The sequence below is a fragment of the Thunnus albacares genome, chromosome 15, assembly GCF_914725855.1.
Source record: "Thunnus albacares chromosome 15, fThuAlb1.1, whole genome shotgun sequence".
NCBI classification, from domain to species: Eukaryota; Metazoa; Chordata; class Actinopteri; order Scombriformes; family Scombridae; genus Thunnus; species Thunnus albacares.
Genome location: NC_058120.1, coordinates 2,092,432 through 2,207,216, shown reverse-complemented (window position 1 = coordinate 2,207,216; position 114,785 = coordinate 2,092,432). Strand labels below are relative to the sequence as shown.

The window sequence follows — 114,785 nt, the reverse complement described above, 5'->3', positions numbered from 1 at the left end:
CAATAACCTTAACCAAAGTGCTTTTGTTGCCTAAATCTAACCACACGCAATACTCAGGATGTTAACTCAGCTCTGTTTTCAGAGTCCTTCATCTTAAGTTTTCCATCCGCCTCAAATCTCTCTCCAACTTGACTGTGATATATCAGTGTAGCATCATTTATTCGAAAAAAACATTACCTGTGAACATAATCCAGGCAGAGATTACCTTTGCCAAAGCAATGTAATAGGAAACGCAATTTAGTTGTATATAAATGTAATTTCAAGGGGGACAGATGGTAACGTCTGTCTCTGTTCAGAGATGGTCTCTGATATCAGATGTAATCTTTTTCCGGTCGTCCACTGGCCTTTGACCTCTTCTCAGTGGACGCTGGGAGTAGTTTTGGTCTGGTGTTGAGACAGCTGACATGTTCATTCAGTCTCATATCCAGGGTCCTTGCTGTTTCACTGATATAGTGTCCCCACACCTGTCACATGTGATGTCATACACCACTCCAGTCTTCCCTTCCAGGGGGAAAAGTGTTTGAAGTATTTTGACTCTCTGTGAATGGGGAGAGAAAGTCACCTGGAAGCTCCTTAGTGATTTGCAAAAAGAAAAAAAAGAAAAAGAAAAAAATGAAGTGTCAGCCAGAACATTTTGTCTTTACCAGCTGCAGGAAGAAATGTCTGTGGAGGAAAAGGTCATATTGTAGATCCTGAGATTTCTCTTTTGTAGAAATGATGGGTTACTTATTTACACAATGCTTGCAAATGAGCAAATGTAGCAAGTGTGAAGTAGCAGAATTTTTGCTACAATTCTTTTACCTGTGCACTAGTATCCTGGTTTCGAGCCTTATCCTGGTTTTGATCATATTCAGAATATGGTGTTTACATGGAACATGGTTATTCATATTCCTGTACACATGATTGTAACAGTATCCATGTTTTTAATCATCTGTTTGCTGTTGTGTCTTGATTTTTCATCATCTCAGCCACTATGTTCTGTACCAGTAGAGAATGTGCAGAAACCTGGATCAGGTGTTTACATGTGACAGTATCCTGTTTTCTATTGGACCACTCCAAGTAGAATATCCAGGTTTCTGAAACCAGGATTAGGTGTCTATATGCAACATAACCAGGATCCTCCAAAAACCCGATCATAACCATAATAAAAGTGCGCATGTAAACGCTCTCTATCAGCTGATCAAGCAAAGTTCAATGTTGATCAGGTAGTAAAAATTACCCCTTGATCTCAAATACTAATAAAGGGATTTCCATGATAGTTAGTGTGGATATTTATGGTCTCCACAGGATGAATCCTAATGTTTTTAGTGCCACCATCAGGCCAAAACTTCCACTTGTATGAAAGGAACATCAAAATCTAAAGAAGAGTGTACTAGCACATTCATATTCATCAGAGGATATGGCTTTTCCCATTTTCCACACTCCTTTCTGCTAACACCAGTCATAAAATGTCAACTGAAGAGCTGTGGTTTGTAACTGAAATGGGAAATGCACCTTAAGACCTGACCTTCTTCACTTCACTCAGTAACACTCTCCACATCAACTGTGAATATATTCTCAAAAAAAATTCTAAACTGAATTTCTAAGGCATGACAACCAGGTCTGCTGAAATGTTAGTATGTTCAATTTTCCAATGAATCCCAGCCTGTGGAATAGGTGTGATGACTGTGCTATGCTCACTTACAAGCCAGAAAGTGAGCAGCTTCTTCTTCTTTTGCATTCAGCTCGCCGACGAGCAGTTCTATTCTGAAGGCATGTCTATTCAGATGATACATATTCATGAGCACCTGTTTGCGTCTTTCTGTAGTTCCACATTTATGGCACTGAGATGCTGTCAGAAGCTCGGCTGCATAATGTAAAGCCACATCAAACTTTGTCAGCTTTCATCCTGAGGCTGAATGGTTGTGCCTGGCTCTGAATGTGGTGACTCCTTCACACATTGGACAATTTTTCAGCTCTTTTTCTGTTGCCAAGTAAGCCATGAGTCTCTTTGCACTCTTTATAGAAATATCAAGCCTTTCATATCTTTGTAAACCGCACTCAGCATCAGGATTCAATTTTCAACAACATAAACATAAAATGGTCTACAAATGCATCAAGCATTCTTGCTCAATGCCAGTTACCAATGTATGGATATATAAAGAAAGTACTGAGGCTACACCATAGCACAGCACACTGTGTTATGTATTGCAAATTAGACGTACACTTACAACTCAGATCAGTCTTAGTGGTGGGTTGGCTCAAGCTTATGGGTCCAAGTATTGAGCAAATAGGTTGTAAACAAGCCAACAGGTTATCCAGATTATTGAAATCACTTTATTTAGAGATCACATTGAAAGGGAGCACACTGAAATGTTGCTAATAATCCCTCATTACACAGGAAACTTACAGTAAATACAGTTAGCTGAACCAGGGAATGACTTTGCAAACTGCGATGGATGTTTTCAATGCACAGTTGGGGTAACAATTTTTCTGTTTGCCTTTGGTTTCTTTTCTAAATAAGTTTGACTAACCTGGTGGTTTGTTTCAAGTCTGTCTGATCATCTGATTAAATGATGTTGCTGCGTTGTCAGAACTTAGCAATTCAGGAATATCAAGGTACTCGTATGGTTGACTTTGAAGCTGCATTAATGTATTTATTCCGCCATATGATGTTGAGGTGGCTGACATGTTAGCAAACATTTGGATGGGCAGGTAGCGTACAGTGAGCTGATGAAAACAGCCACCTGCTGCAACTGGAAACCAGGTTGATGAGAGCAGTGAGACTCAACCAAAGTAGAGATGTTGCAGTACTGAAACCAAAACAATGAGCTAAAAAAAAACGCTAAAACACTTCATAGAGCTGAAGGGATCAGTAGAGTAGGTGATTATTCTCAGTGGGTTTGTCACCACAAGAGTCACCTTTCATGTTACACTTAGTCACTTGATCTGTTGTTAATATATAAATATTGTGAAGTGCAGCTTTAAGTAAGGGCATTAGATGAGTTAACCTCTAATTGTGCCAATGCTTCAAGTCTCACCATGAGATGAAAGATTTTCATGCAGCTGTCAGCAGATTGACGGGATCTGAAGCTTTGAAACAGTCGTCATTCAGAAGTAAACAAACTTGATAATTGATATGATATGTCCCGTTTATCATCCAAATATTATCTTTGAAACTTGAAACTGAGTAAAGTGAAACTAATGGCAGAGAATGCCTTGTGTGTGCTATATAGAATTTAAATCTAAATAAAAGGCATACTTAGTTCATCATAATTACATTTAATATCCCCTAATAAATACATTGTAACATTCTTTAATGTCAGTAGCAACTCATGAATGCTTACAGTGATAGGCCTACAGAACATTTCAACCACAGGCTTCATGTTTAATGATATAGGAACAGCATCCAAAAAAGGTATAAGTTGTATAAATTTGCATACTGTGACAGTATGTATGAATAAAGCTTTACTGTAGACATCAAATATTATAAATCACATTTTTTCCAATTTTCCATTTAGCAATGTCCACATAGCCATGTATCATCAGGTGCTGTCATATGATAGAACCTGCCAAAAGACTGTATAAATTAGACATTAGTGCTGGTTGGTTTAATTATAAATGGCTAAACTAATATACAAAATCATTAGATTTTTTTAGAAAGCTTATAAAGACTTCCATCATTACAATACATTCTTAAACACAACCAGTATGTTTCAAATGTCACTTTAGTAACATATGAATAAATCAAATAAATAACATTTTGGGGACTGTCTAAAAGAACTGTGTACATGACCTCAGATTCTATTTTACTTGACACGTCACTCCAAATAAATTGTATGGTACTTATACCATACAATTTCACAATTTGCATGACTAATGTTAGGACCTGCAGTACCTGTCAGTTACTGTCCTGGCTTTAACTGATATTTCACTTCAAGAGAACTGTCCTGGTCCTGAGGTGCAAAACAAAATTTCAAAGAATATGTCCACACAGCTAGGCAGTACAGTGCCTCATAGCAATAAATTCCAAGGTAGGGCTGCAGCTTAAAATAATTTTCATTGTCATTTAACCTGTCGAATATTTTCTTGATTAATCAGTTAGCCTATGAATTGTTAAAAATTGTGAAAGAATGACATCTGCAATTTCTTAGAGCTGACGGTGATGCCTTCAATTTGCTTTTGTCTGACCAATGATCCAAAACATAAAGACATTCAATTTACTCCTGTATGACAAAGAAAAACAGCAAATCAATGGCAAGTCAAGTATGTTTGACAGCTTTGCAATGAAAATGCTTGATTGGTTAATAAAATTGTTGCCTATTAATTTTCTGTTGATTAAATAATTGACTTATCATGCAGTTCTAGTCCTAGATTTGAATCCACCTTTACCCTGCAACCCTGCACAGGATACTTGGCAGTGGAACATTCATGGACAGAAATAAATTAAACATTAGAGAAAACACAGCAACATTTCAGAAAGCATGACACTTAAGAAACCAGAAGAGGAAGATAGCTGTTATCTTTTTCATCCTTAATTCTGACTGAATTTGTTGTCACATTGTTTGAGTCATCGTCATCAAATATTGTAGGCTCTTCAGATCAATGGCAGAGCCTTCCCAAAGGGAATTAATAAACAGTCAAGTATGGCAGTGAATAAAACTTTAACTACACAATACACAAGTGTTTTTAAAAAGTTTTGCGTTATTGAAATGCTGATGTCTTTCACCAAATTTGTATCTTCTAAAAGTTTCTTGTCTAAAAGGTACTTTCTGAAACGTGTTTTCTGAAATTAAATTTTTTGTATTGTGTTTTGCACCTCTGAGCCACCATACACAGAACCAAAGCTCTGCACCCATTTGAAGCTAGTCTCTGTTCCACTAGCTTCTGCCAGACAATGTAACAGATGTAATGTTCTAATGGACAGTTTCTGTCATCAGTCTGAAAAATAGTGCTGGAGGTTTCTGTCCATACTTTAAGAAAATTGAGTATCTATCACTGTACTGTGGTGTAGTGTATCAAAACTTGAACACATCATCCTTTCAACAGAGATGGCCATTAGTTATAACAATTATTAGTTTGTTATCCCTCACATGTTTCACAAGTCTTAGCCATAGATATCCTGTAAAGCACTGAAGGAGCAGTAGATGAATGAAAGACAAAATAACTGTTTTATCTTTGTTAAAATGATGATACTGTATGTTCAAATTGCACTAAACAGTACAGTAGCAGATACTCATGGACAGAAATAATGCTTTTCAGAAATAATGATTAAAGAAGCCATAAATGAAAAAAAAACAAAAAAACATTTAGCAATGAAAGCTACTGGAACAACAGCTGACTATGAGTGGGCAAGAAGTGACAGACCATGGTTTGGTAGTCTGGGGAACTGTGTTCATTAACACTTATTTAGGTTCACTTTAATAAAACCTTGACAAAAAGTCATAGGCAAATATTCTTCATGAGACTTGGGTCACATTGTTTCAGTAACTGTTAGGTCATACTGTTCAAAAGGTAAGTATGTATTTGAATAAGATTAAATCTGTCAAAATATTAATGACGAAACTTGAAATGAAAGTTTAGATCAATAACAAGAATACAAAAGCTTCATTTGAAGTATCTTTTGAAGTTAATTACTGTAGATATTTGTGTACATAAAAGTACAGATGTACAATCAAAGGGAATTAAAACAGCAACTTCAAGTGCATAAGCATGTTCACAGTATGAGAAGTGCAATCAACATATCACCAGGCATATTCATTTCTAATGAAGTTCAGGGAAAACTCAACATTCTGCCTGGTCAATGCAACATGGACAAAGCTAAATCCAGTGTCTATCTATACGCAATGTTTATTTCAGAGAAATCAATCCCTCTGAAATGATATGAATGTCTTCATTTATCAGTGGGGATGCTGTAACATCCGAAGACATTTTTTTAAGCTAGCTTCTGTTCATTATGTATGCTAACTAGGATAAATGACTACAATGACCTTAAGAGAAAATGTCTCACTAACCAACAAACCTTTTAGATATTATAAGCATCACCATAGTCATCACTAATACGTCTGTCATTAGTACATATCTCTGTCCCATGCTAAGGCAACTAGCAATACATAAGATTGTCCTTTAATTAATCCAGTGTTATGTTGTGCAAATTACTTTGCTATGAAAGTTTACCAAGAGGCTAGTTTCTCCAAAAGTCATTGTAGTCTTTATACATCAGAACAACATGACCATAAACTGGAATCAAAAAACCAGTACCAAATTGGTGGAAAATACATGATTTGCATGATTGGTACTACGGATGTAAACATGGGCCATGGCTGCTAATATTTTTTAGGCCTGTTATCTCAAGGTCATTACTTAATTATTAGATTTGAATAAAAGAGTTCAAATGGTGTTGTGGTGTGATCCTAAGACCTGTTTATAGTTTATAGTTTCTTTATACTCTATTACTTTTCCTCTATTCACTTATGGGGTGCCTACATGTCAAAGCTGAGAGAAATGACTCAATGATGAAAACCACATGGATAGACTATGATGTATGAAAGGCTGTTATCCTCAGATAAAGATGCATTAAAGTCATGATCACTAGAAAACAGTTTTTAGCCATGCGAGCTGTGGGGCTCTAGGGATGGCAGTGTTGGCCGATCAGTCCATTACTTTGGTCCAGACTGACATATCTCTAGATTGCCATGTAATATTGTACGGACATTTATTTTCTCCAGTGGATGAATCCTAATGACTTTGTTGATCCACTGACTTACTCTAGCACCATAAGCAGGTTGACATCTCATGTTTTGAGTGAAATATCAGGACAACTGTCTGATTGATTGTCATGAAAAATTTGTACAGATATTCAAGGTCTCCAGAGGATAAATCCAACTGATTTTGTTAATCCCTTGACTTTTAAATTAGTGCCACAAACAGATTTGGTTCAGTGAAATGTCTCAGTTGAGTGTACTGTCCCCACAACTATTGAATGACCTTTGTTACAAACATTCATGTTCTCCACAGGATGAATCATAATCATTGGTGACCCTTTAACTTTTCCTCTAGTGCCATCAGGTTAGTTAGGTTACTTTGTGTTTAGCAAATATTAGCATGCTAAACTAATATGGTAAACACTATACCTGCTAAACATCAACAGCATGTTTACATGAGCATGTTAGCATGCTGGCATTAGCACAGCCTCACAGAGCTGCTAATGTGGCTGTAAACCCTTAGTCCTGTTGATAGCTCAACATTAAGTAGAAATATAATTTTTTGAGACAACAGGCTTAAAAATATGAGTTATGTTGAGAAAATAAGGATTACATCATGAAATTTATAATTCATGACTGATAGAGAATGGACCCGAAAAACATATAACCCTGGTGATTCTCAACCTGATGATCGTTACAAATGAAATATAAATACAGAAACCCATCAGCCGAGTAGCTCACGGCATGAACAAACGCAAACTGTACCTTTCCCCTCATCTATCAGTGTTATGAGTCAAATACAAAAATTGACTTTTTCTTCAGCCAAATCTAGAATCTCACAAACTCCAAGGACAGCAGTCCTGAGAACAAAGAGCTTTTCAACAGCAGTTGACAGTTGATGAAGCTGACAAAAGACTGAGAGAAGAATGAGCATCAGTAGTTTAAAAACACTATTCAAATGATTTTTTTGTGTTTGTTTTAGTTTAGACAGCATTAATGAACATTCAAATTGCTGCATGAGGAAAAAAAATCTGAAAAGGAGTGTTCCAATCAATACCAAAGCCTCAATGCTGAACTTTGCTGACAACTCATCTTTTCAGGCTGTTACTGTCCAAGGCGTTAAACCTAAAGATCTATCAGCACCAGACACACAGTACAACACCATTCTTATTATTAGTCCAGAAGTGTCCCATTTTGATGCAGCATTCATATTGTCTGTGTTAATCAGTCCCGACTCAGGAGTGTCTTTCAGCAGTAGACGGACCAATAGATAAGGTTGAAGAAGATGTACGAACCAGGGAAAATCATCCGGGAGTATTTGTCAATGGCGTGCGTGTTCTGGATGATGTTAAGGGCACGCAGGCTCTTCTTCTTCTTGGTGGTGGTGGATTCGCTGCTGACCGACAGATGGACCACCATGTGTTCAGGTTTCTCTGGAACCTCGTGCATCTCTTCCTGCTCCTCCTCTGGCACCATGGGCTCCTCAGTGTAGCCAGCCAGGCTGTTGGTATCGGCCTCACTGTAGGTGCCATCCAACATGGTCATGGTTCTCGTCTGGGAGATGCCACAGGTGCAGGGCAATGACTGGAAAGACATATACAACATAATCATTGATACATTTGGAATTTTGAAGGAATACACCAAAGTTTAGGGACATTATCAAGCATCCTGTGCTTTAAGTTTTCAAATCTAAGTCTCCAAAACCATCAAAGTGTCCTCAGTAGGCTAATCGTAGGGCCTAATTATGGCAATGGTTATTAATCTGTAGGTTGCTCCAATACATAGGTCCAGAGTGAGAATTGTCAGCAACTATAGGCAAGAATGCCATGATGTTTGATTTGAATATATATTATCCCTAGAGAGTAATCTCATTCAACGGCAGTGATCATCTTTCATTTAGAACCATGAAAAGTACCTCAAAAACTGATCCCAGTGTTATTGTTCACTCCCTAACCTGTTCTATAGAAAACAGGGGCCTAATGATGGCAGTGATTATTGATCTATTGGTTGCACTAACCCTTAGGACCAGAGTGAGAATTCTCAACAACTACAGGCAAGTATGCCATGAAATTTTATTGATTTCCTATGATGTCCCTAGAGAATAATCCATTTTACAGTAACTGTGGTGACCACCTGGCCTAGCATTTAGCATCACTGTTAGGTCAACATTTCCTCTTGACCAATGCTTCAAAATGAATGGAAGGAATCAGTAAGCAGTGTACACAGGGTGCAAGAGTGGAAAAATCCCCTACACTTCGTTTATTTTATCCAACACCATAATAGTTAATAATGAATATTATTGCTCCCTTGAAGGAGCTGCTGGAATTGGTTTTCAGTACTGTTTAAAGACTTGTTTAAAGGCTGTTAATATTCTATACTTTACTTATTGTCAACAAATCCATTGAACTGATTAACATAAACAATGCGGTAGTTAGTCTCCCAATACTTTTCTTTCCCTACCTTGTCTGTGCCCACAAAGTGTCAGCCCACTGATTCCAACTGAAGGCATAAATCTTAAAAAACAGCTCACAAATAGTTTTTTTCTTTAAGTCTCAATAATTTCCTAAAACAGCTGGTCACTGTAGTTTTTAAGCAAAGGTTACTCAAACAGGAAGAAATAGTGCATTTGCATGGCACAGAGGAAGAAGCTATACAGTACAAGACTTTGATACACACAAAACTTGTTGGTAAGATCAATTCATTGCTGTTGTGGGTCTGCACATAGGATTTTTAATCATTTAATAGCTTCTTCCCATGATTTTTTATTATTTTGATCAAGAAAAATGAATAATAAACACAGACAAACCAGTTCATGAGTGTTTAGAGTGCAGTAAATGTATTACATCTTTTCATTCCCTTAACGTACAGACATCAAACAGTGGATCAGTGAGTGTGGAAACAGCAGTGGTCTGATAGTGTCAGACCTTCCATCATGTTTAATAGTCAACAGTTCAAACGCCTATACTGAAATCCCCCAACAATTCACATCAGTTCAGTGTTATTTTTGAAGAAATCAAGCAGAATATTAAAAACATAAGGCAAAGCTGTTCAAACAGACGTGACTGTAAAGCTCTTTACTTCACTAAATTCATTGTGGCAACAACTGTGTTCAAAACAGAGTGAAGCTCTGCCTTCATCACACTGGATGCAAGTGCTTGGCAGTGCAGCATATAGCGCATCGCCACAACATTCGGGTTGACAGCCTTTATCCTTGCAATAACTCCACTCTTGTGGCCCATCCTCACCGTCACAGACACACATTTTTCCCAGCTCAGTCTGGCTTCGGTCTTGAATACATTCAGCAGTTTGAATAATTCCTCTCCTGATGTTCTTCCGGGCATAACCTCACACAATTCGACCGCAGCTGGAAGTATGTGGAAGTGGAGTTCTTCTCCAATTGTGTGCATATTCTTGCTTTTTACAATCCGCTGAGCCACCAAATAAGCCTTCTGTGCTTTTTCTGAAATGGTTACAAGGTTAACCGTTCACTTTTTCCTGGCGAGTGTATCCCTCACCCTTCTGTTGGAAAAAGTCTTTGGATTTAGAATCAGAATCATCTTTATTGGCCAAGTACAGTATGTTTACACATACAAGGAATTTGACTCCAGTTTAGTGGCTCTCAGTGTACTTACACAAGTACAAAATAACATCACAACAATCTTCAGAAATATACACAAGGAATGACTATATACAGGTGAAACCGTTTTTGTGAACTGTAAACAGGATACAAATAGTGCAAAGAAGTGAAGACTGCAAGGAGAGATGAGATAAACATTAAATGGTAAAAAAAAATGACGTTACTGTCAGGGCTCAGGAGATGCAGGAGTGGACCCAAACACAGAGGCCGGAATGCAGATATGATGAAAAACTCTTTTAATAGTGGATGGTCACGGACAGGTACACAGGGCTGAACAGAACTAGCAGAAGGCACAGCACAAAACGATCCAACAAAGACTGAACAGAAAACCAGAACTTAAAGAAACTGAACTAACAAGGAGATGAGGTGCAGGTGGGGAGATGGGTGGAGAACTCGAGAGGGGAATGAACATACAGGGAGCTGATTGGCTGAGTACACACAGGGAGCGGGGCAGGGCTGACGAGGCTAACACAGGGCAGGTGTGGGGAAGACAGCAGGGCAGGGCTAACGAGTCCAAATGCAGGGCAGGTGTGGAGGAGTACATGAACACACAAGGGAAACAGAACAAAAACCCAGAAAACAAACTTAATGCCATCTACACTAACCCATCCAAAACCAACCACAAACACAAACCCAAGCACACAACCCAACAAACCAATGATGCAGTGATGAACCGAGGGACTAAACAAACGTGCAAAACCAGGAGACCCCACAGAACACAACATAAGACCAAAAAAACCACCTTAAGTCCGGGCAAGATGTGACAGTTACTTTATATACATATAGTAGGTGGATATGTACAGTATATATAGTCTGTTACGAGTGAATGAAATGTATTCCACATTTTGTATTTTAGACTAAAATAAATATATAGCATTTGTAGGTACCGTGGGTACTGTGTTCCAGGGTTATCGCAGAGTGCCACAGTCAAGATAACTGTTCATAAATGTGACTGTGAGGGGGAAGAAACTGTTCCTGTTTCTGGTGGTTTTGGTGAACAGTGTTCTGTAGCACCTACCAGAGTGGAGAAGTTGGAACAGATTATGTCCAGGGTGTGAGGGGTCTGCAGTGATTTCCCCTGCCCGTTTCCTGACTCTGGAGGTGTACAGGTCCTGGATAGTGGACAGGTCGGCACCGATAATCTTTTCTGCACACCTGACTGTCCATTGTAGTCTGTTCCTGTCCTGTTTGGTGGCCAATCCCAACCAGACAGTGATGGATGTGCAGAGAACAGAATGACCACAGTATAAAACTAGATCAGCTCCTCAGCTCCTGAGGCAGGTTGTACTTCCTGAGCTGGAGCAGGAAGTACATCCTCTGCTGGGCCTTTTTGATGACTGTGTTGATGTTGGACTCCCATTTCAGGTCCTGGGAGATTGTAGATCCCAGAAACCTGGAGGATTCCACAGCTGACACAGTGCTGTTGAGTATGGTGAGGGGGAGCAGTGATGGTAAATGGTAAATGGACCGCACTTATATAGCACCTTTCTAGTCTTCTAACCACTCAAAGTGCTTTTACACTACAAACCACATTCACCCATTCACACATACATTCATACGCTGATGGCAGAGGCTGCCATGCAAGGTGCCAACATGCGCATCAGTAGGAACTAATCATTCACACACATTCACACACTGATGGCATAGCCATCAGGAGCAATTTGGGGTTCAGTATCTTGCCCAAGGACACTTCAACATGTGGACTGGAGGGGCCAGGAATTGAACCACTGATCTTCCGATTAGTGGACTACCTGCTCTACCTCCTAAACCACAGCCGCCCCATCATGATGGGGGCTCCTCCTCTTCCTCCACTGTCATCTCCACAGTTTTGAGCGTGTTCAGCTCCAGGTTGTTGTGACTGCACCACAGGTGATTGACCTCCGGTCTGTTTGTAGACTCATCTCGGGGTCTCCTGAGGTGTAGTCATTAGTGTAGAGTGAGAACAGCAGTTGTGAGAGCACACATCCCTAAGGGATGCCAGCGCCGACTCTCCCCCAGCCTCACCTGCTGCTTCCTGCCTGTCAGGAAGTTTGTGATCCACTGACAGGTGGAGGTGGGCACAGTGAGCTGGGTGAGTTTGGTGAGGAGGACTTCTGAGATCATGGAGTTGAATGCTGAGCTGAAATCCCTGAACGGGATCCTTGCGTATGTCCCTGGGGAGTCGAGGTGTTGCAGGATGTAGTGCAATCCCATGTTGACTGCCTCATCCACTGACCTGTTTGCCCTGTAGACAATCTGCAGAGGGTCCAGTAGGGGGGCTGTGATGTCCTTCGGGTGGGTCAACACCAGTCTCTCAAAGGACTTCATGACCACAGACATCTGGGCAATGGGCCTGAAGTTATTTAGTCCAGTGAGGGAGGGTTTCTTGGGGACCGGGATGATAGTGGAGCGTTTGAAGCAGGAGGGGACTTCACACAGTTCCAGTGATCTGTTGAAGATCCATGTGAAGGGGGCCTAGCTGATCAGCAAAGACTTTCAGACAGGAGGGTGACATGCCGCCTGGGCCTGTTGCCTTCCTGATATTCTGTCTCTGAAAGAGTTGACACACATCCTCTTCACAGTCTGTCAGTGCCGGTGGGGAGTCAGGAGGGAGGTGATAGAATGGGGTGTAGTTGGTTGTGTGTGGGTGTGTTTACTGGCATGCTGGCTCCGGGTGTTGCATTGTCAGATGGCACTTTAGCTTGACTGGCTTCATGGCTTTGTTTGCTGGCAACCGAAGACAGATCACACATTGTGGTTTTCCGTCACTGCTCTCAATAAAGCCAAACTCAATATAGCTATCATCATATTTTCTCATATTTTCTTTACAACAGCAGTCATAGCAATACTGATGTGATGTGTCACAACATATCAGAATTTCCATTTGCTCAAAGCTAGCTAGGGGGAGTAAGTACAACAATGTTTGTTTTGTTGCGCAGTATGGTGCAAGGGGTGTTTACGTGTATAAATTCCAGTTTTATGAGACAGTACAGATTTATCAATTATTAATAGATTTATTAATAGATAGATCCCCAGAGGGTCCGGGGACCCCGATTTGAGAACCACTGGCCTAAACCACCTTATGTTTGTGATTCTTCTGAGATGTGATGTGAAGAGGCAAAATATTGAATGTACTGCAGAGTTTGGAGAGACTTCCATTCCCAGCTCTGTCTAATGTCACCATGGAACTATTTAATACACAGTCTCTCACTGATAAATCCGTCCTCATACATGACCACATCTTGGACAAGGGACTTGATTTCATGTGCCTAACTGAAACCTGGCATAAACCAGGGTCCCCTGGTTGTACTATGTGCTTAATGAGGCCTGCCCTCCTGCTATAGTTACATAGAAAAGCCTGCAGCTCTGGCCGTGGTGGTGGCTCTCCATACTCCATGACAGTGCTTCTTGTCTACTGCCCCCCCAAACCAAACTCATCTTTCTTCCCTGAGATGTACAACCTCATCACCTCACTCTGCTCCATGTAAACCAACATTGACATTGTTGGTGATATGAATATACATGTCAACAACCCCTCCTGTTATTTTGCAGTTTAGTTCCTGAGTCTGATTGACTGTCTTGGCATGAAGTAGCATGTTGATGTCCCTATTGACACCAGGAGGCACACACTTGACCTGGTCATTGCTGACTTCGCCCCCATCAATAATAGGTCTATGATCTAGGTGTGTCTGACCACAAGGTGGTCTCCAATGATTTGACATTCCTGTCACCCCCCTACTAAACCTAAGTGTCAGATGCTTTTCTGGAACTGGAAAAGCATTGACCCAACCATCATGACTATGGACCTCTAGCACATTACCTGCCCAGCTACAATACATCTCTGAGCAGTGTCTTTGATCTTCATGCCCCTCTCAAGACCCGTGAAGTCAATTTTTCATGCTCTGCTCCCTGGTTCACTCACAAACTGTGGAAAACAAAAACAGCTGGACGTGTCCTGGAACGACGCTTCAGACGCTCTGGGCTCACTGTCCATAAACTGGCCTTCCATGAACATCAAAGGACTTACTCAAGGTCCTTTAAAGATGCTTGGTCACAGTTCTACTCCAATCTAATTAATAACAATCCTGGCAACCCTAAGCATCTTTTTTCCACCATGAATCATCTCCTGAAGCCACAATCAGGTTGCCCAATTGGGGCTACAGAAGAGTGATGTAACAGCTCAGAGCCAAGTCAACAACATTCACTCTCTGATGTCCAGCTCTTCCTCTCTGCCTCCTCCTGTCATCAGCCCTCTGTCTGGGAGCTCACTGTCTACTCCATTTTACTGGCGTTAGGCAGAGCCACATTGAGCATATCCTCAGGAAGATGAAACCCTGTACTTGTGCCCTGGACCCCATTCCCACAGCTTTTCTCAAATCATACATCCCCATTCTCAGCCTCCTGATCACCCAAACTGTCAATCTCTCCCAGAAGCATCCAGAAGCTCCAGTACATTCAGAACAGCACTGCCAGGATCCTGATGAGAATGTGAAAACACAAATATATATATTTTCATTGCACTAGCTCCCTGTCTCCCTCAGGGTCGGCTACAAAGTCCTACTACTCACATACAAATCCATTAACAGACATGCGCCTCCCTTCCTACAGGAACTGATCACACCACAAACCTCCACCCACACCCTCAGATCTGCCAACAGCTTGCTCCTCTGGCCCCCAGGACTAAGCTCTGCACCATGGGGGATTGAGCCTTCTGCTCTGCTGCACCGTGCTTGTGGAACAGCTTTCCTAACCAACTGAGGGCAGCACAGACCCTAGACTCTTTAAAAAATGGCTTAAAACTTTCTATTCAGAAAGGCTTTTTCATCTTTACTCTTATTATTTTCTTTATGTTGTGTGTTCTATGTTTTCAATGCTGTAACACTTTGAGATTCACTACGAATGACAAGTGCGGTACAAATTAAATGGATTATTATTAGTACAATTGTTACAAAGCAAATTGATTTAGGAAAAAAGGATGTAAAACTCTGGATTCTTGACCTGCAATCTGAGAAGCACAAGCTCTAAAAAGTAGTCATTATGTTGTCAACTGCTAGTCTGTCTTCTTGCTATAGATGTTGGTTTGTTATATCATCAAATCTGTACAAATCAGCATAAAGTGTACTGCAAAATACAACTGTGGAACAATGGTGTAAACTTTATGAAGAGAGGCTATTGAACCTGTCCACTCTTTCTACATGCTGAACACTGATGCCTACCTCCCACACTGACTCCCCCTGGCTCTCACATGCTGCTGATGCCTGCTGGGTCTACTTTATTCTTCCACCATCACCACAGCCTCCTCCTGTGATCTCATTAATCACCTTAGACAGCATCAGTGGTTTGACAGCACTCCAGAGAGGGCCCTGTCCTGCCAAACATCACTACAGTACAACAGTAACCATTTGTACAGTTTGTTTTCTTTCCAAAGCTGGACAGCTAAACAATGAGCTGAAACTTGCTATAAAGCTGTGTGAGGCTGAGCGGAGCTGCAGAGTCACTGATAATTATCTCTAGGTTCATCACTACAAGTGACACCTCTGACATTACATACTGTCATTTGATACATTGTTATTATAAAAAATATTGATTATAGCCACTTTAAATTTACACCATAAGGAGACTGAATACATTGTCTCCAGATTTCCAAAAACCTTGGTTTTCCCTTTGAGGAACATCTTTGCTTTGCAAAACAGCTGGAAAGTACTTTGAGTTGAAGAGTAGGTGTTTGTGTTTAACATAGGAATTTTATTTGTTTTTTTTGTTAACAATTTGGATTCCACAAGAAATGTTATGACACAAGTGAGGCTAAAGACATAATTTAGCAGATAATATTACTGAACTAGTTATGCCTACTTTTTCAATTGACATTCAAAGCAACTAACTACAGACTTTGCTTTGATATGACCCTATGCAGCAGTCAATTGTGTACTACAACAAAAACACTGCATGTGCTACTGTATGTCTTGGTGTTTGTGGTGTTTGCAGAGTCAGTTCTGTGTGACAGTTCCCATATCCTTGATCCAGAGTTTCAAATGCTGCCTTCTGATTCCCTTTTTAGGGTCCCATGAGCCAAAATGAACAGATACATCTAGAAACTCTTTGATACCCACTGTCATTTCTCGACTTAACTCTGTGAGGAATATGTAATGAACACATACATACACTATACCTATTCAATGAATATTAAATGATCTATTATTTGACATTTTTAATCTTAATTTGACTTATTTTTTAATTGTTTAAACAAATGATTCACTCATTCCTACTTTATATTTATATGATGTGTTAATGTGCTTTGCATTTTATTCTACGTTTCTGTTCCACTGATGTGCAACCAATTGCCCATTGCAGACAAATAAAATGAATGATTGATTAAAACTGAAACTATTTCATAGGTCAGTGCTCTGCATTAGATCATTAAACTTGTTTCAAGGTAACTTGGCAACTTGAGGGCAACAGAACCAGCTACACATAACATTAACATAACTATAATTTTACAAAATTGATACGGCAAACGTGTTAGCAAACACTTGCCCACTTACACATCAAGCAGACACAGAGCAACATAAACATTCATTTGGAGTTGTATTTGTGTCCATCTGATGAATGTAAGTCCAATAGTCACTCTCTTTTAGCTCTGTTTTGGTCTCCACCAGCTCTTTAGTTGGTGATAATTCTCTGTTGGTTCATCACTCCAAGTGACACCTTTCACATTACACAAAAATTTGATCCATTATTAATGTAAAAATATTGATTAGTGCAACTTTGAAGTTAGATTCAATGTATTTTTCAGTTAGAGTGGATAATAACAAATTTGAAAAATGGATTGCATGGATGTCACACCAATATTCCAGACATCTGTTATGAGAAAACTAGATGGTTTTGTCTTCACAACAAAAAAACAAATAGCTAGATCCTGACAGGAAGCTGGCAAGATCACATCACTGCCATGTTCTTAAGAGACTAAATACCGGTATGTTAAGTTTGGATCATTGTCTTAAATTTGCTTAAATTTTAAATTCATCAATAAAAGGCAATTATACGTCATTTACAAACAGATAACTGTTTCAAACAAAACTAATGAACTTCACCAACTTTCTCAAACCATGTAGGTAACAGTTGGTTACAAACATTCACTACTCTTTCTCCAACAAGCTCTTTTTTTTTCGATGCTGCTGTTGTTTTCTTGCCTTTATCCTGGCAGCCTGTTGCAGTAGATGCTCTTGTACATAAGTAAAATTGCAGTGAGAGTGGACCTTCTGGATCGACTTTTCTGGCTCATGAGTAGAGAGAGAGAGACGCCTCTTTTTAATAATATTGCATGGTAATTTAGAGTTTCTCTCACAGCACCAAACAACATGCTTTAGAAACAAAGCTGCACAGTGATTACCTGGGATCTTGCCCGCTCTCTCATCTTGCGCTCCCGACGGTCCTGGACGGTGGACAGGTAGTTGACAGCAGCGTACTCCAACACAGACAAGAAGACAAAGACGAAGCTGACCCAGAGGTAAATGTCCACTGCCTTGATGTAGGACACCCGGGGCATGGATGCATTCACACCAGTGATGATGGTGGACATGGTCAGCACTGTGGTGATGCCTAGACACAAGATGCAGAACATTCTAGTTAACTCACATTTGAAAAGCACAGGCTGTTGTACCAGCTGGTATTGTGCTTGTTATTTTTACTTTCAGCTGTATGACGGAGTCACTTACTACCCTGAGTCAGGCAGCTGACCAGTGTTGGACAGCTACAGCTAAAGGGGTGAACTCAATAACACTGATGCAATATGATCCAACAGCCCTGTAATAAATACAAACCCTGTGAAGCTCCCAGTCAGGATGGATTTGAAGTTTTAAAAGGAGGGATCCAGGTTTAACCTGAGTGGAATTTGCTTGCATTTCAATGATGCGCAACTGGTCATTTATTACATTTTCTGCATCTTGAAATGTGATGATTGAAATGCTGGTCAAACAACAGTTATATGCCAGTCATATTAAAACTTTCATTTTGCCACCAAATCTAGCTCAGGTGACAGAAAACTCTCACAACATTCATATCACATGATCTTTATCAGCAGATGAAATTGGTGAGTTGTGATGGAATTGTAGATGTATAAACTTTCCTTTAAGGACTTCTTCCTCCCTCCAAGATTTCTTACCCACAATTCCATGACAACTTGGCAACTCCATCTGCTGAAGAAGATTGTGTGATATGACTGAAGGCTCCGGAACAGCTACTACTGTAAATGGACCTTGTGGTGAAATTGTGTCTGAAATACTGTTTCCAGGGTAAGGACTCAACTTTCATCATCAAATTTAGTCCAGGTTTTGAGAGAATAAACATACAAGCTTTTTTTCCAGAGCTTTCATCCATATCTCACAGTCTTCCTCGGCAGAGTGCGCTCAGTTGTTATCACATGTGGAACTCCGATGAAGTGATATCAAGTAGTTGAAAAAGCTAGTAAGTGGACCTTAAGTTATTATTTTGTCAAACTTTGTCCAAGGTTAAGAATGAACTTTAACACTCATATTCCCAAGTTTTACTGACCTTTCATACACCAGAAACTGCTAGAGGTAGTAGTTAAAGTACGGTAGCTGGGAGGTGCCAACCTGAGGAGTGGATATTGATCCAATGGCTGCTTTTCTGCAGAGTTGACACGTGTTGACACTGGTAAATAAGAAATGGTGTATCTTGACACATAAACATGCGTCAAGTCCCACCATGTCGAGGTGCTGCCAGTGTGTCAGCTTACACTACTAACAATAGGTGTTTTGACATGTGTCATATGCCACCAGTGTGTGTTGCCCTTAAGTGTTTCTATAAACTGATATTACATGAGGATGGAGTGTTGGGTGTGGTTGCATCTCTGAACGCAGTGATTACAAGTGAATATTGTGTATTAACTACAAAACTGTACACAAATCTGGATGTTATTTTACATTTTATAAATATGGATTTAATATTTAAGATTGGTATAACATTCACAGTAAACCATGAAGAGTTTTGTTAAAGGAAAAAGCTGACAATTTTCTATCTTATAGTCAACACTGACAATATATTAGTCCATCTCTCAATACTCTCTGACTACTCTAACATGTATATGACACATAGATCTTTATTGACAGCAAATGTTTCGTATAATTTTTTTCTGTTCGTTTTTTTTTTTTTTTTTTTTTTTACAAAAGGTTCAGTAATTTATTAATCTACAGTAGTTTAATGATTTTAGTCATTTGCAGTTCATCTGAAATTGACTGAGCTGCCAGACTTTTAACCAGAGTAAACAGGTTTGAACAGTTTTAGCCTCTTTACACTGATTTCCAAGGTTCTTTTAATTACTTACAAGGCACTAAATGGTCTGACTCCTCAACAGATCTCAGATCTTTCATCCCTGTACGACCCCGCTTGCACTTCAATCTGTTCCAGATTCTCGGCTGAAGACAAGGGGGACAGAGCGCTGAGGCTCTAGAACACCCTGTCTGAGGAAATAAGGCGGGCTGAGTCAGTAGCTTCTTTAAATCTAAGCACAAAACTTTTTTATGGGTTTTACTATTTTAATTTTTATGTTGCTCTTTTAGTACTTTTATTCTGTTAGTGTTGTGTTTTTATGTGGAGAACTTTGTAACTCTGTTTTGAAAAGTGCTATATAAATAAAGATATATTAATTTCACTAATTTAAAAACAGCTGGTTACTGTACTTTTTTAGTTATTTGGATAAACCAGTGCAACTGTGTGGCTCCATGTGTTTTTTGGACAACAACAGAAACAACAACACAGATAATAAGATATATCAGGCATTGATATACACACACACACACACACAATACTTGTTAGATCAGTTCATTGTTGGTTTGGCTCCAAACATGAGATTTGTTGACAAGATGAAAAATATAGAATATCAGCAGACTTTAAAGGCTGCAGATCAGTGTGCTCCAGTCCTTTTTTCTACTGAGGTTGTAACTTCACAGACAGAAATTCTTGGCAACAGAACTCCATACACATTTTTATCTTATTCTATTGCCCACACCAGTCAGTGACAGTGTGTGTGTGCACTGGAGACATGAACATGAAAGAGGAACAAGAGAGCAACTGATTTTCCGCTGCTGAAGTGTTTCTATAAACTAACACTATATTGGAATTTGAAGCTGTTCATTATAAATTATTGACTGGGCTGCTTCTCTAAATACAGTGATTTCAAAGAATAATATGTATTTTAGAAAGGGCTGAAATAAATGGCAGCCTGACCGTAAGAAGAAAAAATATTTTTCTCTGCCAAAACTGGGTGTTTTTATTTTAACACAGGCAATTCTATGTTTTTTAATTCGCCTGATTAGAGATTACTTAGTGATAGTTTCACTTTAAATGAAATTACTTTGAATACAACAATGCATCCTTATGTGTAATGATCTCCTCTCTTATCCCGCTGCTCTGCTTTAACAGTGACGCTGTCAATCCCTGTCTGAATCATATATTGTGTACATGCAAAAAGGATTAGAAACACATCTACACGGCCAAGAAATCTGCTTTCTCCAAGAGAAATCTAGCAGGGGAAATCAGGTTTCTATACTGTTTTTGGTTTTGTTTATATGATATGTAAGAAATGAGGTCACTGCAGGGAGCTAAAAGCATGTAAACACACACAATAAAAGCTGTGGAGCTTTCCTTAAAGGACAGGTTCACAGTCTGTCTTAAAACAACAGTCAGGAGCCCAAATGAACATATTTTTCTTGCTGTAATCATTCCTCCTGTTCATACTGACCATTAGAAGATCCCTTCATAATGACCTTACAATGGAAGTGATGGAGGACAAAATCCACAGTCCTCCTTCTGTGCAAAAATGGATTTAAAAGTTTATCTGAAGCTAATATGAAGCTTCAGCATCCAAATGAGTCACATCAATTGTCAACATTACAGTCTTTTTAGTGCCAAAGTCCCTCTTTTTGGCTGGACTGCAACAGCAGGGTCAGCCCTATAACCACAGTTGTCCATGAGTAAGTGACTGAGTGAGTGATGAAATTACACCATTGGTCAGCCAGCCATGTTGGAGTTTCCCCATCAGCGCTTTCAAAATGAATTGGCGTGAGATGATGGAAGTGGAGGGCAGCAGTGATTCAGAGTGACTAAGCCTCTGCTCCGAGTTCTGACACTCAGCTGCAGTGTTAAATGTAGTGAAGTCAGTTAAACTCCTGTTTAAACAGACGTGTACCAGCGTCTCTGCATCCCCTCCTCTACCGTCCAGTGTGATCCACTCTCTCCAGCTGACAGCGCTGTCAGCAGCCAGCAGGAGAGACGCTCTGCAGTGTGTTTGGATTTTATAACTGAACTAATACCAGGACGCAAACTTTTTATTCCTCTGACGTCTTCACATCACAAACGATGAACAACAGCATCGTTGTGAGTAAAACCTGCGACTCATATCAGGTTATATCAGGTTAGTGTGGGGTTGCTGCTTTGCAGGTGCGCTTGATTTGACTGTAACTGTGGTAACGGGGGGGGGGGGGGGGGGGGGGGGGGGGGGGTAAGCCTCCTGAATTTGCACCCAAAATGCTGTCAGAACTTTCATTTATAATTTCCACTGCAGCCTCCATGATTATCGACCGCGAAAGAGGCAGAAAAAGGTGCATAGAGGCATGACTGAGAGCACACAGTTGAAGCACCCCAGATAACCATCACCCTGACAAAACACTCAATGCAGAGTGAAAAAATGAGAGACACCCACAGAGTGAAACAGATGAAAGAGCAAGGGGAGTTAACAGATGATTACAATAGTTATAATTGCAATTAAAATCAGTTCTCTTTCAAATCAAATATCTCAAGGTATAAGTGGAAAGTATTGTTCTTGCAGCTGCATTTATAACTTTTATTTTACTCAAACGTAGCTTAACCATGTCATGTGCTATACTACTTCAGTACACATTTACAACAAATATTGAAACCACTACAGACAATTATAGACACTACCACTGACTATCCCTGTAACAAACTGGCCACAGTTTCACACATTGAGCATACATGGCTCAGCTATATACTAGGTTTTGACCTAGTCTTGTTGTTACTATACTTCCACTGCAGTTCAACAGGGAAACACTGTCTGAGGAAACACAAAGAGGGAATTTGATGCTAAAAAGACTGTAAATGTGAAGGATCTTTTAATATCCAGTATGAACAGGAGGAATGATTACAGTGAGGAAAACCTCTTTCACTCTTCATATGGACACCTGACTGCTGTTTTAAGACAGATTTGAGAGCTATCTTTAAGGTGAGCACAGAGAAACTTTCCCTCTCCAGTAGATAAAGGTGAAAACAAACTCTGCACATACACCATTCTGCACAGTGAAGGTCAAACATCACAGTCAACCAACAAGAAGCAAAACCCATTTTGAGTGGAGGGGGACTACAAGCTGTTACCAAGGCTTTACTTTGTGTACTGTGTAAATATACAGTACCAGTCAAACATTTGGACATAGTTTCTCATTCAAGTGAGTGGGAAGGTGTGAGCAAACCTTTGACTGGTACTGTATGATAAAATGTACAAAAGAGAAGAGAAAAAAGCAAACAAAAGATAGAAAAATCTCAAAGGATCTTGTAAAAACATCCCATCCTAACAGCTGAATTTAATAAGAGCAATGAAATGAGCCGTGAGCAGATCTCAGTGAGGGGGAAACAGATGCCTATATGACAAGTACAGCAACAGTCCCTATACAGAAAATAATTCAAAAGAAAAGTGAGAGTGGTGGTGCGTGGGAGGTTTGTGTGTTCACACATGCATGTGTGTGTTCCCAATTGGTGGAGCCATGTCACAGCCAGCTTTCATCATTTCACACAGACAGATTTACCTCAGGCATGCACAATTTCTTCAAAGGACATTTGACAAGATTTTTTTTTTCTTTTTTTTTTTTACCCAGGGAAACTCTGGCCGGCACAGCCCGGCGGTCGATCCAGAACGACACCCAGGAAAGCATCACCATGAGCGTGGCAGGGAAGTACGTCTGCAGCAAGAAGAAGAAGATGTGGCGTCGCAGCGTGAAGTTGATGTACAGGCGATTGTACCAGCCTGCAAACACAGAGAGAGAACAGCTCAACAATGCAGGAACGTTGTCAGGATTTGACATGAGCTTTCATTTCATACATTTAAGAGATGAGGTTATTAACAATTTCATATTTCAATGAAGAAATGATTCTAAGATTAGACATGAATGAATGAGATGAATCCATGTTTTTGTGTCTTCTGCCTACTGTCATTCATTCTACTCCTGCCTCAGCTGAGTGGTTCAACATGCTGCAGCAGGAAGTGCATGTCTCCAGTGTTGTTGTTTTTTTACCTATCAGGCACTCCATGGTGAAGCCCCACAGTGCACTTCTGCATTGCTGTGTTCATACATGTATTTAAAGTGTCATGGAGCTCCATTCATTTGCTGTCTTTGCCCCTAAACTTTGGAAAACTAAGTTTATCTCATAATTAGATCATCTCATTCAAGTGACTCACTTAAATCCCCTGACTATTCCTGACTGATGTTCCTTCTCTTTAGCTTGATGTTGTTTAGTTTTTATCCTTTTTTAAAAGTTGTTTTGTTGCCATCCCACCTCTATCATATTTCCTGCTAAATGCTTTTATTGAAATAAAAATATTTACCTGCTTACTTTGCATCATGGCATAAATTACATGTGTCATTTCTGTTTAAATCCCTGGTAATACAATCTTTATTATGTTTTATTACATAATTAGGATAGTCATAGGATAATTACAGTATTTCTGTGTAGTAACTGAACTGATAATGAAATTGCGCCAGACGCATGGTTCAAAGGGGTTGTACTTAGTCTCCTAATTAATCATGGGTATGTTTTGGGTGCAACATGCAATAAACCAATCAGAGTGTCATCTCCCATTCCCTTTAAAAGCCAGGTGCATTTGCACCTTGGTGGGTTGCTATTGTAATGGTGCATTGTTCAAGTAGAAAGAAGGAGCACTTCTCTGCAGAGGAAACAATCTGCTTGTGCACAAAATGAAAGTGCACGATCCATAACACGCACACTGCTGCTCCTGGACCCTCCTGTGGCCCCAGACCACCACTTTAAGATCCTGTTCATTCATTTGTTGCAAATTTATTTTTGTTTGTTTTTTGAAAAGGTTTATTTTTTTTAATTAAAGCTTTGGTTTCTTTAAAATCATTTTGTTCAGTCATGGAGTAACAGGTCAAATCAGCAGGGTTTTAGTTGCTGAAAGTATGGAAACCTGATCACTGTACTCTCAAACATGTTAATGAATATTTGTTAAATATTAAGTCATTAATTTTAATCATGTAAAGAATCATCAACACACTTATCAGGTCTTGATCAGCTCTCCAAGGTTCTGATCCTGCTGCTGGCAGCAACTAATCTGCAGCTGTGCAGATTTATTTCCTTCTTTAGTTGAATCATTGTTTTCACCTCATTTATTTCCTCATGTGTTCCTCATGTCTTCATGTATTGATGCAGCAGGAAAATTAATCTGTGTCTGATCCCTTGTTGAGATCTGTTTGCTGGGTCTTGACAGACACCATCAACCTGACGGGTCTGTTTAAATACCTACATGTATTGTCATGATTCGGTCAAATAATTAGACCATTTCATCCATCATTACTGCGATTAGTTAATTCTGATAAATATTAGGACTGACCATTATGACATGTACTTTTTAAAATATGTTAATGTACACAATAATAATCTTTCACATTGTAATCCTTTTATTTGTAATCTTTTGCATGTTTGTGCGCTGCTGTGCGTCTGTGTGTGTGTGTAACAAGCAGAGTGTACGTGTGTTGTGTGCCCGTCTATGTAGGTGCATATTATTGTCTTGATAATGTGCCCTTAAAATAAGAGTGAAACACTGCTCCACTGACTTCAGACTAGGTTTATGTTGGTCAGTCGCTGCCTCAAGATAGCAATGTGCCAACAATGTGCCTGACCACACCTCATTCAGACCAAAATGCCCATGGGCGCTCAGATGGGCACAAATGCATTTACTATTTAAACAATATGGGTGCTGGATTGGAAAATGACAACGGTGTCGGTCTTAAACTAGCAAAGACACTTGTGTCGTTCTTGGTGCTGCTTTGCACCGGGTGTAAGATAGGGCACTAAAAGTGTAAAGCCCAGCTGGTGGCCCAGGAACTGGTTTTACTGATCTTAGCAGGATATTTAACTGCGCAAAGTTTTGCATCACTGCAATTTTTCAATTTGGCAGAGAATCTATCTACTTAAGGAAGGAATCTCTGTCAGTATGTCTGTATGTCCTTCACGCATCTCTTGAACTGTTCATCTGATTGACTCTACACCTGGCGGCTGTATTGCTGGGGAACAAAGGGAGTGCAGTGTTGAATTTGGTACAATTTGGACACGCAATGTGTTTAATATTAATAAACTTTTAATAAACCAGTGCCACTCTGTTCAGTGAAGGGGCAGGGCAGAGCTTAAGGGTTGCTAACTGACTCCAGCATGTCAGAGAGAGCAGAGACGAGGTGTGACACGAGTCAGAGAAAAGTCTAGACAGAAAGCGTAGCGTTAGCAGCACGTTTAGCAGATCAGCAGCAGCGAGTGACTACACAGGAGGCGTTCAAGTACATTGTTGAGCGTAGGTGACCCGCGTTGTAGAAGCCCAATACATAATGACTGTAGTTACGCATGAAAAACAGAGCAAATACTTCCACAGGCAGGTTCAGAACCAGTTTGTCTTCCGAGACCATAGAGATTGTGAAGCGCCACTACAGACAAAGCACAAATCTTTGGGGCAAACATACCCACTCAAATCCAAACTGAAGGCACAGAAAATAGGAACGATGTAAGAGCCCAATATGATCGATTTACTATATTTTAGGATGCACATTATTTGATTTTTAAATGCAGCCCTTATTTTACTTAAAATAAGAAAATGTATTTACTATTAGAGTACATATTATTTATAACATCTGTGTATAATAGAGTGTTAGTTTCTTTCATGTTTATGCTCATCAACACTTCACATCAACTGCATTGATTTTTCTATGCATTGAAGTAACGGCTGGAGGACAAGCAATCAGCCCGTTCCCAACAGGCACATTTTGAACGGGCACTGCACTAGTTTGAATAAACCCAGACACAGTTCATCTGATTTGCATAAATAACATCTGATGCTGACTCTGTAAGGCACATGAAAGAAAGTGTTTTCTACTTCAGAGCTTGGAATATTAGTTGAAGAGAAGACACTTTTGGAACAGTAAGTGTATATTCATCACACAAGAGGATGGTTATATGTGAGGGAATATTAGTGAGATATCCCAACGTTGTCAGCCGAACAAGAAGATCAGTGGTTTCATTAAAAAGGCCTCTTGGAGTTATTTGATAGTTTTAAAACTTTTAAACTCTTTTGACAAGATTATTGCTATAAACAGACTTTAAGAAAATCTGTTTACAGGCCGACCTATTCACCGTATTTCATTGGCTGCTGCACTGGACAGGACCTGCTGTGAGCCTGAAAAGTCTGGAACACAAGCATGTGAGATGAAGAAACAAAGTTTTGTGAAAAAAAGCTGCTGAATTTTTGGACTGGAGCCAGTAATTTAGAAATACTGAGGTCCCCCCACACATCTCCAAAACAGCCAACAGCTACTTTTCTATGTGAGTTAACTGTTCAGTTATATTTTCTGTATATTTTCAACATTAGGTGTAAATCCTGTTTAAAAGCCTGATTCTGGTGAAAAAAACATTTTACAACCTCTGGGGCTGTAAAATGAAGCCAATGTGAAAGTGCCAAAAACTGCAGTTCCTTGAACGGCCACTTGAGGCTCCAAAAGCGAGTCAATCCCCATAGACCCCCATGTTAAAATGCCCAACTTTACAGCAGATATAAACATGTTTACAGCCTGGTACAAAAAACGGTTTTGGTCTCTGTAGCTAATTTCCTCTTTCATGACAACTGTACATGGGGTGAATTTTTTTATAACTCGCCTGTTTAAATTTTATTAAGCCGTAAAGTTCTGCATAATGAAGGACATGGCTGCTTTGAGTGACAGATCCTCCAGCTGCTAGGTGGCTTGTTTCAGCCATTCAGCCCGCCTCTTTGCCCATTTTTGATTGGCTGGGAGTTAGGCAGCGTCATGCGCTGCCAAGATGGCGACGGCTGTAGCCGCTCACTTTGAGCTTCAAAACCGCTCTTCAGAAACCAACGAGTGACGTCACGGTGACTACGTCCATATTTTTATACAGTCTATGGAAAAACATAGGGTCAGTTTTTATGACTGTTTTTAGGGCTTAAAGAAAGGCCACAAATCCTTAGAAAACACCTGCTTAAAACCTTGTCAGTAACTCTTGACTTTATGTATTGTTATGATCTAATTTACATATACAACCTTTTTGATTGTTCTTTTGGGTGTCTGTAGATGGGTATAAGCTATATGTGTTTATGTTATGTGTCAGCTACCCTGTAAGTGCCTGGGGTTAGGTTAGTGAAACAATACTAACCTTTGTAAAGCCTGTATTGCTTCTGTTACTCCATGATATTCCATAAAAAAAGCTTTAAAAGCCAGCAGTGAAGCTCAAAGCATAAAGTTTGTCTTGACAGTGACACTAGAAGAAAAGTCATTTACTAAGATAAAAAGGGTCCATGGTCTGTCTTTGTTCTGTCTTTGTGGAGGCAGACTGATTCAAACATGATTCATTTGGACAAACCAGTTGCCATTCATGTCATGGTTTTGTACACAAGAACAATATCTAACAAGCATCATGCATAACTTAATACTCATTGCATTAGTTCGCTCCTTGTGTACCTGTGCTGCTGTAGAAGGCCAAGCGAGATGTGGTGTGGAACTTCTGGATGAGGAACTGCGATAAGGAAATGCGATCGTCAGTGCTGAGGGACTCATCGCCACTCTTCCAGTAGAGCATCAGGTCTTCATCAGTGTAGGCATCTGCAAAACATCACACAGTCCACTTCATTCTAAGTATGGACTACAGAGAGTCTCATCATGACATCATGACAAATAAAAAATGAATGAAAATGAATGAGACTCACTTTCAATATTATTATCAATATATATTTATATAATTGATCGATATATATATTTTTTAATTTCACGCTGTTTACATGTTTTATTACAGTTGTCATTTATTCGTGTGTGAGTGTGAACACAGGCTCATGGGAGCTGACATGGGCAGTACTTTGCAGTGAGTAAAAATGAACAGCTTTTGATGAGCAACCACTGAGCAGCAGCCTGAGGCACAAGTAAACAATCTGCACCATGAAACTAGCAGTGGAAGAAAATAGCAGCATATGCTACAGTGTGAGATTTTTTTTTACAGTGATGAGTGGTATCACTGACCAATAATCATGAAAATCTTTCAGAATGAAAACACCTTTTAATCACATCATTTATACAGTCAGAAATGAAATTCTGCATTTAAAAAGATAACATATTCTATTTTTGGATTGTGCGGCTTTTGCAGCCGCTAAACCTTTGCAAATGAGACAAAAAGATAGCGGGTACCAGAACTCGGAACATTAATTACTGTCAGATCCTGACTGATGCGGTGTTATTGAAGTTACCACTGCTGTGCTGCATACAGCCTATTTCTCAGTTTGGAGACGTTGTTATTGTTTTAGTTGCTGTGTGATGCTGCAGCCAGCTGTGACACACAGCCAGCTGTGGGCAACAAACAGAACATCAGTACTGATGTTTCTGCAAAATCCCGGATACATTCAGTGACACCTGAACAACATATTTGTGAGATTCAGACATGAATCTAACATGTTTCAGACCTGCCTGAGTCACATTAATAACTGTAGTCTAATTTAATGGACATCTCAATAAATTATGTTATAGATGTAAATACTAGAGAAGTCAAAGAAGAATCATGTATGAAAGTTGGTTTGTGATTGTGGAGAGCTCTGTGTGTGTGCTCCTCTGCTAATTAAAGATGAGCAATTTGAGGCTCAAACAGATGCAAAACAAGGGCAAATTGCACCCAGCTGCAAAACTTTACGTGCGTGTTTGCGCCGGCATATCATCTTTTGTGAATAGGACCTTAAAACGGGGTAGATTGCAGGTACAAATGCTGCGCAATTCATGGTGCTATTAGCGGGCGCAATCCATTCTTTGTGGATTTGGCCCTAAGAATCTACAGCCAGCACCTGCAGCTAGCAGCTCTGTGAGGCTGTACTGAGGCACAGCGGTGCTTTGAGCTAAATGCTAACATCAGCATGCTAACATGCTCACTATGACAATTCTAACAAGCTGATATTTGGCAGGTAACGTTTACCATGTTCATCATCTTAGTTTAAAATTTGCTAACTGGCATTAAACAGAAATTAGAGGCTGATGGGAATGTTATTAGTTTGGCAGGGATTTGATCATAAACCAAAGTACTGGACAAAATGAAATTTTGAAATGATGACGGAGCTAGATGAAAGGTCAAGGGATCACCAAAGCCATTACAATTTGTTCTGAGGGCAACATGCATATCTGAACCAAATTTCATGGCATCCAATAGCAACATTTCACTCAGAGCCACAAATGTGAACCTCATGGTAGCACTAGAGGAAAAGTCAGAGGATCACCAGAGTCCTAATATGAATGTATTTACAACACTTCATGGAAATTCATCAAATAGTTGTTGAGATATTAGAGTTTGGACCAAAATGATGGACTGACCGACTGACTGTCATTCCTAAAGCCACGCTGCTAGCATGGCTAAAAACAATTAAAAAGGGTGGCATGTTTCTTCATAACCATGAACACACACACTTTAGTTTATTTTGACTCAATCCCACACACACCATCCTTCTACCAGAAATACTCACAAGAACACAGAATATGGATTAATCTGCTGCTGAAAATAGTCTCCTGTTTGAGTAACGTTTGTTAAACAGCAACTGGCTGTTTCAGGAAATTCCTCTTCAATAAGGACAAAGAGGAAGTCATAAAGTACTGAGAGGTGGACTAACACATTGTTGGCTTTGGTCTTCATGATAATAATAAGAGCAATATAGAAAAAAGCTTTACCCTTTAATAGACACTTAACACAAACTACTGAATTTTTCACTTGTTTTGTCTTGTTTTGTTTGGATATTTAATTGATATCACCGTCAGCCAGTTATCAGACAGACATAAGAATGGCTCAAGACTGAGAGTTCATTATGATTCATTGACAAGTTAATAAACTGCTGTTGATGCAGATGTGTGTCCAGTATAAGAACAGAGGAAATCCATTACATCCATTATTACTGTTCAGACTCTAAATGAAATGAACTGAGGCTGTAAAATAGGCCTGATGATGTAACTGTGATGTTTTGAGAGAAAATATGAACACAGCTCAGCTGTGATTAATATCACAAACAAACAGTCAGATAAACTTGTTTCTGCACTTCCTGCTTACTTTTTCTTGGAGCGGTTCTTTACCTCAGGAGCTGGAAGAAGCTTTGTGAATAGCTTTTATCTTTACAAAATCTGTAATTTTGAATAGTGCCCAGTAGCAACCCCAAATCCCCAAATGTCTTCCCAGCTGACTGTTGATGTTTTGAAGCTGCACACAGTTCACACTTGAGTTTTAAAACATCAGAAGGTGCGCCTTAATATTAAATGTATGGGGACTCTTTGAGAAATGGCCCCTGGCATGTACTGGGTCTTTCATAAGAATATCTTTCATGTCTCATAAAAAACGAACAAAACAAAACAAAACAAAACAAAAAGAAATCAGACATTAGAGTCCCTCTTGCTCAGTCTCTTTTCAGGTATGACCCACCCTCTTATCCCTGCTACGTCACCAGAAAACACTTGAGCTGGTTAGTGAGAAGAGCACTCTAGAGGCAGTGATAGGCCTTTTTCACAGGTCATACTATAGTAGGAAAAATCTACTTAAGTAGAAGTATACAAGTATTACCAGCTAAATATACTTAAAGTACTAAAGTAAAAGTATTTGTTTTGCAGAAAATGTATCCTGTGACTTTAACGGACAATTTAACAGTCAATGCATAAGCAGCATTTTATAGTTGTAGCTGCTCGGGGTGGAGCTAGTGTGAACTGCTTTATAAAGGGTCATGAGATAAGATATTGGGTAGGAAAGAAGAAAAAACATAGTTCTACTACAAACATTTGGAATAATTTTTAAGAACTTTCTTTTAATCTTTGAGTTTTTGTGAGTTTGACCTCAAACTGTTATTTATTTGAAACCATGTGAGGGGAAATGTCTCTTTGGTGGAACTGTTAACATGACTAGATGACATATCTACACTGATTTTTTTATAAAGGGCCACAAGCCAAACATTTTGGGAACCACTGATTTAAGTGTGATTTATAAACTCATCATTATATTTTATGTCAAATTTGAATCTGAAAATTAACTTAAGCTGTGTGTGTGTGTGTGTGAAGTACTTGAGTGAATGTACTTAGTTACTTTCCACCACTGTATGTATCACATCATTATTATGATGATGATTCTGTTTGTCTTACAATTTACGGCCATTTGATGAATTTACTCCCAGCGTACACAGTAAACATACAGCCCCACACACAGAAGAAAAAAATCAAGGTAGAGTTGCCCTTGATGCATGTCGACACTGAGAGACAGGACAGTGGCATCAGTCTGCAATGCACGTTGTATGCTGCTGGTGTGTGTTGCCCTTAACTCTGTACTGATCAAAGTAGTTGATCCAGGAACAGGACAACATCTCTACAACAGAAGAATTTTACCAATTGCCTTTGTTTTTCTCTTCCAAACAAGTATCACAATCTGTCTAGTTGTGTTTCTCACCTACTTTGACTTCTTTTCACGAGTACAGTGTTATCTGTATGGATAGGAATGATGGCCAAAGGTATGTTAATCAGAGCCATCATGTAATAAATAAATATTAGCCTTTAAAGGACGACAATTTTTCAAGTCTGTCTTAAAGCAACAGTCAGGAGCCCAAATGAATATCGAAACATGTTTTCTCTTGCTGTAATCATTCCTCCTGTTCATACTGACCATTAGAAGATCCCTTCATGATGACCTTACAATGGAAGTGATGGGGGATAAAATCCACAGTCCTCCTTCTGTGCTAAACTGTATTTTAAAGTTTATCTGAAGCTAATATGAAGCAAGTAGATATCTTTCAACGTTACAGTCTTTTTAGTGCCAAAGTTCCTCTCATTGTTACTATTCTTCAACCACAGCTCAGCAGGGAACACGAGGAGGGAATTTGATAATAAAAAGATTGTAAATGTGTCAGATATCCACTTGATATGACTGACTCAGAAGACTCATATAAGCTTCACATCAACTTTTAAATGACTGTGTGGACACACTGTGGATTTTGGCCTCCATCACTTCCATTGAAAGCACATTTGAAGTATCTTTTAATATCCAGTATGAACAGGAGGAATGATTACAGCGAGGAAAACCTCTTTCACTGTTACTATGGACACCTGACTGTTGTTTGAAGACACACTTGAAACATTGTGAAGCTATCTTTTAAGGTAGTAACTAGTAGTAAATACGCAGCTTGTGCTTGTTTGTCAGAAAAAAAATGCTTGCAATACTAAATATTTCAGGAATGTTTATATGTATCTAATTCTAAACTGATCTTTCTCTCAATCAATGTAGATACCAGCCAATGTGTCCTCACCTCAAATAACCTACAAGTATGGAGGGATTTTGCCCCTTTTTAACACTTTAGCCTTGGTGGCATTATTTTCAGGATCACTTATACTCCTTCTGACTTTTTGGTTATAAAATTTAAAGATTTACATTTTTAATGAGACCAGGGTTATGAGTGTAATCAAAAGGGTTGAAGAACAGTCACCTTCTTATTTTGGGTACATTATTTTCGGGCTTGTGCACATAAATGGGGTACCTGGTAAGACTGACAGTATGTCATGTATGCAAAACCAGTGCAACTCCTCCCTGATAATGTGTGACATAATGAGGTCTTGTTCATTATGGTCACATGATGTTAGGCATGTTGTAGTGAGGCCTTGATACACATTGCTGTGATACTTTAACAGGTTGACACAGTGTCAGGATCTAAGTTTAGGCATCGATAGAAAATTGCCACTGACAGGTAAACCTGACATGTTATTTTATTAGAGTTTTCACAACAACTAACCTGCATTTAATAGTATTTGACCTCAGTAATAATGTTTCCTCTGGTATTGTTGGTTTAGAACTGCTACTTTCATGTGTTCTTCTCTGTTTGTTTCAAGCATTTATTGGTGCTGCTCTCCTCTCTGTTGCCTTCTGCTCTGCTGTGGTTTGGCTCGGTGTGTGGATGGTAATTGAGTGAGTGCTGCTGCCCCAGGGTTTTAATTCATATGCTATTTTTGTAAGCATTTTAGCTGGATTAACTCTGAAACTTTTACTCTATGTTTTTAAAAAAAGAGCATTTACTGCTGTCTGTCTGGCTTCACCGTGTGTGTCATCTTGGACATAGCCTTACCTTCAGTGCACTTAACCTTCTTTACCTTGTGTGTGTGTGTGCTTGTGTGTGTGTTTAGGTGTTGGGGCAAACATGTTCTGGTGTCTTGGTTCCCTCTCATTCATTTTTGTGTGTGCTTTCCATTTTGGAGTTTACAGTATAGCTCTGTCCTCATTTACACAAGTCAAAGAAACAATGTGATAATTTAACATTCCTGTAAACATTGAAACAGAATAACAGATTGGAGGGTATTCATTTCTCCTGGACTAACCATGAGCATGATTTCTTGAAGTATAAATGGAACATGCTACTGTACTCACAGCTCTCCAGCTCCAGCGAACAGGTCTGAGAATCCAGAGGAAAGCGGCTGAAGTCCATGTTACAGGCTGCCGTCACCGTCACTCTGTTCAACGACAGCAGACACATGGTGAGAACAGTCATGGTACTGCATACATTCACTAATGTCACTTTGACTTATTTGAATGCAACCACATGGTGACTGGGGAACATCTCCACAGTAACACAGGATTATGTTTTGTGTGTCGTCCCGGCTTTTGCTCATTTTCTGTGGCCTGAATCATAATATAAAGATTGCCTTCATGGTATTATTTTTACAATTTGTTGATTTAGGCTTAGAGTTACAAGCTAATCAGGACCGGACAGAAGTAGCTCATACTTATTAGACAGAGTTTCGGTGGCTTCCCATAGTGAAGGATATGACTCTTGTCATTTGCTATGTTAAGCATTCTGTGGTTCTGCGGTGTGCACCAACCAGTCAGCACCACAGATGAAAGATGAAAGGATAATTCAGTTTTATTACTATTGTTGAGTTATTGTTGAGTTCAGTCAGGTTGTAAGCAAGCTTCAAGGGAGCCAAACTTTCCTTCCTCCAACTTTGGCCTGCTTACTGAAGATTTCTTGTGCAATGAGGGATTATTAAACCAGAAGTAAAAAACTTGGGTGTTATCCTTGATTCTGAATTGAATTTTAAAAGTCATGTCCACAACATTACAAAGACAGCTTTTTATCATTTAAGAAACATTGCAATAGTCAGACCGTACCTTACTTTGGAAGATGCACTTTATACTGGTTTACCAAATAAAACCATTGATCGGCTGCAACTCATTCAAAATTCAGCGGCAAGAATTTTAACCAAAACTATAAAAAGGGAACATTTTACACCAGTACTAGCATCATTGCACTGGCTACCTGTAACATTGAGGATAGATTTTAAAATGCTTTTACTTGTTTTTAAACCCCAAAAAGGTCTCGAGCACCTTCGTATCTCTCAGATTGTTTGTCAGAATATGTTCCAAACTGTTCGCTGAGGTGGCTTAACGCTGGCTTGTTAAATGTGCCACAAACAAAATGCAAAAAGTTATGTTGAGGCATCTTTTTGCAGCTACGTACCAAAGATCTGGAACAAACTCCCACCACATATTAGACAAACATCCTCTGTTGATATTTTCAAGAAGAAGCTCAAAACTTATTTGTATGCTTGCTTTTAATGAACTGTTTTATCTTTTTTATCTCATGATTTTACCTCCTTTTATCCTCTTTTTATCACAGTAGTACACAACAGTATTGTTTATTGTATTTATCTTTCTCCTTTCTTTTAATATTATAAAATATCTTTTTTTTGCCTGCTTGTTTGTTTGTACCTCTTTCTGTAAAGCACTTTGAGCTGCATTTTATGTTATGAAAGGTGCTATATAAATAAAGTTTATTATCATTATTATTATTATTGTCAGCAACATTTCAGTGCTCTCACTTTCATTTTGACCTCCAAATAAAGTGCTTTATACATCTGGATAGACTGTTGATGGTGATCCTGCTTATGTGTTTGGTGTTGCCTTGTAGGACTTTGTTGTAGTGATGTCACCATGTTTTCAGATCTCAACAATTGCTTTGGTGATAAAGATGTGATCATAACTGATGGAAATGATGGTAAAAAAAAGACGGGACTCATGATGTAATGAAGAGGGATTATCCTTTTTAGAATCCCCCTCCAGCCATGAATGTTCTTCTCTTCACTGTGCAGAATGATGTACTGTACATACAGTTTGTTTTCACATTCATTTCCTGTCACATCCTCCACGCTCAAGGAGTAAATTGGAATTTTGTGGAAAGTCACAGCAGAGTGTTTTTACATGCGATAGAACAGGTCTGGAGGGGATCTGTAAAGATCTCTTGAAATGTGCATTTAGACCTGCTGTGAAACTGCTAATTCCTGGGAAAAAAGTAGCCTGTTGCACCAGCTTTGATTGAGTTCAGAATTAGCTTAGATACAGTTTGAACCGCTGTAACTTAGTTATAAACAGGTTGCAGCAGTTAAGGCAGAACGTAAAGAGAGTACACCTTCCCCCAGCAGAGAGAGAGATTCAGAGTGAGACAACACCTCATATCAGATTCTCAACAAGTCGTCTAAAATCCTTTCCCATCAATTTCTCCCCTAGCCTTGACATTCATTTCTAATCATCTTTCACTCATTTTAACTGGTGAGAGAAAATGTTGCTTTTATCTATGTTTAAAGACTAAACACAGCATCTGATTTTTACTTTTTCTTTATTCTTCTCCAGTGATGGTAACCAGGTTTTTCATTTAGATGATGTTCAGGATATCAGCTTACTGGAGATGCATGTGGTAACATGATATTTTTGTTGTAGTGTAAGTACACATGGACCAACTAAAAAGGCAATTTGCTCAGTTATTCCAACTTTCTGGGTGACCAGTAAAATCAAACAGCCTCAAACTGAAGCGATGATACTGTTTGACATGCAGTAACACTGATTAGACGCCAGATCCTGGCTCCACACAATATCCCGCTGAACTTTTTGATTCACACAATGTTGAAATAAATCTTCTCATTCTACTTGCTTTCTAACCATGTCATCATCTCCCTAAAATCCTCTTCTTTCTCATTGCTGTCTTTCCCACATCCTGCCGCTCTGTTCTCCAATCTGCTGTCCTGAAAAAAAATCTCAAACCGAACGTGAGAAAGACTTTCATCTGCGGGCAATAAACCAGTTACATCTTAATCAGTCTAACTCCATTTTTTTGTAATATGTCGGTCTCATATGACGAATTTATGGTGCACTGGTTGCTTGTGATGTTGAAAATCTACAAACCGAAGCTGTTGTCTGCTTTTAATGTTTTTGTGGATTAGAATATAAGATCATACCTAAACTGCAAATATTCCTGATCCAAATGAGCCTGCAGGTTGGTATGGTATTGTGTGGGAGGTGCTCATTAAAGTGAGCTGTCAGACTGAAATATGACTCATGAAATGGGAGAAATCTTCTCTTAATCTTAAAATAATTCATGAGTTTCCATGTCATGGATTTGGAGATGTGGAGTTGAGCTTAACTACAAACAGAACTTCAAACATTGCCAGAAGACTTCTCTATTCTCTGTGCTGTGTCCCCCGCTGCTTCACCCAAAAGTTAAGCATCATCTGACATGATGAAGAATGCGAAAGCAATTAAAGTAGAAATTGAGCAAAACACGTATATGAGTGAATTAGTGCCTGAGTTAACTCATAAAAGGACAGTCTAGAAACACTGATTTCTCTGGCTGCAGACTGAACAATAACCAGACATACAGATATGACTGTACATTGATTTTTAATGAAGTCTGCAGGGCTTTGTCACGTACTGACACAAACACAATTTCTTGCTTTCTATCGTATTATATAATGTATTTTAGCACTTATTGAAGAGTTGAATGCGTTTAAAGCAGTAGTGTCGCCAGAAATATTCATTTAGGTGTGTCTGTAGGATATTAGATGTGCAAAAACCAAAGTGATATGTACATCAAACAACAACCAGTTTTTTACTCTTGTTTTGATCTCATTAACATTAGTATTAGTATTTGCCTTCTATTCATTGTATCAATAGCAGATCACTGGTTTTGTTTACTGTTGCTTAGCAACATATGATAGTTTCAAGAAATAAGGTGACGGAGGCGATCTGCAACATTATTTCTTCATTTAATGCTGCAGGTCCCATTTCAAAAATTACTTACTTACTAAAGGATGACTTTGTATTTTTTCCCAAGTCTTTAAGTCTATCTTAAAGGGGAACTCCACCTATTTTTCACATCAGTGTATGTATCCAGGTGATGGGGAGTACAACTTTAGCTTTGAAAAAAGTTGAATAAAGTCTTTTGTGTCTCCAGAGGGAGCTGTGTAAAATCTGATAAACTGCCTCAAGTGACGTCACTTGAGTCACCATCGGTTGGGGCTGAAGACTAAAAGTTTGAAAAGCAAACAAATCTGGGGGTGTGGAGTTAGAAAGAAGTGAGGTTAGCAGACCTCTGTAGCTCCTCATCTCTGCTGGAGGACAGAAGCTCCAGGCTACATTAGCCGCTACTAGCTTAACACATATGAATGTCCATCCAACCTGTCAGCCATCTAGTTACATTCTGGGTAATATAGGTGCCAGGTTTTGACAAGGAAGACGAATACATGAAATAAAAAATGACGGTGTATCTGATTCTGCTGTTTCTTCATTTAATGCTGCAGTGATTTCCCTAATAACATTATAGCATAATTGTTGCATAAAAGTAATGACAAACCTGGAGTTGAGGTGACTGCAATGGTTTAACTTACTGAACATCTGCAGCATTGAACATGTAGCTACATCACATCAGATATTCTAACAGCAATGGTATCCACACAACCATACGGTTCTTTTAGTCTATGCCTATAAGTTATTTGCACAATGCCATTACATGGCAAAAACACACTGACAACATACCACTGACATAAATTAAGTAAGCATAACATATCCAACAATATAGCAAAGTGTGAGATTAACCAAGTTTAGCTTCATTTATAAACTATCATTACATTTACAATCCCTCAGCCAAGAACACAATAGGCTGCGCCAGCAGGTCCCATTTCAAAAATGACTTACTTACTAAAGCAAAATTTATACATCAAGCACAATAGTATGACTTACATGTGTCAGCACACCTTCAAGGTTTAAAACGATAAGAAACATCCACAGAGCTGTGATGTGTCATTTCCATTTGCTTCCGGACTTTAGCAGAATTGATTAAAAATCAGAGAGGAGTCACAGAAACGTAGCTGCAGGATTTTAGTCAAATAAACTCAGCAATATATGCACATTACAGTCCACCCAGGATGAACTGCTTACTGTAGGTTCAACATTGCTTTAAATCTAAAGTTAAAATTGATCACAAAAGTAATAGAAATGTCCCCAGATAGTGTGGACACTAGATTTAACTGAGCTTAGAATGTAAATGAATCTGTTATTTTTCTGTTTCTTGTTTCTGCAGAGCTGAAGTTTCATCTCATAGCAAGACATGATGGAACAACAACTCACTGCTTGTTAGAAATCTGTCTCTGAGAGATCTGATGTGCTTACAGACACACATACATAATTGGATGGAGTGGGTCGTTAGGAGGGAGACAGTAACTCATCCAGGAAATCATTCCAACTGGGTGTGCAATCCACATATCATATGTAGGCTATTATTGCACAATTCTCTTATTTACTTAGCAAACTAAAATATATCAGCTACAGACCAACGAAGCTTGAACTCTGATACAGGTTTGAACTCATTAACAGATCTAAAACCTTATGTTCACATCAACAAGTATCAGTGCATGTATCATATACATGACTTACACATCCTCATTTATATGCTTGATATGGAAAAAACATCCCTCAAGGCTTAAAATACTGTACAGTACAAAGTGCTGAATAAAGATATTTTCAGGACCAACCAGCAGACCTTCTGCACAGCCTCCAAACACTCACACATCACAGACAAGCAGCAGCAACAGGTGATTTAACAACCAGCAAACAACTTATTCAAAAAACCACGGCCGGCTCCACAGACAGCAACAACACAACAGCCACAGCAACAACACAGTAAAGATTTAAATAGTGTTACACACAGAGAGCCACAGTGGAACATTTAACCAGCAGGGCAGAAACCGAAGCGAGCGAAGAGTCAAAGATACAGACAGACACAAAGAAAGAGAGAGAGAGAGAGAGGGTGTATCTGACTCACGTTTTTGAAGTCTATGCTGTCTGAAGTAGCATTAACTTACTTGCACTTTCTTATTTCCATTTTGGCTACCGCTAAAAAAACAACAACAAAAAAACCCCCCTCAAGTCAAGTGCGACAAGTCAAGTGAGATCCTGGTGGCACAGGCACACCCGTGGCTATGTAGGTGGTTTAAAGTTAGCAACAGGCCTCAAAGGATGACTTTGTATTTTTTTCCCCCAGCCCTTTAAGTCTATCTTAAAGGGGAACTCCACCTATTTTTCACATCAGTGTATGTATCCAGGTGATGGGGAGTACAACTTTAGGTTTGAAAAAAGTTGAATAAAGTCTTTTTGTGTCTCCAGAGGGAGCTGTGTGAAATCTGATAAACTGCCTCAAGTGATGTCACTTGAGTCAGCATTGGTTAGGGCTAAAGACTAAAAGTTTGAAAAGTAAACAAATCTGGGGGTGTGGAGTTAGAAAGAAATGAGGTTAGCAGACCTCTGTAGCTCCTCATCTCTGCTGGAGGACAGCAGCTCCAGGCTACATTAGCCGCTACTAACTTAACACATATGAATGTCCATCCAACCTGTCAGCCATCTAGTTACATTCTGGGTAATGAAGGTGCCAGGTTTTGACAAGGAAGACGAATACATGAAATAAAAAACAACAGTATATCTGGTTCTGCTGCATTGATTTTGATATTTTTGTAACCAATTAAAATGTTTGCAGAGCAGAAATGAAGAGACACTCGTGTCAGCTGTGACACTGCTCGTTAGTTGGCAGAGTGCAAACTAAAAAAGAAAAGAAGCTAGAGATAGCAGTTAGAGACAGAATCAGACAGACAACACTCGCTCCTCAGCTGCCCCTCTGATTTGGAAGAAACATCTCTAATGAACTGATACACTTCACATCTTTCTTTCCATCTGACAGACAGAGCGCAACTCAGAGATACTAAAGACAATGCTGAGTTGTGGATAACAGTCAACATTTCCTAACATGTACGTGAAAACCGTATCTGATGCTTCCTTTCGGCAACTACGGGGAGGAATGTTGCTTTTATCAAATGTCATGCATTCAAAACAAAACCTGACGGTGTCACTTCTGGCCACTGCATCTGATCTGGGTGGAAAGTTGGACTTGAATGAGTTCTCTTCAAAAACAGCCAGTTTTCTCATTCATAATGTGTTTCGCTGCCTGTGGCTCTGCTCTACGTGTCTTTCATTAATGTATTCTTTCAGCGTCGGTTGTGTGATGATGTTTCATTTACATTATTCATTCATTTTTGCTCTTTTGTTCTGAACTTTGAGGATACATAATGTATGCATAGTATACATACTGTAGAACAAAACACAGCTAAAATGTGTTTAATGCAATAAAGTGATGGATGTAGGTTACTTGGGCCTGTGTTATTGTTGTGTGTAGGTGAGTGTAGGTGCGGTAAGAATGAAGGATGTGGCCAACTCAGACTACTCGAGTCTCATATTACTCTGGATTTTATCCCACATCACCTCAGTGTAGTTGAATTAGGAGGAGATCCATTCACAGCCAGTATAGACAGGAGGAATGACTACAATGACCAATTAATGTACATATAGCATGTGAGTGTTGTATTAAGATAAACATGAAATAGTCCAAAGATTATTAAAACCTACAAAGACTAATCACCCCCCACATAACAGCTGTTTCCACCAACATACACTGATCTTTTTAGTGTTAAAGGACAGGTTCACAATTTTTCAATGTCTGTCTTAAAACAACAGTCAGGAGCCCAAATGAACATGTAAACCTGTTTCTCTTGCTGTAATCATTCCTCCTGTTCATACTGACCATTAGAAGATCCCTTCATAATGACCTTACAATGGAAGTGATGGAGGATAAAATCCACAGTCCTCCTTCTGTGCAAAAATGGATTTAAAAGTTTATCTGAAGCTAATATGAAGCGATAGAATATCTTTCAATGTTACAGTCTTTTTAGTGCCAAAGTTCCTCTTTTTGTTACTATTCTTCAACCACAGCTCAACAGGGAACACGAAGAGGGAATTTGATAATAAAACGATTGTAAATGTGTCAGATATCCACTTGATATGACTGACTCAGAAGACTCATATAAGCTTCACATCAACTTTTAAATGACTGTGTGGACACACTGTGAATTTTGGCCCCATCGCTTACACTGAAAGCACATTTGAGGGGGATATGAGAGCGCTGAGAGTGAACCAAAACAGTAAAGTTACAGTCAGACAGCTAAACAATGAGCTGAAACTCACTATAAAGCTCTGTAAAGCCGAGGGGAGCTGCAGAGTTGCTGATAATTCTCTGTACTGTAGGTCCATCACTATGAGCCACACCCAACAGATTACACACTGTCAGCTCAGACATTGTTATTATAGAGAATATCAATTAGAGCCTCTTTCAGAAGCCCCAACATTCTATTTCTCATTATCTGTGGTTATCTAGGGGGGGCTCTTCTATATAAAAGCCAAACCTGAGACAGAACCTCTCCACACTGAAATGTTGTTTGTCTGTCTTTACAATTTTCTAGTTGAGAGTTTTAGAGCTTAGCATCCTGTCTTTCTTTGTCTTCTCAGATGCACCTGTCCCTCAAGATACAAGTGTTCTTTTAATGTGTTATTATCTCTGCAGTTACACCTTCTGTCTGCCACCTGACATCACTGCAGTGTTTTGCAGTAAATCCACTGATTATTCTGAGCAGACGACAGGGAACATCAGCATAAAAAGAACAAAAGGAACAGCAGAAGAAAGGGCAAAGTGGATGCAGATAAAGATTCAGTAACAGAGACACTGTAGACCAAGATCAGGAGGCAGTTTGGGATAGGAATAAAACTGTCAAAGAAAAAAGATTTTTTTTTTTTTCTACACCACACTATACAAAAGTGTTGCATTCATTCTTTGAAACCTGTGCTTAGCCTAGAAGGCTACTGCTCACAAAAAACATGGAGCTGCTCTACAGTGAAATAAGGAATCACATTTTAAACTGTTATGATGGCAAAAAAAGGGGAAAATAAGGTCCAGTAAGGCTCAATTATCCTTCAAAGCAGATTTAATAGAATCTGGATAAAAAACAAGGTCAACTTTAATGGAATACATTTTACAACAACAACCCTCTAACAGCCTGCTTTTGAGGATATAGAACTTTCTGCACAAGATGTCAAATCATGACAAAAATCATTTTTGTCATTTCATAAAATGACGAAATTATTTACAAGCCCAGATAAAAAATCTATAATACAGATGTTTCTTGTTTCATTTGTCTACTTTACCGCTGTGTTACTAAGGTGCTGCCGTGGCGGTAAATGTAGGGGCTGCACTACCTACCTGTAGACGCTAGGTGGCAGCAGAGTGCTTGAATCTTCCTGATGGGATGTCACTATATACCCCCTGTAGTGAAGTGAGTTGAGCTAATTGATTGTGAACGCATCTAATGAAGTCAGCTGGATCTCAGTATTGGCTTTTGAATACAGTCCAAAACCAATGGTGGCACTCAGAAACCAGGACACTTTTACCACTAACAGAACAGAGCTTTAAATAGAACAGAATCTGTGACCACCCACTGAGTCCTGGGTCAGCTTCATACTGTGGAACATGATGGAATCAGTGAGTCCTCTGAAGGATGGTCATATAGGCCTGATATTAAAACAGCTTTTGAAAATGTCAAAAAATGGGAATTACTGTAGCTTGTTACAAAAGGAGCCAATTAGACTTTAATAGATTAAAGGAGAACCATTTTTACACATCAGTGTGTGTTTCCAGGTGTTGGGGAGAACTACTGCATATGTGTAAAAAGAAGTCTTTTGTGTCTCCAGAGGGAACTATGTGAAATCTGATAAACTGCCTCAAGTGATGTCACTTGAGTCAGCATTAGTTGGGGCTGGAGACTACAGGTTTGAAATTAAAAAAATCTGGAGGTGTGGAGTTAGAAAGAAATGAGGTTAGCAGATCTCTGCAGCTCCTCATCTCTGCTGGAGGCTAGCAGCTCCAGGCTGCATTAACTGCTACTAGCATAACACACCCCACATGCATTTCACACATTTCACAATGGAGTGAAATACGTGTAGGTGCATTGTGGGAAATCTAGGTGCTTGGTTTTTACAAGGAAGAGGGTGGCATGCTATAAAAAACATGATATCTCTGTTTCTGCTGCATTGATTTTAATCCCTTTTTGTTTCAATGTTATAGGTGTGCAATGCTTAATCAGTAGAGAGCACTCTTTTATGGGACAATTTGTTATAAAAAATTGGAAATAATTTTAAAAACATCTAAACATCAAATAAAAAACAAGAAAATAATAAAGCTTAATGACATAAAATACTAATTAAAAATGATTTTCCTCTGGATGCAAGGGGATAAAATCAAGAAGCCCTCCACCTGCTGTACACATGCTATACTGACAACAGCAAGCACAGAGTGTAGCACCAAACATCATCCTTAACAAGGCCCTTAATAAGGAAGGCATGAATGGAACCGAAATGAGCTTAATGTGGCTTCAAATTACATAATTATGACATAATGAGTCACAGGAAGGAAGCAAAATAATAAAGTCAATATTCTCTAAAGCTACCATTAACAGAGCTTAGAGTCAAATATCTTCATACCCCTAATATTGCTCTTAGGAATTGTGCAGTATTGCCAGAGTCCAGACCAGCTTCTGACAAAGCATACTGAGAAGTACAGAATCACAAGATGCCCCGATATAGCATGCCAAATATTATTATATGTCCCTAAAATATCCTGCTGAGAGCAGATCATTTTTCATTTTAAAGATGAAACAGCATCTTTGATATACTGAAAAACCTCTTGCCTTATTTTCTTTTGAACACCACTGTACACCACCTGCTCACCCGCTAAACAGCAGACAGACAAAGTTATCGACTAGGTGGTGAACATAGTGGAGCATTTAGCAGCTAGAAACAGCTCCGCTCACTGTAAATAGCAACTTCACTGCCTGTAATACATCCACAGCCTGTATGTGTCTTGTTACGTGCATCACCATATTTCTAGCCCTCCTCCTGTCGCTCCACATTAAGTTCCACTGTTACATTAAAATACCAGTTTTGAGGAGCAGAAATATGCGGGGCGCGGCTCAAACCATTCGGGGCTGAAGCAGTGGTAGCCCCAAACCCAAAGCTTTGGCACAGTGCTCACAGCTGTTGTGTTCACAAATGAAATGCACACTTTTCACCGTAAGTGTAGCAATATAGGGGCATTTGAGGGGACACAGTGATTCGCAACTTAAAAAGAATATGCGAGAAGGGTAAAGTTGTTGCCTGCAGCATTGCCCATAAAACTGCTGAATGTATCACTACCCTAAGCTTTATGCTCTGTTAGCTAAAGCTAGATATTTTGCTAGTGCCCTTTAAATATGAAAATAAATCAATCAATCTTTTTGAGTCAAATACTATTTATATTTACAGTACACATAAAGAGTTTGGTTAGTATTTTGGCTTTGTGGCTTGCTAGCTTGCTCATGTTTGCTAGCTAGCTACGTTTTAGCTTAGCACACTATAAAAATATCAACCTAAGCAAAGCATCAGCTACAACAGCAAGTGGCTACTAAAAATGAATTTACAAATGTTATGATGTGTGATAAAGTATTCAAAAAGGTGAAATGATTAACATTGAATTGAAACATGAGGTTAAATATATATACAACTGTATTCCCATGGGGCAATTTCGATTAGGACTACAGTGTGTGCATCATACTTAGTTGTCTGCAGGAGCCAATATTAGTAGATCTCACTGATACCTATGGCAAATATATTGCTGAAACTCTGAGGGGCAGGGGGTTTCAGAACAGGGAACTCTGAAGCTGAGATTCAGCAGGTTATGTTGAAACACCTTTTTAATCACTTGGGTAATGAATGAAATGTAATGTTGACTGAGTAGAGCAGCAAGCTCATCCAGGCCCATATCTGTCTCCCTTTCTGGAATGTTAATAGGTTTCATCTTTCTGTGTATGTTATTTGTTATTTATTGAACACTTTATATTCTAATTTATTTATTAAATAATAATTTTTCCAAAATTCTGGAATATCTTTTTATTTTCCCCCAGAATTAAACAGGTGTTTATCACTATCAGTTTATCAGCATAGCAGCAATTCACATTAATACAGTAAGAATGAGGGAAATTACAAAAAAAGTGATGTAATGTAATGTAATCCCCCACCCCAATTTTATCAGCTGTTGTCAATTAATGTTCATTTGTGAGTTAGCCAAATAACAAATGAAACTGTTGGCTTCTTATCTGCTAAACATGCATTTCCAGCAGATGTCTGTACGCTCAGCCAAAGTATGGAACTGCTATGGAAAGAAACGCCAATCTGAATTGTTTTGATATTTAATAAGTCAGTCAATTTTTAACTTTTTTGCTGTTTAAAAATTGAGTGTGTCTGTTTCTACATACATAATCTAGCTTTAGCTGAATTTTCCAGCCTTGTCCGTTGTACTGTTAGTATTTAGCAGTCAATTCCTGACTAACAGCTACTGCTAGCAAACAGTAAATAGTGGGATCCATCAGTTATAAATTTAAGTGTTACATTTTTAACCTCTTACCGGGCAAAATAATGTATCCAAAATGAGAAGATTACTGCTCTTCAACCCTTTTGATTACAGTAATAACCCTGAGGTTAAAGTGTCCCATGAGAAGTACTGATGGGCACATTTGACCCCCTCCCAATCCCCCTCCTCCCAATCCTAATACACTTACATGGTCCAGTAATTACTGTGTGTAAACTGGTTGTAAAGCAAGTCAAAATATCTGCTGTGTAAAAGGATTGTATTGAAAATATTTATGCTGCATGGGACTTGAATTAAAATGTTTCCTCTTAGGCAGATGAACATAGGTCGTGAACAATGAGTCAGATGCTGCAATGATACAGACCTCAGACTGTAGAGGACGTGTCCATCAGGAAAGACACGCAGCATGATGTTGTCAGTGGTGGTGTCATGGATGAAGGACCTCTTAGAGTGGACAAAGAAGACATCAGGGACCCAGATCTTCTTCACCAGACGACCGTCAAACGTCATGCTCTTGTTGGTGCTGCTGGTGAACGACAGGCGCTCATCCTTCCAGTAGTGCCTCAGGTACAGGGTCATGGTGAAGTCCTGTGGGAAAGAAAGAAAGAGTGTTAGAGTAATGCTGTGTCCCTATGTTGATTGTTCTGCTATCTACCTGACCATCTTTGAGTGATTAAATCAAATCTCTGGATTATTCCTTCCACATTCTGGAGGCTAAAGGTGCTCTGACTCCTGTTTTACTGGGACTTTAAAGCCAAAACAGGTAAGATAAGATATAGTAAATATAGTTTATTCTAAGTGAAAAGAGCTGTTGAGTTTAAAACATAATATGCACGATATTGACTTGGAATGTGCAAATGTTCACAGTATAAACAGTACATGTAATGTACAAATGTAGAAATACAAATAATTGCGTTAGTGTAACGCGCCATTGTTCAATAGACTGTAGCTTCCTGCCAGAGGGGAGTGTTTCAATTCAGTTTATGTTCGAGGTAGGAGGATTTTACTGATTACACCAGTAAAATGTTTATTTGTGACATGCTAAAACACAGTGTAACACCTGCACAAGCAGCCCAAGGCTGTGAAACCAAATGTAAGACTTCTGAGAAACAGTGACCCTGCATCCACACTGAGAGGGAAATGACTGACGGGAGCTGAACAACAAGGGAAATCTGTTTGCTGTTTACACCATCAAAAAGACCATCAGCAGAGAAAACCGGCCAATGTTTAACTGCTTTTGGTCTTCTAGTTGTCAACATTTAATTAGATTTCCTCACTTTGGTGTTTGCCTTCGCACTGACTACATGTGATGAGTTATTGTGAAAACTGATTCAGCTCTGTACATTTTCATCAAAGAATCTTTCACACACAAAAAAAATCTGTATGTTGTTGAATTCTCTTTAAGGTAAGAAATACAATTACTAAAAGTTCTGACCTTGATACTCTATGGTCCCTTCCACTGGGTACAAAAGACGCCCCAATGTCTGTTCTGTTTCTAGGGCTGACGTATAAAGTTACAATCATTGAGACTGTCATTACATCAAACCATATTGTAACACTATTTTTGTTTGGTACTGAGCTCTGCTGTGTGTGAAAAACTACTCATACTGATGAAGGATGCAAATTTTTTTGACTGACTCCTGCATTGAACAACATGCATTTAACTGCGCTATAAACAGATACACCAGCTGCTCTTTTCTTGTATTTCTGACAAAGTAACTGCTCAAGGTGCTATAGTATTAAACCCCTCATGTAACCATCAGTAACAGGGCTGTCACCAAATCAACCAGAATACCAACCAGTGTATTTGGCCAGATGACAAACAGGCAACATGTGGGGAAAAGTCTGAAATATTTAATGAGCACTTTTTGTACAACAGACAGAAAGGTCAGCATTAAAACACAACAAATGAGTGAACAGAGTGAGCAGTATTACAAATGTCTAACAAAATTAACAACCCCATAACTATTTTTTTTTTTCAAATCAAATACTAGTTAATAAATTATTAGAAGTCAAACTAGTGTTGCGTTATGCAAAACTGGTGGACAGGTGAGGAAATGACTAATATTTGATTTTTTATTAACATGTTGAATTAAATTTTTTAAAAAATCAGTCTTTTACAGTGACTTGCAATATCCTTCTACTCCAAAAGTTTAACCACACACACATATAACTGATCCCGACCATCTGCACCCACAGATCCAGTCCTGACTGGGTCGACTGTGCAGATATATTAATCATTCTCTCTAAAACCTTAATGGGATGTTTGATTCCAGCTTTAAATTTTGAATAACATAATAGCAAGGTCATTTGATTTATGATTTATCAACTAAAGCACATTACAAAAACCTGTTAAATTTGAAGCTTTAAAGGCGGTTTCTGCTGGGTAGGTTTATTCTGTGTTCTGGTTTTTCTTTTGGTTTTGTTTTTGCTATTTGATCCATTTTTCACTGTTAACTTAGCTTTTATTTTTGTTTTATTATTTCATGTTTGCCTTTTGTAAAGTGCTCTGCTTTTGCTGAGTGCTGCATGAATAAATCTTATCTTCATCTCATTCTGTGACATGCATCATATGGAATCTCTGGCGGCGCTGTAGGTAGTGTTGGATAAACAGGTTTTCTTACCATATCGACTTCAGAGATGCTGTCCAAACTCTCCACCTGAACATCCACTCCAACTGGGATGGCAGGACCTGACCAACAAAAGACCATTATTAACTACTGGATGTGAAAGCACATTCATTCATTCATTCATTTTATTTTATTTATATTAAACCTCAGAAAACATATTGAAGGAGAACCCTCATTTTCAATGGTGCTGAGGTACAGACATACAATAAATGCAGAAAAAAATTAAATAGCAATAAAAGAATACATGGCTATATCAATTAGAAACAAGGTAAAATTAACAATGCTAAAAAGTAAAAGTGTAATATATATAAATATAATAAAACAACTAGGGATGCACAATATTATCGGCACGTCATCGGTATTGGCTGATAAAAGCTCTAAAATGAAATATCAGCATCGGCCATTTCTGCCAATTATGAGAGGCCGATTTGTTGCCATCTCCTCCGCCACCCGACTGTGCTTCCCTCCATGGACTGTTTCACCCTGATTGTCCAGTGCTTCCTCCGCAGCTGCCCGTCAGACCTGCTGCTTCTTCCCACTTTAACCTGAATAACAAACCGGGGCTCGGTGCTCTGGTTGGATCCACATGCAGAACCGGGGCTAACGTTAGCTGGGATCCAACCAGAGCATCGAGCTCCGGTTTGTTATTCAGGTTAAAGTGGGAAGAAACAGCTTGAGTGAAGTGGAGCCTGCAGAGGAAGCACCCGGACCGTCAGGGAGAAACGTTCCGTCGAGGAGCTGCTAAGTTCGGCTGCACAGATAGGAAACACCTCGGCTGACAGGATGTACCACTCTGTTTGGAAAAAAATCTTTTTGGTTTATAACGGCGATTGGGAACCAGCGTATTAGGTGCATTACCTTCTGCTCCAGGGTGTGGACCAGAGATTAAATCCTACACATTTATCCTGTCTGTCTAATAAATTAATTGAAAACTCTACTGCTCCTCCCACTTAGCAGGTTCATTTAAGTTTTAAGTCTTCCTAAATTCTTCCTTCATATATTATCTTTCTTGATCATACTTAGTACAATCTATGCTTGCATGCATAATAGTCTCCTCAGCCATCTGGAAAAAAATATGTGCATATATCAGTATTGGCGCATACATCGGTATCGGCATCAGCAATCAGCCACAGTGAGTTGGAAATATCGGCAAAAAATCCAATATCGTGCACCCATAAAAACAATGATAACAATAATAATAAGAACAATTAAAAACATTAAAAGCAATGACAGTTACAATCAATAAAATTTGCAATTAAACCTTGGTATTGAGCAGTATTAATGAGGTCAACTTGAAGTTTTTTTTAAGCATATTCCAACTATGTGGGGCACAGTAACAGAAAGCAGATCTTCCTAACTGTGTATGAATTTTTGGCACCTGCAGGGTGAGCCATGTCAGTGAGTGGCTACAATGGCCACCAACATTCCAAGAAAGCAGGACTGAGAGATAGAGGGGGAGCTTAAATGCTGATCCCTCCTCACTCATAGAGCAGGTAGGCTAGTTTTTTGATACAGTAGGCAATGTTGTGTCCCATAACTATCTCCAGTGATGAATCTTAATGCTGCATCTAAAGGTTTGAGAGCAGAACTGTCCTTCAGCCCATAAATAACATCCCTGTAGTCCAATACAGAGAGCAAAACAAGTCTTCTTCAACAAGTCTTTTTCTTGTGAATAAAGGAAAATGAGATTTATTTATACTAAAAAGAAAGCCCAATTTCAATCTTAGCTTTGGTAACAACATGTCAATATGGACTTTAAAAGTACGTTTTTCATCGACCCAATATTACCTATCTTGACACACTTACACCTATCAGAAAGATCATTGAGAAACAACAACAGGCAGCTAGCATTGTCAAAACCCAAAGAAGAAAGCCGTAGTAAAAACAGAAAGTGGTCAATTGTGTCAAAAGCTTTGGTTAAATCAACAAAAATAGCATCTCATTGTTTTTGTTATCTAATGCTGAGACTATATTGTTAATAATTAAAGAAGTAGCAGAAATAGTGCAATGCTTAGGCCTGAAGCCAGACTGAAATGGAGTTAGTATGGAATGTGTGGATAAATTTCAACTTGAAGTCAATCAAATATTTTTGCAAGACAAGATAGTTTTGAGATTGGACAATAATTATTTAACTCAGATTTGCTACCACCTTTATAGAGAGGAAGAACATAAGCAGTCTTCCAAACTGTAGGAATGATGCCAGAGGTAATGCTAAGATTGAAAATATGAATTATATATTCAGAAATTAGCTGTGCTGAGAATTTCAAAGCAAACGGTTCCAGTTTGTCATCACCCATTGATTTCCATGCATCAATATTGCATAAGGTGTCAGCTACCATCCGACTGGAGACAGGAGATAAGCTAAAGGAGTGGTTTACTTCGGCACTAGTGTTAAGGAAGGATGAATTATGTTCTTCCATACAACTGTTGGGACCAACACTAAGACTGTCAAATAACTGACAAGATGAAGCAAAATGATTGAACCAGGGAGTGGGGCTACATTTTGTTCTTCTCTTTTTAAAGGGTGCATGTTTATCTAAAACTGAGTTAAAAACATTGGTAAAATAACTTAAAAGCTATTTCAGGATCAGGGATTTTGAGAGTGTCAGAGATTGGACTGGAATCAAGGACATGTAGAAAGGCCTGGTCATTAAAATGTTTTAAGTTTCTTCTGACCACTATGTGTGAATTAGTTTTCCTCTGTTTCACATTTCTAATTTAAACAATCAGGCAATGGTCACTAACACCAAGGTAAAAAACACCACAGGCAGGATATTTCTCTGGTCTGTTTGTTAATATTAAGCCTGACTTGGAGGAATCCTCAGGTTGGGGCGAGTGGAGTGTGAAATAAACAGTGTAAAATTAAGATTGTAAAAAAGTTCTTTAAGATTACTAGATGCTGAGGTAAGCCAGTCTAAATTGAGATCACCAAGGATAATCACCTCTTGATCAATCAATGGTGCAATTAATTCACCAATTTTTTGGGCAGAAGGAGATCTGTAGACACCAATGACTATTACTGAATTATTATGCCCCAGATAAATTTTCAAGGAAATAAATTCAAAATATTTAGGAAGTAAGATTAAAGTCAGCTCAAGCACAGACAGAGATGATTTTTACCAGCTCTATCTGCTCTGAAAATACTTCAACCACTAAAAGAAACAGTTTGACTATTATGACTTCTTTTGATTTAGATGTAAGAAACCAAAACCTCCTCTAGTCTTAAAAACCTGTGGGTCATTTAAATAATTTAAATTAGTGTCTGAAGTGATGAGTGAAGTCAGTCAGTTTTAGAGCTGAAAGAGCTGCCTTCAGGCAATTTTGAGGCTGAACATTAACAGACAAGCACCAGATTGTTTGACTGCTAATCTCAAAGGCCACCTATATATAAGCAATTATCACAGGGTTGTTGAAAATGTCTGTCTGGTCCGTGTCCAATAGAAAAATTACCAGTGTTAGATGTGGAACCAAACAGCATGCCCACAACCCCCTCAATATCTCCGCTCAACCCTCACCAAGCCGCACCACCTGATTTGGTCTGAATATGGCCTAAATCTGAATACAGGTACTGATACAGCGGTATCTTTGTGTTACACCCGTAATTCCAACAGTACATTAATTGGGGCAAATGAAGAAGCTGGTTTGTCCCCAGATTCAACTAAAAGTCAGTACAACTGAGCCTTCTTACTAAGAATTTCTCCAACTTCAAATACTGATGTGAAATTCTGGCACCCAGATAGAGGAAACAGAATTTAATTTTTTTTTAAAAATGTTATAGTTCACATGAACAAGGACAAATATTTTGACTAATGCCTTCTTCAGTGTGTGGGCTCAGTGACTTTGTTAACCCCTTTTAAACACCCAATGAACAGGAAAGAAGAAAAGACAATTTTTTTAGAATGGCAATAAGAAATAACATGAATTCCAAAATATGGAGTATATTTGCTGCATATAAACACTCCACAAAATATTCAACCTCTAAAAAGGAGTAAAGTCTAACTCATCAATTCTCAAGCATATGTTCATGAAACCAGTAGAGATATTAATGGGATAAAAATGATGTTTACCATAATATTAGTATTATGACATGCTGATATAGTAACATGACTGAAAGTGAATGCAACATTGGAGCAGGCTCTGCTGTGGAGACTTCAATAGTGTGGAAGTGGTTTGATGATGAAGATGAACCTTCAGAGGACAACGGGCTGATGAGCTACATCACGCAACAAAGGCCATGCACACTGTCATCTACACACTCAATTTATCAAGGGAAAAGACATGTCAGGATCTGTCTGTTACAGCTCAGCAGGTAACACCGATTGATCACATTGTACACGTGCTTCTAGATAATTATTCAGAGCAGCACATTGTGACACTGGGGGTAAAAAAAACCTTCGGATGTTTTAAGGGCTCAATCAGCTGGACATGTGAAGTAAAAAGAGCTCACTGCACAAGCAGTACTGCAGGTCAGACTCCAGGCTGAAGACCCCAGATAATCACCAACTGGACTTATAGTATTCTGATGTTACTCACAACATCATGATATTATGATTATGAACATACCTCCATACCTGTTCAAATTAGGTAGACAGAGACATCTGTGTTTGTTTGTCTTCTGCCTTACAAATGGATAAACATCCAGGAAATAAGAACTGCTTTCAGTATGAACCAGTTTATTTTAGTTATAAATCACTACAAAAAAAAAAAAAAAAGTCTTCCCATTAAAAGTGGAGACTGTGTGCTCTGTGGATTATCCAGAGTAGCAGGGGCATTGTTCCTGGAAAAAACAAGCTGCCATAGAGGTTTTTAAATGTCATTTGTTAATGCTGTGAGCAGAAGAAACTAAATTCTACTTACATCCATTGTGTTGGTGTGGAGGCAGAAATATCGAACAGGCATCTCAAAACCTGGACAAATACAACCAAAACTGTCTGCATGGACAGATACCAAGGACCCGTTTGAAAAAACAGGTTTAATAAACTCAGAACCTAACCCTGAACTCTGAAACTCTTGAGTTTTCAGTTCTAGAGCAGCTGATTGGAGTCAGTTCAATCAACTCTCCTTATGTTCAGCACATGCATGTTGAATGAAAAAAATAATCAATAGAGCTCCAATACTAAAATAACCATGGCAGCAGTTATGAATTTAGTGATTTTCAGTTGAAAAGATGTCAAAGTTATTCTTTAGGTCTGTTTTACATGTTTTTACTCAACACCATTTAATTACTATATTTAAGTGTGTCGCAAATTTAAACATAGCCCCCGAAATGATGTTAAACATGTAACAACTATTGCAGCCTATTAGAAAAGTCCATTTAGCCCAATTTTAAATCTAAAGTCTGCAGCTGCACCACAATCCAGCTCACTCAGAAATATTAACATATACCATAAAATATGATATGAAAACAATGTTCCAGCAGTGTGAATCTAAATATGAGATGATTATTGATTGATCAGTGTCTTATAGTAGGAGTAAAGCGTCATACAAATTTTATATGACAATGTGCAATACACTTTTCTGTGCAGGAGAACTGTTTTGAGAGTCGCAATGTTATTAAAAATAAAAGACATGAATAGATTTAATTGTGAGCTGAGGGTGAATTTACGCTGTTTTAATATATGAATGTGATGACAGAGATTGCTGTGCAAATAGAAATGACTGATTGCACATAAAAGCGGTAACGTTGGTAGAGATAGTCATTGAGCAACAATTTAATATCCAAACAGGATTTTGATCTCCATCTCCTGACATAAACCTCTGCAAATTGATGCACTTTGATGTATGTGTTGATATGGACTGAATGAATGAGGAAATGAAACGCTGTGTCTGACAGCTGCTCCAAGCTCAGCAAGAGGAGAGAGAAGCCCCTTTCACACATGCAGTCTATCCCTGAAATGTTCCAGAACATTTCCTGCATGGCGTCATGTCTGAATGGGAGCAGGGATGGATATTCAGGGAAATCTGTGCCGCCAATTTCCCACCTCAAGACCTAGTAACACTTCAGGGAAAATGCTGGTACGGCTGTGTTATGAATGAAAGCAGCAACATTACAGGGACAAGCACGTACAGGGCTACGTCTGTTTGACGAAAGTTGCTTTCATGTGGAGTGAGCGAACCAATTACAAGACTCTGTTGATGATGTATTTGAATCCACGACTTGTTTACCTTGCCAATACTTTTGTGGGTGATTTTATAACTAACAAGTAATAGAAAGGCTGGAAACTAGACAGATTCAGAAATATATTACAAGAACACTGGCACCCGACAAAAACAGCTCCTCACCCACCGTGTTCCTGAAAATAATAAGAGACGTCTTCACCACATATGAACATTCGTACTTGCCCCATCTTCTTCTTCTGTTGAGTTTTAGGGCGGTTGGTATCTATAAGTGTTGCATTATCGCCATCTGCTGGACTGTCTCTTGCCCTATTTATTGAATGTAGCTGCATATGTGAATAGTGAAAATCACCAGTGATGCCTGAAAGGTTATCGCAGTAATTTACTGGGAACTATGTGTGGAAGAGGCTAGAGAGACAGGGAGAGAAAGCTGCCAGCCAGCAGGTTAGCTTCACAGACTAAGTTACCACAGTAACTGACAGAGTTAAAGTTGTCTGTTCTTGGAACTGAAAACCCAAACAAACTCAGAGTCTGTGTTTATCAAGCATCTCAGAGTATGAAGTCACTCCTCCTAACTTTTAGGAGTAGGAGTAAAATCAATTTATCACCCTCCTAACTTAGGAAATCACTCTCTGAGCCCCAGAGGAATCCTAAGCTGTTAGGAGTCACCAGGAGGTGCAGGAGGAGACTTTCATTGATCACTATGAGCTTACGGCTCATGCTCTCACCACATATATCTGTCGATACCTCAGGGACAGTGAACAGTGATGACTTGGATCGACCAACACAACCAACAACTTCTATATATGTACAGTTATAAGGTGAGTGGAGTGGACAGTGGAGAAGATAAATTCCAGGTACTCCACAGTCACGTTTGCAGCATCATCTCTGCATATGCAGTACTGCACAATACATGCAACATTCAGCACTCATTTAGGCATTTTAAAATGATGTGATTGGATAGATCTAACCAGGATGTCACAGCTGAATCACATTATCTAGTCCGCAGTTTAAACTGTTTATAGAGTTACTTTTTAAAGTGTTTTGCCAGTGTTTACTCATCTAATGCAAAGGGCACACCATTACAGTTTCTATTTTGTGGCTCTCAGTGTTATAAAACAGTGATATCACACACTTTTTCAGGAGTAATCCCTCTTGCTAAAAGCTTCATACATTCTCTCAAGTCCTACTCTGAGTTAGTATGGTACTACTATAGTATTTTTAGTCCTAGATTAACTTTTAGATCTCATATCTCACTCACAGTAACTGTGAAGCATGGTGCATTTCTGAGAGTGCTGAGGAATAATCTGGATCCAGCTATAATCTGGATCTTGATCTGGATCATCTCAGTTTGTCTCCACAAGCTGAGACGACAACAGCAGAAAACACTGAATGACTGACATACTGTGGCTAATCCATCATCACCTGTGTGATGACAACCGCTGCCTTGTCTCAAAGTGCCAAACATTTCCACACCACATGGTTCTATCCCCTGAGCTCTGTGTTTGTTCCTTATCTTCATCCTATAGAAGCACAACTCTCTCCATCACCAGTGCTGGAAGAAGTATTCAGATCCTTTATTTGAGTAAAAGTACCAATACAGCGATGTAAAAATGCTCCATTACAAGTAAAAGTCCTGCATGAAAAATCCTACTTAAAGGGGACCTATTATGCTTTTCCTTATTTTCAGTCATACATATAATGTTACAATGTTGGATGTTCATATTAGATGTGGTCAAAGTGTCAAATAATGAGTAAACATATGTAGCAGTAATCCCTGTGAGCAGAAAGCAGCAGCTTCAGACTGCTCTGAATGCTCGGTTTCCAACGGTTTTTTCGACTCTCAGCCCGAGCTGACATCAGCTCATGACAGATTTCTATATACGGTCATCTGCTCCACACACAGTGTGTGAGTTCACTGCTCCGCTCCGCTAACATTATTGCATTTTTCCATTGTTTTTTGGGTAGTCACGCTGAGCCATGACTCCATTACACAGCAGGGCAAAGCAAAATAAGTAGTTTACCTGTTGGAAGTGTGCTGGTCTCTGTAAATCTGTAAATGTGTAAATTGAGCTGTTAACAACTCATAGACATGTGAAATGTGACCCCGACTACACACTGCTTTATGTAAGACGTCAAAAGCCAAAAAGGTTGGAAACCACTGGTTTCATCTTTAACAATGTGTTGTATTTTAAAAGCTTGTTATATTATCCATTGTGTCAATTCTTCATCTGAAAAGTAACTAAAGCTGTCAAATAAATGTAGTGGAGTAGAAAGTACAATATTTCCCTCTGAAATGTAGTGGGGTGGAAGTATAAAGTAACATCACATGGAAATACTCAAGTAAAGTACAAGTACCTCAAAATTGTACTTAAGTACAGTATTTGAGTAAAAATACTTAGTTACCTTTCACCACTGTCCATCACTATGTTTACTCAGTGAGACCTACAAGCTCAATAACCCCAAACCATAACAAACATTATCTTAGTCACCTTAACCATCACCAAGGCTAACTTGCTTCTTTTACATGCTATGATCATCTGAAATGATAAATTTCAAGTGTAAGTGGACTGTATTTCACAGAACAAATGTAAAACCTCTACAAAATCTCAATTTTCACCTATAAATCTAAATTTTCACAAAATTTCTCTCTCTCTCTCTTTCACTATGTGCACAGTCGATGTGCACTCTCTACTTTGAATCACTGTCTAAATATAAACTAAATATAAATTGATTGTAATTGCCCAATGTCATGGCTGTATTTTTGGTTATCCAGATTCATTCAATATCAGATATATCTGTAATTCCCTAGAAAGGAAATGGTGAAAGTCAGGTAATGGACAAACCAGCTAACGTTTAACTCAAAATATCAATTTTTGTGTGTTTGATTGCAATACATATGCTCACTAAGTGTTTATACATAATGCATTGACTACATTCTATAAACGTAACTAGATTAAAATTTCTTTTGTTTTATTGGCATATGGCTTATATACTGCATATGTCTAATACAGTATACAGTATATATGGCTATAATATGCAACACAACTTTGGAAGTGTATGGCTGCCAATATTGAAATAAAATGATTTATCTGATCAAATTAAAATTTTGTTTTCCTTTTTCAAAGTCAAATTGAATTTTTAAAATGAAAAACCTCTACTGAGAAAAAAACAGGTCATTCTATTGTCTGGGGTTGTGTGGTTGTACAAATGAAATTGAAATGGTCTTTTCCATGGACAGTTTAATGATGCTTGACTTTGACAGATTCACAAAAAACTCTCGAGAAAAGTGAAAACTGCATTTCACATTAGATTTCATTGTCATTGTGACTGCTTTGAGTTGGAGTAAACTGATAAATTACATTTTGCCTTCAACATCATGTGCAAACAAATGGAAAAATGAAATTTCAATATGATTAAACTAACATATAGTTGTGGTGTGATGACACACACAGTTAACAGAAGATTCCCACAGACGTATACAGCTCCACACATGAAGAGTCTGCAAGAATTCGTGAGGAAAGTTTCTTTCCTGATATTTGTCTTTATGTCTTTCCAGCTTGTTTCAAGGAGAGACTTCAATACAAAGAAAGTGTGAGTGTGTGAGATCTAACATCAATGTATCTGTCTCATCAGTGTGTCTCAGAGTCCCATATTGATGACCTGCATACCAGAAACTCTTCATGGGGCTTGAGAATCAACATTGGGCTGTGCTGCATTCAGGGGGTAATCTGTCATAGATCCAGAGATGGGGGTGACATGTTGGAATAAAGTGACAAATACTGCGAGGGAAAGGCATTACAAAGAAGACCTGTAGCAGGTGGTAACAAACAGTAAGAATGAAATCTGGAGGATGAATTATTCTTTAAACCTGCAGTTTGGACCTTTTGTCTCTCCCTTCTGGCAGTGAGAGTAATTACACAAACACTATTGACATCATCGCCACACACCCCTGACATTTTTTACGTGAGCCGGTCCCCGCCATGGTGATGCGAAGGCACATTGGGGCACACTGAGGACAGTCCACCCCATTCAACAGTTGAAAACCAATCATTGCCTGTTGACGAAAAATGCATCACTACCAGTGCGCCAGCGTGGGAATGTCACCACAGACACCAGATTCAAATATCCGCTATACTGTGAAATACAAAGAGATTTATCTGGCAGTGATTGGCTTAATCAGCACTGTGTGGCAAGGGCTTGAATGTAACGGACATTCATTTATGTGTAAAAGTCCTGCACTCCAGCTTTAACTAACTACTTGACACTTGATTCATCATTCATACTTGTATGTCAAAATTCTTGAAGACAATAACTTTTAACAACAGGTTTTAGATTAATATTTTGTCCACCCCATTAACATACATGAAGGGAAGAAATATTACTTTCAATATAATGCAGTCTAGTACACCATCACCACCACCCACTACAACCACAATAATAAACATAAAGTAGAATTATCACCTTTCTGACAATGTCAACAAAGACTGAAAATGTATAAGCTTTGTAAAAGTAGAATTTATGGCAGAGCTGTTGTATTGGATTGCATTAGATTGCACAGGTGTTCCTAATAAAGTGCTCAGTGAGTGTGCAGTGTAGTGCTTGAGCTGAGGAAGAGAAAATTAAACTACCAGATTTTTGCCCAAAAGCAGCTTTTCAGAGGAACTGATTAAGGCTTTGAATATAATATCAGTAAAAATGACATGTTCCCTTACATCAGACGTTTGGCTGATCTCATAAATAGAGCCGATGTATTTCAGGCTCTCTAATTCTCTGAGGTCACTTGTTTTGTGCCTCAATGCAGTCAGTCAAACTAATTTATCATGTACAAATCAGTTTTGTTAACCACTGTAAAAAGTGTTTGTTCAAGGCCTTTGAATGCTAACAGCCCAGCACTGTCTGCAAGATTTAATACATCCTGAAAGCAGTAATCCATAATTATTTTTCCCACATAAATGTACTGCACATTCACATAAATAAATGAAGAGTTTGACTTAGAGATGAAGAATCTGCATTTTATCTGATCATAATGGATAATAACCTATAAATAATAGAGAATAAAGGCTTTTCTCCTGCTGTCTTCACAAACACTGCTGATAAACAAACCATACACATGTACACGATTTAGTAGTTGCCTGGTATAATAAAAGATAATCAGTGTAGGAGTGATAGCAGGTTTCAGTGTTGATGCTGAGCAGTTAGTGTATCAGAGGGTTTATCAGAAGTTTTTTCACTGGAAACAGTTGTCTGCTGCTGCAGGAAACCAGGCTGATGAGAGCAGAGTTGTGGGCCGTACACACACACAATGAACTAAAGGAGGCTAAAAGACTCTGTGGAGCTGCGGTCAACTGCAGAGTGGCTTTGGCCTTGTATCAGTGACACCTTTCACATTACAGTCATTTGGTCCATTGTTCATTATTTTATTTTTTATGTAGCATTTAAGTGAAATTATAGTGTTTGTCTGGATGGTATCGTCATAGTTTTGTCCATTATGGCTAGGTTATGATAATATTTCAATCACCATCTACCTTGAGAAATGTAGACTTTGGTGTTGTGGTTGCTGACCAAAATTAAGGAGAGACTCAGCGGCCACACATTTCTGAGTTCTTTGTTTAGGGCTGAGATTGACACTAAAATGAGAATAGCTGGTCCACCTTAAAGGTCAGTCCACCTTAAGTGAGCCTGGTCAGGTTAGGTTGTTGTTAGGCATTGTTGCTAACTTTGGGGCTAACCTCCTTCACTTGGCTTCCAACAGGGAAACAACAGACAAGACTATTTTTTTGTCTAGACAAGCTGCAGCATGTATTGATTGATTGACAACTCACTGCTTAAGTTTCCTCTGCTCCACTCACATTCACCGTCACTTTTCTTCCACTCTCTCTTTCACACTCCTAGAGTTTCCCAGGCAACGACACAGAGGTTGACTCACGTTTCACAACAACGCTGCACAGAGGCTCCCAAACGCTATTGATTTCCAAAAAAAAAATGGATAATTGGTGTTGTTTTAGCATTAAAAATATATTTTTCTTGTTAGCCTGGTGACCTGCCAGGCCTGTACAATTATAGAAGAAACACTGCACAGTGAAAAAAAAGAGTAAAATGTTATCACGACCGATAGTCATAATGGACAAAATTGGGATTGACACCCAGGTTGGAAAAATCCTGGAATTTCCCTCTGGACACCCACACTGGTGTCTGGATGCACTTTTACAGTTAGTTCTGGATCTTCTCGTATTTACGTGTGTGTTCCTCAGTTGGGACAAAGTGTCATTTGCGGGGTAACAGCTGTCTGATGGCGTAACAGATTGGTGCCTGTGCTAATCTAAGCTGTAAACAGGAGGAACTGCTGCCAGCTTAATCTGCTCATCACTGCTGCAGTGGGGCCTGCCTCCATGCAGCTAGGCAGAGCTAGGGCTAACATTGCAGGCCAGTTGAATGACACTGGGTGAAGCTAGCAGCTGAAGCCACACTCCAGTCCCCTCAAATTAAGCCGACATCTCCAGATGGTATCTGGGTGCTACTGACCCATTCATCAGTGAGCACTGCTTAAAGCTTTAGCAACAAAAAAAGGAAACTGAAAACTGTGGTGATTATCATTGTGACGTTCCCCTGAGCTCTTGCTCCCTCACAGATGACACACTGGGATAGCATGTCACTTTGGTGCTCAGGGATAAAGCAAATGACAAGTTTCTGCTGTTCATAATATTCCATAAGCTGAACATCATCTCATGTCAATACAGAAAACCATTTAGCCATGCACACATTTACAAGTGACAGCATTTCATTTGGTTTAACATAATAAAGCAGCAGCGAGCCTAAATCTATAGATTATTTCAGTTTCCTTTGAGGTAGCAAGCTTGATACAATCTTCTAATTGAATCTCTACAGTTCTGAAATCAAACTGGCAGCAGCAGTCACAGCCCTGATGTTGGTGGATATCATGCCACTTTATTCTAAGACTTGCGGGGGATGGTAATTCAATTACTTCATTTATAGTAAAAGCCTCTAAATGCAATACAATAAATATTATGCCTTTATGTGCATTTTAGTGATGCATCCATCGCCCTTAAACCTTTTCATCAGGACTAAAAGTTTAGAAAGTGCTCAGTGGCAAAGCTCCCAGTGTGGATGTGTGGATGAGGGTGCAACAGGGATCACTGGAAAAGACCCTAGAGCTTTGTTAACTTCCTTGGATAAATAAAGACTAAAGAAGTAGTCTTCTGTGGCAGTTCTACCTTCTCTTAAAGACAGTATTCCTTACAGTCAAGTTTGCTGCCAGTTGCTGTCCCTTTGCCTTCGATCATCTACACATTGTTAAAGCTTCATTTATAGATTTTTTTGGCCACCTGGGGGCTGTGGAGCGAGCTGAAAATACAATCTGATGTATCAACTCATGAAGTTGTTATGGAGAGCAGAGATTAAGCCCGTCAGAAGTAAAAGAGAAAAACTTGATCAAATTCGCGTTGATATTTGTAAAAAAAAAATCCAGCTTGGGAACCATGATGAAGTGTCAGTGTCATTGTTGTCAGACAGTTTTTACTTGTTTTCAGTGTTTAATGATGTGATTAGGTGTGTTCACTTCATATCTGTAGTTGTGTGTGCCCAAATAGTTGTGCAGACTGCAGGTTATGGGATGGCAGCAAGAAAAGGGACATTTGTTCCCCAAAATTGCCCTTAAGATGCCACTCTGCCCTAGACTTGGTGCTTTTTTATGGGGGTACTTATGTTGCCTGGAAGGAGGTAACATATGGCAAGGGGGGGGGGCTTTTTACTTTACTTTACTTATTGGCCTTTTACTCGCAACGGTTTTGCAAGTAAAAGGCCAAGTACTTTATCAAACCACCTGTTCAACAAGCATAATAAACATGTAGAAAATCGATATTTTCACCTGCTTTGCCTGCAGTGTTCCATCCACCACCAGTATGTTTTACACAACTACAGTGCGCTACTTAAGCTAATAACGAAAGCTGTCTGTATGTGTATGTGTACCTGCAGCAGTGAATCACATCAGCAGCAGAGGCAGGAGGACAGAGGACAGGAGGAAAAACTACCTGCACCGAGAGCAGCTGTGCACACGCCACTTGATTTGTGGTGACAGATGGGTTGAAACTGTATGTCGTATGTGGATTGTGTGTGTAGATTGTGTTTCATAGAGGAATTGTTAACCTGGATAACATTAGATAAAAATACAAAACTTATGGATCTGTGTGTATCACAATTATTCATAATAAAGGTTGAGGGCCGTGCAAATTACAGGGGTTTCCCAGGAGAAACAACAAAACAGGAGCACAGCAGGAGAGGGGGTGAAAATACAGGAGAAACCCAGGAAAAGTGGGAGTGTTGGCAGGTCTGAAAGTACCAAAAATAAGACACCGCATACTGCAAATATTCACATCTATTTCACCACTTCAATTCCAACTAAAATAGATCCATTCAAAAACATTTTTCATAAAAACTCAAAATAATACAATCAAATCCACAGCCAGTGTGTAGATTTTTTGATGTGATTTATAAGATAAAATTGTAATAATAGCTTCCATAGTCTACCAGCCAGCTGGCGCAGACCAGCCTGGAACAATAGCCGGCTGAATGGCATGGTTTTTTACAGTTTACAGCTAAAAAGCTGTAAAGATGAAATCACACAAGAGCACTGGTTGATGGCCAACCCAGTATCACGGCAGTTCATGAAATAGTCCTGAAATTTAATCTATAGATTTGTGTTTATGGCTTAGCACAACTTTCAAACTAATGTATTTCAATTGGACATATGTTTCATGCCTGCACCATGTTTTTTTTACTGTCAGTCGGGATTCAGGAGCACAGAAGCTGTATTGTTTTTTCTCATTTGTTATTCATTTTTTAAAACTATAACCACTACATCAATTAACATTTAATCATGAGATTTTATCCTTGTTTTTATTTCTTTATTTTAATTTTATCAGTACAGTCAATGGTATGAGTCAGTCTGGTGGGCGGACTGGAGGACCCTCTGTCTGTCTTCAACATTTCTCAACAGAAAAACACGGAAGTGTCCTTGATAACTCAACAATACAATAGGTCAATGTTTTTGATAGCAGAAGCTGCTACTATAGCCATGAGCCTCCTCGACCGTACTAAGGATACAAAGACAGTCCACTTTATGTTATGTTAGAAAACTTTTAATAACTATTATATCTGCTATTTACTTTTAATTATTGAATTTATTACAAACTGATTAAGATGTCTGTGAGCAGTTGGTTTGGTGAATCCCTTCCATTCATACACACATACACACTCACGTTGGAAGATGTGGCTCATGGAAGTGCATTGTGTTATGACCGCATTTAACTCCTGCTTTGGCTAAAATATCTGAAATAAACCAACATCTCTTTCTTAACATAGATCATCTATATGCAGTGTAATTACTGCTGCACTAGATATTGGATATATTCAGTAGATATATCTTTATACAAACCTTTTTACAACCCTAAACTGGAAGAACTACAACTGTGGTGCTGATTTGTATCAAGCTGCATGGGGCTGCTCTAGGACACTGTAATTTTTAAAAGTTATTAGTGTTTTTCCTAGAATTGGAAGTTGTAAATACTAAATTGAGAGTACACTTAGGAGTTTAAGGGGATGGTAAACACGTTTGTGCAATCAGATTTAAATATCTAATTGTTAAATGGGTGAAAATTAATTTTAACCATATTTTATCCATATCTGACAGTGCCCCCAGTTGTTGACTATACTCACATGATAGCTGAGGTCAAGAACTCTCTATAACAGCTGGTCCCATGTCTGGAGCCCCTTTTGTTGCTGAATTATAAACTTTCAAACATGCACTGAGGTCAAGGTTCAAAGGCCAGTATTTCAAAGCAGTAGCCATGTAGAATCTTCATACTGACATATGTTACTCTCCAGGTTGAGACCTTTCCAACGATGTATTTGGTTTAGCTCTACGACAAAGTTTTAATTTTCTCATTTCATGGACACAAGCATGCAGGTTACTATTTACACAACCCTGGAGATTGTTTGTATCTTCATGATTCTTGGTTTTGGGATCTTATGTCAGCATGACAGAGCCTGTTCAGTCAGCATCTGTTTTATTAGCTAATGCAAGCATACAAAGAATGTGTCTTGGTGTTTGCTCAAAAGTAATGTAATAATAATAATAATAATAATAATAATAATAATAATAATAATAATAATAATAATAATAATAATAATAATAATAATGAAATAAACAAAGTAATATTCATTTTAATTGAAAATCTTTTTACAGAATGTAATAGTAATAGTTTTGAAATGGGATTTGAAATATTGACTGTACAAAGGAAATATGGACTGTGCTATGGACAAAAAATGAAGTGTATGAAATATGAGAGTGACAAGAGCAACAATTAAATGTGACATGTGCATAAATAATTTAATTATGTAACAGTGGAGGTTGAATGTAATGCACGATGTAAAGTCCAGTCTGATGAAATATATGAAAGTGATAAATGCAGAGATTAAATGAGGGATGTGGAATGTAAAGTCCGGTCTAATAACCCCGTCTTCATCCTATTTATATGGCCATCGTACAAGATTTGATGCGCACACACACACACACACACACACACGTTGGAATGCTTTATTGGATGACATGGCTCAATATTAATTGAGGACTCAGTTTTAAGAGAGATAAAAATTTTAAATATTCTCAGCCACATATTCTTGGAAATATAAAATTAAATGAGCAACTTCACATTTTACAATCACAGGCTATAAAACACCTTTTCTTAATAGAGATAGTGGTGTTTGGTATACGGGTTGCTGCTGACTGGTGGCAATTTGAAGTGGAATGAAGCCCACTGATGGCAGACAACCCAAAACAGTAGTTGAATGTGCCATATCCGCCCACAACACAGTGCTCTTCCGTAGCCTTCCACTATCTACAACTGAGAAGACTTATCAAGGACACTTTTGTGTTTTTGTGTTGAGAAATGTTGAGGATATCATTAAAATTGACAGTGAGGAAAATACTTCCCGGCGGCAGGTCATCCAGTCCATGTACACCAATGTAACTAATGTGTTAGTCAACAATTGCCTACAGTAGCATATCTGGCTCTTGAGCTGCTAAATGTTTACCAGCTAGTGGCTAACTTTGTCTGTCTGTTGTTTGTTGCTGGGCAGGTAGTGAGCTTTTTTGCTAAAAACAGGTTGATGAAATCAGAAAATATGCTAAGAGAGGCTATAAAGCTCTGTAGAGCTGAGGGAAACTGCAGATTTGGTGATAATTCTCTGTGGGTTTGTCACTGTATGTGCGACAAAATAAAGCATCATTATCAAAAGGCCTACAACTGTTTAAGGGTTCTATACATTCGGTGCTTTTGGATTTTTCTAAGACACACCTATTTTCATTGAATCCAACGGTGTGCCTTTAAGAGCTGGGTGGAGGAAATATTAAAGTAATAGGCCGCATGAAACAACCCCACCTCTGACTTTGTGACCTCTGATAAATCCGCAACACTGCTAAGCCACCACATTTTCTGAAAAGCACACAGTGGCTTTGGTATACAGTTAACAGATCATAACATGCCTCGCCCGAGCCCATACATCAAATGATCTAGCCGATGGGCTTTCTCTCTCTTTCCCTTCTGCATGGATTAACAACAAGCTTAATGTGTTATTTTACCGAGGATTAAGAGCAATAATACACCCCACACGTTAGCCACACTCACCCCCCTCTATCCAGTGACTGACATCCAGCATCTGACCTTGATACTGATCTTTTTAAATATGTTCACGTGTACATATAGTATGTAATAGTCCTGCAGTACATACAGTATACTGGATCCTGAAGACGGAGATGCCCTTCATCCACTGTCCAACACTTTGATCCAGACTAATGTTTTGACAACCACTGGCCAGATAGTCATGATATTGTGTATTGTTATTCATGGTCCCCTGGAGAAATATCTTAATAATTTTGGTGATTCCAGTCCTTTCAGCTGGCGCCATCACTGGGTCAACAAACAATGCCTAGATTTCCATAAAGAAATTCTGATTAATTTCCATGGTCCCAGAAGGATAAGTACTATTTTTGGGTGACTACCTGACCTTTTCTCTACCATCACCATCAGGTCACATTTTTCACTTAAATGAGAGGGAGTTTGCACACTGAATCCTGAAAGCTCCCTGGAGTTTAATAGGGCACCATTTTGACCATCAAAGTAAAGGCAAACCTTAATAGTTTAAACTATTCAACTCTTGGGAGAATACTCCCATTGTAAGCCGCTTTTGTCCCACACCACACACACACCAAACTGGAGAAGGATATGCCTTTTTTATCCGGGTTCTTTGCTTCACATTTTCCATTTAGCAGCAAGATATATCTCAAAATCTATTAGCCACATGGCCGTGACATTCTGAGCACATTATTACTCCTGAGGGGATAAACCCTTTCAGTATTTAAGTATGCAAAGATTGAAAATTACAAGGGTGATGTAACTTAAAACCTTCAGCAGTATATTTTATGATGGCTTGTGACATCATAAGGATTGTTAGTTGCATTGACTTCAACCTCAGAGTGATCAGTATTAAAGGCTTTTATTTTGGTCGCTCCTTTGTAACATTGTCCTCACCAGAAGTAACTGCTGAAAACAACAGCAACAGTAAAATTATTACCCAACCCCATATTGTCAACATACAACACAGTTTACAGAGTGACTTTGAACTTCAGAGTTGTACACACATAGTCAATGGCAATTTTCCAGATTATTAGCAACATTATGGATGTACTCAGTTTCAGTTTGACCTCCAAATTAAGTGGTTTAGATAGTCTGGATGAACTGTTGGTTTGACTGCTTGCTCTTCTTGCCCCATTGGATGTTTTCAGTGATCAGTTGTAACTCTCAGTAATAACTTTGGTGAGTAGAATGTTATCATGACCAATGCCGGCAAGCCCAAATTGTAATAAACCATAGTTCTGTCTTTATATGCCACTTGATATCTGTATTCATCACCACTGAATCTCCATGCTGCTGTTTGGGCTCAGAGTCTGTTATTGCCTTGCCTCTTTGGAAGACAGGGTGGAGTATTGGGGGCATTTTCTCTTTCATTCTGATGCAGCTAAGCCAGTTGCTTACTTATCTGTTTTGGTGGAAAAGCCACGTTATAGTATTATTCAAAGTAGAAAAAAATGTAAGGGTTTAAACACATCTGGAGGGGGCAGCCCTTTGTAGGGCAACAGAGTGGAGTATGAGACTCTTTATATTAATGTGACCAGAGCTGTGTATCCTCTACTGGGACTTTGTGCCTGTACCTGGGATATTTTTAGTGTCATTTCCACTGTGACCTCCTGCTACATGCCCTGCCTTTCTCTGAAGTAACAATCGCTTGAACAGGGGAGAAGTTGGCTTAACAATGGTTGCCTCTTCTGCACCCAACAAGGTACAACTTCAGAAGAAGAAGATGAGTCAGAAGAAGATTTTTTTTTTTCTGCTCCCTTCCTGTTTCAGAGGAGGAATGTGGGTGGATCTTAGTGCAATATCCAAATATCATTATGAAAGCTCATTTGAGTTTTGAGCAGAAATGACAAGTTTCATCTGATTGCTAAACTGAGACACAAGAGACACAGACTTCAACAAAGACCTAGCCTTGAGCTACTATCTGAAGTATGTCAATGATAAAACACCACTACCTTTAGATTTAACCCATGCCTTAAAAAGACATTAAGGTATGCAACGTGTATGAACTGCAGTCTTTAGATCACACAGAACGACACCAGTGGGGAACAACTTCTTAATGTTTGAGCATTCATCTTAAAAACCCAGAATGGAGGATTAGTGACATTGTCAACTTGAAAAAACCTTTAGATCTATTTTTTCTTGTGATCCAGCAGAATAAAAAAACATGTCTGTTCACTCTGGTCACAACCTGGTGACAGAGCAGGATTAATGTGGAGGTTGCGGGCTAGAGATGCTTCATGCTTTGAGATCATTCCAGGAGAGGGATGGATACTTTCAATTGGTATAACATCAAAGAGCTCTTCATATCAGAGGTTCTGGACTCCAAAGACCAATCAATTATAAGACATGAGGGTAGACGGAAGTGCTGACATGCAGTTAGTTTTTCAAGCTTGAGGGAAGACAGGTGACAACCAGTGCTTCCAATTTTTCCTCCATCCCTGTCTTTATTCAGGTTGTTTCAAGTTCCAGGCATCACATCCAGCACTGGGTTAAAGGCACCATCACATAAAGGTCAGTGTACTTGTCATGAGGAGTGCCACTCAGTCTGTGAAAACAGTTGCATAATATCTTCTGGGAAAATAACCCTGATGACGTGTGTTACAAACTGGGCATGGAGTTTTAACCATGCAGGGAGGAATGAATGAAACATGTTATTGATTTTCATTGTAGGAAATGTAGGATTCAGCATTTTTTGAGTGTGGCTCATATGAAAGACTACAAGTCAGGATATCTCTGCTTCTGCTGCACATGTTTTGACCATTTTTACTTTAATCTGTCTAGAGCTGCAACTTATGATTATTTTCATTATCTATTAATCTGTCAATTATTTTCTCAATTAATTGATTAGATGTTTGGTCTATAAAATGTCCTACAGCCCAAGGTGATGTCTTCTTTTGTCCCAACCAGCAGTCCACAACCCAACATCGTTCAGTCTACTGTCATAGAGGCCTAAAGAAACCAGAAAATATTCTTTCGATTTTGGCATTTTTTTCTTTAAAAAATTACTAAAAATGATTGATTGATTATAAAAATTGTTGGTGATAATTTTCAATCTACTAATCTACAATCTACAACTTTTTAAAGAAGTAATATTAAATATACTATTGCAACATTTAATCCCTACAGCACCTCTTTAAGTCTCAGCTTCTCAAACAAATATATATTAATAAAGCTTATGGAGTCTATTAAAGCCTGATGACGCTGGGTTAAAGCCAATGCCAATAGTGAAATTTGAGAATTACAAAAATCTGATAACAGTATATTGGGTGATATTCATTTTTAGCTAGGCTAGCAGTGTAGCTCCAGGTATGGCATTGTTGGTTGGTCGGTCAAACAGTTTGCCACTTTGGTCCTGAAATATCTCGACAATTATGGGATGGATGGACATGTAATTTTGTACAGACATTCATGTCTCCTAGACTATGAATCTTAATGACTTTGGTGATCCTTTGACTTTCACTACAGACATTTTGATGAGGTTCCCTTGCATTAGCTTAAATAAATATGATGTAGATATGGGGGGGGCATTTTACAGTGAAAAAGAATAAACTTGTCAGTGCTCTCTGGTGGACAAACTCTGCAATGGAGATACTGTTTTGAAATTATTTCAAATATATCTTGAGTGTCTCTATAATGACGTCTCCTGTTGGCTGATATAAGCCCCGATTTAAGTGCAATATGCTAATATTAGCTGATATATCAAAGGCCAATTGATCTATTTATTTATTATTTATTTGTCTATCTCTTGAGTGTCTTTGCAAGAATGTGAAAAACACTTGCATTTTACATAACTGAGCAATGCAATTATGTTAAATATCTGAGTTTGTACTATTTGAGTATTTATTTTTGTGAAAATAATGGACAAAAAAAGTCATTGGGGCCTATTTATGTTCTCAGATTTCATATACATGTCCACAAAAACAATGAGAAAGCACTGGACACCTACCTCCGAACGCCGGCCTCATGGTGAAGTCATGATCATCTACTTTGAGTAGATGCTCTGTCTTCATTTTGCGAGACTTGGTCACATCTGGAGGCTTCTTTGCCAGGGAGCTAGAAGAAGAAGACATTCACTGTCAGAGGGTAGTAAAGACTGGGCTTTGAAGAAATAAAAAGCAAAGACTGGAAAATTCTGATTAAATCTGCTGTGACAACTGAGAACAAGAACCGCATGAATAGATCATTTATGTACAACCTGTTTCTTTTTTTCTCACTTTCAATTTTCTAAAGCGTGTGAGATGAAAGTCTCTTTTCTCATATCTGCATTCCAAACTTCAGACGATCACACATAGAATGTCACACAGAAACTAATCTAAAATGACATGCACATTTATTTTAGAAAATCTGAGACCTAGCTTGAATCTTTCTGCAGACGTGCCACTCCTAAAATTCTATTTGTGTCCGTGGTTGAATAGAATGTCATGCTGTGATAATTTTCAGTGGTATAGTGTGTGAGGACCGTGATAGTGGTTAGACTGTTTAGACCACATGCTGTGTTAAATCACCTCTGTGGACAGATGGAGTCAACACAGCAAGGCCTTGGCAAAACTATACCAGACAGATATTCAGCATGTCAACCAGTGAGCAAAAAAGAAGAGATAAATGTATTGCCCTCCTGCCCCGTGCCCATTTAGACTTTCAGCACTTTTCCCGCCTCAGACCCTGTTATACCCCACTTTTGAGAGGACACTTTTAAACATAAGTCCTTAAATAGTGAGAAACACTGAGTTAGGGTTCCTCCAGTTGGAAGTTTGAATGAATCACAGTTGCATGCTCTGCTTGTGTGGTTTTGATTTCCATTATCTTCCTTCTTTCATCTGACATACATTCTGGATTGCAGTTTGTGCTTTGCATGACAATTATTCAAAATAGATAACAATTTCATCACTGCTGTCAGCTGTCATTGTGCTCTGTCAGAGGTCAGGCCGTGCTTGGACGTAAAACACACAAACATCTGGTGCATTCTGCAGCTTAATGTACAGAGTGAATGAGATACTGCGTTGTCCAAAATACCTGAACAGGTACCAGGAAAACTGGACAAATAAACTGAAATGAGACAAGAGGGAGGGAGGAAATATGTTTGGTTTTAGTCATTTGGGTGAACCGACTCTTTGGATTGACTAGAAAGAGAGAGGCTGCGGTGTTAAACATCACCTCCATGAAGCCTCGTCAAGTCCCAAACACAATACTAAATTATTGACATAAATATCTGTTGTCTTATTTTGTTGTTATACTTTAATGATTAGAGTTTAGTAAACAGAAAACTTCCTGTAATCATCTCCTTGGACAGAAATAAATCGAAGGACAAAAGAAATGAGGCTGGACTATTCCTGAAAAGAAGAAACTGATTCAGAGCAGCTGCTATATTCCAAAAAAAATGTCAATGTTAAGCTTGAATCTGTGTGTAAAATATCTGACCAGTCTGATGTGTAGAAGCAGATAAGGTCAGTTACTTTTAGATCCTGACCAATCCTGTCGCTGTTTCGGGACATTTTAATCATTAATGAACTTACTGCTGCTGTGCCACGTGCATAAAATGTGCACAGGGCTTCTGTCAGCTTGGTCATGCTCACACTGTTGCTGCTGCTGTGTGACGGCTGCAGGTAGAAGGAGACTATACAAGCTGAAGGCACCTCACTCACTCACCAAACAGAGTTTTGACATTTCTGCAAAACTCCACATTACAACGGCATTATTGATAAGACTCAGCTGTTAATATACTCTGCCGCCATAGTTGTATTTTGATGGACATTTCCGTCTGCAGTAAATGAGAAACTGCAGAGCGAAGTGAATGATGATGGTTTGTGTGTGGCAGGCTTCTGCTTAATGATGAAATGTTCTACTTACTGGCCTTTCACAAGCACCAAGTATTATTTTATCCTCTCTGCGCCTCGAACTCTTTGGTGCAGCCTATGTCGACTATACCAGCACCACTGTGAGGACGGAACAATAGTGTTTAAAAGAAAGAAAGAAGACTTTTTTTTCCACCCTGACCCTCCCTGCAGACTGTGGCTCTATCTCATATGACCACTAGAGGTCTTTGTCACTTGACCATAAACTACAGTATATGTTGCTGTAAGGCAGTTGCTGAGATAACTGACTCTGTGATTGTCAGTTCAACAAAATAAATGACAAAATAGGTTGTTGGTTATTTCATTTACCTTCCAAAACTACTGATATGAGGGTTTTGTGATGTGATGACCTTATCAGTTATATGACATACAAGACAAATGATCAGTATAAAGAACCACTTGGTTCGGGTTGTAGGGAACAATCATGGTCATGGTTATAAGAAACTGACGCTGATTGCTGGTAAGAGCGAGGACAACAGTTCTGACAATCCTATCCATCCACCCCCAGCTTTTTTGGGGGTACTATAGCAATGTCATCTTACTTCATCCTTTGCTCCTGACAGACACATGTCATAATTCACACAATCACTAAAGATCTTTGTGTGGTAAATGTAAATGCTGGTTGTTTCAGGGATTTGTCTTTTTTCTGACATTTCTTGAACATTTCATCAAAGTGTTCTTGAGGAAGACACTGAGCTCCAAACTGCTCCCGGTGAGCAGGTCAGTGTACAGCACTGCAGGCAGCTCCAGCACCATCACTGGAAGAGTGTGTGTAGGTGAATATTTGGGAGAGCACTTTGCACTGCTCTCAGGATGAAGTCACCGTATAACTACATCTCATTTACTGTTTCAATGACAGCCCATGAAATATTGGCCGTTACAACTCATCCATTATTTCAACAGTTTAAGGATTTCTAGCACATTTTGTTAATAATCTTGTTCTTCAGTGTCAACAAGGAATTATTCTGCACTGAATCAAAGGAGATCCCCTCTGACCACACCTCATTTATGCAGTGCACAATGGAGAAAGTACAGATCTGAACTGTTGCTTTTCACCAAACCAGTCGGCAAAAGTAAATAAATGTTACAGTAATACTGAGAAAAATCAATAAAATGAAATCTTTTTTTTTTTCCTGAGGTCAAACTTATCACATTATTACATCGTCCTGATGAAACAGCTATTTCACCAAACTGGCTACATAACTAGTATTATATACAACTATTTGCACACAGCTGTGTTTTTTTTTTTTTTTGTTTAATCATTTTAATTAGGCAAAATGTTATATAATAATAATTTTACAACTGACCCCTGAGCTCCTGAGTGTTAACTCATCACTTACTGCCATCGCTTCATAGAAAGCAGTTCAAGAATGTCCACAATAAGCAACACTACAAACTGTAGCCTGATAAAACCTGTCAAACTGATTAATGATGACAATTTAATAAAAGTATTTTGAGCAGTTAGCTATTAGATTTCTACGCTTCTCTCCGAATTTGCACGTGTTTATCCTGAGTTTATTTCCCCTGGATCGTCCACTTACGTGCCATGCTTTTGGGTCTCCACTGTACCGGTCCATCTCCGCACCCGGTGGCCGTGTTTACGGCATTCCCCGGTAACGACCAGGCATAGAAGTAAAATCAGAGGTTTGGTCAGATAAGGCATCTTCACGGCGCAAATCCACAGGTGAGTCCCTTGAAAGCCCCCTTCAGTCGGTTCATTCCAGCAGGGCTCAGCCGGTAGCGCATGGTTCTCAGCAGAGGATGGACGCGTCCTCGGTCATGGCATCAGACTTTCTGCCGCGCGAGGCTGCAGGAGAGGAACGTGTGTGTGTGTGTGTGAGTGTGTGTGTGAGAGCCTATACACTGTCTGCGTTTATCCCCACGAGGGAGAGAGAGAGAGAGAGAGAGAGAGAGAGAGAGAGAGAGAGAGAGGGGCAGAGAAGAGAGAGAGAGAGAGAGGGAGAGAGAGAGAGAGAGAGAGGATGAACATCTGTAGCCTACATGCACCGAGGGAGGGAAAAAAACCACACAGGGATTATTTGCAGCCTAGTATGACACAACAAGAGAGACAGATTATTCCTCCCTGTTGTCAATAAAAACCTCATCTCAGGAATCACGTTTCATTCAACTCAGGGAACATGGTGGAGCAGTTTAAATGCAACCCCTATTTTCACTTAGTGCAGGGCCGGGCCCAGCATTTCTGGGCAGTGGGCAGAACCAACCCCCCCCCCCCCTTCTCCCCCTCTAATGTCAAAATACACACGCAATTTTGTACAAAATGAAATGTAAAGTGTCAGTTTGTGGTTGTAAATTCTGTGTATCATCCAGTCATTCCATCTATATTCAATATTTGGTAACACTTTATTTGAAGGCGCACGCATAAGACTGACGTGACAGCTGTCATGAACATGAAGGAATCTTTATGAATGTTTATGACTGCTGTCATTGAGTGTCAATCTGTCAATCATGTCATTTTCAATGCAAATTTTAATGCAATTACATTAAACTGTCATGTTGTTTGGACATTGGCTGTCATAAGATCATTATATTGTGTCATGAATATTTTCCTTTACCTCAACAACAGTGGTACTTTTCATTAAGATGTCATTAAACGTTATTACACTGTCAAATGTTTTAAATACCTTAACAAAAGGAAGAGTCAAGAGATGGTTTTTCTTTAATTGTACTTACACAATAATACACTTTGGAAATAAACCTGTTGACTTGGATTACTTGTTCCTCCTCAGAGGATTCTGACATATCTCAGCACGTACATTTTGTACTTTGGGAAAAACAAAACAGGATTACTTGTTCTTTAAATTGAAAAAAACCCAATGTCCTTCCAAATGTTCTTAAGTGTACTTTACATTATCAGGAGGAATTTTCCACTTTTTTTCCTTACTGTGATCATTTCAGCCATCTCATTTGTTACAGCCTTCCTCCATAGCTCTGTGAACTGGGAGATCTTCTCGTTATCTTCGTCTCCAGGTAGCAGCTCCTTGATGGTGTCCGGATATTTGATCGCTAGCTCAGCAATTACAGCTGTTCTTGCAATTGTGTTTCAGTCAATCTTGATCTTGGTAAAGACCTTGTTCGTGGATCCAGACTTGGTGAATCTCCTCAGGGCATTCCCATAGCAGCAGAATACTTCATCTGTTAACAAAAAATGAACAAAGACAAAGATAAACTTTTTCAGCATCTAAATTTCAGGCATGCATTGTTGATTTGGCACCTTATAGGTAGTACTAGCAGACAAGACAGGATTCTACTTACCCTGCTGGTTCACTGTGCATCCTCCTTCCAGGCTGGTTATATTAGATTTAGCTCCTTTCCTATCTGCCTCTGAGGCTATCAATATCTGCCATTACCAGCCTGGAAGAAGGATGCACAGTGAACCAGCAGGGTAAGTAGTGTCCTTTCTTAGTAAATAATTAAGTAAGTCAATTTTATTTATAAAGCGTCTTTTGAAACATTACAAGGAGTTACAAGGTGCAGTACAATAAAAACAATCTTTCAATCTTACCTGCCTCAGAGGTTACATCTAACATGACCGGCCTGAGTGGAGGATGCACAGTCAACCAGTACTGTAAGTGGAATTTCTTATCTGCTTCAGAGGCTTAATATATCTAATATAACCAGAGGTGAGCACAGCATAACTTGAGGAGAGTGTGTTAGCGCATGCAGTGGAAATAATGGGTTTCAGGGTGCAGAGGTGGAGATACCACATTCTATCTGAAAGCCACTTAAAGGGACTGACAACTTAAATCTTGTTAAAATTACTTTTCCGTCATCTTGGTGAGAGGTGGTCTTGACTCCATCTCTGTGCCCTTAACTCCATTATTTCCAATGGCGCCACAATGACGGCTTGTCACTGTGCCTAGTAAAGCACGCCCCTTGGTGAACTTGCTCCCAAAGTTGAACCTAGCTAAACTGTTGCACTGCATGCTATGATGAATGCCTGCCTCTCCAACAGGACGGAAAGGTACCCAGTCAGGCAGAGGAGGAAAAAGGAGGAAAAGTCGATAGTGGCACTATCACAGCTCTGTGCATTGTAGAAACATATGTCCAATCAAGTGGACATCCCAGGTGTGTTTAAACAACGCAATGAAGATTAGCTCTTATATCTATCCACTCTGCTCTTGAAAACCCAGCCTATTATGCTCTCTCCTCCACGACTTCCTTGAACATATAGTACTGTATGAAGAACATTAATTATATTGGCATTGTACATGATTTGCCAATAAATGCAGGCTCCTTTAATTTGGGAAGGTAGTGAGTCCTTTTTTGTTGTTTTTCAGCTTCCTGTTGACCTCCTCCATGTTTTTAAAGCAGTCCTCATGGTGTTCAATCTTCTGTTGATCCATCTTGGTTTATTCTTTTAGTTTGTTTTTTGTTTCTTTTTTTTTTTGGTCTTTTTTAATCCACCGTCCTGAGAATGTCCCTTGCTGTATACGGTGCTGTGCAGTAACAGGTAATACAAAGTGTAATAAGGTAATAAGGTAATAAGGTTAAGTGTAATACAAAAAACTGATTGTAATTCTATCTATTGTATTTATGTCTTACCTGGACTAAACTAGTAACATAATAACTAGAGCTGACCCAAACTATTCCGATCAAATATACGATGGCTTGTGGATATGCAACAATCGGCCAAATGACTTCTTCATAAATAAAATTTTTGAGCTCAGGTTAGTAATCTGCTGCCAAAGTGGTTAGTAGTGGCTGATTGATGTTAATGTTATGTTCCCAAAGAAAATCCAAATGACATGTTTTGCTTACCTCAAATAGTTAACTTTGTGGGTATTTTGTTTCGTTGATACTCTTCTTCTGTTTCCTTTTGCACATGTGTAAGTCTTAGGAGAATTTTGCTCTCTGTTGTTGGACAGTCAAGTAGGTGTACATTTACTTGGGTGGGTTTGATTTGTCTACATCTGGCACACGGGTACACATGCTGAATTTGTTTGATTTTAATGAGGTAAAAAAATGTAAATAACAATGCACAGGGTATTAAATGACACTAACATTACATTCCAGTAGTCTGCCATAGCCAGTCTCCACACTTTGTTTTAGTGCTGTGCCAGCGCTGGAGAAAGGTCTGGCTGAACCCATCATTCTGCTGTAGAAGAAAAAAACGCTCTAGCTTGTTTGTATTTCTTTAAACCAATCACAGCTGTCTTGGGTGGCGCTAAGCCAAGTATGCAGCAACAATGCCCTTGCGAAGTGGTGGTGGGGGGGGACTTGTTTTGGAGGAACATTTGCGTGTGGGAAGCGAGCCCTGGCATGGCATTAAAATAGATATACATAAAATAGAACAGAAAATGCCACATAAAACAGTAAAAGACATACTGTATGTCAACTATGTGATAAAACTTTTACTAATAAAAAAGACAAACATAACTTGATCATCGGTGCCTTAGAGGTGAAGCCTGCCTATACCTTAGGTCTGGAGGAGCTCACTGAACTTGTGTAGGTTGCTAGCTCAGAGGTTGTTGTGTCACATAGCAATGTGGATTTTTGAAACGGTAGCACACAGATAGCGGAAGGGGAGGAGAATTACGACTGAAATAGCTGACCAGTGGCAGGCTTATACCCACAGTCTACATCCTGTAAGTCAAACTAATGCCTTGATCCCACCAGGTGCATCTGCATTACATTCCGACTGCGACCCAGCTGCCAGAGCTGATTGCAGCCACTCTAGTCAAAACTTGTGATCCCACCAGACGTACCACAGTGTGTTTCAGAAATGGCTCTCTCCTCCGTTCCCCTAAACATATACACCTATCCTATTTTTGACAGAAGCCGTGGATATTTGTCACCATGGATGACAAGAGGTTCATCTGATGCTGTATGGAGGACGGAGCGAAACCACATCGTAGCTAGAACGAGATGCAGATGTGTCCAGTGAGAATGAAGGCGTAACATTACAGAGATGACTAGCTGCCCAAATTTAAAGTGGCACGATATTGAAGAAGGTCCAGATCAGAGACAGGCTGTTGGGTTAGAAACCAGACAGTTACTGATGCAATAACACGAATATTACAAGGACTTCTAAAAAATATTAGGTGCTCTGATACTAAGACAAACAAAGAAATGGGGTATCCTGAGGAGAAGGATGAAGTGTGCAAAATGCCATGGAAGCATGTATCTGGTAAATGTGATAGCAACGATGGGTTATGGTGGTAAGCAGAAACTCGGCTCTAACTAGCTAGTTATATTATCTTTTGTTATTTAAGAAAAGTTAGTAGCTATCAAGGCATACAACATAGCAGCAACATAGTAACATTGGAGTAGATCATTGGACCTGGTTCACTTTTCACTGATATATTATATTTGTTTTATTAAGGAGCCAGAAGTCTGATATTAGTATTACTGTATAAAAACATTTGGACAATCACAACAATATGTTCTAGCTAACTTACCCCATATATTTTGATGTTTGATATTTTTATATATGATATTTTTCAGCATTTTGCCTTCTTTTTCATCAGATCTGTGAGCATCACAAAAGTTGACTACTGTCTGTGTGCAATGACTCAATATTCACCAAGTCTCATCATTAAATAAGTCAAACAATTTCTTCCTTAAATAAAAGATTTAGCAGTGTGAGTTATACATGTGTAGTTAGTAGTATCCTTATACAGTAGTATACAGTATATCCTTGTATATAGTAGTATCCTTTGCTGTGGTTCAGGAGATAGAGCACTAATCAGACGGTTGGTGGTTCGATCCATGGCTCCTCCAGTTCACATGTCGATGTGTCCTTGCGCAAGATACTGAACTGAATGTCTGCGTCATTGGTGTATCAGTGTGTGTGTGTGTGTGTGTGTGAATGGGTGAATGAGCATTAGAAACACTGTAAAGCTCTTTGGATAAAAAGCGCTATATTGCTCTTGATGAGCAAGTTGGCACCTTGCATGGCAGCCACTGCTATCAGTGTGTGAATGGGTAAATGTTGGCATGTGTTGTAAAGCACTTTGAGTGGTTGGTAGAAAAGTGCTATATAAATGTAGTCCATTTACCATTTACTACATCTCACACACCTCTAATTTCTTAGAAGCAGAGCTAATGGTCTGTGCATGGTATGTTCTATAAAATAACATCTAAAATAATGGATAAGTTCTTGCACCTCATACAAACAGGAATGGTCCTGATGCTAGCCTCAGTCAAGAACTGTATAGTCTGGTGCTTCAGGCTTCAGAACACTTGCACTTGCACAGAATGTAGAACAGGGACTGCACACAGATATGTAATCATGATAATCATTCATTCTAGTGTTAAAGGACTGATAAGACAGACGTTTCAGCAAGATGCCTTCTTCATGGGCTAACAAGTTGTGTTAGCCAGAATCTTTCAGTATTTTATATTCATCCACCTCACACTGAATTGGCTAAACACTATATATCCTAATGATCAACCAAGGGACATTTTATGGCCATATCATATGAAATATTAAATATTATTGAGACATAGTAAACACAATTGTTTTAACATTCCAAATCAGGCATTGATGAGACGGCTCTTCATAAGCTCTCATTGTCACAGATAAGCAATAAGTGAACACATTTTCACAAGAGTAAAGGCAATAACTAGAGTACAAATGAACAGATACAATGATGCAGGCCAGATGTTCTATTCATGTCTACTAAAGTTCTTGCTTTTTGTTGTATAACCAAGTTATTTAATTTTCAAATTTAATTCTTGACATGTATGTGTAAGAAACAGAATACCAGATAAATCAAATCAAATAACAGACATCTATCTTGTAGTAGTATTGAGCCCCTTGGCTTCATTTGAGCTAACTTGCCACAAAGGTATTGTAAATATTTGTTCATATGTTGTTGTCATATGTTACTTAGAAGTTGTGTTTCGATTGTATGTAGGTGTTTTGAACAATGAACAACACATAACAGCAAACAAAACAAGTAAAAGGAAAGGTAGGCTGAATTTTCCTGCTTCTCTGCCCGGAGGGGTTTGTGCTGACATGCAGTCTTACGGGAGCTTTAACTAAAGAGAAAAGATTGAGCTGAGATGAAATCATTTGATATTGTTTAAACAAAGCCACTGTGAATCCTAGTTCACATCTACTTGTGTTTCTTTCTTATTCATGGCCATGCAGTAGTTTTATCAAATATCTCTGGATAGGATTGAGCTATTGGTTCCATTCTTTTACTTCCACTCTTTGAAACAGCAATAATTTATTGTCATTACTCAGTTCTGCTTTGTAATTTCTTTTTAAGGGACTGTGATGGCTACTGCAATAAACAGAATCCACTTCAGAATTATTGCTGGGCTTTGTTTGTTTGTTGGCTTATTTGTTTGTTTTTTTTGTTCTATTGTGACACTTCCAGCAGTGGCCACCACATTTTGCTGTCTTGTTGTTGATGTGCCAAAACAGTGGCAGAAAAATAAAGCTTATACGTTAATGTCATAGTATAGTATTGGAATGAAAATAGTGAGGTGACTAATTAGTTTTGTTTTGCATAGTACTGTTTGCTTTTAGTTTCATGTCAGTCCAATTCAGTGACAAGCATTATGCAGGCCGTGCCTTCATTGCAACAACAGTACAAATTCAAGTGACTCCAACAAGGTTTCATAATGACTTTTCTTTTCTTTAAGTTTGCAGTTGAAGCAACTTGCCATGATCACTTTTGGTATAGCAGAAAGCTCCAAGACACTGACGACAATTACAAAAGTACTCAGAAAGGTTGTTCACAATGCACCCTTAGCAGGTGTTTTGTGAATTACATACTATCTTTTTGTCCCATTTGTACAGGTTTAGCAGCCGCAAAAGCCGTGCAATCGTTTTGTGGATTTGGCCCATCTACATGTCACATGTGCACACTCACTATTTAAACACCTATAACTCTGCCCTGAAATAAGTTAGGAAAATGAAATTAATACAAAATACATGCATGAGACTTTCGGTATGCCAATTTTTAACATTATGATGTATTGATCCCAAGATATATAAAAGAGTGTGAAAGTGTGACAAGAGGCCCCGGTCTCCCCTAAATATCAAAGTGTAGGTGTTTAAACCTTGTTGGATTTGGGATTTAGTTTGTTGAAGTTGGTAATGTTCTTTGGCAGCCACTATGACCCATACTGTGTATTTTTAATGTAACAGTAATGCAGCTTCAGCACTGCAAATATCTGAAGCCAGCATGTTTGGTGAAATAAGGATTTTGAAGTAATATTGTTGAAAAAGTAGCAGTGACACAACGCTGTTCAACATGCTGAGAGTGGGTGTGTAGGAAGCTGCTTCCAGGATGCTGGAGTTCACTACTGAGCCTACTTGAGGTGTCGTGGACGCAACTATACCCACCTGATGACTCAAATGACCTGTCTACTCTATGCATGGCTCTACCCCCCACTGTACTGTTTTCAGTTCATTTTTGGTTAATTTGTCCCAAAAATCAATAGAATATAAAATTAAACTTTTCTTCTTGTTGTTTATTTGAAGACTGATTTGAATAGTATCATCCCACAACAACTATCATCTTTTTTTTAAGAAGTCTGAAATGATGAAAGTGTCTATTATCTCACCTTCTGGCACTTTCTGTTTGAGGACATATGCATATGTCCTCAAACAGAATGTATGTCAAAACCACATATGACAGTTTAATATAAAGTTGACACATAAAGCTACTATTTAGGGACTGTCTCAAAAGTTGCACACCAATAGCCCAAAGGAGATTGTCACAATGTTGTCAGCAGCTTTCTCTGTTTTTTCACTTAACATTCATCTGGGCTTCTTCCCATTATATACATGACATCCAGTTCTTCCACATCCAAACAAAAAATCATGCATTTCTGCCTTTTATTTTTCCACTAATCTGCCATTATAATTTTACTATTAATTTCCTCTGGAACCATTAACATTTACACAGCATTTATTTAGACTGAGTTTAGACTTACAAAACATGCAAATCATATGTCAAAAATACTACAGAAAACAAAACAGAATAGACAGTTTATAACAACCTCTGATGCAAGCCATGGCCACTCCCAAATACAGAAAGTAGCTCTGCATTACACCCCTACTACCAACACAAACGATCTGAGCTCCACACTCTGCTGAGAGCTCCGCTAAATGCTAAAACATGATCACCTAATGTATATAAATTATACTGTTTCATTCATGCTAAAGATTCACATTTAAAAGATAAATCTGGTGATATTCTAAATATTTTCTATAATCAACAAATCCCAAAAACCAAAACCATTAATGAATTGATTCTACTAACATGTATTGTGTGTGTGTGTACCTAAACCCTTAGAGATGAGTGGCAGAGACAGGGTAGTGAAGTCAGAAAGTATTGAGAGGTGGACTAACATATGAGTGGTTTTGGCCTTTTCATGGGATTAAGCTGACATTAGTAAAAATATAGAATAATACCAGACATATCTTTTGACTTGACTTGATATCACATCAATGGAAATGCAAAGACTCTCTCTCTCTATAATCTCTCTAAGTGGTGTTGGTGAACGTTGACCGAGGTATTTGCTCTCCCCACAGAAAAATGATGGATGAAACCAACACAAAGTGATTCTTCCACTGATCATGTGTTGGTAGCAATAATCCCTTTATCTTTATGATGGACATTCACATTGAAAACCTTATTTGATTCTTAAATAAATGAAACAATAAGTGCAAATATTTAGAATTGACTGTAGTATTTGAGCTATATGTAATTTACTTTATTTTCCCATTTATTTATCACACATTTAACCATTTACCTATTTCTGATATTGCCTGTACAGCACATACACACACACACATTCATGCTACATCGCAGCAGAAGCTCCACCTGCAACACTGGATACAGATGCTTCCCAATGTAGATGACTCACCTAGCAATCACTGACTCAACATCCAATTCACTTCATCACCCACTCACTCAGCACCCACTGTGCTGCCTCCAAGAAATGCAGCTTATCCTGGACTTCACTCCCAACTGCCAGGCACGACTCCCCTTCAATCAGCCACTGCATGATCTGGCTTGTCACCAACACCGCCATGGGATGGCATGAATTAAATAAAAAACTTTGGTCTGGCATCTCCATATTAAAATGGGATGAACCCTTCTGGTTAATTTAGCTGCAAAGCTCCCAATGCCCACCCCAGCTATTCTCTGTCTCTGTCTGTGTTAAAAGGTTTTGTCATGGGTTACTGTGGAGCTGAACAAAAGCTCTGTGCAAGGAGCGCTGCACATGTTGCTCCTTACGGTATAATCTGATTCACATGAGACTCTGTATGCATTGAGGCTACACCTTCCATGAGTGTTTGACTCTCCTGTATGTGTTAAAAAAACATTTTTTTTTTAAATTTTTATGAACATGTAGTATTAGATGGTCATATCACAATCCAGATTTTCTGAAGGACTGACGAAACAAGACTCACACATAGAGAAGTTTGAAATTTTTAGCTAAATGCTTATTTAAGCATGAAAACACTGACAATGACAATGCTAACATGCTGATGTTAAGCAGGTATAATGTTTACCATGTTAGTTTGTAAGTTAACAATTTAACATTTGCAACTCACAGTAGCTTTAAACAAAGTACAGCTGAGGCTGCTGCTTTTGGTATTTGGTTATAAACCAAAGTATTGGACAAATTATGGTTCTGACATGATGATGGCTAGATGACAAGGCGGTTGTTAGAAGTTTTTACAATTTCAGGGCAATCCATCAAATAATTGCCAAGACATCTCACTCAAAACCACAAATGTGAGCCTCATGGTGACACTAAAAGAAAAGTCTTGTGAAAACCTGCCTGTGCTACCAGAGGAAAAGTAAGAGGATCACCAAAGTCATTAGGATTCTTCCTCTGGGCACCATGGATATTTATTTGAGGTGTAAGAGAACTTAGTTGATTCGTGTTCCGTATGGATCGCCCCCACGGTTCGACACGCATGTGAACCACAGATTAACAGCAGAATATAATGTCTCATTGAAGACAAAGTAAACAAACTGCTGTAAGTACAAGTCATGGACAGACAGCGTGTTGCTAACAGGGATTTTAAAGGCCAACGACCAAACCAGCATCTAACAGCTGCAAAGTGACATCTGCAGGTATGTTTACATGCTATTTAATGTTTTGCAGCTGGGCTGCTTATTGGCTATCTAGCTGCTAACTGACGTTAGCAGTGCACTTTTCCCCAGTGAATGTTTGTTTAGTGGCTCGTTCAACAAGCTGCAGGACACAACGTGTGTTCATGTTTGTAAGTTATCATCAAGTTTTGATGATGTGGACGATGTGGAAGCTGTTGTTTCATTCACTACAATCATATTTAATGTATATAATATGATATTGCACTTTAACAATTGACTATTGAGTATTTTACATATTTGAAGATTTTATTTCCTTTTTTTTTTTTTTGCTGATCCAAAAAATGATCCAGTCTGTGATTCAAAACCGTGATACCATCCGCACTGTGAGTTTTGGGGGGTTTTGCTGCTGTTGCTCCTGCTCAACAACATGAGCTAAAGTTGTCTATCACACATTTTTAACAACTAAGGCTGTATTTTTTTTTTTTTTTTTTTAAATTTAAAGTAAAGATGGTAACAAACTTTTAGACATTTATTGCACTGCTCTTTGAGCAGCTTTGTCTAGATGAAAGGTCTCTATTACTTTTAATAGGATTAATAGGGCAAATAGTATAGACTGATTTTTAATTTTTATATTAGTTCAAATTTGTTTAAATCAAACTTGTTTTTCATTTACATTCCGCTAACTTGTATTTACATTTCACAGTATGATGGCCTGCTGTATAAACATAAAAATACAATAAAATGGAAAATACATTTTTCAAAAAAGTATCTGTCCTTTTTCTTTTCAATTTTCTGCCAGGGGTCTCAATCAAAACAATAACAAAAGACAGAGTTTGATGACCGTGATGGTGAAGTAGCCTGGGACGATGAGATCATCTTCATTGTTTAGCCACCACCATTGCGGTTTTAACTTTAGGTCAGGATTCCTTCAGTGATCATTATTCACAAGGTTTTTATCTGCAGAGGTCTCCTCCTCTCAAAAACAAACAGACCTGGTAATTAAAACCAATAAAAAAACATTTTTTTGTTTTCACATTGTTGGAAACATTTGGCATAATGTAAGTACACAACTAAAGAAAATATATAAGATAGGGCTTTTAGACATTATAATGCGGGAAAGTTACATACTATACCTTTCAGTGGCATGACTGACATTAAAATCAATATAGAGAAGACAGGTAAGACAAACGAGTTCTAAAACAACACTCTACATCAATAAATCAGTGAGATACAATCAGCATGAAAAGCAGCTCACATAACAAAAAGCCATGCATCTATTTTGTTTGCTGGAAAGAAGCAGAAAACCAATTGGACTTAAGTTGGCAAACCCTGTAAATTTGTGGTCTCATTACCTGTCCTGCCTACATGGGCTGCCCTCAATTGGATGTATGGAACCTTACATCAATAGGGCAAGAAGCAACTCGCTATCAAAAAGAAGTAAGAAAGTAAGACAGAAGTCGGCTAGAAATGTTTTAGTGTCCGGCCATCCAGCCAACAGCCGGCACTCATGGAAAACTCTGGCTCTGTAGTTCTGAATATGCAGGATAAGTGTCTCCTCAGTATGCTAGATTAACAAGCAGTTAACTAACATGCATACAACACAGTGTATGGATTCATTACACACTGCTGTGTGCTGTATTGTATAGATTAACTATGTGTGTATATATATATATATATATATATATATATATATATATATATTTATACACACACACGCATAATGTGTTTATAAAGACCAGTTTATGTGTGGGAAATGGCATATGCATGGTTTTTGTGCGTAGGCATCGTTTATGCATCTGGCCCCAGAAGTTCCCCTGACATAGTAAGGCTTCTTTGCCCATGAAAATTGAATACTTTGTTCCGGGCCTCCTCACTTGAAAGAGTTCAAGGCCATCCACTCCCTCCTGGCATTTGCATGTCAAGAACAAAGGGCAGAGAGGCCTTGTTCTAAAGCCAAAAATTCAAATGATGCCACATATCATTATTCCAGTACCTCTAAACTAGAGAATTCTGTGGAATCTCTAATGCTTTTGTACTAATTAGCTAGCTTATCACTAAATGAAAATGAATGAAAATGAGTCTGGTTTATTGTTCATGATACTTGGCAGTGGTGTAGGCTTGGTAGATGGGTATATTGAGGCTTCCACCTCCACATCTTTACTCTTCCTTTACTCAGCTTCGCTATATAAAGGAGACACTACTCCCTGCATTGGCACAGAACATTGGCATTGGATCTAAATCATTAAATCATTGATCAAAATTGTCGAGTATTACATTATTCCCAGGGAAACTGAGCATCTCATTCATTTAGGTTTCTTCTGTTTACTCAACTTTGTATGAAGTTAATTGATAAATAAAAACTATTCATGGCACTAATTTCGAAAGCATCCTCACTTTACTTTTAGTGCCTAAAACTTTTGCACATTACTGTACACTGTGTAACATATTTATGTATCAATGTACACCTAAAGTGCCAAATCATAAGGTAAACATATATAGAAGTAATCCCTCTGGACAAAAAGCACCAGCTTCAGACTGCTCTGAACACTTGCTTTCCAACAGTTTTTTCTACTTTCAGCCCGAGATGAGGTCAGCTTGTGAAGGATTTCTTTATATGGTCATCTGCTCCACGCATGGTGTGCTAGTTCATTGCTCAGCGCAGCTAACATTATTATTTTCCATTGTTTTAGGGGTAGTCACTCTGAGCCATGACTCCATTATATAGCACAGCCAAGTAAAAGAAGCAGTTTACCTGTTGGATGTATGCTACAGCTACAGCTTTTCATCAAAAATGATCATCACTGTGGCTGCTTGTGCTTGTACTAATCCTCCCTGCATTATTTCTGCATAAAGGGCCAGTGTAAGATAAAAAAGGATTTTTTGAACTGTGAATCGTGCAAAGCTACTGTAGTTGAGACCAAAAATAAAAATATAGAGCTGCAAATGAGCATAATAGGTCCCCTTTAATAATGAAAAAATCTTGAAAAAATCTTTACTACTTATTTCTCTGTATAACTTCCGTAACATTTGTAACATTGTGTTATTTTATAAATGCAGCTAATGTTTAATTTATATACATTAGCAAGCAAATGTGTCAGATTTGGAGACAATGATCAGCATCAAGACAATGAAAATTTGGAAAATAAAGTGCGTGTCCTGCCTTAGGTATACATCTGCTGTAGCTGTGATGCTGCAGACAAATATGTGCAGATATCAATGACAGTCACAGATAACTTAGTATTCCTTTACACCAGTGATCATCAACGGGCAACCCACGGGCCACATGCAGCCCGCCAAAGCTTCCTATCTGGCCCGCAGAATATTAATAAATTCAGTAAAATGTGAGGAGGAAAAACATGCATACATCCAGTATTTAGGATATCTAGCATTTCTTTCTTCCTATATTGAAGCACCCCAAAAACAATTGAGATGGAAATCATTTTTTTAGGAATGATTTACTGACCCCAAATATGTGTGTTCAACCCCCAGGTAAAGATCTGTTAAAAATCCAACTGTCAGCTTGTTATTAGCGAGTAGCCTACACAACCTGATGCAGGAGTCAGGCCTACCTCACTTACAAAGCTGTGCTGGCTTCGCTGGTTGTGCACTGAATAGCAGTAGCCTAGGATAGATGAATCTGAAACAAATTCCTGTCTTTTATGAATGGAATGTGGCTTGTTCCGTATCTTCATGCAAGAATGGGGACAAATTCATAGCTCTCATTTAACATTTCATTTTATTTATTTATTTCTAACATGCTCTTATTTAACATTTCTTTTTTTTCACATGCACAATAATGGTGATTCATAATAACAACCAAAACTTCTCAAAAGAAGAAAATCGGTTTAATTAACATTGCCTAAAGGTGTGGTCTAGTCCTGCTCTATGTGAAAAGTGCCCTGAGATTGCTTTTGTTATGATTTGGTGCTATACAAATAAAATTGAATTGAATGGAAAAAATTAAAACAGATGGGCCTTAGTTGCCAGAAATGTTGCTCTGTACATCAAATAAAACATTAAGTAGACCATAAAACGTTAAGTAGACCATGCCATTTAAGAATGAAAGAATAAGGCTGAAATACTCACATTTGGTTAATGGGAGAAATTACATTTCCCCTCTGACACCAACTTCTTAACATCAGGCTTGACAGCTGTTAGGCTTATTGCCAAGCAGTCCTCCAAAGATTGGTTTAACAGTCGGTTCTTCTCATACATCTTGAAACTGTTATGTTCATCTTTGAGAACGCAGATTTGCATGTATAGATTAACGTGGTAAGCACATACAGAGTCAAGGTCTTCATGGTGCCATAGTCTTGGGGACAAGCCACACAAAAAGTGCTCAAGCTTTCAGCACAATTTTTCAAACAATCTTTTCACTGGAGGCCTGGATGTCAACTAGCTCACTTTGAATCACTGCTTCGTCCAACAGCATCACCTTCTTCACATTAGTGGAAAATTCTGTGTCTGGGCTGATCGTAAATGGGTCACGCACAAATTCAGTGACATCCCTGGAAATGGCAAAGTCATCAAATCTGGCAGAGAAATTCTTCCTCAGATGTGTGATGAATTTCTTGATATTATCTCTGACGTTGCTTACACCCACTGCCTTCAGTGTGTTGAAGTCCAGCAGCCTCCCTGATAATGAATCTGCTTGGAATAGATTAAGATTGTTCCCAAAGGCATCAAGCTTTTCCACCATATCCATCACAGATTTTTCTTTCCCCTGCAGCTGCAGATTGAGTACATTCAAATAGGAAAATATGTCTGCTAAAAATGCAACGTTGCACATGTATTCTCTGTCTTGCATGATATGCAGGTACTGTAGTCAGCTGCTCCTTTCCATTCACGTTACTTCAAAAAATCCACAACTTGATCCCTGAGTTCAATGAAACGCTCCAAGGCTTTGCCCTTTTGCCTTTGTGAATAGCTTGAGATTCCAGCATAAATCAGGCAATGCTGTGTACTTTAATTCCCTGTGATGAAGTTAATTATCTTCATTGTTTTGTCCGTAATCTCTTTCAGATCCCTACTTAGTTTGGCACACAGCATGCTTTGGTAAATGAGGCAGTGAAGTGCATTCGTTTTGGGAGCGACATTCTTAATTCTGCTCACCAGACCCCTATTTTTGACAAACATGGCAGGAGCTAACCTGGCACGCCAGATGGTTTGTTACACAGAAACATCTGAGAAGTCGTCCTTGGAAACTGTTTGGAAAAGGGCAGGCACTTTCAAAAAATACTTGGCAGGTGATTGGATGAAACATCTGTCTATCACCGTCTATCATAGGCTAACTTCAACCAATCAGATCAATGAACCATATGACGTAGTGGGAGTGCTCTTGCTAAAGCCAGTTGAGAGAAGAGAGAAAATATCTTTTTCATCAAGATTCTTCAGTGCCGTCGTTTGCTCTTCTTTCAATAAAGAAATAATCTCCAGTCCTAATATAACTGATGCTATAGCAGCATCTGCACTAACCTCTTTAGGAACTGCCATTGTTGTCTTGAACGAACAGTTGCTCCTCGCTGTCATCACACCTAAACCACGCCTGTAGATGCCAGTGGCTCCTCATAGATCTGAACCACTTATGGTTTGGACAAAAACGCATAACTTGAAGCCTGACAAGATGGATTCTCGTGTGATCTCGTGTAATCATGTGTGATCTTGTAATGTCGTGAATCCAGCTGTTTCGCAAGGTAAGGCAGGAGCAACACCTGACGACGATTAGGTTGACTTTTACTAATGACAAGCCATGCTTGCATTAGTTTTCCAAAGGTAATGTCACCAGTGGTATGACCTTCCAGCAGAATCAATGCCAACAGCTCTTCTTTGAAAATTTTCCCATCAAAATATCTGACAAAAATGCACAACTGGGAAATGTCAGTGTTGTCAGTGGACTTGTCAATAGCCAGGGATATGTGTTGAGCTTCCTTGACCCCATCAAGTACAAGCCGCTGGACGTTCTCTGCCAAGAAGTGGACAGACAGAGGTATTTCCTTAATAGAGGCAATTATCCTGTCCATAGATCTGTCAGTGGCAAGTTCCTCCAAAACAGTGACCATGCACTCCTTAAAAACCTCAGCATTGGTAAATGGTTTGTTATGTTAGTTTGTTCTGTTAATAATTCCGCTGGCATGGGAATATCCAGCTTTCAAGGTGACAGTTTTTCTGTGGCGGGCCTCTGTTTGCTCAGGGTATGACTCTTTGAAAGATAGATGCCTTATGTGATGGTGACACCTAAGATTGTATTCCTTCAGTGATCGTTTTATTGCAAATAAGGCCTACAGGTTTGGCATTATTGAAAGATGGCATGATGAATGCATACTTGTCAGTCCATTCTTCATTAAAGCTGCGGTTTTCTATGTCAGCTTTCCACTGTAGGCTCTCTGAGAGTGTCATTTTTGCTTTCCTAACAAACAATTCAAAAGACTTTTCTTCCTTCAAGTGTTTTTCCACCAGTCAGGACACTGCATAATAGCGTCAAAACCATTGATGGACAACATGAAAGCTCCCCAAAAGTGAAGCCAAAATATCTTGATCTCGATTGGACAAATGTAGTTGATGACCCCTGCTTTACACTGTGATTCAACAGATGGCCTTGGCCTTGTCCTGACCATACCTGATTTTGGACTCAGCTGTTGAAGCAGTGAGATTGGAAGAGGTAATGAGTAATTGAGCCTTTTCAAGTTGCCCACCATCAAAGTGTGACTGGAGTGGAGGATGCCATCCTCTTTGCTTACCAGCAGTGCTGTGTTCCCTCTCAGAGAATGCTGCCAACTCATTCATTTTCTCTTTCAAGTGCATTCAATACTATCCACAGCAGTCTGCACTCGTCCACACCCAACATTCATGATGACAAACCGGACTTATTCATTATCTTAGTAGCAGACCACAATATGTGCAGCTGTATGACACTTCAGACGCATTCAGCATGATGAGACTGTAACAATGCAACAAATAAATTATTAATTACTGAATGATTAATGAGTATGTTTGAATGACAACCAGTAATTATATCCCTGAACATTGCAGATAGTCCTGCTGGAATCATCTTTGATAGGTCTTGAATAGCTTCAGCATGTGAACAACATTTACATTAACAGTGTGTGAAAATGATGAACCAAAAAATGATGGCATGTAGCTCTGTAATTAAGAAGGGGATATAATAGGGACATCCACCTTATGTTGGGGTCTCAATTTTCTGGGGCTTAATTTGTGTTAAAGACCAGTTTGACATGCATATCATATCATGATCTATGTGGTGTCTTAAGTCAGTGGTAACACATGATGACGTTTGTACTGCATGGTAGATGCATTTATATAGTGCTTTTCTAGTCTACTGATCATTCAGTGCACTCTACAACACATGCCAACATTCACCTATTTACACAGACATTCATTCACTGATGGCTGTCACACAAGGTACCAACCTGCTCATCAGGAGCGATATAGAGTTTCTTTTTTTTTTTAAATCCAAAGCGCTTTACAATGTTTCTAATGCTCACTCACCAATACACACACACACACACACACACACACACACACACACACACACACACACACACACTCAATTTAAAAAAAAAATCAATTTGGGGCTCTGTATCTTGCCCAAGGACATGCAGACTGGAGAAGCCAGGGATCCACCTACTATCTGATTGGTGGAAGACCCGCTTTACCTCCTGGGCCACAGCTGCCCCTATCATGATATCATGATATAAATAAAATAATTAGGTGCAGGTAAAAACTGCCACATCATAAAGCAATGTCACATTTTGAGGAGTTTGTTGTTTTTGTATATATTTGGACATGTCAGTACATTTGTACATTTACACCATGACCACCTATCAGAGAATAAAGTTGGTGATTCTGAATGATTAAAAAAACACAGTTTAGTGGTTAAACCATGGCTAGTTTGGTTTCGCTAGAGTTAATTGGTAACATGGCGTGAACCAAGTCACCATGGATTATGTTAGCATAATCCCCTCCAAGACGTGTTCACACACATTGCAGAGACCTCCACTTCATGCCAGCTCATTATTTGTCATCACATTCTGCATTAATGCACATCATGTAGTGTGTTATTTTATGAATATGCTGCTCAGGAAATCTCCTTTGAACTGTTGGCAGATGTAGACCTAAGTTTAGTTGACTCGTCTTTGGCCATACCTTTCAACAAGTCTAAGGGGGATATTTACTGAGAATTTGTGGCCCCTTTTTAGTGCTTAACAGCCAAAGTGCATTTCTCTCCTTTTTCATTAAAGGGTCACACAGAGGTTTTGCACTGGTTAAATGGAAGAAAGGCAGCACTGCAGAAAACTGCGTGTTTGGGCTCATGCAATATGTATTTCCTGTTTAGAGGTGAAAAACGCTGGGGGCGCGTCTGCTGAAGGCATTGGCTGCTGTTAGCACTGCGTCAGTTGGCTCTACCTGTTCTTCTAGCCACACAACCGGCGCTAAAGCTGAAGCCACAGGCGGCAGCTTTTCCATGCCAGTGGAATTATTAACTGAACTTTAAATGAACAAGAGAAGGCAACAAGTGCATCTCTTCAGGCTGTCTGGGTTGTCTCCAAACGTAACAGCACACACACACACACACACAGGGAGAAAGACTATTAAACTTATGCATTACAGCGAGTGTTCTGACTCTATAATTTTGTCCTTTAAAGCTACTCAAAGGAATTTTCATTTTGTGTTGATTTAGCGGCCCCTGAGGACAAAAGCGATAGTGTTTCCCGGAATGAAGACTGCATTTCCCATGAGCTCCACCTTGTATTGTAAAAATCTTGATCTGGATGGCGCATGCATTTGTTTTGGAAGCGAGTGAGCTGTTTGCAGGACGCATAGGGATGAGGCAATGTATCTATTTGTGGCTATGTAAGATTAATAATTGTAATATGATGATGGTGAAACAAAGTAAATTTTAGCACTGTTCTTACAGTCAGGTTACATGTAAGGCTGCATTCACACCAAATCAGGCAATGCAGCATCTTCCAGCAGGGTTGTGCAGAGATGTGATCGTGTTTATTTGTGCTTTAGAACGTAACTGCTGTGAAACAATCAGAAAATAAAGTTTTATTTCCCAGGTTCACTCCTTTGTTCTGGCTAAACCATCACTCCGTCTCTCCATTCACTCTCTAGCTTGCTTGACCACCGCTGCTCTCTCTCTCTTTATCTTTTGTCATTTTAAAAATGAAATGAGAAAGCCAACAAGTCTAAATTTACTTTTCACGTTATCATACATAGAGAAATGTCCTCCCCTCATCCTAGTCCCGTCTTTGTACTCCCTCATGCTACAATGCTACATGTAGTAGTAAACAGACTTCCGGTCTGCCTGCTGTAAATCGTTTCATCTGAGTTTGCAAGAACCCGGTGGCAGCCATTTAAAATAAGTGTATAGAAATAGCCAATCTTCTCGCTGATTGTCTTGTTTGCTTATGAAGATCATACATACCTTGCGTTTACATTTTAGAAAATATCTAACCAGATTTATAAAAGAGTATAAAGAGTTCAGGACTGGCAGCGATGAAAGAATATGAGACTTTCCTCTCCAGCAGTCTGACAAACATCAATTCTCTATTTACACAGCAACAATAATTAGATGATTTCTCCCACACAGCAGTGGGATCACCTGGTCATGTTAGCGTGTTATAATCATCATGGTGACTGGTCAATATGTTGGTGTTTGTAACAATGTGATATAACAGAGGTTATCTGAGTGTGTTGGTTGAAAATGTGCCAACACAATACTTCATCTAAAACACAGAGTGCACAGTGGAGACTCATCATGTTAGTCACTATCACACTGTCCAGTTTTCTATGACGTAGGCTTATTGTGTAACAAGCTAATTATTCAAATTTAGATTATCAATTGTGTGTTGTGTGAAAAGATGTTTCAAGACCAGACCAACAAAGTAATAAAACTATCAGGTTAAGTGATAATTTTTCAAGAATGTAAATAATGGTAACTTAATATTCTGCATCATTATACTGATGTTAGCATCAGAGCTCTTGAATTTTTTTCACCATAAAAACTTGCACTGCAACACAAAGTAAGCTAGCTGAGCTATGTGAGCTAAGTAATGGCGAATGTATTTTTGCGCCAAAAATCATCTTTTTTAATCTGATATCTGTGGCGGATGTGGTGGTGTCAGGTCATGTGACCTCTTCAAATATGTGGTTTTGTGTTTCCAACTTTGAGAAATGTATAGAAGGCTGTGTAAACCAATCAGGAACGCAACTTTTGACTTGTTATAGTGGGATGAAGGCAAGCTTGCAGATCCAAAAGTTATTTTTCAATCACTTTTCCAAGATCAGCAGCAGAAAACACTTGGATTTGCATACCATTCCTTTCCAGACATACCCGACTCACATCAAAACAGCCCGGCATCAGCCTTACTTAGCATCAATTCATGCAAATCAGATGAACTGTGGCTGGGTTCATTTACATTTGTAGTCATAGTAAATGCCTTACTAAATTTAAAAATTGTGGTGACGCAAAAGTTCACACCCGTGTTTTACTGGATACGTCTATACATTTATTCAACAGCTGGCATGAATGAGAATGTGAAATATCGAGAGGGTGTGCTGGTCTGATTATTACTGTGGTTGTAAGAGGGTTTTTTTTAATCTCTTTTCCTCGGTCACGCAAGGATAAAAAAAACAGTTTTTATATACTGATCTGATAAGATCAATCTCCCTAAAGCCCTAAAAGTGGCTCTTTCACAGTGTTTCAAAGTTCATTAAACTGATTTTGTGCATAAGAGATGATCATTAAGATATTACATTTGTTACAGTGATGTTAGAAGGCGAAACCAGACACAAATCAGATTAATATAAAGTGATGCATATCTGAGATGGACTGCACACAGTGAACCGGTGTGCTAAATGCACAACGGCTGGTCTAATTTTATTTTTTTTACATGGCTGTTGTCACTGACAGCTTGTCTGGTATTTTAGTAAAAGCATGGAGCAGCCTTTCTACTGATTTGAGGTTTGCACCAAACATGATTTTTCTTAAAGAATAAATTCAATTTATTCTTAAATAAAAAGTTTTGTTTAGTATAGCTAAGTTTCATTTAGCTTTGTGTGTGTGTTTTTGTGCCTGCATTTGCTGTCCATTTAAAAACTCTTTTTTTTAATTCACACTTTTAATTGCCTTTGAATGAGATTATGCTCAACAAATTAATATGAACTTGAATTTCATCAAACAAGCCAGACAGATACAGAAACACTGTACAGGGTTAACACTGTCTCGTTATTATTATAATTTGTTTTCATACACACTGATGATAATTTCTACATGTGAATTAGTGATTCATAAACCTTGCATTAATAACCTCTACCCTAAAGCACTTCATTTTCCTCCCACACTCCAGAGACATGCATGTCAGGTGAATTGAAAACTCTAAATTGCTCCTCCAATAAAGAAATGTTGTAAAATGTTCATTACATTCAAATGTTAATAATATCTACCCTAATGATAATATGATTGCATGAAATTATAATGCAACCATGGCTATGACCATACAGTCTATGGACTGTATGGACGTTATTAATGCATGAAGCATTAGTAACTATATATATTTAACTCTTCAACACCAAGACCAGTCTTGGTATCAGCCCACAGGTGATCACTTGAGCCTGAGGCCCTGGCTTGAAGGGGGTTCCTCTATAAAAGACTATAGACCATTATTTTCGCTGAAACTGTGCTTACATAACCCATCTTCCTAAATGAATCTGAGTTTGATGAAATTATCATACAGTGAAGCTGGGGCATAATTTTCCGAATACTGTACACAATACAGAGAGCAGGATGAAAAGGGGATTATTTGGGGCCGAGCTTATCATTCTTGCCCCAAGCCCCCATGTAGGTTCATCTGGCCATGTGTTTACTGCACAATGGAGCAGTAAAAATGTCTCATTAGAAATTCTTAAAATGACATAATGTTAATTTCAAATGTTGATACAAGATGTCTCCTACTTCACCGTCAAGTCCATTCTCAGTGTATGTGCACTGGAGGCTTCAAGTTTCCATGTCACACTTATGTAAGTTGCATACTGGACCATGATTAGCTCCAAACTAGTTGTGATGTCACAAATTCTGATTGCCCGTACATCTGTTCAACTCAGATTAAAGGTGAGTAGAGAAAAGTTTCCTGCGTCAGCAGATGAATGTGAAAACTCTGCACATACATCATTCTGTACAGTGAAGAGAACAACATCAAACTGAAGGAACAAGAAGCAAAACATATTTTTGAGTGGAGAGGGACTTTAAAGAGTAACCACACATTCAAATTCTGCAACTGCTTGGAGCCTCCAGCATGAGGGGGCCCCTGAGGGCTGACTCACACTGTCTCAAAATGTGGGAATCCCCCTTAACTGCGGTACCACTGCAGTGACGACCAATATTATGAAAACCCACCTAAAGGGCCCCATCTCATTGGTGTCTCTGTGGCCCTGTTCACACCTGGCATTAACATGCGTCTCAGGTGATCCGATCACAAGTGGACAGCTCTAACTACAGGTGTAAGTGCACCCAAGATGCATTGAGGACATATTGAGATCCTATCACTCAGACCACATTCAGAGGTGGTCTGTGCCGCATTTCCCATATGTCTTATTATATCACATGTTGGGGGCAGGCTGGAGAAACAGCCATAAAACCTCTTGGGTCCTTATACAAACAAACTCTAAAAACTCTGGACAAAAAGCCAATGCATTTCCATCACTGTAGGGTACTGAAGAAATACAATTTACTGAGCTTTGACAATTTCAGATTATTCTCAAATTTGTGCCTAGTTTATAAAATTTTAGATGGTTTGGCCTCCTCCACTATGTGACTTTGTGTACACTCACTCAGTAAGTTCTATTAGATCTTCCAGAATATCCTCTATACAAGATTGTACCATACCATTTCATCACACTGCATTTGGGCAGTCAGCTTTCTCTGTGAAAGCCACAACTCAGTAGAATGCCCTACCTGATGATATGAAGAGCTGCAGTTCCATCAGTGCATTCAGAACCAGGTTGAAGAATCTGCTGAAGGCTGTTCAGCTCTGTGGCCACTGAGTCTGGATTTGATCTCATGGACTTTCTGGTTGACATTGTGGGTGCATGTGATGCACAGTTGTGTGTGGCTTTGTATTTTGTGTAGTGCGTCCTGTTTGTTTTTTGCTTTGTACTGTTTGTTATTGTGCTGTTATGTATATTTTTAGAGACTGCAGATGAAAATTAGCTTGAAGCTAAATCTGGTACAGTGCATCATTTATGTTAAAAACTGTACTCTGTCCCGATAAATAAATACAATAATACAAATTCATTTAGCAGTGTGAGCGCAATGTGTCCTGGGCCACACTGAAGGACTGTCTACTCAACTGACGACCTCTGTGTAAGTGGAAGTATGCCCTCATTCGCACACCAACGGTGTCATGTTAACGTGCAAAACAACAAGAAGAAGCCACAACAATGGACTGTCATGGATGGAGTACACATGAAACACACTCTGATTTCCATTTGGGCCTAAGAGTTTTGATTTTGCCCGCTAACCAAGGTCTTTGCAAATTTCTTCATCTTTAAATTTCCGCTAGACTAGGCACGGGAAGTGCAATGGTTAAAAAGAAGAACGCATTTGGTCTTTGCAAACGGAAATGATGTGTGTGTTTATTTGCATTTAGAGTGGGGAAGTGAGATCTGATCACAAGTAGTCACTCGAGATGCATGTGGAGACGCATTCTAATGCAAGGTGTGAACTGACGTACGTAGAGCTGTCCACTTGTGGTCAGATCACACCAAGACGCATGCTAATGCCAGGTGTGAACAGGGCCTGTGACCAGCACAAGTTTGTTTGCATTGACTACGCAAAATAGAGAAGAATTATCCATTCAGAAGTGAAAAAGAAAAAGAAAGAAAGAGGAGGAAGACAAAAGAAAGCAGGACAGTAATGTCATGTAACATGTAGCCTAGCTAATGTTTTAGGAGTTGATGAGAACTTGACTAATGCTATCTAGCAAGCTAACAAAATTTAGCTTGCTGGCTGTTTGCCTTGAGATTACATGAGACTAATTAAAATCTAATGTAAACTAAATAAATAGTTATAGTTTTGGTAAGGTTTGTGAAACCAGCCTGTGAAACTGATTAAAGTTAGGTAAATCAAATGGAATGAATTAGAAAAGGAAGATGATAGGATAATATAAATGAATAAGGCCATAAGGAATATTTAGATATTCATTTCAGGAATTCATATGAGCTCATTCTGAATGCTAATTCTTTGCTAATATGCTATTGCTGCTTAGTATCATAAAGTAGCTGTTTCTTATCTCAACACAGGTACATTGGTGAAGCTCAAAAAAGAAAAAAAAACGGAACAACCCCCCCCTCCAGGTCCTGATCCTGATGAATGTGAGTTCATTGCATCCTAATGATATTGATAAGATATGCCATGCCTTCTACAAATCATCATGACAGTATATTCCCTTTTATTTTTTATTATCAGTTCCATCAACTTCCACCATCTCCGGCACTTTAGCAACAGCAACACCACTATCCATAACTAAGGAGATTATTTATTACTGTTAAGTAGTCAGATAAGAAGATTATTACATTTTTTTCCTGCTAACATTAGTGTGAAAAATGTTTAGACTAGATGTGGATGAGCACTGATCTCATAATGTGGGGTTTGTTCCCAGAGAAGAGAGTTCATTTTTAGGTCATTTGTTATTTGTTAAATTTGTTATTTATAATTTTTTTAATATATATTGTAACGGACTGTGTTCATGTCAGAGTTTAACTGTTATGAGTGTCACTGTTAAGGAACATTAGTTCAGTTCAGACAGGACTGTTAAGTTGAAGTGCTGATATTTCCAGAATGTCAGTGAACATGTTGTTGTCAGCTTAGACACTGTGAAGCCTGTCTGTCATGTCAGCTACCTATGACAGTGCTCAGTGGGAGATAGCACACCTGTTATTGGCTGAAAGCTTGGGGGGATATTGTTCTTCCTGCTAGGGGATGTGGGAGTTAGTCTATAGGCAATAGGCTAAGTGGAAGGCTACTGCAGCGTTGGCTACAACCCACAGTAGCCTGTGTTAGTGTCTGCAATAGCAAAACTAGCTAACGTGTCATCGTTAGCTTATTGAGGGACTTAACAATATATTTGTATACTTTTTTTTACTTTATACTTTTAAATTATTTACATTTCTTATTTCATTCATTTTAAACTATGTTTTTATTGTAACTAAAGAATTTATTACATTGATTTTTTGCTGTTAATATAAATGTGTCACAATAAAAAATTAGATTCTATAAATTTCAAATCTGATTTTTTAATAGGTGTTCTAGGGAACGTAATAGCAATGAAAGTCGACCAGGAGGGCCCCGTGAGATTTTCTGCCTGGGGCCCCATCAGAGTCTAGAATCACCTCTGGCTCCATGGCTCTTGTATAACTTGTCTTTTCAGCGTCCAAGAATCTCTCCTCATTTATCCTTGTTATTGTTCTACTTTAATCAAAATGATAACCTATTTTATCCAACTTTCCTCACAAGAGCTACCTGCTAGGTGCTACTATCGAGCTCGTCTCTGTCTCTCAGCTAAAAGGGAGAGAAAAACTTGTCAAATGCATTCTCACCTCCCTCTCTCATTTATGCCACAATTAGGGAAGGGCAGAGAATTCATCGGAACTGAATTTTCAAATCCAAGCAGACAGAAATAAGCTAATGTTGAACAGAAAAAGTCGTTTTTTACACACAATATGTGTTATTGGAAAAATCAACTGCATTAACTTCATATGCCAACGTAGATCTATTTAAGTAAGTCTACAGTGTAATAAAATGATTTATTGTGTGGTTACCCTTTAAGATGTCAGTCCAGGTTGATTTGGTGACACTCGTGGTTACCATGGTAACAGTGAGTGTGTTTTAATACTACAGCAAACATTCCTTGAGCAGCTGCTTTGTCAGAAATACAACAGAGGAGCAGCTGGTGTATCTGTTTAAAGTGCAGCCAAACAAACTCAGGATGTTTTCATAAATAAGTCAGTCAGCAATAATTTCATCCGCCATCTGATTTCACGCTGCACACGATGCAAGTTGTGTTCCACACACAGCCATACACGGAAAAGTTTGAGGTGTGCAGCCTGTCATCTGTAGCTCTTCATCTAACAGCTCGCTGTGGCTGCTCCCTGTTCTTCCATTACTTCCTTGCAAAAATTACAAAATATGACTGTTAACTTTGATTTATACACTGTTTCCTCTAGCCACTTCACAATAAAGGCTAAAATGTGTTTTGCCAGTTGAATACTTTTACTGTGAAACAATTGCAGCAGGATGTTCGGTTACAGTATAATAAAGAGAGGGAACATTAGACAGTAAGGGTGATATCATGATATAAAATTTCCTGTCAATCCCTCATGTTTAGGTCGGCAATCTGAATCCAGGGCAGTAAAAGTAGACTCTGCCACCACCAATAAAATATACTAGATACAGAAATGGCTATTGCAGAAAAAATATTGATCATGAATAGTATCAAATATGGGGTTACATCTCATCTGACAGGAATTTACAGTTAATGCTTAAATTTGTATGGTGTTTGTAGTGGTGGCAACACTGAAATGCCCAATTCCAATCACTTTCATAGACACAGCTTTTGTGTATAGCTTACATGGACAAACACATAAGAAAACTTGAGTATTATGAGTGATGATATGTTGAGTGTGTACCGACACACCGTGTGTTTACCTGGTTTTTGGCATTAGTGCACATGTCATGGGTCTTCTTGTTCTTAAGGTACTTAATCACCCAGACCCCATTTCCACCTGATATTTTCAGTCTGATTCTGTATACATTATCATAATGACATCTGATCATTTACACCTGATATTAATAACTTTTCTCATCACAGTGTGGCAGTGTGGGATATGGTTGAGGCACTGCTATCACTCTAGCACTGTGCTAGCTCAGATACCTCTGTAAGTCACATGAATCTTTTGCAGATTGTAGCAGGTCCTCAAGAATCTCCCAGAGCAATGCTGCTGTATGGGCTACCACCAAGGCTGAAAAATCACCACCGCACACTACAGTGATTGAACAAGAGCTCCATACTGAAGCCAAATGCTAGCTGCTTCTAGGCCATTTTGTTTAGATTTGTTCTAACAACTGGCAGAATACGCCATCAGATACAAAAATGACCTCAACTCACTTCTGTTAGTGACCAGACACGGAAATACTCACGATAAAGTTCTGCTTGGCTGCCTTTATAGAGTCGCAAAAGTAAGCTCTGTATTTACATACGTGCTTACACAACACTTACATTTAGATGGAGTTCTGTTCAAAGCCAAATGTATAAAGTGCCCTTTTCACAACAGATGTTCTGTAAATAGGTGTTACAAACAGCGTTGCATTAGAATTATATAACATAATGGCACAGAGAGGCTGCATGAACAGCTGCTACTTATGCTCAGACTCTGCCTTCAAACACAGTTGCTGCAGTCCATGTCTTACAGTACACATTAAGCGTGATCAAGCTGGTATGATCAGCTTTGCCTTCAATACAAATGGCTCATATGTTCCATTTAGCTCCATAATGTAACACATCAGTCAAGCTGACCCTGTGTATATTGCACTGTAAAGAACTAAAAGCCAATGTGTGTAATACCCCGCTATAAATGTTTTACATTATGGCAGGGTATTACAAAGGAGGGAAACCCATTAAGAGCATTAAACATTAAGAGCAAAATGCTCCGTGCATGAAGTATAATTCATCTGCAGTTGTTCACATTGTATAATGAAAAATTCCATTTTTCGGGGTATTTGGGGTATTTCCTAATTTCATTGTCCTAATGCATGCAATGCAATTCAATGCGCCAAAGCATCAGCTTGTGCCATTATGCAACTTACAATGAAAACTGTACAATGAAAACTGATAAAGGAATGAAATAAACCAATTAGCATTGCTAGCATTGATAATCTTTTAAGCTAACAGTTAGCTACACTGTTGGACAGGTAAACTATTTAAATGGTGTCTGGTTGGAGAGGTTAACTCAAAGTCATGCACACAACAAGACCACAAATGCATAGAAGTTGGACTTTCTTAAATGTCTGCAGCGGCTCAGTGTGTCTCTGGAAAACACTGCGTTTACTTTGGAAATCCCTGGGGCAGGTTTCGCCACCTCTATTTCCTTTTACATAGTTTCATTTCCAAGGTGTGTGAAAGAAATTATGAATTATGTTCATTATTTAGGCTATTTGTTGTTCATTTAGTGTAGCTCTGCTTAAATTGGCTGCTGCAGCTAACACACAACTTTTACTTTGAAGGTGAGCTGTCTCTGTTTCTGGCTCTCTACTCTCTTTCAATTTTCTTTGTACAAGTTGGATAATGGAACAAGCTGACGCTTTGGCGCACTGAATTGCATTGCATGCATTAGGACAAGGAAATTAGGCAATACCCTGAAAAATGGGATTTTTCATGATACAGCGTGAACAACTGCAGATGAATTATACTCATGCATGGACCAAAAAAAACAAATCCATGAAAGAACATGTCAGATACAGATGACTGCAGTTGTTCAGTTCCTCTTTTTGCATATAGTTGAGAGCTTGGCCACAGCAGTGTCTGGATATTGCAGAAATACAATGACAGATGCCAGAATGCAAAGATTATATCTCAAATGCATGTAAATAAATGTTTCCTCTTGGGAGGAATTGTTCCTTCCATCACAAAGCTGTCAGATCACTGTGATGCTTAACAACACTTTTAAAGAGAAGGAAAAATGGTGACTTGATTAATGACTGGTCCACCAGCAATTCCTCACATTGCACTTGGTTCTTGGTGGGGACTGAGCACTACAAAGGTTGTGCCTTTTTATCAATTCTGTTCATGATTTTTATGCACAGAACCTTTGAGAAGTGAGTGGTTTGCTTATCTCAGGATTGCTTTTTGCCAATGATCACTTCAACAGAACATGTCCTGCAGCATGCAATGGAGTGGTCTGTTGAGTGTGAAGGGATAGGGATGAAAGGCAGCATCTCCAAGTCTGAAGCCATGGTACTCTGCAAGAAAAAGGTTGATTGCCCTCTAGAGTTGGTTGCATCCCCAACTGAAGCGCCTCAAGTATTTCAGGGTGTTGTTTATGAGTAGGAGTATGGTGGAACACAAGGCCAACAGATTAAGTGGAGCCAAGTTGGCAGTACAGACTGTTGTGGTGAAGAGGACACTAATCCTGAAGGAGAAGCTCTACTGTTACCAGTTGATCTGCATTCCTATGATCATGAGCTTTGGCAACTGACCAAAGGACAGAGATCACAGATTCAAGAAGCCAAATCGGGGTAGAACTGCTGTTCCTTCCACTTGAAAAGGCAGAATTGAATCTCCAAAAAGTTCCTGGTGTCTCCTGCATTTCAAGACATAAAATTCAACTTGAAATTTTTGTCTACTACAGCATACATATCTGTTTTTTAAATGACTTGCCCTGTGTTCTCCTTTGAGAAAAAAATCAGAAACCAAAAGGGAGACATTTATATTTTTAATTCTTTGGTTTCATGACTGCTCCATCTAGTTTGATGGAATACAGCTCTGTTATCTGTCCACGTAGATGAGTCCTTATTTCAATACAGAGAATTCAATCTTTGCATAAAGCAGTAACGTGGTGTTCTATCAGGCACAGCAGACGGTCACACTGAGCCTGATAGCATCCTGCTACACAACACAAGAGCCACAGACTAAACAACAAACCACATTAGTTTTCCTGCTAAAGTCTCCTCCTTATCTGACTTACAAACATGAACACACATCTTTTCCTGCACCTTTGCTTGTTGAATGAGCCACCAAACAAACATTCACCGGAGGAAAGTGCACTGCTAACATCAGTTAGCTGGCTAGATAGCTAATTAGCTGCTCAGCTACATCACATCAAACATAATATAAAGCAGTTTTGCCAATTTAGCGACTTTGTTGCTAGACTTAGCAACTTTTCAGACGGCTTTAGAGACTTTTTGGACGGACCTTAAGTCCTCTCCTTGAACGGAGTCGCCAGTATTTCTCAGTGAATGAGAACTAATATGGCTCTCTGGATCGACTGTTCAGTGGGTGGGACAGAGCAGCAGCACAGCCAACGGACCAATCATCAGCCAGACAGAGTCATGAATGAGCTGTGAATGTGTGTACCTAATAACTAATCATTAATCCTCATTGTTTTTATTCTAAATGCTTTAACTTTACTATCTAAGTTTGATTTTGTTTTGTCAAAATAGACAGAATAAACAATAGTGACTTTATTCTGGTGCATGATCATCTCGCTATTCATGATATTTCAGTTAAAGTTGATACCATCTGCATAAATATTATTATTAAAGGTAGATTTAGATGCACATTTAGGCACAACTTGAAAAGAAAAACAGTTAATGGAATACAATCACTTTAGTTTAATTAAACTCAATTTTGTTTAAATTTTTAAAAATCTTGTATGTATGTAATTACATCATGACATCATAGATATGCAAATTAGCACAGCTAGTGACTTTTCCTGCAGGCTTTAGTTACATCCCACTGAAAATAGTCGGCAACACTGAAGTAAACATGTAAATGTCACTGACTTGTTAGATACTGATTTGGTAATTGCTTTTCAAAATCCCTGTTAGCGACACACTGTCTGTCCCTGACTTGTTGCTATAACAGTTTGCTTACTTTGTCTCTGTTCCAAACAGTGTAACCTGCAATATCCACACGCGCTGTGTTCAGGCTCTGTCATGCCTGCAGGAGACAATCTGCTGCCATTCTAGCTGGTGTCTGTGTGTCCAACAAGTCTCTGAGTCCATTTCTCCACTCTGTTATCTTCATGCACCTGGCCTATTGTTACCTAACCAGCTCATATCTCTGAAGTGTGAAATTCACTTGTGAATGTATATAAATACTGGTATTCATTGACAGTTGACTTAAAATGAACATTTAATTATGCATTTCATTTGTTACTGCCATTGTCTTAACACATATACTGTATGTGTTTGTAATGAAAGAAAGAAAGATAGACAGAAAGAGAGGAGGGAAGGAGGGAACAGGGTCTGTTTAAACCTCTGTTCACTCTCCTGCTTTATATGATCACACACAGTGTTTTAATGCAGCTGAATTCAAGATATAGTTCTCATTTACATATTACTGTTTCTGTTGTCAGATCTAAAAGAGTGAAATTTGCTCTCAGTTCATGAATATTCCTTGTTAACCAGCAGTCATTATCAAAATGCTGCGCTGCAGATAAAGCCGTTATTTTATCGTCACTACATCATCTGACAAAACAAACAACAATACAGGTTAATGACAGTAGCTGTGTTGTGAAATTGGCTGTATTGACATTTTAAATGAGAAAGTTAGAGACAGCAAAGGGTTGTCATATTGACGTTCAGCTACAAGCACGTAAATGAACTGCAAAATGTGTATAAAATATATTTGTAAAACAAATGTCGACAAAAGAACTCTGAACTACATTATGTGGCTCCACTACTGAAACGTTTCCAGTGGAACTGAAACAGCGACAGAGTTGTGTGTGAGCGATGCTGGACATAAGGTGTAACACTGGCAACACCGACACACCTCTCCAACCAGCTGTGACAAAAAAATCATTTCTGATATTTCCCCAAAGACCTTTTTTCCCCTTTTAATAATACAAAACTATTACAAATATATTTTAAACATGACATTTACATTCATTTTGAGTTGTTGAGTGGTATGACATGGAGAATCTGATATATATATATTTTAAATAGAAAAATAAAATATATTTTAAAACATTTTTCTATAAAATCTAGAAAATTGCCAGCCATATCCTTGAATGCAAATTTCCTCTGACTTGAAGGAGCAGCAACCTGTTTTGAAACAGAAGTAGAGGCTGTTTTCTACTTCAACCAAATGTGGGAAAAGCCAATCACTGCAGTCAACAGCTTCACCATTTAACATGATAAAACTTAAATGAGCTGCCAGAACTCAAAACAATTCATGGAAAAAAACATTGGTTGCAAAATTAACTATTTTGTTGTATGCAAAATGTGCACTATTTTAAAGTGTGCACAATTTGTGCTTAAAACACCCACAAACAGAGTGTAAGGATGTGGACATTTGAGTGAGGGATGGGTGTGCATTCTATCACAGACCAATTAGACTGCATTCATTACCTTTATTCAAAGCTCTTTACATTTGGCATGTCATTCATACACACACACACACACACACACACACACACGCACACACACACACACACACACACACCATACAAGGTTGTTTCAAATGAGGGAAAGTAAATATGATTTCAGAGGAATATATATGTTCAAAAAACAATTAGAGAGGACAAATGCAAAACGTCATTGTATCATAACAATCATCATATCATAACTGTTATTTTTGTTTTGTTTTGTTGCCGATATATTTTATTTTGTTATTTTAACATGTTCGAAATAAATAAATAAATAAAATAATCCAATCTAATCTAAAAACAAGCAACCCACAGCCTGTATGTTTTACAGCCTTATGGTGCTCACTATGCTAATAGTGAACTCTTCTGAACAAGCTCAAAATGTACTTTAATTTTATGTATTGATTAAGTCTAAATAGCTCATTATCTTAAAATGAGTTGAATTCTTGTAGCCTTTATACTGACACCAGCGGTCTCTACCAGCAGCACCTGCAGCAGCGGCAGGAGGACAGAGAGGATGAATGATGCCACAAAGCTTATTATAAAAGACCTGCAGCCTTTTTAAACAGTGGAGTCTGAGGGCTTAAGGTAACCATTAATCAATTAAACAGTATGTAAACTTATTCTAAGGGATATGTCAATAATGAGAAAAGGTCTGATATTAATTTGTCTACATATGAAAAAGATGGTTGTTAATTTACTTGTCAATCTAAAAATGACTGTCTGCCATGACTTTGACAGTCTTTTAGGTAACACTAAGCTGTGCTTTCTGTACTCCAACACAACAAAATTCTCCCAGCACTCCTCTCCAACTCTGTCATAGCTGAACATTAAGCTGGTTTCAACAACAGCTCAACACTCATGACATTTCAGATTGAGACTTCTTGAACAAGACTTGATCAGACAGAATAACAAACAGACCAGATCAAGCAAAAGGTAAAAAAAAAAAAACCTTTTATTTCTCTGTATGGTCCTTTCCATAATGTTGTCAGACACTTATAATAACAACCTGAGCCTGTCAGTAGTAAAAACAAGCTCTTTTAGTGGGCGTACATTGACGGGGCACTATTGTCCCAAAGGATTATGTTGCAGCCCGTTTTGCAGCTGCTGGCTGCAGTGTTCTCACTCAATACTGGACCAATTTCAAAAATTGTTGTCTCCATTAGTCACTTAGACACAAAATGATGGGAAAATAGGGTCCAGGTTGAAAAATACTGAAGCTTCTCTTTAAGCTTTGCTATGTTGTACAAAGACTTTCCTCTTCCTCCTCAAGACTTCTGTCTGACGAGGGTCTTTGAAGAAAGGAGGTTTTTCAGAAATTATTAACAGTGTGAGTTTTTAGGCTCTACAGACAACAATACAGAAAACACACAGTGAGGCTGAACATTATCAGGTAGAATATATATAGCTAGCTGGAGAATGGAAACATGACCACATTGCCCCTTCCTGTATTGCCTCTTCAAACACAGTAGAAGCTGACTGTCAGTATTCTAATAAAAGAGAAACCCAAGACGAGGTCTGTAGATAACAGCTGATAATATCCTTATTAACTCATTTTTGTTTTTTGAAGGCCAATAATACAGGTTGCATTATGTCTGTATTGTAGAGAGGAGAGGCACAGAAGTAGAGACAAAAGACATAAAGTAAAGAAGATATGGATCAATTTCATCTTGAGACAATATTTAGTTGCCATAGTGATTTTCCATGGTAACCTCACAATTGGCAATGAGTAAGAAGTGACTGTCTTAAGGCTGTCTCCTCTGAGAGCCAAGTTCTTTTCATTATACTCCATTTTCAGTAAAAGAGTCACTTAGCTGAAAAACAAAGTTGATTTAGTATGCACATAATCTCCCACATGTTCTGAAACTGCAGTCGACCGCAACTTCCTCTGGATGGAGTTTCTGAGAGAGTTAATTAGTTTAAGTTTATCTTGGCAGTAATAGGGCTACTTATCTCATTTTGTGTAAAATAAATCACATTATTAATTATGAAACAGAAACAAACCCCTAAAGCCTTAGAGACGGATACTTTCCAAGCTAATATGTTCCCTCTGCGCTCAGGGGTTTTAAAATTCGTATTAAAGGACCAGTGTGTAGGATGTAGTGGCATCTCCCAGCAGTGACTACCCCTCCCCTCACACTCCCCTTACAAGCATGTAGGAGAACCAACAATGGCCGTGAAACTCGGGGGCTCCAGTGCTTCCCCTGCACAGAGGCTCCCAAATGCTATTGATTTCCAAATGATTGGATATTTGGTGTTATTATTGGCATTAAAAAAATACTGGGTGAAACACCGGGTTCATTCTAAGGTAACAAAAACACAACAATTCTTATTTTCAGGTGATTATATACTAAATAAAACATACTTATGATTATTACATTGCATCTCTGGCAAGTCCGTTCCGCTAGACTTCTCTTTATTAAATGAAGGAATTACAACTAAATATTAAAGCACTAAAACAGAACACAAACTCAAAATACTGATTATGAGTTAAATGTGTTTAGTTCATCAGGCACCTGAACACTGACATCATGGCCTACTGTATCCAGTGTTTCAGCTCAGAGACTCATTTTATTTGAATACATTTCTATTTTGAACACTGTTACTGCAGTATCTCCATGCTTGTTGCAGCTGTTTCCAGAGGTATACTTCTCCAGAGGTATAAGGCTAGAAGACTGGGGTCACAAGTTCCATACTTCAGTTTTATTTCAGTATAAAAATAGGATACAATTTTCATTTAAATGCAATCTGCTCTTTACTGACACGTCAGCTAAAGTGCATCACTGTGATTTCATAACTGTGTTTCATAAATAATGAATTATATTTTTCTGTAAAATCCTCTGGGAAAGAAGAGATGAAAGTCTGGGGTCTTGCGTTTTTTAATGTAGCTGACAATGTACATGCACAGGCTTTAAATTTTGAAGGTGGTTGCATTAATCCATAAAGCTACTGTTGGCTACATTTTTTTTTAAAGCTTCTTATTATTAAAGTAAAAAGAAAAAGTAAAGTAAAGTTAGGTCATCTGTTACCTCAAAATTGTTTTTATTTAGATGTTGCAAACAACTTCTGTGTATAACATTCACCAGTCAATATACATTTCATGTAACTGGCTAAAAATCAACCACAGATAATGTTATTGTTGGCTGCACACAATTGGTTAGATATTCTGTCTTCTATTTGTCGTAGGAGTTTTTAGTTGTGGTATTAAGAATATATATTGGATGTACATCTCAGGTTACCACACCATGATTTCCTGCCCCAAAGTAATTCTGGTTTTCTCCCTGCACCTCCTGCCTTCTACTTGCCCCCAGCAATCTGTGTGCTTTTGCCGGACTGATGATGCCTCTCTGTTGTACTTAATCAGGGTTTAGTCAGGACTCAGAGCACATTGCTTTAGGTGTCCATCAGACTTTGATATACAGCACTGTGCAGGTTAGTGTTACTGCAGGGGCTGCAGCTGGAAGGAAATGCTGCTTAAACCTGTCGAGGAGAGTTTGCCAACTTTGGTGTTGGGACACTTTCCAAGGCAGATATATTGACATTTCATATAAAATCGAAAGTTTTAAATAGACACAGCATGGCAGCTCGGTGGGGCTCTTTTCTATGGAGTTTGCATGTTCTCAAGTCTCGGTGAGGTTCCTCTGAGTGCTCCTCCAACAGTCCAAAGACATACAGTACCAGTCAAAAGTTTGGACACACCTTCCCATACCCTTGAATGACAAAATGTGTCCAAATTTTTGACTTGATACTGAAACTGGATTGAAAGTGAATAGTTTTGTGTGTGTGTGTGTGTGTCAGCCCTGTGATTGGCTGGAGACCTGTCCGGGTTGTTTGCTCATTCTTGCCTAATGTGAGCAAGGATTGGCTTTAGCCACCTGCAACTCTAAATCTCATTTCAAGCACTTGTCATGCTCTCTAAATACAAAATATTGCAATAATACAATACAAAATACCTCTGTTTTCCTAAATTCACATGATAACTCGATAACTGTAATTGGTGTGGTAATGAGAATTTTAGAAAATAAAAATGGGGTTTTTGAAGAGAGTAGAGCCTGTGTGAAATAGAGCAATAGTTACGCATTACAACCATAGCTGTATAAACTCAGAGCAGCCCTCTGGTCATTCTCTTCCTCCCTCTCCCTCCATCCCCCCCCCCCCCCCTTTCCCAAAAAGTCCTCCAGTTTACCCATCAGCATACATCCTTTGTACCTTGGTGTTTTCTGATGCCCATATCAGCACTCTGTGGCTTCTAAAGCCATTAAAGAAGTGTTGTGACAACACCATGGTTAGAGCAGCTGTAGCTGATATTCTCTATAATAACAATGTCTGAGCTGTCAGTGTGTAATGTGTTGGGCATGACTGATAGTGATGGACCTAAAGAGAATTATCAGTGACTCTGCAGCTCCCCTCAGCTTTACAGAGCTTTATAGCTCATTGTTTAGCTGTCTAACTGCAACTCTACTGTTTTGATTCACTCTCATAGCGTCATTTTCAGCCTCAGCAGGCAGCTGTTTTCAGAGAAAAAGCTGTAAAATCCCACTGTACACTACCTGCTCAGCACCAAACGGCAAACAGACACAGTTAGCTGTAGACTAGCTGCTGAACATAGTGGAGCATTTAGCAGCTAAAGAGCCAGATATTTCCCTCAGGAGTTGGTAGAGAGCAAAAACAGAGATGAATATTGGACTTTACATTCACCAGGTGGACAGAAACACAACTCCAGATGAATGACAATGTTGCTCCGTAACTGCTAGATGTGGAAATAAGCAACTATTTGCTCAACATATCAACTTAAAAGCTGATGATGAGTCAGTTTTCTCTAGTTGTTTCTGCTGAAAACAAGAGGACAAAAAACATCAGTTAATGCAGGTGGGAGATCAGGTCATGGTCATGATTAAAAGAAACAACACTGACAGACAGAAGTGACCTTCTGTGTTAAAGTCTGATATTTAGAGTCATAATTCCTACAGATGCTGAAAGGCACTGTCACTTTAACATCATGACGTTTTGGGGCACTATCTCATAGTTTTTCTTGTGAGGACAGTCTTTCCTTTACCCAGCACTTTGTGTCAGTCAGCTCCTGTCAATACTTCTTTCAGATGACTCTGATGCCGGTCCTCCTCCTCCAGCAAGTGTTTGTTTCATCTTTGCTTAAACCTGTTCTCACTTAAAGTGTCCTTGAGTTTGGCATCTTGTGAGTATGTGTGCTCTGTCTTTTTTCCAGGTCTTTGTGATACAGAGGATGTGATTCACACAATTTAATTTACCTCATACTGTCATTCTGTTACATGATGTTGTCATTTTAATTTCATATAATAAATACAAGGACAGAGCGTGTCATGTGATGATGTGTTTGTGATTTTGGGCTATATAATTAAAATTGATTTGACTTGACTTGATGGTGCTGCAACAGAATCTCTGAAGATCAGCTGATACAAAGGAGAGACTTTTACTTTCATAGGCTGAGGAAATAGTAGCTTGTCCTGATGAATATGAAAATTTCAACCTGTTGGCATTGATGCCTGTCCCCAGAGAGCCAATGATACAATGAGTAACCTTTACTCCTGAGCTCAGTGTTATGAGCTTGTTCCAGTTTGGCACATGTGTGAGGTGTTGGCATAGCTGATTTGAACTTGTTGTTTATACATTCTGTTTCCTGTGCTCAGATTGCAGTAGATAATCCTGGATGCAATGTTATACATTTCATATTAATGTTTCCTCTAGTGAAAATAAGCTACTCAGTAGTCTGGGTCAGTGCTCCTGTTCCAAGAGCTTTATTCAGGCCTGGAGCCCTGTAGCAGGGTACATGAGCCAGCCAAAAACGACTCGGCTGAACATGAACCGAAGCCATGTGGCTATATTTATTTCCCAAGCAGAGAGCTCTGACTAAAGCCTCTCCACATATCACAGCTGGAGGTCACCTCTCTGGCTCTGCTCTCTGTGTTTGCATTGAGTTGTGCGATGCTTCTTTGTTTGACATCAGTCTGTGCTGTTTAATGAATTCAAAGCGTTGTGATGAAGTGCTGTACTCTCCTTTTTCATTTCACCCACTGCCCCTCTACTTGCCTTAACTTCTTCAACTTCTGTTAGAAATTCCCTGCGTTTCCCAGAATACCTCTCAACATGTCCCAGAAATGCTTCTTTGTGTTCTGCAGTGACGGCAATAACAAGAAGTTTGTTCAGCTGGGAGAAAGTCAGGGTAAAGATAGAACTTTTCTGCAGTTTGTGTTATGGTTTTATTGACAGAAAAGCCACTAAAGCAGGCATTTGCATTCACATACTACCCACAACACATCTGTCTTGTATTCTCCATGACTGAGACAATCATTAGTGCAGAAATTGGTATTTCTGTTCTCCCTGTGTGATTTTTCCACCAGCATCATGAGGCGCTGTGCATCTGCAGTAAAATTGGCTTTATAGTTGAATAACAGGAGAAAAAAATATATCCAACAAAGTTTAAAGAAAAATGCTGGTGTTGTATTTATTTGTGTGATTTGGTGGATTAGTGGGTAGTTTCAAATCCATACTGTGTTAGTGAAAGAATATTACCATATTCCCTCTGGTGTTGATTGGATGTGCAGTACTAGGCTGATCTCCATAACCCCAGGTTATTTTCTCTGATGAAAAAGTTTTGATTCATTCATTCAAATTCAGTCTTTTTTTTCTTTTTCTTTTTTTGCATTTCTTTTTCAAATTCAAGCGATGACATACTGAACCTCACATATCTGGGATATACCTCTGATATGGACGTCATAATTAGATATGAGCATCATTTTACAGATACACCAAAGTGCCTGTCACACATTCATTGTGCTGTGATATTTTTCATGATATAAAATAAGTGGAAAATGATACATTTGGGGCTGTATTATATTAATTAGACTATGATAAAGAGATTAGACTCACTGTTTTGCTGAAGGGTCAGTCTAATCTCTTTTTGGAGAACAGGGTAGAGTCTTTATATTTTTAAAGATCCAATACTTACATCAAAAAGATGGCTTCTCTGTTTGCTGCAGGTCATAAAGGTGTGTTTGGCTGAGCAGAGACCAAATATCTTGTCTCTATATCAGAGTGTTGTTATCTTCATCACTATCAACTTGCTAGTAGGACCATTAGGTCAGTTTTGAGACTGAACATTATCTCTCCAGAGAAAGCATCACTTTTCTCTGAGGATTCTGCTTTCACTATATTGACATATCACATGATTGATATCACATATCAAGAGAAAGCAGTACTACAGTAAAGATAAATCTATTAAATAAATCAATTAAATAATGTTAGTCTATAATATAATGAAAGCATCACACATTGCCAACCTGTTCCACTAGTGGGTGAATTTAAATGACACATGATTTCATGAAATACACTTCAGTCCATAGTAATCTGAACAAAGTTAGCCAAACCCAAGTAACTCAGTACATTTACTCAAGTACTGTACTTAAGTACAATTTTGAGGTACTTGTACTTTCTACTCCACTACTCTCTTTTGACAGCTGTAGTTACTTCTCAGATTAAAAGTTTTCATGAAGTAATATACAATACGTTTGTGAAATGAAAATATAATAAAGTTAAAGATTAAATCAGTAGTAACTCCTGTGTGTAGTTGTTAGTAGTTCCACCAAATAAATAACTGTTAAAGGCCCAAAGAGGTAAAACTTTACAATGTTTCACAAAAAACGTTTAGACAAAAATCTGTATTATTGTTTTTTTCTTCTTTCCTATACCTGGTTTATATTAGTCACAGTCACAGTGTCTGATTTTCTTTTACTTTTAATACTCGGAGTAAATTTTGCTGATAATAAGCCTATTCTTCTTCTTAAGTATGATCTTAAATGCAGGAATTGTACTGGTAATGGATTGATTTTACATTGTAGGATTGATACTTTTACTTAAGTAAAAGATCTGAGTACTTCTTCCTCCACTGTTAAACTGTCACAAAGTCATTTAGAGCTTCCTATACACATCACCATGTGCATAAAACCAAATGGGATTGGTTGTTG

General features: G+C 38.7%; 1 protein-coding gene and 2 long non-coding RNA genes across 5 annotated transcripts; 1 reads left to right on the top strand and 2 right to left on the bottom strand.

The window, feature by feature from the left end:
- The first annotated feature begins 2,332 nt into the window (after positions 1 to 2,332).
- Positions 2,333 to 5,260, top strand: LOC122998670. The gene is made up of 2 exons (XR_006407476.1): positions 2,333 to 4,905; positions 4,940 to 5,260. It is a non-coding gene; the product is annotated as an uncharacterized LOC122998670 (long non-coding RNA).
- Positions 5,261 to 7,642: 2,382 nt separating this feature from the next.
- Positions 7,643 to 74,413, bottom strand: gabrr2a (gamma-aminobutyric acid type A receptor subunit rho2a). Of its 3 annotated transcripts, none has more exons than XM_044375630.1 (9): positions 74,110 to 74,379; positions 70,663 to 70,769; positions 48,880 to 48,947; positions 46,620 to 46,843; positions 34,021 to 34,103; positions 28,080 to 28,220; positions 23,201 to 23,353; positions 17,690 to 17,898; positions 7,643 to 8,267 (listed from the first exon to the last, which is right to left on the bottom strand). In XM_044375630.1, the coding sequence occupies exons 1-9, from the start codon at positions 74,229 to 74,231 to the stop codon at positions 7,932 to 7,934; spliced, it is 1,443 nt and encodes a 480-aa protein (XP_044231565.1). In that variant the 5' UTR covers positions 74,232 to 74,379; the 3' UTR covers positions 7,643 to 7,931. The 3 variants fall into 3 exon arrangements, 2 of the variants coding, with proteins under 2 accessions (XP_044231565.1, XP_044231566.1); XM_044375631.1 differs by lacking the exon at positions 7,643 to 8,267 and adding an exon at positions 17,043 to 17,572 and having other exon boundaries at positions 74,110 to 74,413; XR_006407475.1 differs by lacking the exons at positions 17,690 to 17,898; positions 23,201 to 23,353; positions 28,080 to 28,220; ... (3 more) ...; positions 70,663 to 70,769; positions 74,110 to 74,379 and adding an exon at positions 10,485 to 10,579 and having other exon boundaries at positions 8,180 to 8,267.
- Positions 74,414 to 75,227: 814 nt separating this feature from the next.
- On the bottom strand, positions 75,228 to 76,312 carry LOC122998994. The gene is made up of 2 exons (XR_006407556.1): positions 76,092 to 76,312; positions 75,228 to 75,721 (listed from the first exon to the last, which is right to left on the bottom strand). It is a non-coding gene; the product is annotated as an uncharacterized LOC122998994 (long non-coding RNA).
- Between the last annotated feature and the right edge of the window lie 38,473 nt (positions 76,313 to 114,785).

Excerpts from the sequence above, each read along its gene's own strand:
- gabrr2a (XM_044375630.1), bottom strand. The coding sequence starts at position 74,231 with ATGCCTTATCTGACCAAACCTCTGATTTTACTTCTATGCCTGGTCGTT. Across the intron at positions 46,844-48,879 it reads GCATCTCTGAAGTCGATATG|GACTTCACCATGACCCTGTA; the intron begins GTAAGAAAACCT and ends TCTTTCCCACAG. Across the intron at positions 34,104-46,619 it reads CACGTCCTCTACAGTCTGAG|AGTGACGGTGACGGCAGCCT; the intron begins GTCTGTATCATT and ends GTCGTTGAACAG.